The sequence below is a fragment of the Arvicola amphibius genome, chromosome 11, assembly GCF_903992535.2.
Source record: "Arvicola amphibius chromosome 11, mArvAmp1.2, whole genome shotgun sequence".
Taxonomy (NCBI): domain Eukaryota; kingdom Metazoa; phylum Chordata; class Mammalia; order Rodentia; family Cricetidae; genus Arvicola; species Arvicola amphibius.
In genome coordinates, this window is record NC_052057.2 from 69023212 (window position 1) to 69167390 (window position 144179).

At 43.0% G+C, this 144179-nt stretch overlaps 2 protein-coding genes across 3 annotated transcripts; one reads left to right on the forward strand and one right to left on the reverse strand.

The window, feature by feature from the left end:
• Window positions 1-40431: 40431 nt before the first annotated feature.
• Window positions 40432-70156, forward strand: Sbspon (somatomedin B and thrombospondin type 1 domain containing). Its single transcript, XM_038346909.1, has 5 exons — window positions 40432-40648; window positions 55335-55529; window positions 65229-65319; window positions 67053-67229; window positions 70039-70156. The coding sequence occupies exons 1-5, from the start codon at window positions 40435-40437 to the stop codon at window positions 70154-70156; spliced, it is 795 nt and encodes a 264-aa protein (XP_038202837.1). The 5' UTR covers window positions 40432-40434.
• Window positions 70157-75164: 5008 nt separating this feature from the next.
• Terf1 (telomeric repeat binding factor 1) lies at window positions 75165-111402 on the reverse strand. 2 transcript variants are annotated; one of them, XM_038348374.1, is made up of 10 exons: window positions 111131-111402; window positions 107012-107107; window positions 102630-102751; window positions 100661-100747; window positions 97196-97345; window positions 96533-96645; window positions 91578-91637; window positions 89216-89304; window positions 87041-87147; window positions 75165-76103 (listed from the first exon to the last, which is right to left on the reverse strand). In XM_038348374.1, exons 1-10 carry the CDS (start codon window positions 111399-111401, stop codon window positions 75942-75944), a joined length of 1257 nt encoding a protein of 418 aa, XP_038204302.1. In that variant the 5' UTR covers window position 111402; the 3' UTR covers window positions 75165-75941. The 2 variants fall into 2 exon arrangements, with proteins under 2 accessions (XP_038204302.1, XP_038204303.1); XM_038348375.1 differs by lacking the exon at window positions 100661-100747.
• Window positions 111403-144179: the final 32777 nt, after the last annotated feature.

Genomic DNA, 144179 nt, shown 5'->3' on the forward strand with positions numbered 1-144179 from the left:
AAACTCTTTCCTCCCCAAGCTGCTTTGGTCTGGTGTCTATCACAGAAACAGAAGCCCTCACTAGGGCAGAGCTGGGTAGCAGGATAGCGGGGTACTGCTGTGACAGACACGACCGTGTTGTCTGGGGAGGATTGTGGAAGGTGAGCCTTCTGTGTGAGCCTGAAATGTAAGAATGTTGAGAACAACGCAGATGAGGGAGGCCTGGCTTATGAGGTTTTAGAGGGGCGTCTGAGAGTCCCTTAATGACTAACACACACACACACACACACACACACAAACACACACGCATGCATACACACATGCACACACACCTTTCTCTCCCCAATTCTCTCTCAAAATAGGGCCATTTGCTATTTTAAGTTAAAGATGGTGGTGGCACATGCCTTTAATCCCAGAACTCAGGAGGCAGAGACACGGGGACCTCTGAGTTTAAAGCCAGCTTGGTCTACAGAGTGAGTGCCAGGACAACCAGGACTACACAGAGAAACCCTGCCTCGAAAAAGCCAAAGCCATAGTAAACAAAATAGAAATCATCTGTGGTTGGAGCTGAAGAATCAGCTGTGATGAACAGGATACCAGGAATCTGAAGTGAAACCACTGCTTTGCTGGGGCAACTGACACCAGCTGGCTGGAGCTGGGGCAACTGACACCAGCTGGCTGGAGCTGGGGCAACTGACACCAGCTGGCTGGAGCTGGGAATCGACTTATGACGAGATGAGCATCACTGGTGTGAAATCTTCTGGGAAGTGCTTCCTCAGAGTCATGGGAGCTGTGTTCAGAGGTGGCCAAAGCTGTACCATGTGCTGGCAGCCAAACGTGGTCATGTGCAAGAGTCTCCCAGGTAGTACTGGTTTTGAAGACCCTGGTTTGAAAAGAGAAGCTGGAAGTTTGCACCATAAAGGGAGCCCAGGAGAGGCTATTGGTGAAAGTGTAGCCTAGTTGCAGCAGAAAATCCCGGCATCTTGGAGATGACAGTACCATGGGACAACTACCAAGAACAGCAGCAACTATGGAGTGTAACAGCCCTCAGCCTAGAAGACGAGCTGTGTGCAGAAGGTAGACCCAGAGAAGTGATCAGGCCCTAAAATACATTACAATACAAAATATTTTACAAACTTAAAAAGTCCCACAGCCTTACAAATTCAATATTTTAATTTTGTATTGTGATGTTTATATTTATGTGTAATCCTGGGAATGGACGAGAAAGGAATGATTGTGGCTTTACAATGATGTGTGTGTCACATTGTCAAGAGGTCACTTTTGCTGGCCAGGTCTATGTCAGCTTGACAGAAGGTAAAGTCATCTTAGAGGAGGGAACTTCTACTGAGAAAATGCCTCCATAAGATCAGCCTGTAGGCCATTTTCTTATTTGATGATTGATGGGGGAAGGCTTAGTTCATTGTGGGTGGAGCCATCTCTGGACTAGTGGTCCTGGGTTCTATAAGAAAGCAGATGGATACAATTCACAATCCCAAAGGACCTAGACAACAATGAGGACCTTAAGAGAGACATATATGGATCTAATCTACATGGGAAGTAGAAAAAGGCAAGATCTCCTTAGTAAATTGGAAGCGTGGGGACCATGGGAGAGGATAGAAGGTGAGGGGAACAGAGAAAAATATATATCTCAATAAAAAAAAATTTGAAAAAAGAATATCCTATGTAACTAAAAGGAGACAGAATGCCTAAAGGACTAGCTGATTCAACCGTTGATCAACAACCAGCCATCTAAAGAAGATGGGTCAAGTTAGTCACGGAGTTTCCCTTTGGCAAAGTGGACTCTGCTCAGGACTTTTCTTTCAACAGCACCTCCATGATCGCGGAGTTCTCACTTCCTCTACAAACACTGAGAAAATATTCCTATAATACCTAGCTTGGTGTGGTGGCTACATCTCTAATCCCAGCACAGGGGATTGTGGGGGAAGCAGCTGGCTCTGTATGAGTTTGAGGCCAACCTGTTCTAGGGCAGCAAGCCTACACAGAGAGACACTGTCTCAAAGGAAATTAAATGAAGTTAGAAAGAAAGAAAGAAATAAAGAAAGAAAGGAAGAATGGAAGGAAGGAAGGAAGGAAGCAAGCAAGCAAGCAAGCAAGCTGAGCAAGCAAGCTGAGCAAGCAAGCTGGAGAGAGCAAGCTGGTGAGCACCATCCCTCCAGGGCCACTGCATCAGCTCCTGCTTTGAGTTTCCTGCCCTGCTTGAGTTCCTGTCCCGATTTCCTTTGATTAAAAAGTGACATAAACAAGCTTGCTCCTCCTCAGGTTGCTTTGGTTGTGATGTTTTGTCCCAGTAACTCTAACTAGGGCAACTGGAAAAAGCTACATGATGAAATGCCTGATGTGGCCAACTGCTTGCCTAACCTGTATGAGAACCTGGGTTTGATCTCTAGACAAAACTCTTTGAAGTAGATTCTTGTCCTCCCTCTGCCTCCTCCCCTCCCCTCGTCCTCCCAAGAACTTGACTCTGCAGATCTTGGGAGGGTCCCGAAACGTGCACTTCTAACAGGACATCAACCAGGAGGTGCTGATGCTGGTAGATGGGTGAGCACACTGGGGGACTCCGCCTTACTTGAGGCCTCGGTGGCCACAGCTGCTAATGTGGCCTATTTCGTTTGTTTAACTCCTCTGGGCTTAAAATGCCCACAAAGGATGAGGCCCGAATGCGTGGGTTCCTTGAGCAATGAACCGGCGGTTAGCAGAGGCCCCCTTTCTTCACTCCAACTTGTTCTATAGGGATGGGCCCTTATCGGAGGCATCAAGCACCGGACCACTCAGGAATGTAGCTGGAGATAAGGGCGTTTATCTGTGGTTCTGTTTCATGGCTTCAGGCTGGCCTCAGTGGCACATGTCACTCAACATGGCAGCAGTGCTTGGCATGGAGCTAAATGGAACAGTGGTTTTGGAATGACAACGTTGATCTCGATTTTTAACTGATCTCGGGAGCCTCTGTGTTCTCAGGTTTCACCGCATGCCTTGTATCACACACATGCTTCAGGGTTTCTGGCTATAAATGGGCCTTTTTAGGCTAAGAAAGAGGTCTTCAGGCTGAGAGGACCCAGTGCCAGGTACAGCAGCGGAAGGACTGTGAGGATTTCTTGTCGTCGTGAGGCAGCCTCAATTGCACTCTGAGAGTAGGCGCTTGGGAAGAGCAGACAATGGTACTCTGTTTCATTTTTCAAAGCACATTTGTGTCTTTCATCTCATGCTGCCTGTAACAGATATTAATGGCAAAGCCAGGAAGAGACTCCAGGTTTTCTGAACGTTAGTCGCATGTTCTGCCAGCCCCGAGTTTCTGCAATGCTTTGATCTCTTCTCCAGAGCAGCATCCAGAATGTTCTTCCATCTCTGAAGGAGAGCTAAGACAGACAATGGACAGAAACAGAGAGAGAACAGAAGAAAGAGAACGAGGGAAGAACACAAAACACAAAGGAAAAAAAGGAAAAAAGGAGAAAAAGGGAAGGAAGGAAGGAAGGAAGAAAAAAGGAAGGAAGAAAGGAAGGAAGGAAGGAAATGCATTCGGAAGCCTCTCTTAAAGGGCAAGTTAGAGTCATAACCTTCTAGAGCAGTGCGTACGAACAGTAATCTAATTTCTCCAAGATAAAAACACCATCTTAAGAGAGAAGCCGGGTATGGCTACACAGAAAGCGAGGCTGTCCCTTCCCTTCCCATGGGCTCTGTCCCATCTCAGAGTGTCTCTCTTCTAACCTTCTCTTTCTCATTGAGGAGAGAGAGGAAAGGCTCCCCGTCTGCAGGTCACCTTGTGCTGTCCTTATATGGTCTGGGAAATGGCAGAACCCAAAACTCACCCCTCGACTGCAGGAGTGCCACACCATGAGCGATGCTATGGGCCCAGAATCCTTTTTGGTGACAGCAGACAAAACAGAAACTGGGGAAGAATCATGGTGTTCAAAGTGTTCTCTTAACAAATGCCAGATTTAGACAGTCAAACTTTTTGATAAAGAACATGCGTCACTGGGTTCAGCTCAAAATGAAATATGGTATGATTAAGACCATCTAATGGAAACAAAATCATTCATGGAAGTACGGTGAACAACTGTCCAATTGCATGGCAGGTTAGGGGACAATGGGACCCTAGACAGGAAATGCCAGTCACATGCCTGGGCTCTCTGCGTCCAGAGCCATCTCACTTTGTTTGAGTTTTCTTTCTTTTCCTCATATATTCCTTTGCCCTTTGGACCCATGTTATATTCCTCAAGGTAACCAGGCCCTGGTTATATGGATGCTCAGTAAGGAGCAGAGATGCTGGAGACAGGGACTTCACATGGATTCTCAATAAGGAGTAGAGATGCTAGAGGCAGGGACTTTACTACACGGATGCTCAGTAAGGAATAGAGATGCTGGAGACAGGGCATTTACCACATGGGTGCTCAGTAAGGAATAGAGATGCTGGAGACAGGGGATTTACCACATGAGTGCTCAGTAAGAAGTAGAGATGCTGGAGACAGGGCTTTACCCTTCAGTAGAGCTCAAACAGAGGTCACACACACCCTCATGGCAAAGGAGTGGTATGTGAGGTCCTTCTGTCTATGTGTTGCTTTTATTGGTTAATGAATAAAGCTGTTTCAGCCAGTGGCTTAGCAGAATAGGTCAAAGCAGGAATTCCAAGCAGATAGAGGAGGAAAGAGTAGGCGGAGTCAGGGAGAAGCCATGTAGCCACCACAGGAAACATTTTCTGGAACCTTGCCAGTAGGCCACGACCTCTTGGTTATGCACAGATTAATGGAGTTGGGTTAGTTTAGGATATAAGAGCTAGCTAGAAATACATTTAAGCTATTGGCCAAACAGTATTGCAAATAATATAGTTTCTGTGTGATTATTTCGGGTCTGGGTGACCGGAAACAAATAGCCCCTGACTACAGAGGAGGAGTCAGGAAGAAGATGTGGCTGGACTCAATGGCTATAGGATTCCTCAAACCCGATTATGGCTTCAGAAATGCCAGTGTTTGTATCTGAAGGGATGCTCACCAGAGATTTGTAGTGTTATGTCAGAGGCATATAAACAACACATGCTTGGCTTTATCACGTGTCCAAAGTTTTCACCTTTTTACCAACTTAGATTCTATGTCCATAAGAAAACCAGAAAGCAAGGTTCTCGTGACTCTTGGTATTGTAGTTCGTATGAACTTAAAGGTAGAAGTTTGCTGAATTCCTAAAGAAGGCTAACTGCGTCCAGTAGAGCAACGTCTGCCGAAGCTTCAGGGGCCTCTGCACATGTCAAGCTGTAAAAAGGGTGAAACTTGAGCTTTTCAAATCTCCCCACAGTGCTTCCCACCATCCTCCATCCCCAGAGCTCTGCAGTCACCGGGAAGCCCTCCAAATGCTGCTCCGTAGTGGGCATGTTGGGTTATAAACAAATGAGGAGCTGTATGGTAAGGAAAAGAGAAACACACACACATGCACACACGCACACGCACATGCACACACACACACGTGCACACACACACTCACACACACACACACATGCACACATACTCACACACGTGTGCACACACTCACGCATGTACACACACTCACACACATGCATACACTCACACACATGCACACACTCACACACACTCACACACGCATGTACACACACACACTCACACACATGCATGCACGCACACACACACAGAGCTTTAACACAAAAATAGAGTTTGACCATTTCTTGTTTTCTATCTGCTTCACCGTTTTATGGAAAGAAGGTAAAACGATTAATGGCAGACGTCAGCAATCCATGCGAGCATCCTCGGGTTTTCTGCTCCTGAGGCAGAACCAGGGTCCTGGAACCTTGCTTTCTGGTTTTCTTATGAACATAGAATCTAAGTTGGTAAAAAGGTAAAAACTTTGGACACGTGATAAAGCCAAGCACATCACAGGAACTTTGCCACACGGAAGTCAAACTCCTCCAGGACTATCCAGAGATGTCTGTGTGGGCTGCCGCTGCTGTGGGCTCGGGGGACTGCAGGGCTGACCCTCATCAGGGAAGGAGGTTCCTAAGGAAAGGTGTGTCTGTGAGAAGCCCACGAGCTGCAGCCAGACCACCATTGCAGAGCTGGCCTTCCTTGGTGGTCAGCAGCGCTTCACAGCATCTTAAAGATGGACTGCTGACCGGAAACAGAGGAGTGTTTCTACAAGGAGGGACAGTCTGTCACTTCCTGAGCCCTGCGTGGGAGCGCTTTTGCCTCACTGACACTGGGGCGAAGATGGTATACCTCTGACCACACTGCCTCTTATTAAGGACTTTTATCGAAAACTTTAAGCTCAAATTTAATCAGGCTTTTATAGATATGTTCTAATTTACAGGAAATACAGCAGTGAAAACATCTAGTCAGACAATGGCTTGTAGAAGTCTTAGAAAGATCTAGAATGTGAAACTCCATCTGCAGAACACTTGTCCCATGCTTCCAGAAGTCGGGGAGCTAGGGAAGATGGCATGTGTGCGGATATGGGAAAACTGGGGGAGCTTGTGAGGCCGAGGATACCAAACAAACAATACCATGTATGGATTTAACTAGCTTCTGCTGGTTCAAAATCACTGTGAACAAACATAGGGGAATGATTGGGAATTAGGAAAGCAGGTGATATCGTAGAGGTCTTGTCATACTGTGTTAGATGTGATGCTAGTTTAGTGGCTGTAAGAAGTGTCCTTGCAATAAAATGGCCTTTAAGACACTTTAACACATTTTTTTTGTGTGGATACAAGAATCAATAAATTCAAGACATAAGGAGTCACTTTCCAGAGATGAGTCCTTGGGTGGGCATCCAGGGTTGGGATCTGATACAGGGCTGTCCACAGACACGTGATGCCCCACGGAGTGCTGGCTACTCTCCTTAATACACACAGGAAAGAAGCTAAGGGTTCCCCTGAGAAACTTTCCTAGCATCTGACAGGGTTATTATGTTTACTGACCACTTTAAAAATGGGAAAATGCATTTTTCACCAGATATAGTAACACATGCTTATAAATTCAGCACTTGAGAGACTAGGCAGGAGATCCAAGAAGCTGACAACCTGGGCTAAATAGTGAGAGCCTTTCCCCAGTAAAGAAGAGAGTAAGAACTCCCTTGTGTGTGTGTCTATGTGTGAAGTTCTGAGGATCAAACCCAAGGCTTTGCAAACAATAGGCAAGCATTCTACGAAAAAGTTACATCCCAAACCCTTTCTAGGGTTTCTTTTTTTTTAATTAATTAATTCATTTTGCATCCCAACTACAGTTTCCCCTCCCTCCTCTCCTTCCAGTCCCTCCCCGTCCAATCCCCTCTACCTCATCCCCATCCACTCCTGCATTTCTATCAAGAAAGGGCAGGTCTCCCATGGATATCAACAAAACATGGCTTATCAAGTTGTTAAAAGACTGAGTACCTTGCCTTGTGTTAAGGCTGGACAAGAAGGCCGAGTATGAGGAAAAGAGCCCCAAAAGTTAGCAAAAGAGTCAGAGACAGCCCCTGTTTCCACTGTTAGGAGTCCCATAAGAAGATCAAGCTACACAACTGTCACATATATGCAGGGGGCCTAGGTCAGTCCCCTGCAGGGTTTCTCTTCTTCAATGCACATTTGTATTTATTTAGTGTGTTAGTTAGGGTTTATATTGCTGGGACAAAACACCATGACCAAAAGGCAAATTGAAAAGGAAAGGGTTTATTTGGCTTACACTTCAGCATTGCTGTTCATCACTGAAGGAAGTCAGGACAAGAACTTGAACAGGGCAGGATCCTGGAGGCAGGAGCTGATACAGCAGCCATGGATGGCGCTGCTTACTGACTTGCTCGCATGGCTTTCTCAGCCTGCTTTCTTATAGAATCCAGGATCAACAGCACCACCCACCATGGACTGGGCCCTCCCACATTGATCACTAATTGAGAAAGTGCCTTTAACTGGATCTCATGGAGGCATTTCCTCAACTGAGGCTCCTTCCTCTGATGACTCTAGTTTGTGTCAAGTTGACACACAAAACCAGCCGGTACTTTTAGCCAGTTTGTGAATGAGCTTTTCCAATAGGGTCTCACATGGCTCAGGCTTGCTTCTTACTTGCTATGTAGCTAAGCTGGCCTTGAACTCGTGGTCTCCCTGTCTTTCCTTCCTGAGCGCTGGGACTGTAAACATGGACTACCACAACTGGCACTACCATTACTTAATCTGAGTTCTTAAATATGTTCTGGAGCCTGTGTTTGAGATTGTATACCAGATGGCATTGCAGACAAACACACACGAACACATAGCTCTACATTGGTGTGCTAATAGCTTTCCTCAGATTGTTGTAGAAACTTCAAGATCCAAGAACCCTGAAGCGTCTCGTCCCCAGTGCCGCTATAGAGCAGCCTCCCCACCCTGCTTAGGGACACCTCCATGGGTGCTCCTGACTCCGGATCTAAACTTCTCACACGTCAATCATGGCTCTCTGCACAGCTGCGTGCCCTCTTTCCTCATGAATACACGCTTGGCTAACTGTTCTCATTCCTCTGTCCAAAGGGAGCTCTTACACGTTAGTGTTTACTCTTCTGTGATTTCTCTTTCACCATGTCATCCAAGCTCCGTCACCCAAAGTGGATGAGGTGCAGGGTTGTGGTAGCTTCCCAAAGCCTAAGGCCTCCTAGTGCCTACCTCTCTTCCTCCAGATTGGCAGGCTCCTTTTGAACATTTCCTTTGGCTTAACAACCCACCGCATGATTAAATGTTTAAACAAATTCCAGAAAGCACATCAATTATTACTAATGAATTCCAAATCAAATCATCCAGAACTACAAAGGCCTGCCAGATGTTTCAGACAAGGAGAAAAGAGTGGGTGGGAGGCATGGGGAGAAGAGAGATTCCTTCCCACCGCTCCATTAACTTGGATCTGAAAGCTATAATTTATCACGCACCCAATACGAGGAGGCATCACATTTAATATATAACTTGGAGACTGTTCTACCATTAAATTTATTGTAGAATATTAGTTTGCATTGGTATCATACATAATGATAACTTTTCAGACCTCTTACATATTGCCAGAAGGAAAAATTCCAATGAATGTAAAGGTCTTAATTGCCTTTCATTTGTGACCCTGAACTGTGGCAACACCTTAGCCTAATGACTAGAGCGAGTGTTCCCATGAGCTCAGCAGAAATGGAGATGGGAAAGCATATGAACTGCTTTCTTGTTAAGGCATAGGCCCTTCCTTATCACAGCCCCCAAATTTGGCTTGTTTGAAGTTGTGGAATTCTTATTAGTTCAGATAAACAGCTTGGGAATTCTTCGAAGGGCAGATAAACAGCCCAGTTTTGGCTCTGTGATGTGGGACTCAGCAAAAATGATTCTACTTAGTTGGTCTTACTTAGTTCAAGAGCTCAGAACCACACCAGTCAATAGTGACTTATATAATTTGCTAACAGGGCTGGGGAGATTACTCAGTAAACAAAGCCCTTACCTTGTAAGCAAGAAGACTTGAGCTAAATGTTCCAGAAACGGTGTTTAAAAATCCAGGTGTGGTAGTGGGTGCTTGTGGTTCCAGTGCTGAGGGTGTTGGGATGAACAGATCCTTGGGGATTAACCATGCTAGCCTATGCTCTGAGTTCTAGGCCAATGAAAGACTCTGCGACAAGAAATGAACAAATTAAGATGCTCATAGTGCTTGATGAATGACACTGGAAGTTCCCTCTTGCTTCCATATGCATACACACACATGTCCCTACACACGTATGTGCCTAAATATATCTTACATTCTTGAATATATTTGAGTATACCCATGTACACACATGCAAAATTTGCTAACACACACACTCTTCTATACACACATATAATGTAACCTTAAGCAATAATTTTTGTGGGTTTTTTTGAGAAACTCTTCCATTTTCAGGTGCATAAAGGAAGGCATGGAGCAAAAGAAATGTTTGCATGTGTGTGCTCTAAGTAATAGGGCTATTTTTAGAAAACAGTTGTTACAAGATTCTTTTTTGGTTGCTGATATTTTTAAAGAGTCATTGAGCTACTGAGCATAAAACGAACATTTCCAAAGGCTAGAGTGCCAAGGACCCAGACGAAAGATGTGACATGCTTTAAGGGACATCTTTCTGAGATATAGCAGGAGCCTAAGTCCACAGTGGTGAGCCTGTGGGACCGGGTGCAAGTGTCAGGCTAGCCACAAGCACTTGCTAGTTCTCAGAGGCTGGGGAATAGGGAGCATAGGCTATCACCAACAAGGGCATGAGAACGGCTTTCTACCATTGGTCTGGTATCAACTGATCGATAATCATTCTGAGCAAATCACAGCACATCGGACTCTCCTCCCTGCAGGAAGGTTTCTCCATTATCAGACAGAAGTGAAGAAATTCTGAGGCCTTCATATCTAGAACAAACCCTAGCACAAGGCTGTGGATTTGGCATTACTGGAAGTATGGGTCACTCATGAAGTTGTCAGTAGGTCTGAGAAAGAGAAGGGCTTGATGGCACTCAGGTGGGACTGGATACATGGCTCTCTCTGTTCATCTCAGGTAGGGTCCTGTGTCAGAGAAGGAGCCTCTTTCTCAGACATGGAGGTAATCTCCTGCTAATGACTTAATTTTTTTCTACTTGTCTTCATTTTTAAAAAATATTTTAATTGTGTGGTGATGGTGGTGGTGGTGGTGGTGTGTGTGTGTGTATGAGAGAGAGAGAGAGAGAGAGAGAGAGAGAGAGAGAGAGAGAGAGAGAGAGAGAGAGAGAGAGAGAGAGACATGTGAGGAAATCAGAAGACATTAGGTCTCTCGGGGCTGTAGTTACAAGTGGTTGTGAGTCAACTGATAGGGGTTCTGGGAACTAAACTGAGGTCCTCAGCAAGAGCAGCAAGTGCTTTTAACTGCTGAGCCTCTCTGCAGTCCCCTTCTCGTCTTTATGCTCATGTTAAATGGCCATGTATCTCTATGGATCTTATCATTCAAGCTGTGCTCGTAGATGTTGGAATGAAGAAGAATTCAGTGATGGATTTTTCTCTCTCCTATAATATTTGTTCAAAAGACAAGGCTGTCTTTAAATGTAGACTTGCAGTTTTTTAGAAGAAGACACATTAGCTACCTCAAGAAAGCCCTGCCAGAGGGAAGGTCTCGTGGTCACAGTTCTGCTTGTGCTGTGGAAAGTCAGCAGGGTGAAGTTGCATGTTTACTGGTGGCTATGCTTTGTACTGCATGATTGCCTTACAATAGGTCTGACTTATAGACCCTAAAAATAAGACATATTTTAGAGAGAGATGTAGGTTTTGTCATAGAGAAAAAAATGGAATCAACAATGTCTCCCAATCATGAGTATTCCAGAGCTGTTTTTCCAGAGAGATTATTAAGCCAACAGCTACAAAATGGATGTCTTTAATTTGTGCTATGCAAATCAATGCAAAAATTCTACTCTCTAACACGAGAACACATTATGGGTCAGGTTTTTTTTTGTTGTTGTTTACACTTCTAAGATCAAGTCTCCAACAACATATATGTTTTAGAAACTGTAGTAAGACAGTCAGGCATATACCTCCCTTCTTTTTTACCCCTCACCCTCTTTACTGTATTTAAATTAATTTTACTGAAAAGTTACCATTATAAACATGCACAATATATTTCAGATGTTTATTAATTATTAACACTTTGATTTTCAAGTGTAAGAAATTAGGAGTCTGAATCTGTAGATCAATGGGAAAGCCTTTGGCTAACACAGGTCTGGGGTTCGATTCCAAGTGCTGCATAAGTCCAAAAACCTAGCCAACCACCACCCCAAGGATAAATTCAAGGAAAAGTACATTTCTCCATCCAGCTGCCTCCACCAAATACTATAGTTTTCTTCCTGTGTCCAAATGCCATGCTCAGAGTAACTGAAACCCAGTATTTCCATAACACTGTGGCTTTGAAGGGCTCGTTCTTGAGGAAGGAGTGCTGAGTGAGGGCACCGGTCAGAACTCCCGACCCATCAGAACCTTGCGCTGGAGGCCAGCTTTCTCATAACATAGTCACTCAACAAACCCTTGCCGAGAGTCAGGCACCATCCTGGAGGTGACTTTCATGAATGAGACAGCCCCTGCCTTGGGAGACGTCCCATTCTAGAGAGGAGATGGGAGAAGGCTCAGTGTACCCTCTTAGAACCGGACAGGAAGAAGAGGCAACGGTCATCACAGCCCACAATTATGAAATGGCTGCTGAGGGCATGCTGTAGAAGAGATGCCGTGCCCCAGGGTGGGCTGTCAGGGAAACAGAGCATTTTATTATGTATGAAAACTAAGCAACTCCCACCCAGTGACTCACACGTCATGGAAGAAACGCGGTAATGCGGTGCAGGAGAAAGGGCCAAAGCAGGCTGATTGAATGTTGCTTTGTTTTACCGCCTCATAAAACCCGAAATGACAGATATTTCTGTCTCTCTTCCTCATTTCATCCCAGAACCTCCCTTTTTTTTTCATTTTTACTTAGGCAGAGATATGAGCTTGAGAATAGACCAGAATGTCTTTAGTTAAACAAAACCCAAGCATTCAATCCCCTCCTGTCTTCCACAGCAAGATGCTTCTGTGCCCGAGTTCACAGCATCATGGCTTCAAGTCTACACAGCTGGGTTCTGATCTGGCCCCGTCTCTCCAAAAGGGCTGGGCCAGCAGAGCAGCAACACATAACTGTGTTTGAGTTTTCCTCTCAGAACACAGACTGGGAATGTCTGACTTGCTGGGCTGACTTAGAATTAAAATAAGAAATTAATGAAGCACAGGACCTAGCATGTGACACCACAAATAGATTACTGTTGTCATTATTCTGTTAGCCTCACTTGGGTCTATACGCAAGCACCCAAGACTTGGAAACATTAGTAAATTCAACAGGCAAGTGTGTGTGTATGTGTGTGTGTTTGTATGTGTATGTGCGCACACATGTGTGAACAGAGGGCATGGGAAGGGAGGGAGGGGGTAGAGAGGGAGTGACAGAGACACCGAGAGAATGGTGTGCTTCCCTCCTTGTTGGGAATCATGGTGGAGATGGCTATGATCATTTACTGAACCTGTGTGAAGGCAAACTGTATGGAAGGTTTCCAGCGTCCCACGTAGATGGCCCTCCGGGCTCATTCCCCATCTCCAGAAGCTACCTATGGGTTTTTATCCAGGCTCTTACCGACACATCCTTCCTTTTCTGTATATGTATTGTGTGTGTGCGTGTGTGTGTGTGTGGTATGCATTGAAACTCGCATGCCCAGGTGTGTGTGCGGAGGCCAGAGGATAGCCTGAATGGTTAGCTCTCTTCTGCCTTGTGAGCTCAGGTCATCCGGCTGTCAATCAGGCAGCAAGCAGTTCTAGCCGCTGAGTCATTTTGGTCCTCTTCCCTTGTGTGCTCTGTGACGCTACCCGATTCTTGTCTCACTCACCTCTGTGCTGATGTTTTGTTTGTGATCTAACAAGTAAAATTTGCCTGAAGATCAGAGTGCGGAGCTAAGTCACTAGTTACCCAGAGAGGCCAGGCAGTGGTGGTGCACACCTTTAATCCAGGCAGTTCAAGGCTACCCCGAGCTACATGAGATCAGTCCAGTCTAAAAGAGGAACAGAGACAGTTAGTTGGTGGTGGCTTACACCTTTAATCCCAGTACTTGGGAGTCACACACCTTTAATCCCAGCATCAGGAAGGTGGAGAGAGGAAGGGATGTGGTTGGGCAGAGAGGGGGATATAAGGCGGGAGGAGACAGGAGTCCAAGTATTCAGTCTGAGGACTTGGTAGAGGTAAGAACTAGTGGCTGGCTGCTCTGCTTCTCTCATCTTTCAGTATTTACTCCTATATCTGACTTGGGTTTTTATTATTATATTAAAACCAATTAGAGCTGGGCGGTGGTGGCGCACGCCTTTAATCCCAGCACTCGGGAGGCAGAGGCAGGCGGATCTCTGTGAGTTCGAGGCCAGCCTGATCTACAAGAGCTAGGTCCAGGACAGGCTTTAAAAAAGCTGCAGAGAAACCCTGTCTCGAAAAACCAAAAAAAGAAAAAAGAAAAAAAAAAACCCAATTAGAATTTGTGCTACAGACCTCAGAGGACCCCTTCTTTATTTTCTTTCCAGGAAGACATACTCTTGACTTCCTTCTTGCTCCTTAGGGTGCCCATTTTCTGTTCTCATGCTAACCGAGAGCCTCTACTTCCTTTCTGCCCATCAGACCTTATCTATGGCCCCATCTCTTTTTCACAGTATGTTCCAAGCCCAGCTCCTAGGACTCATAGCTTTGTTCCCTCTTGAATCTTCCCCATACTTGCCCAATGGAATAACAAGTGATTTTGTTAAACTCAAGAAAAACCTTACTGGTTTCTGCTTCCTTTTATTTCTTTCCTTTTTGTTCAATAGACTTTGTTATTTATTTCAGGAATAAAATAAAAAATAAAATGTTAACTAAAAACTAACCAAAATGTAGAAGACTCATTCCTAAGGGAGAAAAATAACATAACAGATTCTTGTAGCTCAGTGAGTAGAGTAGTTGAATTGCTTGCATGAAGGACTAGGTTGGTCCATTCCTAGTACTGAGTGAAACTGGGCATGCTGGCATAAGGCTATAATCCAGCACTTGGGAGTTGAAGACAGGAGGATCAGAAGTTCAAGATCATGCTCAATATATAGCTAGAGTTTTTGTTTGTTTTCAGTGTATGAGTAAGTATATGAGTATGTAATGAGTGGGGATAATGTTAGGAGTATGTGCTTGTGTGCACCAGGGAGGCCAGAAGAAAACATTGGGTGTCCTGCCCAATAGTCTCCACCTTATTCCCTTGAAACAGGAGCTGTGTTGACAGCTAGTAAGTCTCAACGATCCTCCTCACAGTGCCAGGACTACAAGGGCATATGGCTATGCATAGCCTTTTACATGGATATGGGGATTTGAGGCCGGGTCCCCTTGTATGCACAACAAGCACCTTTTCTTGTTGAGACACCATTCTAATCCTATTTGGTGAGTTAGAAAAGATCCTGTGTCAAACAAAACAAAACAAAACAAAACAAAACAAAACAGCTTGCTGGTCTCTCTCAAGGGAGATTGAACCAATGAAGAAATGTTTAGGTTCAACAAAGTCTCACATTCTTATCCAATTTGTGGCAAAATCCTGAAGTTCTTCTGTAAAAATGGACTATATTTAGTCATGGAAAATCTGATTGTAACTTCCACCTTACAGGACTGAATTTCAAAGTTGCTTCTCATATTTATGTTGGCCACAAACTGTACCCTCCAAGCCTACTGAAAAAAAAATTAAAAGTCCGTGCATAGATGGTTGTTTACAAGAACTATTTACTATCAGACATGGATGACAAAGCCAAACTTGTACCCCAGGGCAGTTTGCTCACATGTTGCTAATCTCGCTCTCTGCTCCAAATCAGTCTCATTTTCTAAATTTCTTCCCCCTTTTTTTATTCCTGTCATTTAGCTGCCCAGCTCGTGTACTAATTTCTAGCTATAAGGTTACAAGGAATTTAGGAGGCAAAGGCAGGTTAAAAGAAAGCCTCAAATAAATTAAAGAATAGACGTGGAAAGAGATGGTTCAGGCGCTGCAGAATGTGATGTCTTTCAGGTCTAAGAACCAGCTTTGTGCAGACATGTTCATGGTTGTGCTTTATCGTACGGACATTTATTCCTGAGACAATAGCATTATCAAAGGCTTCTCTGCATATTTTCAGGCGTATTTTAGACACACCCTATACTTAATGAGTCCAGTATTTTTTTTTTAGAACCTTACTCAGTGCATTTGGAATGGCTTTTTTTTTTTTCTTCTGTGTTAAAATAAAGACGAGACCACTGAGCTTTTATCTGTTAAAAAAAAATCCTCTGGTGAACATTTTGGTGCCCTGGTTTTCATTAAGTTTGCCTCTGGTGATGCATCTACGAGTCATCAGCATGAAGAGATGAAGAGTCCCGGGATGGCTTTATGGAGATCTTGACCTCGGCACTCTGAGAGCCGCCTGCCCCCTTTTCCATCATCGACCCATTCATTAGTGGAAACTCATACGGCATTTTGCTGAAACTTGTCTATTTCCCCCTGAGGGGGCCATACTGTTGTCAACCCCCTTTCCGTGTTTGTGGGCAATCTTTTAACGCTCTCAGTTGACTGGCTGCCTGGAACATGGTTCATTTCTGCACAGAGCAGCTCCTCTTCCTGTCCTGACAGCTTCACAGAGCCCTCACATAAACTGGCCCGAAAACCACCTGGTAGAGCTCAAGCCGAGGCTCACACAGAGCAGACACACACCTGAGCCCTGGACCACTTCAAGCCAATCCTATTTGACACTTCCCAGCGTCCATTCAGCTTTGGGTTTAGGGAAATGCCAGGTCTCCCATTTTCTGGCTGTGCGACTTGGGGATGGAGCCAGGTCGTAGTTTTCTTCTGTATGAAATGCATGTCATTGCTTTGTCACCAGGGTTCAATAAATTAATCAGTAGAAACTACTTAAAGCTGTAAGTAGTAAGCATATCATGACACTTCTGGTATTGTCAGAACTGTGTTCGAAAACAGACCCAAAGGGAAGATCTTAACATTTCTGTTGTAATAGAGTCGGTGGGAAGAATGACTGAGGAGGGATGCTGAATGGCTTTGTCACCACCCTTAGAAAACACCGCCAACAGAGCTTGGTGGGTGCTTCAGTTGGTTAGGAAAGTTCCCCGCGAGCATGAGGACCTGCGTTTGAGCCCCGGCATCCCCGTGAGAGGAAGCTGGTGTGATGATGTGTGGCTGCAATCCCAGTGATGGGGAAGTAGGTGCTCAGGAAAGCTCCAGATCCTGCTGGCCCGCCAGCCTAGCCAATAGGCGAGCTCCACTCAGCGGGAAGCCCTGGTCCAAAGTAAGGTGTCTGCTAGAGTTCTGATAGGAGGTCCAAGAAGAAAGAGAGGTGAAGACAGCTATTGCGGAGTGGTGGAGTGCTTGCCTGACGTGCATGGGGAAAACCCCAGCACTTCCCAAAGAAATAAGTCAGGTGGGGAGGGATTGGGAAAGACCCCCTGACCACAGCACGCATACACCTCCCTCCCCATGTGTGTAAGTATACACACACACCCACACACAACACAACCCTTTCCTTCCTTCCTTCCTTCCTTTCTTTCTTCCTTCCTTCCTTCCTTCCTTCCATTCTTTTGTGGTTTTTTTGTGTGTGACATGGTCTCTGTATGTAGCCTCAGCTGTCCTAGAACTCATTCTGTAGACCAGGCTGTCCTCAAACTCACAGTGATTCATCTTTGCCTGCCTCTGCCTCCTGAGTATTGGTATTAGTGTCGCCACTGCCCAGTCACACACACACACACACACACACACACACACACACACACACGCACGAGCATGTGCACGCGAACAGTTTGATGAACAAATACCACTTTTTAGAGTAATTTGCAACCAGTTTAATTAAAAAGTGGGCAAAAGACGTGGACAGATTTTTTTAAAAGGTAGATAAATATCCATACCACAAGGTATTCAGCATGGAAATCAAAACCACAATAAAATGCCTAGCCAGACTCACCAGGATAGCTACCATAATTCAATAATGGCAAATTGCTGCCAAGAACAGAACATGGGGCTGCCAAGATGGAAAAGAACCTAGCAGTTCCTTGAAAGTTAAAAATGTGGTATATCTATGCAATGAAATATTTCACAAGAAACAAAAAGTAAGAAAATAAAGAGAATGAACTACTGACACATATGATAATGTGCTAAAAAATTAGGCTAAAGAGAAACAAGTCAACAACTGAACACAATAGGTCACATGATTCTCTTCCTGTGAAATAGCCCGAAGTAGTGAATGCTCAGAGATAGAGGGTGGAGGAAAGTCAGGAGTCGTGGCAGTTTCTTTCTGGGGCGGGGTGTGTGAAAACACTTCAGAACTAGACAGGAGTGATGGTTGCACAATTTTACAAATGCGCTAAGCACCATCACTGCCCAGCTTTTATTACCCAGTGTAGCCTCGAGTACTCTGGTAGTGATTAAATCTCTTCATTTCCTTTATTATTGGCCTAGCTCAGTGAGAACAAGTTGCACTGAGTCTGTCTTTGATGTCACTTAGCTGAATCATTCATGCTAACATGGAAAATTCCATGTTGTGTGAATTCCACCTCAATTAAAGAAAAAAATATGAGTTGAATCACACCCGCTTGCCAGTGAGGATGATTTTTCAGGGCGTTTGATTCTTCAGTGAAGAAGAAAGTGTAGGGAGGGTCTTTTCCTAGGCATAGCTGTGCGCTGTTTAACAATAGGCACACAATCTAGAAACTGTGTTATCAAGAGATTTTGTGCATGGGCACTGTAGCGTATGCTGGCAAACACTAAGATGACCAGGGCCACTTATCTCAAGGGGTCATTGTCTAATATGTGGTCCATCATAGACCTGAGCATAATTTGACACATGATTGTTTCAACAACTTTAAGAAAACTAAGGGTATCTTTTGGATTAGGGTGTTCAAGTCTTCCTGTTGTAGAATATCACCATAGAATCTTCGTCCAGCGACCAATGGAGATAGAGACAGAGACCCTCATCAGAGCAATGGACTGAGCTCCCAAGGTCCAGTTGAAGGGCAGAAGGAGGGAGAAGATGAGCAAGGAAGTCAGGACTGCAAGGGGTTGGTCCACCAACTGAGGCAGTGTGCTTGTTCTAATGGGAGCTCACCAAATCCAGCTGGACTGGGTCTGAACAAGCATGTGATCTAACCAGACACTCTGTGGCTAACAATGGGGGCTGACTGAGAAGCCATTGATAAAGGCACTGGGACTTGTTTTTACAGCATGTTCTGGCCTTTTGGGACCCTAGTCTATATGGATGCACAGCTTCCTAGGCCTGGATGTAGGGGGGGAGGGCCTTGGACTTCTCACAGGGCAGGGTTCCCTCAAGCAGAGAGGGGGAGGGATGGAGGGAGGAAGGTGAGTGGGGGAGCAGGAGGGGATTAGGGGGAGGAAAGGAAGTGTAAATATTTGAATGGAAAAAGAAAAAAGAAAAAAAAGACAAAGAAAAACTGAGGAAATGGTCTATTTGGAAATCAAAAGTCCCACATGAAATTGGTAGCCAAGTCTGCTTTTCAGAATCAAAAGCATTCTCTTTTCACAGAACAGCCTGGTCGGGGCCCTCCTGCTGTGGGAGCCATCCTAGCTATGGTGGTTGGTGAAGTAGGAAGACAGGATGCCCAAGTAGAGCACAGGTCAGACAAAGCTCGCCAGGCAGAGTGGGAGATCCTGATACCATGGAGAAGAGGGAAAGAAGGCTGATACTCCGACTAGAGTCTTCCTGCATGTTCTCTGGGAAAACACTGCAACAGACACATCGTTTTAGCCTGGAAATATAATCCGTGTGGGAGAACAGGGACACCATGGTGGGTTAGAAGAGAACAGCATTCGGGAGGGTGGCTCTCTCGGTTCATTTTGTACGAAATGTACGGCACTTAGCATGTCCCTGGCACAGACATTCCTATGAAAGAGAACTGACCTCTGCACAATTGTGTAGCAATTCTAAATGTCCTGTTTTCACTGCCAGTGTAGAACTTGGGAGAAGCCCATGAAGCCGGTGGCCTCAACCATATAACACTTTCAGCTGTCCCTTGTTATGTTTCCCATGGTGACCCATCTCCACCCATGTGCTCTGTTTAACTGCCCGCGACCATATCGCTCTCAATCTCCCGTCTTTGTTCTCTTGTTGTCCAACTTTTATCACACTATGCAGCCCAAATACTCCTGTGGTGACTAACTGTTCTTTTCTTTGTCATTATCTGTCCAACTAATGAAACCCCATTGTCCTGCGCCTGGCTTTGATGCTAGCTGACTGGCTTCTTTCCAGCTTAATTGTTAAAGAACCTGTCTTAGTATTCAGTATTAATTATTCTTTGTGGATTTCAGTGGGAAAATGGTCCCCGGATGGAAAGTGATATAGGAGCAGGTCCAAATCCTGAACACCCTTCCTGAGAGACAGTGCCCAGAGCTCTTTGGTGCTGGGAGGCACAGTGCTGCAGTACTGTGGGTGCCTTTAGAAGCACGAAGACATTGATACACCAAGAGAATACCAGGAAGTCATAAAAGGAAGGAGAGTACAAGACACAGGGAGGCAGGAGTAATAAGAAGGCAGAGATACTCAGATCACTACCTCTAACCCGTTGTAGTATTAATATGGAGCCATAAGTGGTCACCTTCCATTTGTTTGCTTCTGAGGGGCAGCCAACCAAAAGCACAGTAATGTAGCAGGATACAAGATTAACTCAAAATATTCAGTAGCCCTCCTGTACACAGATGATAAATGGGCTGAGAAAAAAATCGGAGAAACATCACCCTTCACTATAGCCACAAATAGCATAAAATATCTCAGAGTAACTCTAACCAAACAAGTGGAAGACTTGTATGACAAGAACTTTAAATCTTTGAAGAAAGAAATTAAAGAAGATGCCAGAAAGTAGAAAGATCTCTCATACTCTTGTGTAGGTAGAATTTATATAGTAAAAATGGCAATCTTACCAAAAGCAATCTACAGATTCAATGTAATGCTCAGCAAAATTCTTCACAGATCTCGAAAGAACGATACTCAACTTCATATGGAAAAGCAAGAAATCCAGGATAGCCAAAACAATCCTGTACAATAAAAGAATTTCTGGAGGCATCACAATCCCTGACTTCAAACTATACTACAGAGCTACAGTACTGAAAACAACCTGGTATTGGCATAAGAACAGACAGGAGGACCAGTGGAACCGAATTGAAGATCCAGATATCAATCCACACACCTACGAACACCTGATTTTTGACAAAGAAGCTAAAAAAATATCAAATAGTAAAAAGAAAGCATATTTGACAAACAGTGCTGGCATAACTGAATATCAATATGTAGAAGAATGAAAATAGATCCATATATATTACCATACACAAAACTCAAGTCCATATGGATCAAAGACCTCAACATAAAGCCAGCCACACTGAACCTCATTGAAGAGAAAGTGGGAAGTACATTTGAACACATTCTTAATGTGACCACAGGAGACCACTTCCTTCCTGAATATAACCCCAGCAGCACATACACTGAGAGAAACAATTAATAAATGGGACCTCCTGAAACTGAAAATCTCTGTAAAGCAAAGAACATGATCAACAAGACAAAATGACAGCCTACAGAATGGGAAAAGATCTTCACTAACCCCACATCAGACAGAGGTATAATCTCCAAAATATGCCAAGAACTCAAGAAATTTGTCATCAAAAGAACAAATAATCCAATAAAAAAAAATGGACTACAGACCTAAACAGAGAACTCTCAACTGAGGAATCTAAAATGGCTGAAAGACACTGAAGGAAATGCTCAACATCATTAGTCATCAGAGAAATGCAAATCAAAGCAACTCTGAGATTCCATATTACACCTGTAAGAATGGTCAAGATCAAAAACACTGATGATAACTTATGCTGGAGAGGTTGTGGGGTAAAGGGAACACTTCTGCCTTGCTGATGGGAATGCAAGCTGGTACAACCCCTTTGGATGTCAGTGTAGCGATTTCTCAGAAAATTAGGAAACAACCTTCCTCAAGACCCAGCAATGCCACTTTTGGGTATATATCCAAAAGATGCTCAATCGTGCCACAAGGACATGTGCTCAACTATGTTCACAGTAGCATTGTTTGTCATAGCCAGAACCTGGAAATGCTAATGCTAAATGCTTCTCTCACTCTTTTTGAGCCTAGATTTCTCCTTGTATTTTTTTTTCTCTGTCTGCCAGCCCCACCTATTCCTCTTCTGCCTAGCTATTGACCTTTTGGCCTTTTCTTTTTCTTTTTTTTTTTTTTTTTTTTTTTTGGTTTTTCGAGACAGGGTTTCTCTGCAGATTTTTTAGAGCCTGTCCTGGACCTAGCTCTTGTAGACCAGGCTGGCCTCGAACTCACAGAGATCCGCCTGCCTCTGCCTCCTGAGTGCTGGGATTAAAGGCGTGTGCCACCACCGCCCGGCACCTTTTGGCCTTTTATTAGACCAATCAGGTGCCTTAGGTAGGCAAGGGAAAACAGTAGTTCATCTTTTCCTAATCAAATGCAGCAGAAACAAATGTAACACACCTTCACACAGGTCAAATAATGTTCCTCAGCATGAACAGCTGGAATTCATTTTTGTCCAGCTAAAGTAATATTCCACAACCATTGCTTCCACCCTCAGATGAGGCAATGAGCTCTCTAATTCAGGGACCATCAACATGCTTACTTCAGAAAATTTGGAATACTTCACACCCTTCACACTTAAAGGTTTTGGCATTTCCCTTTGTGTCATTGATGTAATGCAATGCGACTTCTGCCATAATATAGACACTGGCGCTTAACACCATGGCATTGCCCCTAAACCTATTCATTAGCTACAAATAAATAGCATGGTTATTTTATGCCCACTATCATCAACAAGTTGGTTGCCAAACTGTCAGCTAGCCAACTAGGAATGAGTCTGTAGTTGTTTCCTGACAGTGAGAATGTCTGTAGCCTTCTATTGTTTCCTCAGCCCTGAAATTCCATCTCACCTCTCCCAGAGAGTTTTATTCCATTATCGTGTTATGCTTGCAAGTTTTTACCAATCATTCAAACATAATTTCCTATAATAAAAATACCCACATAAAAGTAAATCATTTCATTTCCTACTTTTCTGAGACTACTAAGTATTTAGTCCTGGACTGAGTTCTCAAATTCTATTAGAAGCCACTCGATCAAAGTGATGAACATAGATTAAACTTTGGACATAGATAAAATATGAAAGTTTGCTGGAAATCTGTTTTGGGAGGGCAGCCTCTCTGGAGAGCCATCCTCACCAAGGTTGGGCTGACATCAGGAAGGCAGAGTCCAGGAGAGGAGCTGAGCCAGAAGCTGGCCAAACAGCTGTGCTTCCATCGTCTCCCAGTTGGCTACCTTCTTCCAAAGGTCGAGGGTCCTTAGCTTCTTTCATCTTTGCTTCCTGTCTTGTAAACTGCAGTTAGCGTAATGTGTCCTGCTTCCATCTGAGGGTTGTACAAAGTTTCACCCTCAGTAATGTAAAATGAAGGGCGTGAGATTAGCTCAGCGGTAAAGCGCTTGTCAAGTGTACAGGAGACCCTGGGTTGAGTATGATCGTGTAAAAACCATCTGTGCGCATTGACAAGAAAGTAAAATTGTGCTCATATGCAGTAGCGAGAATAGAAGGAAATGTCCTCTCTGAAATGTGTCTGGAATAGTCTGATCTTTACACTCAATTCATACCCTTTGTATCAGAAGAAAACTGAAACAAATTCATTAACAAAAGAAAAAGAAAGACATTAAGGTCCTTAGGGATCTTTGAAGTAATCTCCAAAATGAAATTGAAAGATTCTCAATAAACCTAAAAGATCTAATCATGAAGATATTTCTAGGTAGGCTTCCAGCTTGGGCGCACAGCCCAGGGAAAGCCATCACTTGGAAATGAGTTTGGGAATCATAGACTCACACCCTGTGTCTGCACAGTGGCGGCTCCCGGTTCAGGAGCCTTTCGTTCTGGGCTTTCGAGGGCTGTGCACTGAGGTATCTGTTGTTCTGGTCTTTTGAGGGTATGCACTGAGGTGTGTGTCTGTGTGTGTTCTTCTGGGCTTTTGAGGGTGTACACTAAGGTGTGTGTTTGTGTGTGTCATCCTGGGCTTTTGAGGGTGTGCACTGAGGTGTGTGTCTGTGTGCATCTCTAGAGTAAACAGATATGAAGGAAGTGGCAAGGGTGGGAGGAGAGAACAGGAAAACAGGACGATGCAGCCTGTTTGAAGTCTCCCCATCTTGACTCCATCAGTCCAATCCCCTGGAGAACCAACAAAGTGAGCTGGCTTGTTTGCAGTGAGACTGGGTGGGCCTCTGCCAAAAGTGGAGGTGTGGCGGCTCTCCCCCACAGCCGCACCTCAGCCGGGCTTTGAAGTTGACCTGAACAATTGTCTCATTGAGTGTTCAATATTGCTGTGGCTATAATTTAAACTTGAATCAGGAACAAAGTGTTTTACTATTGAGTAAGTCCTCTGTGAGGAGGCTCTCTGTATACATATGGCTTCCCTCTGTTCCCCCTTCTTGGTGGTGCAGACATCTACATGTACAGACACATACATACACACAGAAAGACACACACACACACACACACACACACTAACTTTGAAACCATTTCTAAGCAGAGCTGGTCAGGGGAACATTTGTGATGCCAGGGCTCATTGCAGGGGCCTCACAGTGACAGAGCAATTAAAAAATAGCAATTCAGTCTCCCTCCCTCCCTCCTTCCTCATAGTGTTCCCCTTTTCTTGCTTCCTTTTTCTTCTTTCTTTGAAAAATGACTGATTCCCCTTACTCCTCTTCCCCTGTCCTCAGAGGATAGACTTGAACTTACTATCTAGCCGAGTATGGCTCTGTAGTCTCACCTCTGTCTGAAGTGCTGGAGTTACAGGCACACTTGTGACAGCAGGCCCAGTTTATGGACCCAGGACGTCGTGTATCTAACACAAGCATTCTGCCAGTGGCCTAACCTCGTTTGCTCTCCTTTGTCTTCTTCAAACACCAGCGCTGTAGGGTTATAAGTGCAATGTCCATTATAAACTATTAAGAGAAACAAAGATAAGCGAAAACTCTACGAATCAAAGGAAAATATGTGCATTATTTCATTCAAATTAATTTCAGTTAACATTCTGCTTATCCAGAATTCCCACACATCTTTCTCTATTATCTCATGTGTGTGTGTGTGTGTGTGTGTGTGTGTGTGTGAGAGAGAGAGAGAGAGAGAGAGAGAGAGAGAGAGAGAGAGAGAGAGGACGCTCACTTCCCCTAACTTGATTTAACTCTAAATTCTGAATCGAATCTTTCCGTTTCCTTCACTGGTTGATGCTTTGGTTTTATTCACAAGCAGCTAACTCAGGCTATGGAATATGGCGCAGTTTTCAGGCCAGCATCATCGCAAATCAGCCCTAAAGTCTATGTCTGAGAAGGTGACATGGGGTTAACAGTTCTGAGTTGGTATCTGCTGCTGTCAGTGCCGTCTGAGCAGGCTTGTCTTCTCTCTCCTGACAAAGTGTGATTGAGAAATGGAATTAGCCTCCTCCCAGGGCCAGCACAAGCTTCCCTCCTTGGTGTCCTCTGCTCTCACATCTCCAAGGGGAAGACTCTCCAGGGGAGTGGGGTCTGCTCCTGCACCGCACACGGATGCTTAGTGGGCATTTAGGAATGTGCCAATTAGCTTTAGACAGTTCTGGGAGAGAGAAAAGTGTTGATAAAGGGTTGGGATATGGTGCAAGAAGATGAAACAGAAAGAATTACAGAAGAGAAAGCTAAGGAATGATTTTGAGCTGTGCATGCAATCTAACTTTATGGGTCCTAGTCACAAGGAAAATAAACCAACCCGTCTCGGTGCACATGTAAGTGTGCCCATATTGGGGGGGGGGGGGGGCGGGATGGCTATCATGGGACCTGAAGTAAGGCACAGTAACTTGGGGCAGTTGAGAGCTTGGTGTCTTCCTTCTCTGTTGCTCTGTCTCTTCAGTTCCCCTTTCTCCCATGTCACATCTTTGAACCACCCTCTGGCAATTGTCGCTAGAAGCTTTAATGTCATGATAGCCCTGTTCTGGCCACCAGAATTGAATTGTTTCTATCTTATTTTGAATTTGTAAAATGGCTCCTAGTGAGCCAGTTTGGGCATGAAAAAAACTGAAGATCCCATTAAAAAGAGTCATACCCTTGATAATTCAGTCTTAATATCTGAAGGGACAGATGGAAGGAGGGAGGGAAGAAAGGAGGAGAGAGAAAGAGGGAGAGAGAGAGAGAGAGAGAGAGAGAGAGAGAGAGAGAGAGAGAGAGAGAGAGAGAACAAGCAAGCAAGCATAGCCAGTGCATCGCTAGACCTCTGTCCGTGCAGTCTGTTACAGCCGACTGATTGCCCTTGGGTCTAGCCTCCACTGGAGGACTCGGAGCATGGGTGGATGGGCTTTAACAGTCGCATGGGGACACTTCAGGGCTGTGATCAGGCTTGTGTGCGCCCTTCATTCCAGCCTTTGTCACCAGCGAGTATTAAAAAAATGTATTAACTTAATTGCTCTATCCATCTTTAAACCCTTCAGTTGGTTCCTTATCTTATTAGTAAATTCTTCACATGGTTCATGTGCAAAGGATGGGAAGGGTGTGAGCAGAGGAAAATAGACGAGCAAACACCAAAAGCAAAGCAAATTCTGGGGCCCTTGGATTCCGCTTTGCTGGTCATGTCACGTCTGTGGCCTCAGCTTCTGCTCTAAAAACACTGTTTGATGAGCTCTCTTTTATTCTGCTTTAATATTCTCAGGTTTTTTGGTTCTTCGCTGTGCTACTGGGGACAAAAATCCATTCCAAGTGAGGGATTCAGTTGGGGCAACATGAGTCCTAAATTTTGTGCTGTCCAGCTTTCTTTAACAAAATAGCCGAAATAAGCCACAAGTAGAAAAGGTATTCTTAGCCTCTTGGCTTTAGTGGTTCCAGTCTGTGATCAGGAGGACCCATTGGATGCTGATGTCACTGACTGTGAGCTTGTAATGGAGAAAACTACTCCTCTCATGAACCGGAAACAAAGGAGGAAGAGGAAGAGGTCAGGGTCCCCCATCCCCTTCAAAGTGTGAAGAGGTCAGGGTTCCCCATCTCCTTCAGGTGCATGCCCCCAATGACCTAGGGACTATCCCAACCAGCGGGATGAGAACGGGGGTCCCTGATCAACCTTGGGGAGAGGAATGAAGGGGTAGGAGACAAGAGAAATGATGGCAAGACAGGATTTCTGATCAAGCCGGCCAGTTTATTATTTCCTCAGAAGCTGTTATATAGCAAATGGGCAAAGGGGGAAAGGGAAGGGTGTCAGGGGGAAGAAGGGAAGGGTGTCGGGTCCGGAGACCTCCCTAGCTGATAAGTAAATACTGATTGTTTTTACAATCTGTGATTGTTGACTAACAAAGGAAAATGCTAATTGATTCTGGAACCTGGTTCCTGCAGGTCTCTGCTAGGAGATGAGATGCCAGGTTGATTTCCTAGACCCTGCCAAGGGGATAGAGGTAAAGGCCCCAACTACTAGATCTTACCATCTCCAGTAGCATCACCCTGGGCACATGTGCCTTTAGGGGACATTAATCAAAACTAAAGAAAATATGGGTGGCGAGACAGTTCAGCTATTAAGAGCCCCTGCTGCCCTCACAGAGCACACAGGTTCTATTCCTGGCATCCACACCGTGGCTCCCAACTGTCTGTAATGGTTCCATGGGCCTGACACCCTTTTCACATAAAAAGGCTCTTGTACACATGTGGTGCATATACATACACACAGTCTCCCCCCACCGAATTATGATATGCAAACTTACCTCCTATTAACTGCTAAGAAGTAAAATTGAGAAAACAGCAGCAGTCGAGAGGGTTCTTTGTAGAAAGTCCGGACCAAATCTGACACTGTAAACAAACAAATGGAACAACACACCAACATGCCCTTCTGGTGTCTGATAATAATCAAATGGTTTCAGGAGGATTCTGAGGTGTTTTTTTTTTTTAAAGAATAATTCCAAGGCCTACTTCTGAGTCTATTCCATCTTAGCTTCATGAGTGAACAGCAAGTGTTAAAAGAATTTCAGCTCCAAACAAACTTCAGGAACTGGTGCAAGTAGACATGACCGTGAGACTTACCTCCGAGGAGATCAACCATTTCCCGTGGTGGATGGCCTCTGAGCAGCCCACAACAGTCATCGGGAGGGAAGATGAAGTAGGGTGTCAACAATTCGCTGGCCCGATGATTACCATTGCTCCAACTTGAGAGGCTCCGGTTGCAGGTTTAGATGCACTTCATCCATTTGCACCGAACAATGTGCGTGTCCCTGAGGATGTCAGAGATGGCATCTAGCATCTTAACACACCTCGGCCCTTAACAAATTCAATCTCCTCCGCAGGAGCAGACTGGGGTTTGCGGCTAGGTGAAAGACTGCTTGCGCTAACTAGTTTTTGTGTCAAGGACACAAGCAAGAGTCTTTTGAGAGAGGAACCTCAATTGAGAAAATGCCTCCATAAGATTTGCCTGTAGGCAAGCCTGTACCATATTTTCTTAATTGGTGATTGATGGGAGAGGGCCTAGCCCTCTGTGGGTGATGCCATCCCTGGGCTGGCGGTCTTGGGAGCTATTAGAAAGCAGGCTGGGCAAACCACGGGGAACAGTCCAGCCAGCAGCACGCCTCCATGGTCTCTGCATCAGCTAGCTCCTGCTTCCAAGTTCCTGTCCTGACTTCCCTCAGGGAGAGAGTGCGACCTGAGAGTGTGACTTGGTTTTTGTCATGGCATTCCATCGCAGCAATAGGGACCTTATCCACGATGCTGCTCAAAGGGTCTTTCACGTGATATACACTTGCTTGCCCCATCTACCTTCTGGTCCACTTCAATGATGACAAGCTTTCTTTTCTGTAGGATTGCTTTTTCTCTCTTTTCATGCAACACACTAGGAAGATGGGCCTCCCTAACAAAGACCGTTCTTTATTAGAGGGATTGCTGATAATGCATAATCCCTGTATCCTCTGTTTCCAGACTACTCTCACACATTGCACTCTGACCTCTACACATGATATGCGCGCACACACACACACACACACACACACACACAAAATAAACTGGAATAATTTTTTAAGAGTAGAATCCCATATCATAAGTGATTTTAGGGGCTGCACACACTTCTATCCAGCTGTGGTTAAATTTTAAAGCACATGGCTTCCTTGCCTCTTTTTATGTATTCTTACATAAAAATGAAGCCCTGACACAGGTAGGTAGAGAAAAAGCAGAAGCATAATAAAAATAAAAGATATGTCAGTATGTGTGTGGTTTGGAAGTTGAGATGAAGTTGCTATGGGTTGAATTGTCTTTCCTCCAAATCCGTATGTTGATGTTCTCACCCCCCAGCACCTCATCATGTGGCCTTATGAGGCCACTTGAGAAGATCATAATCCAAGAGGATGGTCATCCTAATTAAAAAAAGGAAAATCTGGACATAGCTATAAATATTGAAAGAAAAGCACTTGAATATGATGAGAGCCATCTATAACCAAGGAGGGAAACATGGAGCAAATCCTCCCCTCGGAGAGCCATCTGTGGCTCTCAGACTCCCGCCTCCAGACTGGAGACAAAACCTTCTGAGCCGTCTCATCTGTGGTGCTTTGTCATGGATGTCCTAGTAGATGAAAAGAAGAGTGGAAGAGATCTGGGAACACGTGAGAACACGTGAGATCACGTGAGATCACAACTTCCAGAGATGAAGTCAGGTGAGAGGGCATTGAGTTAGCTCCCGGTGTCAGCCAGCAGGTGGGGCTGTTGATTGGGACAGTCTTCTGAGGAAGAAGGCAAAAAAGTTCGTCTGGGTGGATCTTTCCAACCTGTCAAGCTTTCTCAGGTGAGAACAAGGAGCCGGGATGTGATAACTGTGGAGCATGCAGACTGTTGCGAAGCTGTGGTCCAGCAACACTCTGTGATTCCTGGAAAAGCAGGGAGAGAATTTAAATGTTTGCCATCTCCAGCTACAGTACAAGCCGCTAAAGGGTTTGTGGCGAGATGCACTGTTCAGTTTGCACAGCATCTTCGATAAGGTTAGGGAATGGTCTTTTTGGCGTGGCATGGTGGCACAGGTCTGTGATCTTAGTCCTCGGAAGGGCAGGGGGAAAGGATTGCATATCTGAGGCCTACTTAGGCTGCACGGCAAACTTCTGCATGCATTGTTTCTTTCTTTAAAGGGATAATAACTTTATCTTTTTAAGCTCACTAAAAAGAGATATGCTGCATTTTCTAAGCCAAAGTATGTAGAAAGTTTGCATTTAAATCTCCCAGGGATGGAGAAATGACTCTGTGGATAGAGAATTTGCAGTGTGAGTGTGAGGAGCTGAGCTCAAATCCTCTGAAGCCACAGGCCCAGGTCTCAGGGCCCTCACTGCTGCACATGGCTGTAGCCCTCAGAGCACACACGGCCCAGGACGCTGATGCACACAGCTGTAGTTCCCGTGCTCCTACAACAAGAAGGGAAATGGAGACAGAATAAGCCCGAGGGTCAGTGAATCTGGCTCATACACCGTGCAGAAGAACAGAAGGTCCATCTCAAACAAGGCAGAAGGTGAGGACTGAGGACAAAGGCTGTCCTCTGATTGCCACAAGCACAGAGTGCGCGCGCGCGCGCGCGCACACACACACACACACACACACACACACACACACAAAACATGCATACAACCCTTAAGAAGTTTTTTGAGGTTATCTAAGTGAGGCACCTGTATTTTAGCCAGGATGCTGAAACAGGAAGATTTGTGCATTCAAAGCTCATCCGAGCCACACGGCAGTCTTCTGCCTCAACCGTTCAATTAGCTGTCTCTTACACATGTATGTTCCTATTTGTCTGAAGTTATAAACACCCGAATGAGAACAGATTTTAATGTAAGGACACTAACAGTGACAAGACATAATAATGCTTATAAAGACCTGTCCTAGAGACGATTTCATCCACACAAGATCTGGTGTGTGTGTGTGTGTGTGTGTGTGTGTGTGTGTCAGTGTGTGAGCGTGTGTGTGTGCGTGTGTGCGTGTGTGTGTTCTCGTTTTGAGATCGGTTTTGTCATCCCTTTTTCTTCTTTTGGTTTTTCGAGACAGGGTTTCTCTGTAACTTTGGAGCCTATCCTGGAACTAGCTCTTGTAGACCAGGCTGGTCTCGAACTCACAGAGATCTTCCTGCCTCTGCCTCCTGAGTGCTGAGATTAAAGGTGTGTGCCACTACCTCCTGGCCTTGTCCCTTCTTTACAATGTAAAAAACTGTCTTGCAGTTTGCTAAATGTCCCAGCTAACACTCAAAGGCAGCAGCAGAGTCAACTTTAGAAGCCTCTTTTCCCACCCTTTAACTCCATCTTCTCTATATTTAGACAGTAAGAAAGAGTTGTCGGCTCCCCAACCTTGGCCTTTTGGTAGCCTCTGCCCCATTCCTCATTACTCATACAATGTCTATAGGATTTTATTTTTTAATTTTTAAATACTTTACATGTATTTATCTTATTTTATATGTGTGAATGCTTTGCCTGTGTGTATACATGTGCACTATGAGCATATCTGGTGCCCGAGGAAGTCAGAAGAGGGCTTTGGGTCCCCTGGATTGGAGTTGCAGATGGTTGTGAGCTGTAGTGTGGGTGATGGAAATCGAACCTGGGACCTGCACAAGAGCAACACATGATCGTAACCTCTTAGCCATCCTGCCAGATACTTTTTTTTTTTTTTTGAGACAAGGTATCACCATGTAGCCCTAGCTAGCCTGGACTCACTATGTGGATCAAGCTGTCCCAAAACTCGGAGATCCACCTGTCTCTGCCTCCCCAGTGCTGGAAATAAACATGGTGCCTCTGTGTCCTACTGGTCCATGAAATGTTAATACATAGCAAGTCACTAATTATACAGTTAGTTTTGTGTGTAGAAAACCTCTTAAGGTGACACAGAACTGATCTGAGTGTCTCTAATCTGGACATTAATGTAATGAGAACATCATCAAATTACAACCTCCTCTGCTATGAAGACTCTACTGGGTAGCTCCAGATGTAACCGTTAAGAGCTAATGTTTCTACGGGCCTTAAGAAAGAGTAGCTCGGTTATTCCCAGTAAATGAGAATATTTGGAGGCTTAACGTGCCACGAATATGTTTTCTCTCAAGCAAATGTCTAGGTTCAAGGTCACAGCTATGAACTGCCTTCGCACCCACGCAGGGTTGCCCGCTCGGTCAGGGAGTGCCCTCCCTTCCCACTTGCTTGTTTGAAATAAATGGAGTGGGAACATTCCTCTCCCGAAAGGGGCACATTTCTCGCTGGCTCATTCTGCCCCCTCCTAGGGCTTGGTGCCCTTTGCTGACACAGAGTTTGCATGTAGGAAGAAAGCACAGTCTGCTGTAAAGATGCCTGGTGTGGCTCAGCGGCTATTTTACCGTAAAAGGAGCAAAATTATGAGTCTTCTTTAATGTCAACCAGATGATTTTCTCCTTTGCATTTTTCAGCTTTTGCTTATAATTCCAAAGAATTTCCGAGCAGCACAGGAGAAATCTTGGCACTGTCCACAGCTTTGCCATAGTTGACAATGTTTGCTGGCTCGAGGATTCTGGCTGCACCTTTTTACATGTCAGAATTTCCTTTCCTGTAAACCCCGTACACGTGGATGAAGGCCCCATAGCTCACAAACTGTGGCGTGTGTGCTACTGCCGGAGTCGAGGCGTGGGTGCCTTGACCAGGGCCAACAGACTGTGTCTGTAAAGGCTGAGGTGGTTTCATTAGGCTTGTGGGTCTCATAGCTGTCATTGCTGCAGCGGCTCGGATCTGCCCCTGGAGCATGAGAGGAAGGGTAGCTGATCCTGGCCCATGCTCTGGTTTGCATGTGTTCCCCAACAGTTCCAGCACAGCATCTTAACAGGTCTGACCTTTGGGAGGACTCAGAAACCGAAGACCCTTCATGGAGCAATGAACCAATGGGGAATCACAGAATGACTTTGTTGTAAAATGAGCTTTCTATCTCGCTTGCTGTGCTCCATGGTCCAATGTTTTCCTCCAGGTTATGGGGCAGCTGAGCAGACGGGAGAGGGAGGCTCTCTGTTCATGGACTTCCCAGGCCTGTGAGCAAAGGAAGCATCTATTCTTTTTTTTCTTTCTTTTTGGTTTTATGAGACAGGGTTTCTTTGTAACTTTGAAGCCTGTCCTGGAACTAGTTCTTGCAGACCAGGTTGGACTTGAACTCACAGAGATCCACCTGTCTCTGCCTCCCAGGGATTAAAGGTGTGCACCACCACTGCCTAACTCAGCATCCATTCTTTATAAACCACCCAGTCTGAATTTCACTTCTAGTAACAGAAGATAGGGCAAGATGGCATACTGTGTTTCAATAAAATGCCATGGTGTCTAGGCTCACAGGGACCTGCACACAGGCCTGTGGCTGCTAGCAGCGTCTCACAGCGGAGGTCTTTCTGCACAGAGACTTACAGCCTCACCCAACTTTAACCTCATCAATTCCTGTTCAGCCTATTAACCACAGTGAAAGCCCCAAGTTGCCATTCTTACTGACTGAGCATCTTGTAGGTGGACAAGCCCATGGGAACCTGGGGGCTGTGTTTGTCGTGTATGTAGAGTGTTGGTTTAGCGTCGCATGAGCTCTTTTTCGGGACTGATACTTGCTGTTGCTTTTTGACACTGAAGCTATTTTGACGTGTGGGTCAGAATGAACTCTTAATGACACGTGCGGTCGTGTGATAAAAAGGTTACAAGAACAGCAGCTTACCCAATTCTAACTGGAAACATTTCCATTTTCTTGTCCTTCATTTTTCTCAGGAGACACTGACCTTGGCACTGTGTGAGCCTTTGTGTGACCTGGGCAGCAAAGCTGGAAGACAGTCCTAGGTTCTTGTCACTACCTAACCACAGAGGAAAATTCTCCATGGGCTTCAGTTAGGCTTAGGGCTGATTTGGGGGGCGGGGTGGGTATAAAGTATGTGGGTGGGTGGGGGTGCATGTGTGTGTGTGTATGTGTGTGTGTGCGCGCGGGTGTGTGCATGTGTGTGAACTTGCATATGGAGGCCAGGATGGTTGGCATCAGGTGTCTTCCCCTACCCATCACCACCTTATTTTGAGGAGTGTCTCACTGGATTACCAGGTAGGCTAGACTGAGCAACCAGCGAGACCTACCTATCTCCACCCCATCCCCAGGACTGGGATTATGTATGTATGTCACTGTGCTTGGCCTTCTTGTGGGTGCTTGGGAACCAAATTCAGGCCCCTGTGCCTGCATAGCCATCTCCTCCAGTCCTTGGGGTTGACTAATCTAGGGAACACCACTTGAAGGGTCTGCTGTTAGGTGATTTACGTGCCTTCCTCTTCCTTTTTCCGGAGTCACGTGGGCACTGGTATATGAATCTACTTATGCCCATTAGGATAAAACTTGAGATGTTCTGACTGATCTAAAGGTCCTGCTATTCAGAGAAAACACCAAGCAAGGGCTCTGTGGTTTCAGTGTTGTCATTCTGGGGCACAGGGCCTATGGGAGTCAACAGTGACCAGCCTCCCCTACCACAGCTCCAGCTACCGGAGTCCTCTGACTCATTGGCTTTGTGCTGTAGATGCCCACAGACCTCAGAAGCTCACTTCCAACTGAATCATAAGAATAATCCTTTCTAAAGAGACTGTCCTCTGATTTGTGGAAAGAAACAGAGACAGATGGGACACATACCAGACCAACAGAATAGAAAGAGAGACTAAACCTGGCATGGCAGGGCGTGCATATAGTTACAGTACTCAGGAGACAGAGGCAGAAAATGACAAGTTCCAGGCTAGCCTAAGCCACACAGTGACATGCTGTATGAATTAAAAACAAAAAGCAAGCAAACAATCCCCCCCCCCAAAAAAATAGTCTGCAAAGGCTAGGAGCAAGTTAGAAGGCCGAGTGGGTAAGGACACTTTCCACTAAGCCTGACAACTTGAGTTCAATCCTCTGAATCCTCATGGTGGCCAAAGAGAAGAGATATCGCACGTGGCTCGTCTTGCTACCTCCATGCATGTGCCATAGGCATGTTCCCCTGACTGACACACACACACATAAAATAAACACTTAATATAGGAAAAGCAAAGGCCAGGGATGTTTCTCAGTGGTAGAGAGCTAGGGCCTACGTTTGAGCTCCAGTACATTAAAAATATTAACCAGTTGAGCTGGACGGTGGTGCCTGCCTTTAATCTCAGCACTGGGGAGGAAGAGGCAGGGGAACTCTGTGTGTCTGAGGCCAGCCTGGTGTACAGAGTGAGTTCTGGGTCAGTCAGAGCTATACACAGAGAAACCCTGTCTCAAGCACCCAGATATATATGTTAACCGATTGAGCTCTCCCTAGAATGCCTGCTTCAGCAGCACATGTCCTAAAATCACAATGAGACAGCTTGCTCTGGCTCTACGACATGCAAACACATGAAGCATTTTCTTCTTTCCTGGTGTCGGGGAACGTGAATATCCATGTGAAGAAGAATGAAAATAGATCTAGATCTCTGACCCTGAATAAAAGTTAATTCAATTCAAAATGGACCAAAGGCCTTTATGTGAGGTTTGCATATGTTAAACTGATAGAGGGAGATGGCGAGCACATGGAGATGTGGATACAGGGTGCTCAAAAGGACTCCAATAGCTTGGGAGATAAAAGCAAGAATCATGTCTGGCATGGCGGTACCCTCCTGGGATGCCAGCATTTGGTAGGCAAAGGGCTGAGAGGCAACACAAATTTGGAGCTGGCATGACCTACATATTGAGATCCAGATCTGCCATGGCTCCGTTGTAAAACTATGTCTTAGAGAAAGTGTGGTGTGTGTGTGTGTGTGTGTGTGTGTGTGTGTGGTCTCCATGATATTAGAAAGCTTCCAAGCCAGGTGTGGTGCCTCATGTCTACTGACCCTGTAGTTGGGAGAGTTGGGCAGGAGCACTGGCAGGATTGTGAGCCCAGGCTGGACTCTACAGTAAGTTCCAGACTAGCCTGGGCTACAATGAAGCACTCTCTTAGAACACAAAGCAAGCAAAACAAAAACCTTAAATTACCAAACCAAACCAAACAAAATCAAATCATCATCATCATCATCATCATCATCAACAACAACAACAACAACAAAAATACTTCACAGTAAAGGAAGCTAGGCAGGAGATGGTTGCCTTCAGAAGGGAAGTTTCCGATAGTTATGTGACTAACATTGATACCTAGAATATACATCCTCTCTGAAGCTAAAGTCCCTCCTATGATCTGTGCTCATCATAATTTAATTGATAATTAATAGTGAGTTGGTTGTCTTTTTTTGTCTTAGGCAATAAAACAAAACAAAACCCCCAAATCCCACAACTTACAGTCAAAGACATCTGGTATTCAATAAAATATGTTACAGAAGTCCATGAAGTGTTGTGTCCTGACAAAGGGCCCGGAACTGTGTCAGCTAGCCTACTGACACCCACCTCGAGAGGTTTCCTTATGTCTCTCATAGTGCCCTGGCTGCTGTCGATAAAAGTATTTAGTCAGTTTTCACATGAAAATTCAAACCTTTTATTTTTTGCCTTGGTGTGTGTGTGTTTGTGTGTGTGTGCACGTGTGTGCATGTGTGTGTGCACACGTGTGTATGCAAGCCTGAAGTTGACAGTGTGTAGTGATGAGGCGAGCAGGCCTGCTTACCATCCCGCCTGGATCCCACACGACTTGCTTTACACCCGAAATAACAACACACAAATTGTATTCATTTAAACACTGCCTGGCCCATTAGTTTCAGCCTCTTATTGGCTAACTCTCATATCTTGCTTTAACCCATATTTAGTAATCTGTGTAGCACCACAAGGTGGTGGCTTACCAGGAAAGATTCAGCATGTCTGACCTGGTGGCTGGCTTCATGGGGACTGTCTTGGAGAGGAGAGTCATGGTGAGTGCTTGAGGCATCTGCCTCACTTCCCTTCTTCCCAGCATCCTGTTCTGTCTACTCCACACACCTATGTTCTGACCTATCAGGCCAAGCAGTTTCTTTATTAATTAACCAATGAAACAACAGATAGATAGAAACACTCCTACATCAACAGTGAGTGTATTCCCTACCTGCTGAGCCATCTCCTCAGTCCCCAAACTTGCATTTCAAATGCATTCCAGCCTCTTGGGCAATTACTGGTATTTCGACTTCCATATCCCAGTTACAGTATTCAGGAAATACTTCCTAATGTCACCCAGCTTTATTTTTCCATGACTGTCTTTTCTTCACTCTTCCATCCAACAAACTGTAAGTTATGAAAGAGCCTTGGGAAGGATAAGTTTGGTTCCTGGCCTATTTAGTCACTAATTAGCCGCATGCCCAATGTGTCTCTCGGTTCTTAGATGGGGGAGGTACTTGCTTCCCAGTTAGACAGGATCAAGTGGGACTATGCAGGCAGAGGTCCCTTACCGATTCCTGCGACCACGCAGGTGGAGGTCCCTTACAATTCCTGTGTTTGAAAACCTGATAGACTAGCAAGGGCTCAGTTTCCCTCTGTAATCTTCCCAATTTTGAATAATCCCCCCCCCCCCAACGACAACAGACAGGAAGTCTTGAGAGGTGCAGGTGATTACTTCCTGTTCATCCACAGGATGCTCCGGGTGAGGGCTATCCTTCATATATCTGCACTGCATGGAGAACAAAGCAGGTCGCTTTTATGTCTGACTGCATGCAGTTTCCAGCAAGAATGTGAACACCTTAGCTTTAAAGGTCGCTGTTCCCTCACTTTGCGCCGCGGAAGCTGCTGTGTTGTTGGTTGCGGCTTCCCAGAGAAGGCATATGCTGGCTGAGGCCTTCAAGGCAGCACCAGCTTGGACTTACTTGATATTGTGAGATTCTTTAAGTGTCACCAGAGACAAGTTCCCTTTCGTTTGCTTTGTGTAATGATCATTTAAATACTTGTGGTTTTCTTCCTTTTTTAAATTGTAAACTTTGTGTTTTCCTGGGTGCTACACAGTAACCAAGCTGTATTAGTGTTGTACTTGTCTTTAACCTCCAAGGAGGGCGGGGAGTGGACACTGTCACTAGTAGCGTCTTGGCACCTGTCATAGGGTTTCCTGTAGGCTTCTCCTGGAAATCTGATTAGGATGCTCTGTGTGATGAACATGCTAAGGGATGTCGGGGATGGCGGGACCAAAGTCCGACTGGATTCCTTTCTGCATTGAAAGCCCACATCTCCAGTGTGAACTCTACACTTGCGGAGGCGGGGCACTGCTGCGGAGAGAATCCCAGGCCTCGTTCATGACAATCAAGAGCTCTGACCTCACACGGCAGCTCCAGTCTGTGTCTAACCGTTTTCCTTTCAATTTTTTGTCTGTGCATAAGGAAAAAACTGAGTGAAGACGTGGTATTTGGGCAAGGACTTGGACGCTATGCTTTTTGCTTCTGTTTTATTTTTACATGTGTGTGCGCACACGCGTGTCCTCTGTGGCCAGAAGAGGGGGTCTCATCCTCGGGCACCTCAGGGCAGCTGCAGACAGTTGTTAATCACGCTAAGTTAGTGCTGAGAACCAAACCCGGGTCCTCTGGAAAAGCAGCAAGCGTCCCCCACCCTCCCTCAGCCAGCTCCCAGCCCACTTTTCAGCGCCTCCTTTCTGTTACCGTTTTGTCTCAGTTTTACTCTGGAAAATGAACCAGTGTGTTGTTTGCTTGTTCCACCTTCCTGGCACTATTCCAGATTTTTATGGCATTACAGAAGTATCTGCCCAGAGGCATCCCATGGAGAAGACAGGCAGAACAGAAAAGGCTCAAAGATAAATTACACGAATGTGTTGCTACAGAACTGCTAATAAAACCTGCAACCGGAGGAAAGCAGAGGGCGTAATTTGTTGGCAAGACAATTTAGCCCCAACTATCAAGAACTAAAACCACAAAGGAGTGCATATTATTTCTTTAAACTGCAAAAGGAAGGGAGACTTGCCAGAAAGGAAAACAAAAAAGTTTTCCAATGCTGAGAACTTACTTGAACAAACTCACAAAGAAAGATTTTTTTTCTTAAGAGTATATTTTCTTTGGACAATCAAAGAAGATTGCATTCTACACTGGTCAAAGTAATCTAAGATTAAGGCTTATCAGATACAGCCCTGACAATGTGGTTTTTTTTTCCATTTCACAGCACGCTTGATTTTTATACTTGGCTACTAAATTGCTTTACCACTTTTGTAGTGAAGTTTAAAGTGTTTACTTCCAATACTTTTCTCTCCAATAAAATAAATTCCTCTTTGAGTATAAAGAATTAGACTCCGACTTTAATTTGATTCCTTAAGTTCTCAGATGTGGAAAATGTTTCTTTTCAAAAACTGTGCTAATTAAATGATTTAAGATCACAAAGGAAAAGTGGGATTTTCAGAATAAATCTTGATGAATAAAGAATAAAGTGTGTAAAATTTAATATAGTTAGAGAAAAGAAAGAGACTGCATAGAAAAAGTTGGGGGTGAAGCCAGGTGTAGTGATTCCAGCACTTGGGAGGCAGAGGCAAGCAGATCTCCGTGAGTTCAAGGCCAGCAGAATTGACGTAGTAATTTCTACGACAGCCAGAGTTAAATTGGGACACAATGTCGCTCAGAGGTAGGGGTTTGTGTTGGGCATGGTCTGGATTCCTTCCTCAGCACCACAAGTACAAGCGAGCAGCGCAAACAATAAAAACGTCCAATGTTAGACAAACATTTTAGAGTGAAAGTTATTTTTTTTGATCATTTAGTTTGTTTTTTTTATTTTTTTTATTTTTTTTTCTCATGGTTTATTTTTTTTATATTTAAAAATTTCCATCTCCTTCCCTCCTCCTCCCCCCTCCCTCCCCTCCTTCTCCCCCTTCTCTCCCCTCCTTCTCCCCCTTCCCCCCCCTCCCCTCCCCCCCCACCCATACCTCCCCCCCTCCCTCTCAAGGCCAAGGAGCCATCAGGGTTCCCCACTCTATGCTAAGACCAAGGTCCTCCCAACTCCCCCCAGGTCCAGGAAGCAGATCCTGGAGACAGCCTAGATGCCCTTCAGTGGAAGAATGGATGAAGAAACTGTGGAATATATACATGCTAGAATACTACTCAGCGGTAAAAAACAATGACATCTTGAATTTTGCAGGCAAATGGATGGAAATAGAAAACACTATTCTGAGTGAGGTAACCCAGACCCATAAAGATGAACATGGGATGTACTCACTCATATTCGGTTTCTAGCCATGATTAAAGGACATCGAGCCTATAAGTTTGGGATCCTTGAGAAGATAATAAGAAGGTGAACTCCCAAAAAAGAGATAGTAATCCTCCTGGATATTGGAAGTAGACACGATCGCCAGGCAAAATTGGGAACTTGAGGGTTGGGCAAGACTGGGCCAAGGGAAGATGGGGAGAGAAAGTTATTTTTAAAAACATTATTGGCGAGGGTTCCCTTTAGGAAATCGGCTTTAACAGAAAGCAGAGCGGTTTCTACTGCATCATTTCCTCCATATTCATCTATTTGTCCCTTAAGTGGAGCAAAGTAGCATTTTCCTGGGGGAGAAAATCCACTGTAAAATGCTGGCTCCTGTGTGCCCGGCTGAGCCTGGGAGAGTTGGAGAAGCAGTGGTTTGGGAAAAGCCTCCCGACGGCTTTCAACAGCGAGCTGGGGCGCCCGGGTGCAGCGGAGCTCCGTTTATCCGACGGCTTTCGGGCGAAAACACTCACTGACTTCCGCGCCCCGAAAACGTTGGGAGACCGAGTTTGGAGGCAGGAAAAGGGGCCGACGGGGCGGGCTGCGCGAGCGAGCACCTGCTTGGCGGCTCTCCGGACGGTCCGGGACGGGCTGGGCGCGGCGGGCAGGCGGCCGGGAGGAGAGGCTCGTCCCACCTGGGCTCGAGCGCCACCCGCCCAGAGCCCGCTGGGCGTGCAGCCAGGGCGGCCGAGGGGCGGCGCGGAAGGGCGGAGGGCCGGGGGCGGGGGCGGGGGCTGCCGCTGTCGCGGTGAGTGGAGCGCGGCTCTGAGATTCTGGCTGGGTCGGGTCGCAGGTGTCACCGCAGCTCTGGCCATGAGGACCCTGTGGATGGTGCTGTGCGCGTTGGCCCGACTGTGGCCTGGGGCCCTGGCTGGCTGCGCAGAGGCCGGGCGCTGCTGCCCTGGCCGGGACCCAGCCTGCTTCGCCCGCGGCTGGAGGCTGGACAGGGTCTATGGAACGTGCTTCTGCGACCAAGCCTGCCGTCTCACCGGGGACTGCTGCTTCGACTACGACCGGGCGTGTCCAGGTGGGTGGCTGGGCCCGGGGTGGGGCCGCCAACCGTGCAACCCCAGACGTCGGGGAGAGGGCAGGGCGGTGGGCCACTTAGAAGCCGGGAGTCTTTTGGTTGCTTCTAGTCCAGTCCGGTTTTAGCCTCCCAATCCCAGCTCGATCCCTAGGTTTCCCAGTCCTCTTCATTAACATCTCCGAAGCACCTTTCTTGGACGTTTGTGGACCGCCTCTGGGCTGCATAGTCCCCTGGGGCCTAGAAGGAAGGCGCTGACAGCATCAGGGGTGTGTCTCTGGGCCAGTCTTCCCTACAGTTATTCTGTCAAGTTCATATATCACGTTGGGGATGGAAAACCGTGATGTGGGCAGGAAGGTGTGACTAGTCCACTTTGGGCTAAGCTTGCCCTTGGGGGTGAGGTGGAGCACAAAGTTGGTCTGCGGCTGTGTTTCGCGGTGGGCTCCAACACGGACCACAGTTGCTTCCTGTGAGGAGGTTTTCCGTGCTCTCCAGAACTATCCTTAGGCCCCTACCGTGTTTTCATCCGGACCGGAGGCCTTTCCTCATTTAAATTTCCCTTAGCATCTCGATTCTTTATTCGTTTGCAGGGTTCAGTCAATAACGCTGCTTTAATTGAATTTTAAGGTAAAGGAAGACATGGGGAGCATAATCCTGAAAACCAAACTGAAAGCAACTGTGCTTGCTGCTAATAATGTCAGTCCAAAGCCGCACATTGGATAGGGTTGGAACTCAGTCCCCTCTCAGGTCCTTCCTCAGCATCACCTGGGGAGAGGACCCACAGGGTCCAGCAGGGACAAGGCCGCTCTTGACTCTTCGCTCAGAGCCTGTAAGCCCCTAGGCAGGCCCGTCACCTAGGCCTGATACTGGAAGAGCAACCCGAAAAACTGGACGATTTACCGACTGGCTAAGAACTAATTACTTACCTGTGAATAGGGATGCTCTTTTTCATTTTCCCCCCTGTTCCAGGACCTCTTGCCTCAGACTAAAGGAAGCTGAAAAGGTCAATTACTCAGGAAATGTAGTGACTCTGAGTCATGTGTCCCCACCCCTGACAGCACCCTAAACTGTGCTTCTCAGCTACTTGAATACCTCAGGAACACCTCCTAACCAGGATTTGGTTCTGAAACCACTCTTCCATTATGGAATTCCTGCAGCCTAGGAATGTGTTACCTCACATTAATTATGCAGTTCCTGTAGCCTAGGTTTTGGGGAAGCACAAAGATGGACCAACAGTGAAGGTGCACTCTCTGCTCCCTAAGAAGTCACTAGGAAGTCACCCAGAAGCACACAAGCAGGCGCAGGCAGCAGTAGAGCGAGTGCCCCCTTCTCTTCAGGGACCCTTTCCACCACAACCAGGGTCGCCCGGCACCGTGATTTGCTTCTTTTTCCTCTGTGTCGTTTCGTACGGCGCCGGGTTCACCGTCCCTTTCACGCTCTGTGCGCTAGCCCTTTCGTGTATTCACTTTTGCCCTTCATGGCTCTCTTTAATTGGAATAAATCTCCATAACATTCCCGCAATGGATCTGATCGCTGTGAGGGCCACGGCGTGGCTGGTGGGCAGGCAGGGTGCACAGCACTAGCAGGATGAAGGAAGCCATGAGTCATGTTCTGAAGAAGCACAGCAGCAGAGTGGTGTGAGAGGCTCCTCACATTGTTTGGACCTGCATACGAGGGATGCTTATTGTCTCCGGGATTTTCCATTTAATACTTTCTGAGATCCTAGACAGTGAAACTAGGTGAGGGGAGGGGACTGTGTCTAAAACAGGTAATCTGGAAGAAACACTAGAAGACATGTAGGAAGCCTCATGTCTCTGTTCAGCTGCCTGCCGCCTGCCAGGCCCTGAAACTAACAGAGTAAACATGGCAGATTGTGGGACACAGCTGGATATAGAGGTCAGGCTCTCTAGAGGGATGGGGAGTAGAGGGGAGGATAGTGAGAGGAACTTCTTTCTTTGCTTGGAACTTGCTATGCAAACGAGGCTGGCCTCCAATTCCCAGAGATTTGCCTGCCTCTGCCTACAGAGTGCTGGGTTAAAGGTGTGTGCCACCATACCAGGCTGCGATTGGTTGCTAGGAGACGTGGCAGCACCAGGCTGAAGCCCACACCCCCCCATCCCATCTTAATCTGACCACAAAAAAATGAAATACCCTTGTTTTGGCCTGGGATGTAGAAATAGTAAAATCAATGATTTAGGACTGGTTATTTATTGGATAAACTCAGGAGAGTAAGTGAATTTATCATCTTGTGAAGAACTGTAAAGCGAGTCATAGAAATTGCATGCCTGGTAGAGGAACTAAAGCCAGAACAGGGAGTGTGGTAGAATTTAAAAGCCTATCTGCAAGTCTTGAATGCACTTTCCCAGGTCTGCAGAGTGCTTGTAGGCTAAAGAGGAGCTGACTTGACACCAGTAAGGCCACTCGCTGGTGCATGCTCTAGTCTGAAGTTTCCTGTGAAGAGAAGAAGGAAATAGAGGCCACTGGAACCTGGCCACTTGGTGAGACCGAGCCTGCTTCTGCATTTCAGCTAAGGATAAGAGCCAAGGGCAGGGTGGAGCTGAGAAACACAGCCTTCTCAGCCCTGGGCAAGCAGGCTGACTCTAGGTCAGGGCAGCTGTGGGCCTGCCTCCACTGGCCGGAGTGAAAACTGCATCTAGAACCGCGTGTCAGCGCGATTCTTTGGCAGAATGCCTCTATTCTTACGGAATTTTCCCACCAAATAGTTATTATTTGTTTATGATTGTCTCCAATCTGAAATAACCATAATGCCACGATTTTGTCCTTAGACTTGAGGAATGCCAGGTTTAACCTTTACCCTGTCTACTGCTCTTATGGTTTTGGAGAATGTCTGCCAGTCTCTTGGGGCTCCGAGTATCTCATGTGTAAAAGGAAAATGTCAAGACCAAAACAGGGGACTGTCAAGTGGTTGCTAGAAGGTGATACCTAGAAAGCCCAGAACTTGGTACCTGGCAGGCCCTTAGGGAGCAACTGTTCCGTCATCAGCCCTTGGCCACGGTGGGCACTGCTGCGTATTTCAATTAATTAAACATTTACACAATAACTTCAGGAGCCATAGTCTAGTTATTATTAAGTCACAAGTGTCCACACAGACATGGTGGCAAACACTTAAACCCCAGCACTCAGGAGGCTGAAACAGGAGGGCCAGAAGCCCAAGGCCTGCTGGATCTATGGAGTAAATTGGAGACCCACGGGAGTAAATTAGTTCAAAATCACATTCTTGGGGTGTGACTTGATGGCAGAGCCCTTGCCCAATGTGAGCAGGTCTTGAGTCTGACCACAGCCTGACCACCAGCAATTCATTTTTCTCTTTTGCAAAAATCTACCCAGACCCTGGGGAGACAAGGCACCCCAAATAAAGTAGATGTGTTAATGTTTATCTTACATACATCTGCTTACGATCAGAGAAATTTTGAAGGCTGAAATTCATACAGCTCAAGGATGCTGGGGCAAGTATGGCTGCCCTGTGTTACCGTTTTACAAATGCCAAAGCTGAGGAATGCAAGGGCTCCCATCACCCACATTCACACAAATGAGGGTAGAGCGGAGGCTGGAAACACAGGGCTTTCTGACCTTAGGTTACAACTTGCACCTTTGCAGTGACCACATACACATTTGAATCCTGCAAGTTCCCGTAGTCTCGAGTCCCAGGTTGCTCAGCACTCAGAAGCATCTAACCTTTCATAGACTCCTTGCCCAAGGTTTCCCGGATCCTTGCTTTGAAGCCCTTTGATCTGACAGTATGTCTGACGTCATAAAATGTGTAACCATGTCTGTATGAGTCAGCACGCTGAGTTCTCCATCCTAGCAACACATTTGGGGAAAGTGTCGCAAAGAGATGGGATACTGGTATTTCGTTATCTAAGTTGAAAGGTTTTGTTTTTCAAAGTTGAAAGGTTTCTTTTTCCTCTTAGGTTGCAATAAAATTTTAACCCCGGAGATCTTTAGATAAAAGAGATATCTTTATTGGACAGATAAAATAAAATAAAAATATTATTTCACCTATAGAGTAATTTAAGTTGCCAAAGAAATTTATGCTGAAATGAATTATTTCAAAAGATAGCATTTTGGTGATGGCATGGGTTTAACACCAATAATATATCATAAGTCTCCTACAAAGAAAAAGTAAGTAGAAAACAAAACAGTTTTATGCTGGGTGGTGGTAGTACATACCTTTGATCCCAACACTTGGGAGGCAGAGGCAGGCAGATCTCTAGGTAGAGGCCAGCCTGTTCTACAGAGTAAGTTCCAGGACAGACAGGGCTGTCCAAGAAACCTTGCCTCCCCCAAAACAAACCACCACTAACAAACACAAAAAAATAAAACCACCACCACCAAGAAAACAATCTCCATTGGGTGTATGTAAAATAGCAGGAGAAGGGACAGATCCAGCTCTAAGTCACTCTGCCCAGAATGACTTAGTAGAAGTCTTGCTTGCCCAGTGCCTCTCCCAAGTCACTAACTCAGGTTCCTATGGACTTCGTGCTAAAACCACAGAAACAGTGGGCTGTATTGGATCCTTAACAGCAACCAGGGAAAAGGTAGAACTATGCTTAGCAGTTATTGACTCACAGGACGGGGCAAAGCTGAGTAGTCCCTGTGTCTTTTTCTGGATCTCCAGGTAGTCCAGGGAACTGCCCCAAATCCAAGGGAAAAGAAGGGGACTTTGAGCTTATGACCAGGAGCTCACAGCCAACCAAAAAGAAGGATGGCTCAGATCCTGAAACGGAGAAAGCTGAAGCTTCTTGACAAGAGCCAGCAAGCACAGCCTGAGGGGCAGCCTGAGGGGCAGCCTGAGGGGCAACCTGGAGCTAGCAGTGGTGGCCTAGAGTCAAGGAGGGGGATGTAGGTAACACTCAGGTGATATTTAGCTTGGGTCAGCAACCCTCCCCCCACACACAAACACATTCCTAACCCTGGGTCAGCACATCACACACACTCCTAACCCTGGGTAAGCACCCCGCACACACTCCTACCCCTGGGTCAGCACCCCCCCCACAAACACACTCCTACCCCTGGGTCAGCACCTCACACACACTCCTACCCCTGGGTCAGCACCCCCGACACTCCGACCCCCCAGCTACTCTCTCACACGATATCACGACCACTGAAAGTTATGCTCCATTTTTGTCTCATTTAAGTGAGGAAGAAAATATAGAAAGGTTAGGTAACTGTCTGAAGGGTCTCCACTCACAAGTGATGGAGCAGGATTTGAACCCATGAAGTCTGGATCCAGAGCTCACAGTTTCTAAAGATTCTGTTGTGCTGTCTCTAAAAAGTAGGGATGTATAGGAAGCCGAGTACTTAACAGGGTAAGACCCAGACACTGGAGAGTGAGTGAGTCTTCTGGCAGCTGACTCTGCTCTTGGGGGGCTCCAGGTCCTGGCCTTTGTTATTCCTCTACACTCACCTGCCCCAATTAAGGTGCTTAGGCTGAACCCCCCCCCCCAACCCACCCATGCTAAGGACAGGCTTTACTACTCAGTCCCACTTTCTTCGTAGACACCTGATCCAACTTAATGTCTCAAGCACATGTGTGTGGTTACCATACCTGGGTGTTATCCATGGCTTCAGAAAGTACTGTTATTGGAACATACCCATATTTTCTTTTAAAAATGTTTCCTGACAGGCATGGTGTGCAAACCTTTAGTCCCAGCACTGGGAGGCGGAGGCAGGCTGATCTCAGTGAGTGTGAGGCCTGTCTGTTCTACATAGGAAGCGCCAGGCCAGCTATAGATACCTAGTGAGAGCTGCTGTCTGTCTCTGCCCTCCTGTGCGCGCGAGCACACACACACACACACACACACACACACACACACACAAACAGAGAGAGAGAGAGACAGAGACAGAGAGACAGAGACAGAACAGAAAAGAAAGGCTGCTTTTCTTTCTTCCTGGACTAAAGGCTCTAATCTGTGGAGAGGAATTTGGAAAGTACAGAAATAGAAACAAAGGGGGCTGCAGCTGTAGCTTGGTGGCAGAGCCCTTGCCTAGTATGTATGAGGCTCTGGGTTTGTTCCCCAGCATTGCAGAAAAAGCGAGGGAATCAGAAATGCATACAGGAGTCGGGCGGTAGAGGCGCACGCCTTTAATCCCAGCACTCAGGAGGCAGAGGCAGGCAGATCTCTGAGTTCAAGGCCAGCCTGGTCTACAAGAGCTAGTTCCAGGACAGGCTCTAGAAACTACAGGGAAACCCTGTCTCGAAAAACAACAACAACAAAAGAAATGCATACAGGAGCACAGTTCTCCTGGAAATGCTTCCCAGGAGAAGGCATCCTTGACTTTCTGTTTGTGTTGTACCCCTTCCCCCCAGGTTTACATGATCTCTAAAATCCTGCTTGATTTATGAAGTAGCTTATTCCATTGTTTCCCTACCATTTTATAAACTAGTCTACCTGATGTCGCAGAAGATTATTTTTAAAACCTATTGAGGAAGATGACAGTTATTACGAGAGGAAAACAAAACAATAAAAACTGAGGTTTTTTTGTGGTACAAATAGTCCCTTGAGCAATGTGGTTTTATTTGAGTCTCAGAAAGGGCTTTGACAAGACTGCCCAGAAAAGGATGTACATGCCTGGAAAGGAACAGGAAGATGACAGGCATGTAAAATAACATGAGATGTGCCTGCCTTTGGTGCGCTGGCTAAGGAGCCATTTTTGTAGACTGTCAGGAAGCAATAGCTACTGCCGTGACGTGCACAAAGAATATTCTGTAGGGATGTTAGGATATCTGAACTTGGTGTGCAGGAGAAAGCACTTAGACTTTGGCTTTAAATGACAAAGAGCAAGCTGGCAGGGATGGGGGACAGAAGAGTCTTTGCCTCTGCATGCTGAACCCGGAAGAGATTGCTGCCTGAGGTAAGATCAAGACACTACAGCAGAGAAGACAAACCTCAATAGTGCAGATAAAATGAGGGACTCTTCCCTTGCTAGCAGATTAATTTATGACGTGGTGGTGACGTGTGCTCACTTGAGAGAGTATCATCAAGAAAAACAGATTTTTTTTTGAGATAGGTTGTCAAGTAGCCCATGATGGCACTGAATCACCATGTAGCTGAGGGTGCCCATGAACTTCTGACTGTCCTGCCTCCAACTCCCAGGTGCTAGAATTGCAGACATATACCACAAGCCATGACTGGAAAAAAATTATTTTTGAAGACATCGCATTCAAAGGAGGAGGGTTGCCATTTTAAGCCAGTTTGAGCTAGATGTTGAGTTTGAGGTCATCCTGACTGTACGTTGAGGTCTTGTCTCAAAACATAACCAACCAAACAACAATTTTTAAAAAAAAAAAAAAACTACTTTTGGGAACCTAGAGACCAAGCATGCTCATTTGGCATAACGCACAAAGCTGTGGTTGACTTAGAGAAAGACCATGATAGCCCAAGATGGGAGGTGTTTTCTCTGTAGAAAGAGAAACCCAGAATTGTGATACTCTATGGGACAAGTTCACAATGAGGAGGCAAGAGACAGAAATAGGAAGACCATGAGGGGCACAGGCAGGGAACGTTTTTTCCGTATATGCCAAAATCCTTGAGTGAGAAAAATTGGGATCAAATAAGATGAAATACCATTTCAAGGCACAGATGATAAAATTGAAGATGCTCTTTACTTCCGAGATGAGCTGTGTTGTTTATCTTCAGCACGGCGGCTGCACCTTAATCTATTGCTACCTCAGTCAGCAATTACTGACTGGCTGCTCTGGCAGTGGCTGGCCTCTCAGGCTGCAGCCTAGTGGGGATTCTGTCCCCATAGGCACTGGCTCTGTCACTGCCTCTAAAGGTAGCTCTGACTAAATTTCTCTCAGTCTATTTATAAATAAGACTGGAGACTCAAAGCCTGGAGTAAGAATCTGCTAGCTCAGAGAGGTTGAGTAGCAACTAGCTAACCTTCTCTCCTTGCTGGTGTCTCCCAAAAGCCACGCCCTGGTGCGGGAGAATTGTCTGTATTCTGTCAATCATGTTTTAAATAAACGCTGATTGGCCAGGCAGGAGGTAAAGGTGGGAAAAACAGACAGGAAGGAGAAATGATGTAATGAGAACAACAGAACTCTGGGAAGGAGGAAGTTGATTCACTCTATTCCTGCCCAGATCACCGAAGCAGCAGGATGTGATCTGCAACCACTGAAAAAAGTACTGAGCCACATGGCTAACATAGATCAGAAAAATGGGTTAATTAAGATATGAAAGTTGCCAGTGAGAGGTTAGAGCTAATGGGCCAATCAGCTTTATAACTTAAAAAGATCTCTGTGTTATTTCTTTGGAGCTTGCCAGCTGTGGGGTACCGGGTGGGACAGAAACCCCAACAAGCAGGCCTGGCCCCCCTTCATGTTACAATGCCCCTTCACTCTGCCGAGACAAAAAAGCTGCACCACTCAGCATGCCCCCCTACTGCTTCCGGTGCATCTCTCTGTGTCTTCCAGGTGCCCTCCGATGCTCTACAATTACCTTCTGACAGCTGGTTGCTAACTCAGCCTCCTGACCCAAGGTTAATTTTATTTAATTAACACAAATGCAAACTTGGGATTCACAGTATGATCAAATATTTCCCAATGGAGGCACTGGTAAGAGATGCAAATGGTTTAGAAAGGATTAAGGCTCCTGGCTGCCAGCAGGGACCAGATCTCCTGAACTTTAAGGCACGGAGAGAAAGGACTCTAAAGATGAACCCGTTTGACTGAGACTATAGGATGAGCAGTGCTCGGCTCTACTCAGTAAAGGAAGAAATTGAAAACAAAGTGAAAATGTGGGTAGGGGCCCTAGAGTCTGCACATGCTCACTGTGTTCAGGAACAAAAGAGGCAGTGCAGCAGAAGTTTGATGCCAAGGTGGTGTGTGTGTGTGTGTGTGTGTGTGTGTGTGTGCATGTGCGTGCATATGTGTATGTATGTATGTGTCTGCATGTGTGCGTGTGTGTGTATGTTCGTGTGTGTCTGCATGTGTGCATGCGTCTGTGTGCATGTGCATGTGTGCGTGTGTTGGGGAGTTTGGATTTTGTCTCATACAAATGAGGGTAGCATGGATAGAAACGTTCTTCATAGGCTTGAATATCTGAACCCTTGGTCACCCTGATGACGCTGGAAGAGGCTAGGAAGCTTTGGATGTGGAGCCTTGCTGGAGAGACTGTGTCACTGGGGACAGGCGTTGAGGGTTTATAGCTCCACCTAACTTCTGGCTTCTTCTCTTTGTTTACTGTGTGCAGTTAAGATTCCCTCTTTCAGCTTTTCAGCTGCTGCGCCAGAACCTTCCTGCCATGATAGACTCGCCGTCTCTGAAACCATAAGTCAAATAAACGTTTTCTTCCTTAACTTGTTTTTGATTGTATCAGTCTATCATAACCAAAACCAAACAACAATAACAACAAAACAAATCAACCAAAACCCCACAAACAAACAAACAAAACGAAAGAGAAGCCAGATGTGACAACCCACACCTTCAATCTCAGCACTTGGACAAATCTCTGAGCGTTTAAGAACAGCATGTTCTACAAAGCAAATTCAAGACCATTGGGACTGAATGGTGAGGCTGTCTCAAAACAACAATAACAACAACAAAAAAAAAACAAACAGTGCCACAATTTTTAAGGTTCTTGTACTTGGCTATGACTGCTTTCCCTATCAGAACATGTAAACATGTATCTTATGCTTGTTTACAGTGTAACTACTTTTCTCTTCTTGGTCATTCTGGGCTTGGAGGTAGGGATATCTGGGGCCAATTAACCAATAAGAAGAACTCCATCATTCCTAACTTTCTGGATGATTAATTACCCTCTTTCTCCAGTGGGGTGAGAGTCGGAAGTGTGCTAGGCTAACAGTAGAAACACAGATGTGTATTCTGTGTCTGTTCTCCTCGGCTCCCTTATGATGTTTAGTCGAATCACTTACCAAATCAAGGCCTTGCATGCAAGTCCACGCCCCATAGGTTGCTACTGAAGAAACCCAACCTGAATATTGGGTTGAGTTTAAACAAAGAAGAGAAAGACGTCACCGAATTTCCTGTACCCGTTAAATCTAGGCTTCCTTCCTCAAAAGGGAGTGGGATGATGTCATCAAAACCTAACGGTTAAGCAGCTGACCAGCATGGAGTCCAGGGCTATCATACACCAGCTTATGAGGTAACAAGCGACAGACCCCATTAGCAGCTGGAAAAAGCAGGTATGAAGAATGAAAAGATGGAATCTGAAGAAAAATATTTTAGCATGTTGTCTGTAAAGATAAAGTTTAGTGGGAAAGGGGCAGGGCTGCTAATAAAAGTTCAAAAGGAAGCACATGTCACACGGCTCTAATATATGGATGTAATAAATCTGTCAAAAGTTCCTGTACTCCTAACTCCTGGGACCAGTGATCTCTTGTGGTTCCAACTCAATCAAAAGTTCACAAGAGAATTACAGTGGAAGAGAAATAAACATCCTAGACTAATCCTCTAGCCCCAAATCTATGGAACACGTTTTTATTCCTATAATTATATTTCAACCCCTCTTCTACTTTGTCTTAGAATAAAACCATGGAGACATTGTCTTGGAACCTAGAACTTCTGTTTGTCTTTATGAGTCTTTTATTTTATTTATCTATTTATTTATTTTGAGATGATTACAATAAAATCTCCTCAGGTTATGGGTGAATTCCTGGGCTCCGGTTATTCTCCTAGCTCAGTACTTTAGTATCTGGGACTACAGGTATACCCTGACATGCAGGTGCTCAGCTCTTCATAGGGATGTGAAAGTCAGATTGGAAAAACATCAAATAACATTTTTTTTTGTCAAGGACAAATCTCAAGCAATAAGAACAACAGTTGACACAGGGATTCTGTGACTCTTGAAGACGACAGTCATGGGACCAAATCAACCAAAAAAAATGCTGGGCATGAGACAGAGTTTTCAAGAATTACTGAAAGGCTAAATTCTATCAGAAAATACTCTCCACTGTCAAACTCAAGGCCACATTACTAAATTCTAAGCTAAAGACATGGCCAACGTTTATGCTATAGTATTGTGTAAAATTTAAAATTGGAAATAAATTCATTTTAAAATCCAAATATTAAGTGCTATTCAAGGTCAACACATGGAAGGACCAAGAAGACACAGGGAAGGAAGTCCAGGGAGGAAATGGGGTAAAGAAAGAATGAAGGGTAGAGATGTCCTTCCCAACCAGTTCCCAGCCCGTGACTCTCTTCAGAATGACTGCTGAGGAGTTGCTTTCCCTGATTCCTTGATGACATGATATGGGCTGCTCTGTTCGACCACACTCGTCCCACTATATAGGTGGAAACCTCTGAAACAAGATTCACTCTCTAACCAGGATTTCACATTTGCCTGCTTCATCCTTCTAGTACGGAGAAGGTAGGTGTGTGCCACCACACCTGGCTAACCGCCAGTTCCAACAAGGGTGCTAAGGTAACGAGAGGGAGAAAGGATGGTCTCTAAAGTGGTGCCAGGAAAACTGGATACCCGAATGCAAATGAACAAAGACGAATGCTCATTTCCACAGACAAATCTTTAAAGCTAATAAAAGACCCAACGAATTATAAACTTATAGGAGAAACCATTGGGAAAATTCTTCATGATGTTAGAGTTGCATGTCAAAATACACCCCTGTGCTGAGCCCAAAGCACAGGCAACACCAGCAACAAAAATAGGTGAGCTAATCTTCACTGGATTACAAAAACTATTCTTTCTCTTTGCGTGAAAAGACACCATCAAGAAAGAAAAAGGCAGACTGCAGGGATGAAGAAAATACGTGATATTTATCAATTTGACAAGGAGTTAACTATTCATTCTACAACTTTAGGACAACAGAAAGCTAAAACCTCAATTCAAAAATGGGCAAAGGGCTTGAATACACAATTTTAAATGGTCCACAGATTGCTCAAGGTCTTAGTCACAATGATGAGGCCATCGATATATGATCTAGGGAGCTTCCTCCTTTAGATACATTTTCAAGTGGAGAGGGGTCATCAGAGATGAGCGGAGCAAGAAGTGACATGTTTCTGATTTCCCAAAGGGCCATGGTGGCTATGGGAGAGAAGACCAACATGGCTCATCTTGTGCCAGAAGGCGGTTGACATGTGGTACCAATGGGTTTTTACATAGTAAATGAAGTATGCTTTAAAATAGTATAAAGTTTTTTGACCTTTGGATTGTATGTACATTTTTCATACTAGGGATAAGATGTATGTCATTAAATATTTCCTCCCCAAACCATGACTTCTCAACTAGAACACCCTGGGAAACAAAGAAGTTTTCAGGTATGAACTATCAGAAGTTTTCAAAAGTCGGGGGATTATATGTAAAAAGCACTATGGACCTGAGTGTGGGGGCAATAAGGAAAGGGGGTTTACTTTGTGGAAAAGAAAGTTTTGGCCTCCATCTCAGGGACACATCTTTAATACCAGGATTTCAGAGGCTCAGGTGGGGGTCAGTGGTGGTACACTCCTTTAATCACAGCACTTGGGAGGCAGGGGCAGGCGGATCTCTGTGGGCTTGGAGGGCAGCTTTGTTTGCAGAATAAGTTCCAGGACAGCCAGGGCTGTGTAGAGAGACAGAAAAGAGGTCCAGGGAAAAGGTGTGCCCTAGCTGAGGAGTTGGAGACGGTCCACGAGTGCTGAAGCCGGATAAAACGACCATTCTATTTTTTGAGTTTTTGAAGGAACCGCCACACTGATTTCCATAGTGGCTCTGCCAGTTTACACGCTAGTGACGAGAGTGAATAGGGGTTGCCCCTCCCCCACATCCCTGCCCACGTTTGCCATCATTTGTTTCCTCGATAATAGCTATTCTTACTGGAGTATTTTCAATTTGCATTTCCCTGATGGGAAAGTCGAACACTCTAAAGAGTATTTATTAGTCATTTGTGCTTCTTGTTTTATAAAGCATTTTATTTATTTATTTAGCTCAAAATCCATAGCATTTATTTAAGGGGGCAGGAGGAGTTGTGTGTGCAAAGGTAAACAGAGGGACAGGAGATAGAAAAGCAGAAGAAAACTGGGTAATGCATAAAACAACAGGTTCCTGTTTCCTCTCTGCTGGCTCCTAGCAATGCGGACAGTGCGTAGACCATCTCTTAGGGCTTTTATTTGCTATCTTGGTGTTTTGTTTTCTAGGCACTGATCCTGTCAGATGTGTAGTGGCAAAGATCGTCTCCTGTTTTGTAGGCTTTCTCTTCACTGTGTTAACAGGTTTCTTTTGCAGTACAAAAGCCCTTAAAACCCGTGAGTTCTCACTTTGTCAGTTTTGGCCTTGTTTCCTGAAGTCCCCCTCGGAAAGTCCTTGTGTGCTCATGATTTTGGGCATATCCACTTCTTTATCGTGTAGCAGTTTCAGAGTTTCAGGGACAACACTGGGATATTTGATCCTCTTGGATTTGATTTTTATTTGGGATGAGAGATAAGGATCCGGTTTCATTCTTCTCTATGTAGACATCCAATTTCCCCAGAATCAGTTAAAGAGCAGAACGATAGCAATGCGGGCAGATTTTATATGACAGCCAGTGGGTGGGGATGTGAGCTGACACAGGCTGTCTCAGCTGATCTCTTCTCGGTGCCCTTGCCAGATGGAGTTGGGGGAAGGTTACGGGTGGTTCCTGGTTATGGGTGGCCTGTTTACCCAATAGCAACCCTTCTGTTTATGCAGCCAGAGCCACTGTTTAGGACAGTGTCACCAGCACTGCCATTTCAGGGGAAAGGACTTAGCACTTGTCTTTCCTCCAGTGAGTACTTCTGCCTTCTTTGTAAAATATCAGGTGGCTGTCATTGCGCGGACTTGCAGCGGGGCTGTCTGCTTTGTCCCACGGATTTCTGTGTCTGTTTTGTTTATATTACCTTTGAGTCACACCATCGTTGTTATTACGTTTCCTAAAAGAATTGATCAGTAAGTACTGGGATTATGACTGGGTAAGGTACATTTTGCTTCTATAATTATTTTTCCCATTTTTTTTTTTTTACAGTGAATGTATATTACTGTTCCTAATGTTCTGGGAAAGGAGGGAGGAGGGGAATGGAGAAAGGATGGCTAAGGGATCATGGTGCAGTTAAGAGAAATAACTCCTAATGCTCTTTAGCACAGCTGGGTGACTGTGGCTGTCAACCAGAATGGCTATCAGTGCCCCATAGAGGAAATGCTCAGTGTTTAAGAAAAATGATTTACCAACGACTCATCTGATCATTACACATTGTATACATGTATCGAAATAGCACACCATCTTCCATAAATAGGTAAGGGTGATAATATAATCTGGAAAGAAAATCATGCTAAGATCAGGGGCAGGGATAAAGGTTACTATTAAGAAAAAGAGAGGAAGGAAGGAAGAAAAAGAAAGAAAAAGAAAGAAAGAAAGAAAGGAGAAGAGAAGAGAAAAGAAGGAAAAGAAAAGAAGAGAAAAGAAAAAAGAAGAGAAAAGAAAAGAAAGGAAAAGAAAAGAGCAAGTTTTGTAAGCTCAGGAGCATGAGGAAGTATTCTGTAGCAATTTACGTGGAATGTGTCCCTGGCCAACTGTCGGCTTCCTGGACCTCCTCAGAAGTACCTAATCATCAGTGACCCATCAGGGTGGGTGGAGCCCATGTCTCTGGACTGAGTTTATGAAGTTTACACGAGCTAGATAGACTCTGTGTTTGCATGGGCAGGAACAGCCTGGCAGGCTGGGTTTACTCAGGTGAGCACGCTCTCCTTCTGTCTTCCAGCTCGCCCGTGCTTCGTGGGAGAATGGAGTCCCTGGAGTGGCTGTGCCGGTCAATGCCAGCCCACCACGCGTGTGCGCAGGCGTACAGTGCAACAGCAGCCGCTGAACGGAGGAGCACCCTGCCCACCCCTGGAAGAGCGAGCCGGCTGCCTGGAGTACACCTCATCGCAGGGCCGGGACTGCGGGCATTCCTTTGGTACTGAGTTTCATAGTTGCTGCCTTTGTTGCTTTTGATGACTTTAGGCCACTTCCTGAAAGGTCATGCTCTGTGCAGGGAAAGTTCCATGAGGTGGAGGGAGCAGTCTGCTTAAAGCAGATAGGAAGCTCAGGAAGCGCTTATTAAAGGGATCAATAGCCAGCTGCACACAGGCCTCTTTCCCTTGCTTCCTTCAGTGGCTCTTTCTTCCATTCTTTCTTTCTCTCTTTCTCTCTTTCTTTCTCTCTTTCTCTCTCTCTCTCTCTCTCTTTCTTTCTTCCTTCCTTCCTTCCTTTCTTCCTTTCTTTCCTGCCCCCCCCCCTCTTCCTTCCTTTGTTTTCTTTTTGTGTTTTTAAGGGGATGGTCCTTGCAGCTTTGCATGGGCTCACTAATAAACCACATGAGTATGCGCCCAGCTGACCGACCCTTACCCCTTTTACTGAATTTACACTAAGTAAATATTCTACCGCCGAGCACCACTCCATCGCTCACACGCATGCGTGTGGTGTTTACTCCAGCGCTCGCGTGCACACATTGGGTTTTCAGCAAATCAATCAAGCTGGTGACAAAGGACATCAGACGGTGATACTTCACACAGGCTAGCAATCATCTAGCCAGGGTGACCCACTTCATGTAGAGTGTGAGTTCTGGTTAAACAGAACTTTTAATTTACACACTAACAAATATGAGCTATGACAGCAAAGTGATACATTTTGAAACAGTGATAAAAATAATTTTTTTTGATTTTTTGAAACAGCGTTTCTCTGTGTAGCCCTAGCTGTCCTGGATGTAGCTCTCTAGACTAGGCTGACCTTGAATTTACAGAGATCTGCCCATCACTGCCTCCCAAGTGCTGGGATTAAAGGTGTGCTCCACCACCACCTGGCTGATAAAAATGATCTTTTGAAACACTCACCTCTCTTATGCTGACCGGACTGAGTGATTTGAAAAGGCAATTTTGTCCAGGTGCAGTGGCAGGCGCATGTACTCCAAGATACCACAGGGCAGAAAGCAGAAAGATCATTACATCAAAGAGTTCGGGGCCTCCTTGGACAGCATAATCAGAGCCCATCTCAAAAAAAAAAAAAAAAAAAAAGGAAAGAAAGAAAAAGAAAGGCGGATGTGATGTGAGTAGCTCATGAGGCCATGAGGGGAGCTAGGAAGCTGGGTCACTAAGGTACCAGGACCTGTGTGAGGCTCACAGAGGAATAAACAGAGGCCGGCACCAATATGCTGAGCTGGGCTGAACCCAGTGCGGCAAAATGTTGGCTTTCCTGGGTAGAAGAGTCCATATGTTTTTCATAAGAACCTGGAAAATTTTACATCAGCATAATTTTTATCACGTAATTTCATTAGTTTCTTTTCCATATATAAGTACTATTTGCTTAGAGTCAACTTGGTGCCAGACGTGGGCTGTATGTTGGGTTGTGGTGCAGAAGAAAGTTGACGTGAGGCCCAGAGTCTCAATGACTGCAGATCAGTGAAAGGGACAGAATCATCGATGTCCCCAGGAAATTAATCCTAGAAATCTCTATCTGGTAATTTGTCCAATTGAAGCAATGGAATTAGTCATGCAAGGACCTGTAAGCAGGAGTGATGTTGTAATTCCCTTTAATCTTGGGGGCTGGGGTTTCCTTGGGGATAAGGCCAAGAAATCCTGAGCTGCCCAGAAGAGAGACCAGTGTGCTTAAACCTGATGGTCAGTTGTAGACAAGGGCTGATCCGGGCCAACATGGGACCGTGAGAGACGATCCTAAAAGGCCAATGCCGGAGCAGAGTAAGAGAAGGAAATCCTCACAGTGCCGCACACCTTGTTCTGGGAGGGTGGGCTGCTATCTAGAGGGGAGGAGGGCACAGTAGCGCCCCAGGTAGAAGGACTGGAGAGTGCTCTTAGTGAGGGGACTCCACACGGCTCTGAGGGGCCTCTGGATGAGGGAAGTATGAAGGGCAGAGGCAGCCAGAGTCTACAAATCGATGACCAGTGGATTCTAGGTGCAATGCCACAGGTATGCAAGTAAGCAATCAGGCAAACCCTAAATGGCTAATAAGCTGCTTGTTTGACTGGTTAAGGTGTGTGCCCTCGTATGTTTGGGTGCCTATGAATGTGCATGTATGTGAATGTGCATGCATGCCTGTGAAGGTCACAGGACTACCTCGGAGGTCATCCCTCAGGTATCGGTTTTTCTTGTTCTTTCAGTAAGATCTCTCACTGGCCTGGGACTGACCATATAAACTGGGCTGACCAGCCATTGAGCACCAGGAGTCGACTTCTCTATACTTTCCCAGTGCTGCAACCTTCCCCCCATGTCTGGCTGTTTTTATGTGGTTTCTGGGGAATCAACTCAAATCCTCAAGCACTTTGTTCACTGAGTTATCCCCCAAGCCCTTGTTGAGCTATTTTAAAAAAAAATGGATGTGGAAAATTTGGGGGATTGGGACCAGCAAGCTTTGAACTAGAGAGAATTCTATTTTTAGATTTTTGTCTTTTTCTGAAGAGCCTAGGAAAGCCACTGAGGTGTTTTCTATAGGGACCACTGTGACCAGATCTGTGATCACAAAGGATCACAGTGGAGGGACACAGTGGAGGGGCACAGTGGAGAGATGCAGTGGAGGGGCGCAGTGGAGGGGCGCAGTGGAGGGGCGCAGTGGAGGGGCGCAGTGGAGGGGTGCAGTGGAGGGGTGCAGTGGAGGGGTGCAGTGGAGGGGCGCAGTGGAGGGGTGCAGTGGAGGGGCGCAGTGGAGGGGTGCAGTGGAGGGGTGCAGTGGAGGGGCGCTGTGGAGGGGTACAGTGGAGGGGCGCTGTGGAGGGGTACAGTGGAGGGGCACTGTGGAGGGTTGCAGTGGAGGGGCGCTGTGGAGGGGTACAGTGGAGGGGCACTGTGGAGGGGTGCAGTGGAGGGGCACTGTGGAGGGGTGCAGTGGAGGGGCACTGTGGAGGGGTGCAGTGGAGGGGTGCTGTGGAGGGGTACAGTGGAGGGGCACTGTGGAGGGGTGCAGTGGAGGCCTCTCCTTAATGAAGTAGTCACATTCAGCTTAAGGAGAAATAACTACGCAGCTCCAAAGGGCCGGCTCACAGAAGCAATCGTGGTTCATACTCAGTCCAGGCCATATGTCATAAGCCACCACGTTGGGGTGGCATCCGCCGGGGTCCATCTCAGTGAGTTCATATGTTCTGGGGTAGGGGCGTGTGGATTAGAAATGTCAAGGTGGAAAAGGCTCACATCTGTGTTCCTCCACAACCCTCTGCAGAAACACAACATGACAGGCACCACAAGATGGCAGCTGTGTGACTGTTGGGTTTTGGTGGCTCTTAAGACCCAGAATCTACTTCACAGGAAGGGCTTCTGCTTTATTCATGGTATTTGTCTGCTAGAAGGGTTTCTTCAACACCCAGGCTGTTGTGTATCATTTCCCAGTCTGCAGCCCTGGTAAGAAAGTTAAGAAAACGTTATGGGCAATGAGATGCGAGCACCAGGACGTGTGATCATCATACACCCAGGGACAGTGTGTCCCCGGGAGAACCTGGCGGCTACTCAGACCCCTGCACAGTCTCTTTTCCGCCTGGAGGTGCCTATTCCTCTGTCCAGCAGCTCCAGATGTTCCTTCTCTGACGCCCTCATCCACTTGGTCCCAAATGTCCCTTCTCACGGCTCCTGACACCACACCCCACTAAGGATTTGACGCAACTGTCTTTTCTCTTACATCTTAAAGCTACCCTTGGCCTTGTTTAAAGACTTGTGTTGACTTTGTGTTACACTCCCTTCCTAAACTCATAAATAACAACCTCATAGTTTGCAAAGAAGAAGGCAATCGTCACATTTTTAGTCTCAACTTTGGTCCTCAAGGTCCCGCCCCCCGTGGATGGTAGTGAAGACTGCACTCAGGCTGTCTGGGGAGCATGGAGCCATCCAATATTCCACTGTGGTGGTTCCTAACACCAGATCCTGGGCCAGGAATCTCTGGATCACTTAGAAACTCTTTAGAAATACAAGTTCCTGGGGCCTGACTCAGATCCATGGGATCAGAATTCCTGGGGTGGGTCCAGAATTCTGTCTGAGTTGTAACAAACCCTTCTGGAGTGTCTAACACTCACCAGAGTTTCAGAATATCTCAAACATGGCCTCACACCTCTGCCTGCATCATGGCTGGCCAAAGTTTTCCAAGTTTATCTTCTTCTGTGATAACAATGTGAACGGAGGGAACTGTTTTCTCTACCAAACAACTTTTTAGAACTGACGATGGTTGAGACATCTTCACTCCGCAAAGAGAGAGATAGAAAATGCAGGGTTTCCTCACTTTAATTAAACAACTTACCCCCCACTAACCCAGAAAAAACTCAGTAAAATCACTAGTGTTCATGAAGTATACATAACTCGGAGGAAAGAGGGACATGAAACAGTAACTTGAGCATTCCGTCTGCAGGGTTCTTCAGGGTTTGTTTGACTCTCCGAGCTGGTGTGGAGGACCCAGCAGGGGAGCACAGCTGCTCTCACCAATCCTCCTCTCTCAGGAGAGGTCCTCCTCTTCAGCTAAGCACACGGCTAAAGAAAGGATGCTCACGGGAGCTTTGAGGGAGGAACAGGACGCCTGCTTATCCGAGCCAGACAAGCTGAACCAATCCTAGTGATCAATGGGCTGGCACATGTCATAGCCAGATCTCTCTTGCATTCTCATCCAGTTGGTTATCTCTCACTCATTAAACACCGAGTACCTGTGCATGCCATGTCTGTGGTAGGTTTTAGAGATTCGAACCCAAACAGCAAGCGCACCACAGCTCATTACAGTTCACTGATGGGCACTGTGCTAAGAAGGTTCTCCAGCTGGAGGACAGTTTCTGGAGCCCACACAGGAGAAGGAGAGAGCCAGCTCCTGCCAGTTTTCCTCTAACCCTCACACACACTCTGGCAGGCACCCACCACTATTATAGTAAGGTTCTCAGGTTGATGTGGGAGCAGTAGTCAGTGCATTTGTCCTGCTACATGGTCACATGGGTACCCATTGTTACTTCCCACATCTCCCAGAGTTCCTGTACACAGAGCATGAGCCTTAGCTCAAGGTGTCGTTATACCTTACTTTTAACCGGCACAAATTTTTGTTTGTTTTTTATGAGGTTGGATCATGATTATGTAGCCCAGGCTGGCTTCAAACTCAATTTGCAGCAGAGGATAATCTTGAACTTCTGATCCTTCTGTCATTACCTTCCAAGGGTGGGGATTACAGACTCGCGCGCGCGCGCGCACACACACACACACACACACACACACACACACACACGTGCACCAAGTTCAGAGAGATTTCATAAGCGGTCTTGAATCAGTCTTCACAGGAATCCTACGAGGATCATATTCATGCCCATGGCTACTGTAACATATCCCCAGAAACTTCGTGCCTTAATATGACACATATGCCTTCTTCTTGTTCTGAGGGACAGAATTCAGCACAGGGCTGTCTGGATTGAAGCTAGTGAAGGCTCTTTGGGAAAGTCATTCCAGGCTTGTCGTGGATGAAAAGACATTTCTGAGATACGGGAGCAGAAAGCATGGCAGTGTATCGTCCAGTTACATGGGAAGTAGTTGAAAGTGATAATGAACGAGCCAAGGAGAACTCTGAGCACAGTGCTGAAGGTACAGCCTTGAGTCTCCTTGCTGCTCACAGTAAAATGGGAAAACAGAGATATAGAAGGAGAAGAAAGTCATTTTATCTGAACGGAATCAGGATTAGGAATGGGGTAATTCTCAGCTTATCCAGACAGCAGACTGTGGTGGAATGCAGAGACTCTCTCTCAGGGGGGCAGGCTCTAGAAAAGCACTAACGGTGTGCACACTCACCTCCTATCTCAGAAGTTAAGCTGCCACCAACTTGGTGGCTTAAGCAATACAAATGTATTATCTTAGAGTTCTGTAGGAATCTGGTGGGTTTTACTAGGTTACAGCTGAGGTATCAGTGGGGCTGTGTAACATCCTGGGGCCTGAGGGGCCAGCTTGCTTTCAACATTTTTCATCTTTTGGTGTTTGTGGGCCTCGCCTTTAATGTTTAAACCATCTCTCCAGCATGTTTTCTCACCTTTGGAGATGAAGTACAGCCCTACCTCACGCTTCCTTCCATCTCCGCAGCTACCCACATTGCATCTACCCACGCCTTCCTTCTGAAGTCGGGTCTCCCTCCCACCAGATTTATGAACCATCCCTTGTGACTGCTTGAGACACATCTAGAAGATGGAGCCCTTGCTGTTTCAGATTCCACTGCCTAGCGATTTGAATTCCATCTGTGTACTTAATCCCTCTTTGCCACGTAACACCAAACATTCAGGCATTCACACATCCTGGAGATCGGGACTTAGACATCTTGAGGGTGCCAGATGCCTCATTCTGTTTTCCACAGGACTAGGACAAGTCGTTATCTTGGGCTTGCACACTACGAAGACAATAGAGTTCTGGGAGGCAACTGCAGGGCTCTCAGAGCGAAAACTAGGAGCCCATGGCCACGACCCCTGTGCTGCTCCCCTCCATATTGCATCATTAAAATTAGGATTATGGATCTGGTGACTAAGACAAAATATAAAAGCCCCATGAAGATTACTCTCTTCTTAATGAGTTTTCTTGTTTGACTTAAGGTATAAGATACTTTATATAAATATTAAAAAACGGAACCACTGCACATTAATGAGGTTTATGTGCATTTTCCTCCCCACAAAAGAGTAGGGGCTGTTTGCCAAATCTCCCTTTTATTCTCTTCGGTATGTACAGAGCGGCCCGCTCTTTTTTTTTTCCTTTTTTGTGGCATGCCCTTGTGTCAGAGGGCTTATGAAACTCTCAAAGCAAATTTCATTTCCTTTCATGTTCAAAGGAAATATTTGCAGGGCCATGTTTCTTAAAAGTGAAACTTGCTGTAAAAGTGAGCAATGTTGGGTCCATAGGTTGCCAAAGAGCTGGAGAATGACCTCTGAACAAAGACCATATTACACCTGAGTATTGCTGCCAGCAAGGGAAAAAGAAGGGGGCCGTCACTTATAGAGAGACTGTCCTGAGGTTTCCACACAGAAGCAGGGGTGGGGCTGAGGGCAAAAATAACTTTTAAATTATTTACAACCCTCAAGATATGAAAATTAAACATGTGGGTTATTATTAAAGAGTGGCTTTGCTTCAAAGTGCCGCAGGCCATCTGGCTCCTGGACTGTGTGCAGAACTCATGCGTGGGGGAAGGATAACCTGGCTCCAAACCTTGCGGCCGCTGGGGCAAGGGAAAACGGGATCCTGAGGGACTGCTTTGTTTTTAAGATGTGCCATAAGACAGGGCTGTTGAGGCTCAGGCAAGCGGATTGGGAGTTCAAGATCAGCCTGGGCTACATGGAAAGACTCTGTCCCCAAACAAAAAATAACATAGACTATCAACATAGAAAATAATCATGAATATATGGTTTCCTGCAGTCTTGGATGATTTTGAACCTCTGATCCTCATTCCCTTATCTCCTGAGTCATAGGATTATATATACGAACCACACATTTGTTTGTTTGTTTGTTTGTTTGTTTTCCAGTACAAGGGATAGAACTCGGGGCCTCATTCATGTTAAGAGAATGTTCTAATACTGAGCTACATTGGCAGTCCCTAGACAGGAAGCCCTAAAGATCAGAAGGTGAAATCCAGGCATGGTGGGCATGTGCTTATAATGCCTGTATTAAGAAGACGGGGACACATGATCTCTAAAGATCAGTGGCCACCCTGACCAGCCAGCCTCAGCAGAGAGGCTGAGCAGTCTCATAAAACAAGGTAGACAAGACTGACCTCTGAAGTTGTCCCCTCCCCTCCTCTTGCATGAGCACACACTTGTATACACTGGTCCTGGCTTCACCTATGAAAACTTAGGAAGGTTGAGGTGTTCTTGGCTGGTGCATCTGCATTTGTGGCTGCTGCTGATTGCTGCTGCTGCTGCTGCTGCTGCTGCTGCTGCTGCTGCTGCAACACAAGGAGCCAAGGACGAATCTGAGGAGTCAGGTAAAGATGTGGGATTTGGTTTCTGACTAATGCTTCCAAAACAACCAACTCCACTGGTTTTATATAAGGAACATGTCAAGAAAGGGTTACTTCTCTTAAAATGAAAAGAGAGGGAGAGAGAAATAGAAAAAAAAAGAAAGAAAGAAAATCTGAAAAGGAATTAAGGCCTGCCATCTTGTGGCAGGCAGGAGCCAGGAAGGTGCACATGTATTATGAAGCTGCTTTTCCTCTTTGAACCAGTGTCCTCACACCAGCTTGCTCACGCTAAGGACTTGAGCATCTCAGAACCCAATGCCAACTTGTATCTGCTCTTATCTGGATTGTTCAGTTTCTGGAGCAAAAGGCAGGAGAGGCTGTTGAGTCCTCACAGGCTCTGTTCATCTGTAGATTCACCCAAGCAGGACTGGACATATTTAGGGAAAAATTGTCTGTACTGAACATATACAGTTGACTGTGTTGTGTTGTGTGTGTGTGTGTATGTATGTGTGTGTGTCGGGTGTGTGTGTATGTGTGTGTGTCTGTGTGTGTGTCGGGTGTGTGTGTGTGTGTGTGTGTCGTGTGTGTATGCATGTGTGTGTGGGTCTGTGTATATATGTGGTGTGTGTGTGTGTGTGTGTTTGTGTGTGCAGAGAGGCCAGAGGTTGATGCTGGGTGTCTCCCTCAGCCTCTTTCCATCTTACTTTTTGAGACAGGGTCTCTAATTGATCTTGGAGCTCACCGATTTAGCTTGATTGGCTGGCTGGCCAGCAAACACAAGGATCTCTTGTCTTTTTCTTCCCAGTGTTAGGATTCTATAGGAGTTGCTGCCATGTCTAGATTTTCTTTTTTAATGTGATTGCTAAGCGTGGAAGTCTCAAGCTTGTGCAGCAGCGAGCACATTGCCATCTGAGCCATCTCCCCCGCCCCAACCTCTTTCCCTTGGTATTGTTCTCTAAATCAGGGCTTCTTTTTTGTGTGTTAATGCTTCTATGAAAACATCAAGGCCTTGTTTACTGTAACTGAGCCATTATATTTTAATAAGAAGACTTTGCATCCATCTTAAAAACACTGCAAACCTTAATATACAATGTCCTCGAAGCTGAGCTGGTGTTTCCGCCAGCATTTCCTGGTGTGAAGGCATACACAGTGCAAAGTGCCCACTCAGAATCAAGGCTGTGGTAGAGCCGAGCAATGCAATGCGGGAGCACATGTTCAGAAACAGTTTGCATCCACTGTGCAGTGGACTTTGAGCTGCTTTCCAATGCACATCCGGACACATCTCACCCCTGCTCACTTTTCACAAGCTCTACATTCAGTTGTAGGGATTTGTGGGGGCAAAGCTGCCAGGCTGTGGTTTTCAAGAGGCTTGGGGGCACCCATGCTTGCTTCTTTCATTCTTTCTCATTTCACTGCTTGTTTTCTCTCCTTTCCCTCCTCTTTCTTTGATCCTTCTCCCATCTAGTCTCGAACTACTTTTTCACTGCCTTTCTCTCTTTCATGCCTGGAGGCCACTATGCTCAGCAGAGGTCTCTGGTCCCCTCTGTGGTTATCAGATGCATATAAATACTGATTCAGTTTGCTTCGGAAGATGCTGTAGCAATCTCTCTTGATACTGTGCCACTAAGATCTTTGGACTTGGAAATAGAGATCTCAGACAGGCATCGAATCTAGTTTGGGAAACTTGAGTACTTTGACTGCACGAATACAGTGTAATTCTTCCTTTTCTAGTTCCTGCCTTTATAACCAGCTCTGCATTCAACAAGAAGAGAACAATACAAGCTGCATCTCCACAGTGGTCTACACAAACTGAGGATGCTGGGTAATTTACTTGAAAATTACTGCCAGGTTTTCTCTCCCTCCCTCCCTCCCTCCCTCCCTCCCTCCCTCCCTCCCTCCCTCCCTCCCTCCCTCCTTTTCAAGACAGGGTTTCTCTGTGTAGCCCTGGCTATCCTGGAACTCACTCTGCAGACCAGGCCAGCCTGGAACTGACAGAGATCCGCCTGTCTGGGATTAAAGGAGCACACTACCATGCCCAGCAGCTTCTGAAGTTTCCATGAGCTGGTTTGTGAATCTGAGAGTTGACACACTTTCATTCGGAGGGCATCTCAGGGACACCTCACGCACAGGCTGGAAGGCACCTCCATGCTTACCCGCATCCTCTCTTCTTCCATCAGAGAGGGCTATTAGGAGACCCAACAGCCACATCTTCAGGTCTCCAGGCTGTTTACTAGCGATGAGTTATTGAAACTCGAATTTTTGTTCTTAAAAGATTCAGCTGAGCAGAACTTGGGACAGCAAAACTAATATTGTAAAAATGGCCATGTTACCAAAGGTGATATATGATTCAGTATAATAATTACCATCAACACTTAAGCGACATTCTTCACTAGAAAAGTCTAAAATTCTCATGGAAGCACCAAGGAGGTGAATAGCCGCAGCAGTTGGGGGAGTTGTTGGTGGTTGGCCTTGTCACCATGTGACACACTTGGTAGGACATCTGACTGAGGAAATGCTAAGATAAAGCTGAGCTGTAGGCGTGCTTGTATTTAGAATAGATCTTAAAAACACACACAGTCACAAATTCAAAAGAAAATGTAGAGGATATAAAATGGGTGCAAAAAGGGGGACTGATCTTGCTAGCAGTCCAAAGCCACAGGGAGTTAGTGCGTTACCTTACTGTAGTGTTCTAAAAATGCTGAGCGGATGATTCCAAGTGCTGGAGGTGACGAGAAGAGCTGAGACTGTAATGGCAAACATGAGCTATTTTAGCAGTGCTTGCTGCAAATATCTTTCTTTCCGGTTTTTCTTTAATTCTCTCGGTAATAGCTTTTGATAAACATAAATTTCTAAATTTAAAATAGCTTAATTATAAGCCATTTTTTCTAGCTAGTGATTTTATAATCTTATTTTAGAAGATTTTCATAATTTCAATCCATAGCATTCACTCTCCCATATTGCCTTCTAAAAGCTTTACTATTCTTCCTCTTACATCTATACAGAAAATCCAGGGCCCCTGCTTCCTGTGAGTCCAACACTCCTCTTCCTCTCTTACTAATGTGCAGTCAGAGTGACATCCACACTTATTCGTAATTGATTGCTTCTCTGTGTGTTTAGTGATGCCTAGTTTTGAAAAATAAAACTCTTAGTAGTTGTTAAAAAAAAAAACAACAATATTTAGCTGAGCACGGTGGTGCCCACTTGCAGCCCGCACATTTGGGGTGGGGTGGGGTTCAGAGGTTGAGGAGTGCAAGGCCAGCCTCGGCTATGCTGCCGAGTTTGAGGCCAGTATGAGGTGTGTGAGCTCTTATCTCAATCTCATGTCTGTGTATATGTAAGCATGCGTGCGTGCACACATGTACGTGTGCTGGGCACAGTGGCACATTTATAATGCCGTCACTTCAGAGACTGAGGCAAGAGGATTGCTCCTAGGTCAGCTTGGGTTACCCAGTGAAACTTTGCCTCAAAAGCAAAGAAGAACTGTCTCTACCATGTGTGACTGACACGGGCCGCGTCTAACTATGCTAAGCGACCTCTTAACTTCTTTTGTTCCAGATACTGTATGGAGTTCAAGACAGAATCCCTGACTCTGCACTGTGCCCTGGACAACCGTCCACTGTCTCGATGGATGCAGTATCTCCGAGAGGGATACACAGTGTGTGTGGACTGTCAGCCTCCAGCTATGAATGCTGTGAGCCTGCGCTGTTCCGGAGATGGCCTGGATTCCGACGGGTAAGGAAAGACAGCTGACCGAAGGGCTTTCTGCTGCTCGCCCTGAGGCCCTGTCCTCTGTGTCCTAACAAGCTAAGCAGGGTGCGGCATATCAACAAAAAGTAGCAGGATGTGGCAGCGAGGTGCTGTCCGGCGACCCACGTCCAGGGCTTTGGTTCTCACTATGGGACTCAGATGCTCTCTAGACCAGAAAGACACAGGCTTGTTTAGTTTGGGGGCCTCATTTCAAATGAAGCTGCCCCAAAACAACCAAAAACCTGACCGTACCAGAGGTACTAAAGATTACTTGAATCTGAATCTCTTGGCTTGGAGACAGAATACCACATTCTTGACCCCACTTCTTAGGACCAAGTGAACCAGAGTTTAGTAATCGCTTAGGTCTGGACCTAAAACTTTTTAAATAAAATGTCAGAAAGCAGTTATTCCTGGCTTTTCAGCCAACACATCTTTTGGAATAACTCTTCTTCACTGACACTGGCAAGGAAGGCAGCCGCTGATGTGAGTTAAACCTTGGCTTTGTTCTAACAAAATTTTATTTGTGAACACCAAAATTTAAGTTTTGTATGATTTCATGCATCATGAAATATTAGCCGTTTTATTTTTCATCCTCTCTTTGTTGCTGTTTGAAATAGGGTCACACTCTAGCCAAGGGCAGCCTGGAACTCACAACATAGGTCAGGGTGGCCAGGAACTCGTGGCGATCCTCCAGAATCAGGCTCCAAAACATTGGGATTACAAGCATAGACCGCCATCCCCAGCTTCTCTTAACTCCTAGAAGCATTAACGCTGTGGCTGCAGAGACAGTTCAGCAGTTAAGAGTCGGTGTTGCGTTTGCAGAGGACCCAAGTTCAGTTCTCTGCACCCAGGCTGGGTGGCTCACTACTGCTGGTAACTACAGTTCAGCTTTCTGCGTTCCTGAAAGACCTATGCACATACGCATCTAATTAAAAACAAAATCTTAAAAAAATAACATTCATCCTTAATTCCCAAGTCCCATTCAAACAGAGGGGGCAGGCAAACAAAGGGGTGAATACTGTGCTGGCCCTGCCCAGGTGACTGAGGCGCTAGTAACCGTTCAGATCTGCTGTGCCTGAGGTAGGGTTTCGAGAGCAGTGACTGCAGACATTGCGTCTCCCCACAAGCCTCTCCCGGGACTGCACCCACGTTGAGTGAGACCCACTAAATGCCATTTACGGCTAGAAGAAGGAAACACCGGAGCCGCTATGGACAAGGACCAATTTATTCACACACGTAATGGTTTTCAGCATGTCAGGTGTAGCTGGTAAAAATAGATGAAAAGTAAAACACTGACCTTTCCAGTGAATCATACTCCCATCATGTTTTAATATTTAATAATTTGGCTCATGTTTATTAGTCGCTTGTGCCTGGCGGTCTCGATTGAGCTCACCATATGAGCAATAAAGGGGGTGAGGAATTCATAGCAAATGAAACCTAATACTTGGATTTAATGTTTTTCTGAATACCTCATCTCTATTTTGACTTTAAATGAATTTATAATTCAATTTGTACCCAATAAAGAAAGTACGTAAACCCTGCTTACTATACAAGTGACTTAATTAAGAATATTTTTAATTCTCTGGCTTTGCTTTCTATACTTCTTCCATTTTTCATTATGGAGTCAAAGAATTGGAATAGAATGAAAGTGGTCATTTGGTGAGACCCTCCCAACTTAAACACACACAGCACACTGTTGTCCTGTGTGCAGTGCCCTGAAGAGATGGACGAGGACACCCCGAACAACTCTCTGAACACGGGTGTCCTTGAGTAGGGACTAACTGGTGACTCCCATCGACAGGATCCCAGAAAGAGAAATCCTGGTGACTGGAGAAGGGGGTGGCTCTGTGGTGAAGAGCACTGTATGCTCTCCCAGAGGACCCAGGTTTGATTGCTAGTGCACACTTGACAGCTCACATCCATCTATAAAGCCAGTTCCAGGGGATCCAATGCCCTCTTCTGGCTCCTACAGCCATACATTTGGGCAAGACACCCATACTCATAAAATAAAAATGAACAAATAATTTAAAAAACTGATTTGTTATATACTTGAAACTGTGTGATTACTATCTATCTTAGAAATGGCTTCTATTGCTTTGGTAAAACAATGTAATCAAAAACAATTTGGGAAGTAAAGGGTTTATTTAACCTGACATCTAAGTCTATCACTGAGGGACGTAAGGGCCAGAACTGGAGGCAGGAACTGGAGCAGAGGCCAGGGAGAAGTGCTGCTTTCTTGTTGGCTCCCCATGGGTTTCCTAGCCTTTCTTATAGCTTCCTGGACCACCAGCCCAGGGCTGGCACTACCCACAGTGAGCTGGTCCCTCTCACACCATCATCAACTTAATAAATGTACCACAGGCTTGCCCAGGGGCCAATCTGGTGGAATCATTTTCTTAATTGAGGTTCCCTCTTCCTGAATGGCTCTAGCTTGTATCAGATTGACATACACTAGCCAGCACATTATCTGTAAAATCAACAACAAACCACAACACATTAGGGCTGGAGAGATGACTCAGCCTTTAAGAGTACTTGTTGCTCTTGTAGAGGACCTGGGTTCAGTTCCCAGCACCCACATAGAGGCTAACAACCTAGCTCCAGGGGAACAAGTACTCTCTTCTGGCCCCTGTGGTCACTAGGCATGCATACAACACACTCACATATGTGTAGGCAAAACAATCATGCACACAAATTAAAACTCTATAGATCTTTTAAAAAAATTTACAACTGTGTAGGTTGGAATTTGCTTTGGTTTGCTTTTAGTGTAACCTACACTTCTACAATATTGTTTCAGAAACCAGACTCTTCGCTGGCAAGCCATTGGCAATCCTCGATGCCAAGGGACCTGGAAGAAAGTGCGGCGGGTGGACCAGTGCTCCTGTCCGGAAGTGCACCGCTTCATTTTCATATAGAGCGCCTCGGAGCCACCGCACAGTGCGCTTACCGGTGGGCTGAGCGCTGCCAACCTGAGCTCAGCCCTCAGAAGCCCTCAAAAACTGTGCCAAGTCCCCGGACATCCTCCATTGCCACACTTCGCTTCTGAGAAAGAAAACTTAGGGGTAGTTCTCAAGGATCACAGTCTCTTTGTTTCTATTTTTACTGAGTTAAAGAACCATACTAAAAGCTCCTATGGCCTTGACCTTACATTTGGCCACAGAATGCACATCTATTTGTACTAGAATCACTACCATGGGCTCTGGTTTGGGTAAGTTGCTGTTTAAGGGTATCTATGTATTTTGTCATTATTGGTTTTTTTTTTTTGTTTTATTCTATTTTATTTTTTAAATTAAAGACAGAATCTCACTATGTATCCTGGAACTCACGATGTAGATCAGGCTGGCCTCTAATTCCTAGATATTCAACTGCCTCTGCCTCCCTCACAAGTGCAGGGACTAAAGGCGTGTGCCAGCCCGCCCAGCTATTCTTTGCCTTCATTCTTTTTTGGCGGTGGGGGAGCAGTGTTTCTGTGCAGCCCCGGCTGTCCTTGAACACATTCTGTAGAGCAGTGTGGCATCAAACTCAGTGATCCACCTGCCTCTGCCTCCTGGGTACTGGGGTAGAAGACATGCGCCACCTATTTCTTAAAAGCTTCTCGCAAAAAAAAAAAAAAAAAAACCCACATCTACTTGTGACTCTTACACATAGTGTTCCCGTGTATTACCTTAAAAGTTGTCAACTAATTTCAAGTCAATTGTCACAAATAATCTTCCACAGAGAAAGGTGTTAAAATTTCAATTGGTGTTTTGTAGTGAAAAGCTAGCACCCATGATAAGGACATTTTTAAAGAAGAAATTTTCCTTGTTAGTTAAAAAGAGCAAACATCCATGGTAGATAGAAACTGCTTAAAACGTTACACTTTTCCTGAAATTTTGGCACCAATGAAGGAGTCAGTTGCTTTATTTCTAAGCACTCTTTCATCATGCATAGCTAAGATTGTTTCCAAAATTTAGTTCCCAAAGCAGACAATCTTTTAATGTCTGACTTCATGTTTAGTTGAGGTGTACTTACTAATTTTCTTTCTACAGCACGTTTGGGCTGAGATCCAGAGGTACATATGGTAGGAGGCATGGATCTTCCTCTAAGTGTTATGACCTCATACACAGGCAATAAAATATTACTAGCTTTACCTTACGGTTGTAGCCAAATGGCACGGAGTGCTTTCAGATCTAGGATAGCAAGCTATTCTGCAGTCATCTGCGGAGGCTGGTCCAGGTTCTCATCCCAGGCTCTACTTCAGAAGAGGTCCTGAGCATGCCCCAGACTCCAGCCTAGGACCTCAGTCGGGTTTTGTTTTGAAGAAGGTTTTAAATTGAGAATATTTTCTTTGAAAAATTGAATCAATATTTAAAAGGTTTAATTCGTTTGGTCTGAACTGAATTGCATTCACTAACACGGTCAACTGGAATGCGTATTTTTGGCACTGATCATGTAACAACCAAAGGCCAGCAGCAAGCTTAAAGGGGTGGCAAACATCTCCAATAGGATTTGCAACTGTATTTTCATTTAACTGCCAAGGCTGTTTTCATGGAAAACAAAACAAAATAAGTATAAAATAAAATAAAATAAAACAAGTTGAATTTTGGGGCTGGAGAGATGGCTCAGCTAAGAGGATACTCATTACTCCTGTAGAGAACTGGGGTTTGTTCCCAGCACCCGTGGAGGATGGCTCATAATGGCTTGTGGCTCCAGGATGTTTGGTTGGGCACTCAGAGCATAAGCAATCAGTTAAATGTAATGACAGAAACACACAACTTTTCGTTCTGGGTGAGAAATACAGCTCACTTCTCTTCCTTCCCAAATAAATTATGAAGCTAACATAGGTGAACGGGGGGCGGGGGGGGGGGGCAGTCTCAACTCAGAACCTCTGAATGCATTCCGACGCCATCATTCCCGCCCAAGGTCTCAGGTAACTCAGATTGGCCTGGAACCCACTATTTAGTTGATTCTCTGCCCTCCACCTGTCAGGTGCTAGCATTATAGATGTACACCGTCACTCCAGGTTATGGTGCCGAGGACTGAACCTAGGACATGGTGCACACTAAGAAAGTGCCCTAGGGAACTGGGACACGCTTGGAAGACTGAAAGAAAATTTTACCGACCGTTGGTAAACAAGAGTCAGATGAAGTGGCGGGAACTTATTTTGATATCATTTAGAGAATGGAATCAGCAGTGGGAACCTTTCTTCTGAACGACAGGAGATCTCTCTCAGTTCAGGGTGACTTCTTGAAGGTTCTGTTTGCTGAGATAAAATTAGGTCACCTAGAGAGGAACAAAGATCCTTGAGGAGGCAGACTCTCTACAGCATCAGGGGGTGTTGTAAATCTGACAGAACAAAACCTCTAAGCTCTGAGAGAAAATACACTTGAAGCCAGCTGTCTGTCGCAGGTGTCACCGAGTAAGCATGACAGCAAGACAGCCTTGGGCCAGACTTCGGGAGCACTTCCCTAATAGATGGCCCCACTTCCGCACAGAGTCAGGCTCTGAAGAGACAGAAATGAGAAGATTCAAGCGTAAGGCAGTCACAGGATCAGAGAAATCCACCATCAGAGACTGAGAATTCTCTAAGGTCCACCGAGGGCTGGCTCATTGGATTTCTTGAAGGAGTCTCACACCAGACACAGAACGGACGTCTAGGATATCAAAACACTAAAGAATCCAAATGTTCTTGGTGGAAATATCTGGTTCATATGTACAGGACCAGTAATTAAAAAGTGTGTGGCAATTTATAACGCAACATTTGAAGCTACAAGACAGCAGCGACACCTTTGAAATTCGAAAAGGAAATGGAAATGAATATATGGAAATAAATAGCCGCTCAAGGCTAAACTTACAACCAAAAGTAAATAACTGGGAAAAATTTCATCTCCAATAAAATTATTCACCACACACAAGGATAAAGCAATGGTGTTTTTAGACAGGCAAAGCACGGAAGTTTCTGCTCCATTCCCCTTTCTGGGAGGGCATCAGAGGGGTGCTCAACCTAACGGGGAGTGAGTGTAAGCCAGGCAAGACTACCCAGAGGACAGGGAACATGCTCAGGAAAGACAAAGGACATCTGTGGGCACAGGGCCAGCCCAGACCAGGTGGGCCACAGCCAGTAGAGCCAGACTACCCGGACACAGAAAGAAGGCAGTGACAGAATGCCCATCACATGCTGACAGGATTGGAGTCTTCAGTTTGGTTAGAGGAATCGGAGATGTGGAAATTATAGACACGTAGAAACTATAAAGCTCATGTGTAAACAACAGCCACAGAACTAAAATGACATATTATATAATTATACAAAACAATCAAAAAAGATGACAAATTATGTAGAGACACACAGATAGGTGAGGAGTGGAGGAAGCTAAGTGTAAGGGCTGGGAGTAGGGAGTGGGGTATAGATGGTGTAAGTGTGGGAGTGGGGTATAGATGGTGTAAGTGTAAGGGCTGGGAGTAGGGAGTGGGGTATAGATGGTGTAAGTGTGGGAGTGGGGTATAGATGGTGTAAGTGTAAGGGCTGGGAGTAGGGAGTGGGGTATAGATGGTGTAAGTGTGGGAGTGGGGTATAGATGGTGTAAGTGTGGGAGTGGGGTATAGATGGTGTAAGTGTGGGAGTGGGGTATAGACGGTGTAAGTGTGGGGGCTGGGGTAGGGAGTGGGGTATAGATGGTGTAAGTGTGGGGGCTGGGGTAGGGAGTGGGTATAGATGGTGTAAGTGTGGGGGGAAACTGGGCACATGTTTTTATGATTCTTATAATTGCATATGAATCTATACCTCAATAATAAAGTTTTTTTAAAAAGTACTCAAGAATTGAGACTAGAAGACAAAGTTTTAGGGATATACTGATCAATTTATTTTCTCCATTATTCTTTAAAAAGCTATTTCACGTATATGGATGTTTTGTGTGTGTGTGTATATATATATATATATATATATATATCTTACTCAACATGCATGCAGTGCCCAGAAGTGGGCACTGGACCCCCTGGAACTGGAGTTACAGACAACTACGAGCTGCCATCAAAGCCACGTCCTCTGGAAGAACAGCCAGTGCTCTCGCTCACGGAGCCATCTCTCCAGCCCGTGTAGAACTCTGTTCAGAGCTACAAGTCATATGAAAAAAAAAAGCCACTTAAATAAATTTAAAATGGTTTTTGGAGCTGATGAGATGGCTAAACAGGTGGAAGAACTTGCCACCAAGCCTCACACCCTGGAGCTCACGTGGTAGGGGAGAACGCACTCCCTGTTGTACTTAGGCTCCATTGCTGTGAGATACAGCATGATCAAAGGCAACTTGGAGAGCAAAGAGCTTATTTCATCTCACACGTCGAGGTTCAGTCTACCACTGAGGGAAAGCCAGGGCAGGAACACAAGGCAGGATAAGGACGAAGGAGCTCATGAAGCCATGGAGGAGAGATGCTCAGTATTGCTTTTCCTCCTACAACCCAGGACCACTTGCCCTGGAGTGGAGCTGCTACCTGTGAGCTGTACCTTCCTATACCAATTATTAGTGAAGAAAACGCCTTACAGGCATTCTAGTGAAGGTATTTTCTCATCGAGGTTCCTCTCCCCAAGTCAAGGTGACAGGACACTAACTAGCATACTCCTGAGTTCTTATCAGACTTCCTCATGCATGCCATGGCATGCAGACTTATGTACTCACTAAATAAATCCTAAAAATTAAAAAATAAAATAGCCTTTGATAAGTTTTAACAATGTATCATATTGTGACTTTTTAAAGCAATGGGTAAAATAGTAAATATTTTATAGTAGCAATTTAGAGTTGAAGATTTATTAAGTATGTTTAAGGTGACGTTGACTTATATGTTTATTGCGCCCCAAGATGCCAGCTTTGGAACTAACTGGCAGCATACTGGGTAAACACGGTTACTGGGTAAACATGTGCAGTAGCTACTGGGTCAGGAAGCACACGGCAATTATTAATGTTTCTGTTTATTGGGCAAATAGGATAACATATATTCAAGAAAAAAGGAAAAAAATGCATGACACTTTGATAGAAAGTTAGAGACATTACAGAATACCCCATTTTTAACATAAATATTTCAATAGGTTGAGATTTTTATTCACTTAAATACAGCACATAAAACTCAACGTGCTAATTATTAGTCTTCTTTGATTAAATATTCTAAAGAATAAATTGTTGTGAAAACTTCCTTTAGATGAAACTATTGAGAAAATTCAGGTTTGTCAGAACTTATGGATTGTTCTGCACTTTTACCGCCTAATAACATAATCAGTAAGTAGCACATTAGCCATAAATCAAGCAACAACAACGACAACAAAAAAATCACAAAGGAATATTCCAGATCCATTCTTTAGAAAATCCATTTCTGTGTGGCATTTTGTAAGGTTAGTAGAACAAACAGAAACAGCCACAGATAAATACTTTTTATTTTATCGGGCTTTATTTTTGTATTACAACAGGATGTGGGATGGGGAATTGAATTTGGTAGGGTTCAACAAACCTATATATATTTTACTAAAATAAAGAGTCTTGAAAAAACAAATAATGGCATATAATTTTACTTTTAAATCTGTACAAAACTATCACAAAAATAATGCTTTTAGCAATAACAAAAAAACCCTTAAGATATATCCATCACTGACCAGACAGTTTTAAACAAAATGTAGTGATCCAAGTATTTAATTGTCCTTGTATTAAGCCAAAACAAACCCACACAGCCTTCAGTGTCTCAGTTAATCAGCCTCAGTTTCTTCATTGTTCTCCACCTGTCTTTTAACATGACACTTGTCCGGTTGTTGAACTTATAATGTGATAGGATTTTTGCCCAGTTTCCCTCTCCGTATTTCTTTACACCACACTTCAGAAACCTGTCCTCTTCCCAAAGCCATGCCTGTTGAAGAAAAATAAAAAGTTTCTCAAAGAAACATTCTTTAAAGAGGACACATATTTTAAAAATCAAAGCGATGCTTTGCTTCTTAAGAATGAAGAAAAATTCTTAAAATTTTTCCTATATACTTTTGTATATATGAACACACATGTGTATATGGTTTTATATTATCATGTAACATTTAAGGGTAGGGTTACACCTGAGATGGGACAGTCTGCCTCACTTCAGGCTCATTGAGATTTCTTAAGCAGCTTTTATCTAATCCTTAATAGATCACCCCGCATTTCTAAACAGAACTCATGACTGTTTAGTACTTCACTAATGGACCAGCAAAAATTCACTACCTGTGCTGGGGGAGGTAAACACACACACACACACACACACACACACACACACACACACACACGCAACATGCAAGCCTTCTGTAAGACAGACTTTTAAAAACACAACTGTATTTAAACACACAATTTAAGCTGGCAGAAAATGCTGAAAAAATTTAAATAAAATCTAATACTCTGCATAGACAAAGTACTAGCATTTTGTATTTGGCATAGGTGACCAACTAATTATTCCTTCTTTTGGCGTGATAAAAAGGGGTTTGTACTACTTGTACACTAATGCTCACAGCTGTATTATCCACAACACTGAAATGAGGACACATGCAGGGTATCCACCAATGAATGAATGAATTTTCAGCATATAGTATATGGGTAATATTATTTATCATTGAAATGAAAATTCTGGCAACATAAACCTTAAGAATACTATACTAAGCTGGGCAGTGGTGGCACATGCCTTTAATCCCAGCACTCAGGAGGCAAAGGCAGATGGATCTCTGTGAATTCTGGTCTACAAGAGCGAGTTCCAGGACAGGCTTGCTCCAAAGCTACAGCAAAAACCTGTCTCGAAAAAACAAAACAAAGCAAAACGAATACTATGCTAAGTGAAATAATTTAGATAGGAAAAGACAAGTACTGGGGTTAGAGAGATGGATTTAGCTCCCAGCATCCACATGGTAGCTTATTAACTATCTGTAACTCAATCCTAAAGGATTCAATGCCCCTTCTGACATCTACAGTACCAGGTACACTTGTGGCACACATGTATATATGCAGATAAACACTCATATAAAATGAATAAATCTTAAATAAAATAAAACAAGTACTGTATGATTTCTCTGATTTGAGGCACCTAGAAAGGTCAAACTCAGAGACAGGCAGCAAAAGTGACAGCTACCAAGCATGAAAGAGAAAGGGGAAAGAATATTTTTATGGGTCCAGAATTTGTTTCAAAAGATATGGGTAGACTGTGGAAATGATAAGAAAATATGTTTAATGCTACTAAACTGTACACTAAAAAAATGATTAAAGATACACCGAAGAGATGGTTCAGTGGTTAAGAACATATTCTGTTCTTGCAAAGGATCTGAGTTTGCTTCATAGAATTGTGATGGATGGCTCACAGCTCCTTGTAACTCCAACTGGGGACCCGACACTTTAAGTACCTTACTCACATGCATATAACCTTATCCTAGAAATATATGTAATTAAAAGTAATAAGCCTTAAAAATCTTAAGATGATACATTTACCATTATGTATATTTTACTACAAAAAATAAATTCATATTGGAAAATTCTGTTGTTAAAAAGAAGAAAAATCAACATGGCCTGAAGACAATTGAGATGAAAACTATCTTACATATGACTGAATACCAGAGAAACTGGCACTGACCACAGCCAAAATCACTCCAGATTTGTATGCTACCATAAGACTGTGTCTTCTACTTTGTACCTTCACAATGGCATAATTTATAGAAAAAGCAAAGCTTGTTACAGTAATTTACACTATGTAATATTCGTGAGAATATACTTCTGAAAGGCATTTACTTTTTTCCTTAATGGAATACTTTAATAAAAGAATCTACAAATTTAATAAAAAGACTCAAATATGTTTGTTTAACAGACAAGAAAAAAAGCTATCCAAATAGGAATTGAGAAATTTAAATAAAAAATTAGACAACTGAAAGCTCTAATACAACATAAAATTAAGTGTGGCAGTCACCTTCTGAAAACAGTTCTGATATGGGATTCCCCTCTGTATGCTGTGAATGTGTTTTATTGCCAATGGTTAATAAAGAAGTTGCTTTGGGCCTATAGTAGTGCAGAAGAGGGCAAAGCGAGAATTCCTAGCAGAGATAGAGGAGAAAAGAGGGTGTAGTCAGAGAGAAGCCATATAGCCGTTAAAAGAGACAGATGTCCTAGAACCTTGCTGGTAAACCAAGAGCCTCATGGTAAAATACAAAATAATAAAAATGGGTTAATTTAAGATGTGAGAGCTAGCTAGACATATGCTTAAGCTATTGCCCAAGCAGTATTATAATTAATATAGTTTCTGTGTGATTATTTTGGGTCTGGGAGGCTGGGAACCTATGAGCAGCTTCCATCTAAAGAGTTCTCTATCACAAGGTCAATAGTAAACAACTGGTGAATAAAAACAACGTTGATAGCGTCCATATAACTTCTTTGGCAAAGGAAACAATGGCATGATTAATACCCATATGTTTTTTATATCGTATGGTTGATATTCTCCCTACAAGAGAAAAACTGTTCTCTCATAATTATGTATAAATGACACCTGTGCTCTATCCTCAAATCCAACTACGAAAGATTGTGTGAGACAGAGATTTCTGGTTTCCAGTCTGATAAGCAAAGCACTTGGAAATTATCGCTCCCATCCACAATGGGAAAATCAGAACACTGGAAAACTATTATATTATAAACTATTATATTCATCAGAGAATTAGTCATGGGGCAGACAGAAGAGAATTAAAGGAATTAATAAAAGCTAGTTGTGGTGGATGACTGTAAATCCCAGTAGTAGTGAGGTAAAGAAAGGAGATGCAGGAATTCAAGGGTAGCCTTGGCTACATAAAGAGTTTGAGGTCAGCCTGTGCTATGTGATATGATATTTCAAAATTTTGAAATTAATAAATATCCATCTGAGGAGCAGGAGTGACCCTCTGCCAGCTGACTGCCTTCACCCCCTGGATTCTGTTCCCCCAAAATCCACTCTTCTGCCCAACCTCCCCCACCTCAATCCCCTTCCCCACAACTCCAATAGACTCCACGAGCTCAGGTACAGTCCACACCAGTCTAGAGAACAGGTGAGTGACCTGGCAGCCAAGCTGCTCCACTCCCTAGAGCTTGACCCCCAGGGCACATCTCCTGACCCTCTTCCTTGCCCAAGACCCAGACAGCTTTATAGGAGGCCAGGCTGGTCCTAGGGACGTCCAGGTAAGACACTGCCATTAACATTCCCTACAGCCCACCCAACAAACCCAGCTATATCACCTCCCTGGGCTCCATATTTCTGCTTACAACTTTGGAAGAAGACTTAGGCTTCACTGGAGGCCAGGCTGGATGTAGATACCTAAGATATCACCCACCACCTGTTAACACTCCCTTTAAGTCCACTCAGCATCCCTCAACAGCACCCCTACCCCAGTGGGCTCCACACCCCAGCCCACAGCCCCATAAGCTTTACCTGAGGCCAGGTTAGTCCTAGGGACCCCTGGTAAGACACGGCCCACCTCCTGCTAACACTCCTTAAAGCCCTCCCAACAACCCCAGACTGCATTCCCTCTCTGGGCTTCATACTGTGGCCTACAACTATGAAGGAAGACTTGGCTTTACTAGAGGCTAGGCCAAGGTTACCAAAGCCCTAACAGAGATACCCTACAGGATCTGAAGACTCACTAGTCACTAAACCCTTGGCCAATTAGGCTAGAAAACCAGAGAGAACAGAGAAAACAAAAACCCAAAACACTCATTCAACAAAGACAAATGCAGGAATCAACACCAAGACCTATAACCATCCCAAATCCAGATGCCTAAACACCAGTGTAAGAACACAATCTATACCAGAAAGGGAATATGACACCACCAGAACCCAGCTATCCTGTGACAGCAAGACCTGAACATTCTAATGCAGATGAAGCACAAGAAAAAGACCTTAAAAATGACTTTATGAAGATAATAGAGGTCCTTAAAGAGGAAATGAAACAACTCAAAGTAGTTGAGGAAAAGACAAACAGAAAATCGGAGAAAATCAATAGATCCCTTAAAGAATGCCAAGGAAATCAAGAAAGCAACAAACAAAACAGGTGAAAGAAATGTTTTAAGACCTGGAAACAAAAATAGAAGCAATAATGAAAACACAAACTAAGGGAAATCTGGAAATGAAAAATCAGAGTAAGTGAACAGAAATTAAAAATAAGTATCACCACCAAAATACAAGAGATGCATGGAACAGAGAATCTAAGGTGTTGAAGATATGATAGAGGGAATAGATTCATCATTAAAGAAAATGTTAAATCTAGAAAAATTCTCAACACAAAACTTTCAGGAAATCTGGGACACTATGAAAAGACCAAACCCAAGAATAATAGGAATAGAAGGGGAATCCCAATTCAAAAATCCAAAAAATATATTCAACAACATCATAGAAGAAAAAATTTCCAACCTAAAGAAAGACATGTCTATAAAGGTACAATAAGCTTACAGAACACCAAATAAACTGGATCAGAAAAAAGTCCCCTTGCTACACAATAACCAAAACACTAAATATACAGAATAAAGAAAAAGGAAAAAGACTAAGTAACATATAAAAGCAGACATACCAGAATGACACCCCATTTCTCAATAGAGACTCTAAAAGCTAGAAGATCCTAGACAGATGTCTTGCAGACCCTAAGAGACCACGGATGCCAGCTTAGACTAATATATCCAGCAAAACTTTCAATCACCATAGATGGAGAAAAGATATTTCATAACAAAGTAAATTTAAAGAACAGCTATCCAGACCTACAAAAGGTACTAGAAGAAAAACTCCAACCCAAGTTAGTTAGATACACCTATGGAAATACAGACAATAGATAATTCAACACCAACAAAACCCAAAGAAGAGAAACACACTCTCACACACACCACTGTCACCAAGAGCAACAACAATAACAGAAATTAACAATCACTGATTATTAACATCTATGGGGACTCAATTTGCCAATAAAAAGACACAGGCTAAAAGAACAGGTACAAAAACAGGATTTATTCTTCTGCTGCATACAAGAAACACACCTTAACATTAAAGATAGACCCTCGGAGTAAAGGGCTGGAAAAAGATTTTCCAAACAAATGGACCTAAGAAGCAAGCTGGTGATGTTATCCTAGTATCTAACAAAATAAGACTTCAAACCAAAATTAACAGATGTAGAAGGAATTTTATACTCAAAGGAAAAAATCCATCAAGATGGTGTCTCAATTCTGAACATCTATGCCCCAAATGTATTTTTGGGGGAACCCACATTTATAAAGGAAACATTACCAAAGCTTAAATCACACATAGAACCCCACACATTAATAGTCGGAGACTTCAACATCCCACTGTCACCAATGGACAGGCTGTCTAGACAGAAATTAAATAGAGAAATAACAGACATTAAGACTCAAATGGACTTACTTAATAGACATATACAGAACGTTTCATCCAAACACCAAAGAATATTCCTTTTAGCAACTCATGAAAATGTCTCCCAAACTGACCATATACTTAGTCACAAAGTAAGTCTCAACATGGACCAAAAATTGGAATATCTCCCTGTATCTTATTGGGTCACCATGGGTTCGTGTTCAACAACAATACAAACTTCAGAAGGCCTAAAAACTCATGGAAACTGAACAGCTCTCAACTGAACCACCACTGGGTCAAGGAAGAAAAAAAAAATTAAAGACTTGCTCGAATTCAATAAAAATGAATGTACAATGATGGAGGATTCTCATTGGCTAATAAACAAACTGCCTTGGCCAGCCCTTAGGTGGGTGGAGTAGACAGAACAGGAAGAAGGAAGTGAGGTAGATGGCTCAGTCAGATGCTACACCTCTCCTAAGTTAGGCAGACCACCATGCCTCTCCTCAGAGAGAGAGACGCGATGAAGCTCCAGCCCAAGATGGACGTAAGCTAGAAACTTCCCGGTAAGGCACCACTTCGTGGTGCTACACAGATTATTAGATATGGGTTAATCAAGATGTGAGTAAGAGGCAGAAAATAATGGGCCAGGCAGTGTTTAAAAGAAAACAATTTGTGTGTTGTTATTTCGGGTTTTAAGCTAGCCGATGGCCGAGAGCAGGGCAGCGGGAAGCTGCCCGCAGCTCATTACTACAGTACAACATACGCAAACTTGTGAGACAGAGTGAAAACTGCATCTAAAAGGAAACTTTCCTTTTTCTAAAAAGAAAGTTCATGGTTAAAAGTGTCTGCATAAAGAATTAGTAGAAATCTGATACTAGCTATTTAATACCACACTTGAAAGTTCTAGAACAAAAAGAAGCAAAAACACACAAGAGGAGTAGACACAAGGAAAAAATGAAACCGAGGGCTGAAATTAATAAAATAGAAACACAATACAAAGACTCAATGAAACAAAGAGTTGGTTCTTTGAGAAAATAAAAAAAAAAAATGGAACTGAGGGCTAAAATCAATAAAATAGAAACAGAATACAAAGAATTGATTGAACAAAGAGTTGGTTCTTTGAGAAAAATCAACAAAATAGACAAACCCTTATCCAAACTAAAAAGCAGACAGAGAGTATCTTAAATTAGCAAAAATCAGAAATGAAAAGGGGGACATAACAACAGACACTGAGGAAATTCAGAGAATTATTAGGTCATACTTCAAAAACCTGGACTTCACAAATTTGGAAAATCTAATAGAAAAGAACAAATTTCTTGATAGATACCACACACTCCTATAACCCCTAAGGAAATAGAAGCAATCATTAAGTCTCCCAACCAAGAAAAGCCCAGGGTCAGATGGTCCTAGCACATAATTCTAACAGACCTTCAAAGAAGTATTCTACAAATAGAAACAGAAGGAATATTGCCAAATTCTTTTTATGAGGCCACAGTCACCCTGATACCCAACCACACAAAGCCTAAATAAAAAGAATGACAGACCAATTTCCCTCATGAACACCAATGTAAAAATACTCAATAAAATACCCGTAAACCGAATCTAAGAACACATATAACACTTGAAGTTCTAGCTAGAGGAATAAAACTAAAGGAGATACAAATTGGAAAGGAAGAAGTCAAAGTATCATTATTCACAAATGATATGATCGTATATATAAGCAACTCCAAAAATTCTATCAGGGAGCTAGTGAAGTAGTTAGATACAAGATTAACAACAACAACAACAACAAAAATGAGTAGCCCTTCTCTATATACAAGTGATAAATGGGCAGAGAAAGAAATCTTGGAAATAACACCCTTCACAATAGCCACAAATATATCTTGGGGGTAACTCTAACCAAGCAAATGAAAGACAAGAACTTCAAGTCTTTGAGGAAAGAAATTAGAGACAATATCAGAAGACAGAATAATCTCCAATTCTAAGGGATCGATAGGATTAGCATAGTAAAAATGGCCACCTTACCTAAAGCAATGCACGGATTCAATGCAATCCTATCAAAATCCCATTACAATTCTTTACAGACCTTAAAAGAACAATACTCATCTTCATAAGGAAAAACAAAAAGTACAGGACAGCTAAAAAAATTCTGCACAAAACAGGATCTTCCAGATACAATACAAATCACCATCCCTGATTTCAAGCTCTATTACAGAGCTACAGTAATAAAAACTGTATAGGCAGAAAAACAGACACGTTGATCAACGGAATTGAATTGAAGGCTCAGATGTAAACCTACCTACCTACAGACACCTGATCTTCAACAAAGAAGCCAAAATTATACAATAGAAAAAAAGAAAGCACCTTCAACAAATGATGCTGGAATAACTAGATGCTGACATATAGAAGAATGCAAATAGATCCATTTCTACCATCCTGTACAAAACACAGTCCAAGTGGACCAAACACTTCAACATAAATCTAGTTACACTGAAGTGGAAAATAGCCTTGAATACATTGGCACAGGAGACAGCTTCCTGAATAGAACACCAAATAGAATAGATACTAAGATTGATAATTAATAAATGGAACTTCATAAAACTGAAAAGCTTCTGTAAGGACAAAACGGTGGCCTACAGAATGGGAAAAGATCTTCACCAACCCGACATCCAACAGAGGGCTGATTTCCAAAATATATAAGGAACTCAAAAAACCAGATATCAACAAATTAAATAATCCAATTTAAAAAATGGGGTACAGATTTAAACAGAGTTCTCAACAGAGGAATCTCAAGTAATTGAGAAATACAAAGAAATGTTCAATATTTTTAGACATCATGAGATTCCATCTTACACCTGTCAGAATGGCTAAGATTAAAAAAACAAATGATAGCTTATGCTGAAGAGAATGTGGAGCAGAGGAACATTCCTTCATTGCTGGTTGTACAGCCACTTTAGAAATCAAGAAAATTGGGAATTAATTTACCTGAGGATCCAGCTATTACTCCCCCACCCCCGCACATATACTCAAAGGATGTTCCATCTACCACAGAACATTTGCTTACCTATGTTCATAGCAGCTTTATTCACAATAGCCAGAACCTGGACAACCTAGATGTCCCTCAACTGAAGAATGGATGAAAAAATGTGGTACATTGATACAATGGACTATTACTCAGTTGTTAGAAACAAGGAAACTTGAAGGCAAATGGATGGAACTAGAAAAAAAATTGTCCCGAGTGAAGTAACCCAGATCCAGAAAGACAAACATGTATACTCACTTATAACAGGATTATCAGCTGTAAAGAATAATCATGTTACAATCCATAGAACCAAGGAACTAAATAACAAGTAGAGTCCAAGGGGAATCACATGGATCTCCGTGGGAAGGGGAAACGAGATCTTGTGGGTGGACTGAGGATCTGTGGGGTGGGAACATGAAAGCTCAGGTTGGGGGTGGGTGGAAGGGGAGAGTGCTGTGAGAGATGACTGGGAAGGGTGTACATTTTGAGGTTAGGTAGAAATCTGGTGCAATGAAAATGCCCAGGAATCTACAAAGGTGATCCCAGCTAAGAGTCATGGCAACAGTGGACACATAGCATGAAGTGGCCATCTCCTGTGACCAGACAGGTGACCATCCCAATCTGGATGATTGTCAGAGAGCCTTCATCTAGTAACTGATGGAAACAGATATAGAGACCCACAGTCAAACAGATGGAGCTTGGGGAATCCTGAGGAAGAGAGGGAGGAAGGATTGTAGGAGCCAGAGGGCTCAGGACATTGTAACAAAACCCACAAAAACAACTAACTTGAGCTCATAGGCACTTATAGGGTCTGAACGGACAACCAGAAGTCTGCATGGGACTGACCTAGGCACTCTGCATATATATTATAGGTATATAGACTGGTCTTCTTATGGAACTCCTAGTAGTGGGAATAGGGGCTGTCTCTGACTCTTTTGCGGCTTTTGAGACCCCATTCCTCTTACTATGTTGCCTTGTCTAGCCTTAATACATGGGGAGGTGTTTATTCTTACTGCAACTTGATATGCCATGTGTGGTTGATATCCATGGGAGGCCTGCCCTCTCTGAAAAGAAGCAGAGGAAGAGTGGAATAGGGGGTGGGAGGTGGAGGAGAAATGAAGGAGGGATTGGGAGAAGAAAAGGAAAAGAAAACTGTGGTTGTGATATAAAAGAATACATTTAATTTAAAAATAAAATATTATGAAAAAGCAATAAACACATTTACTGGGAGCAGAGTAAGGAAGATAGTAAGTTCACAGTTGGAGTCATTCCTGGCACGGTTAGCAAACTACAACTGAACTTATAGCAGTTAACATTTATGAACCTAAAGAGTAGAAAAACCTGGGGGTACAACACTTTTAACCTCTAGGATCCTCACCATATTTCAGGGTGAAGCTAATACAAAAGCCAGTGCTACTTCTGTCAAGGGGAGGGGAGAAGAGTTATTTGAAGTACTCTCAAGTTCAAAAAACTCCCATTCTCCTTTATGGATTCCTATTCTCAAAGAAACTAATTTTACAAAACCCTAATTTACCACCTGTAGTCCCCCCTCTTGACTTCCCTTCACCCAAAGAATACTGGTGGTAAGTTGACTAAGAAGCACCTATGAAGGTAACGTCAAGGGTCACTTAAAAAAAAAAAAAGACACCCAGAGACAAGATCACATATAACCCAGCATAATAACAACCAACCAAAACCAATACAAAGTCATCATGGGCTAATAAAGTAGCTCATTGGTACAGTAGCACTTGTTTAGTATCTACTGGTCCCATCCCCAACATGGTGATGTGCAGGAAACAAATGAAATTAGCTGCTGTTGGATTATTTTGACTATTATGCTACTAGGATAGTCATCTATGCAAAATAATTTTGAGCCACAGGAAATATTTCTAGTGGGCTGAGTCTTAAAGCTCTTACACTTGAAATGACCCAAGTGAAAATAGATTGGAAAAACCAGACACATCTTAAATTGAATAGGAAAAATATTCCAGACACAGTAAAATAAAAGGACTAGATTTACTGATCTGTTGTCAAGAGTTGGAAAGTCAGTATAAACTACTGTACCAATAGTTTCACATACTGGAGAAATGGCATTCTGACTACACTAAGTGGGAGAAACAACATAAACCCTGAGGTTGACCAGACTTAATAAGATCTGATCAAAGCTGGGTGGTGATAGTGCACGCCTTTAATACCAGCACTTGAGAAATAGAGGCAGGAGGATCTCTTGAGTTCAAGGCCAGTCTCGTCTACAGAACGAGTTCTAGGGCAGCCAGGGCTACACAGAGAAACCCCAACTTAAAAAACAAAACAAAACACTCCTGATCAAATGGTTTTCTTTGTGGTGGTTTTCAAATGCATTAAGAATCTTATTTAAGTTAGGTCTATTAGGAAAACAAGTATAAATGCTTACTTTATGTTTATAAATATTATTTAATGGAGTGAAAAATACCTGCTTTTTCTTACGCCTGTGTTTTTCATCAGTGTCTGGCAAATTCCCTGAAATACATAACCCACTTTGTCCAGTAGTTCTTTCATTTCCTTCTGTCGTTATTTCACCTACGAATAAAAACATTAACATTAGCTTGGTGGTGGTGGCGCACGCCTTTAATCCGAGCACTTGGGAGGCAGAAGCAGGCGGATCTCTGTGAATTTGAGGCCAGCCTGGTCTACAAGAGCTAGTTCCAGGACAGGCATCAAAGCTACAGAGAAACTCTGTTTCGAAAAACAAACAAACAAAAAACTATGACCATTAAATACTGCTTTACATTAGAGAAAGGGTGGACTTTCCAAAGATTACCATGATATTCCTGTTTACTTTAGCTACTCTAAGAAACTGAGCTCTATACGTTTAATTCTTTTTCCTTCAAATCCGGAAGGAACATTAAGTCTAGGACTACATTTGACTACCAGAAGTGTTCTCAGTTCCAGAAACATATTCCATTGCTTGCATAAAAAAGGAAAAATACTTTTGGTATGGCATCACTGAAATCTTTTTATGATATTTAATAACAGAATATTCTTCTCAAATATACATCAACAATAATCACCAAGACAGACCAACAGTAGGACGTGCCATTAAAAAAAAATCCTTTAAGGGACTGGTAAGACAATTCAGGCAGTAAGTTGTTAGTGCAGTCTGGTTACCCAAGTTCTATCCTGATGGAAGGAGAGAACCAACTTCTGAAAGTTGTCCTCTGACAACTGGCACATGGGAGGCAATAGTAAGAGGACAACTGCTGCAAGCTCATGGCCAGCTTAGGATACAGGTACTTTTTGTCTACTACAAACTATTCTCAGACCACAACAGAATAAACAGGAAGTCAACAATAGAAAAAAAGATACTTAGAACAACCTTCAATTATTTGAAGATTAAATAAGCAAGTTCAAAGTGAAATATCACTTTAATTAAATGGAAATCCAAAACTAAAGCAGTAACTAAGGTGGGATTTCTAGCACTGAGTGCACGTCCTAGGAAATCTGGTCAGGTAAGAGAGAAAACCAACTCATACACAAAGATAGAATAAGTCATGTTAATGTTAGACTTCAACACTGTAGCAAGTCAAAATCAATCTGTTTGCAAAGCTGTGACCAAAAATACTTCTAAAGTACACTTAGACAAAAAGTTTTAAAGAAATACAAGGGACAGCAGATAGTCTTCACAGTAGAAGAATTTAGAAATCATAGACTTAAAAAATCCAGACAAATAGGAAATAAGATGAAGAGACAAAGAAAAGAGAATTCCGATTTCAGGATTCATGATCAAGAAGGCAGAATTTCATAGGGATTATATTAAGAAAAGAATGCTCCGAGCCCTGATTACACAAAACATAAGAACTAGGCATGATGTCACACACAGGTAAACTCTGGAGGCCAAAATAAGAGGGTCACAAATTAGAGATAGGACCAGACTACACTGCCAGATTCGGAACTGAACAAAATTATCCAATCTGGTTAGTTTGATTCCAAACCAACTAAAATCAAGCTAACTAAGAAAAACAGAAGATTGATTTATGAGGAGAAACTTCTGTTTAAATCATTCTACACTCCAAAGCTTAAATTTATATTTACAGTCACAAATAGAGCCAGTTTTCAAAGAACTTCATATGCTTTATTCAAACTTAAAAAATTATGGTTTATTTATGAGTGGGCACATGCGTGTGTACCTGTGGAGGTCAGAGGGCAACATGGAATATACTTTACTCAGGCTTGCATTATAGTGAAGCTGACAATGATTCAACATTAATGAGCCAACAACACAGTGTCTTTAAATAGAACAAAATAAAAAAATTGTGTATTGATTAAATGATAAAAAATGTTATTGAAGATCAAAGAACCTAACCTTTTCTATTTTCCCCAGAAGTACTGACTCGGAATTCACTTAATCAGTGTTAATAATGAGTTTTTAATTCCATTCATTCCTCAAAAAAGTCTAAAGTTGCTAAACACAGGTAAGCAGAAAACCAATGCTACTAACTACCACAGCCAAATAACTCAGACTAGAACATCAAAAACAGCGAACTCTCTAAAGCTGGCGTTTGGTCTTCTGAGCGCACCTTGAGCTGCGGTGGTAAAGTGAACAGCTAGAGCATACTTCTACGTCTAAGACTATAGCCATGGTACTCACTTTGAAGAATTCCAATTTTTGCTTCTTTCTTATTAAAATCTGGTTGACTGCATTGTTGTTTCAACTTAGATAAGACCGTCTTGTGACACCTAAATAAAACATGAGAGTTTGTGACTAATTCCAGAAACTAGTGAAGGTACAGAAGGAAAATGATGTTACCTTTGCGATAGGATCTTCTACACTGGCCTGATTCTCTTGCTGCTCTCCTTAGTGACCCATGTTAGTTTTTAATATTTCTATTGTCAAACTTTCTTTTATTTCATCTTTTTACTGCTCATCTACTCAGAAAGCAAGATTCTATCAGTTTTCCAAATACATTGAGAAGGAAAAACAAAACAAAAAAGAACCCCCAAACACTGCTCAAATTACAAAGAATTTATTTTCCTTCTCTCCTCTGACTTCTAAATCATTTTCTGCAGAATTTTCAAAATTTCTTTATTTGATGGTAGATCATGCACTTTTCAGCATCCAAGAGTTTTTCTTTTTTTAAAAAAGGTAAATTTATACTGGAAATAATGGATCTGGCATATTTTTTTTTCAACAGCCCTGCAAAGCTAGCATTATCCTAGTTTTATAAAGAAGCAAATTAGAACCTAAAAAGCAGTGTGTCTGAACTTCCATAGGTATTTTAGCTATACTCTTATCTATGAAAACATTCTGCAACTCGCAAATTCTTTCTTACCTTTCCTCTCTCCTAAAATGTTCTATTGTATTGCATTATATTCTTTAGAAGGCTATTCTTAAATTCTTCACCTCTAAGTCTAGCCTCCATCCCCATTGCTGCTTCATCTTGGAATAACAGTTCTCTCCTCTGGACCTTTGCAAGAGGAACTAGCTTAATCTTCAACCTCCCACAAGTCACAGTGCTCCAAACAAGTGCTTCACCTTTTTTTTTTTCTCTTTGGTGTTAGGGATTGCATCTGAGCCCTTACACATGCTAAGCAAGGGCTCCATCACTGAGATTTATCACCAGCTCCAGTAGTTTTTATTTCTAATAAAAGCTACTCCAGCTTCCACAGAAATCTCTGCCACCCAGGAATGCTACTGATATCATCTTTTATCATATCTCGTTTCCAGTCTTTATCCTTCCAAGAACTTTATCATTCACCCATCGTTCTTACACCTGGGGGCGTGGTTACAAATTGTTTTAAGTAAGGCATTATGGTGCAGGCCTGCAATCTTAGCACTAAGAGGCTGAGGTAGGATAATGAGTGCAAGCCTGCACAAACTTTAGAAAGTTCCAAACTAGCCAAAGCTGCATATTGAGACCTGTTCCCTTTCCTCCCCAGATATAGATGATTTAATACAGTGTTTTTACGGACAAATCCTATAATCTTGGTTCTTAAGTCCTCATCACCAATCCTTTCCACACTAAGTTAGCCAACCCCTCCCATATATACACTCAGCAAATCAATTGATTTCTATAATAATTTACAGACTTTCTGCTCTTTGGACATGTTAGATTGTCCCTCACAGCATTTATAGTAGATCAGAAAGAGTTTTTGCAAATTATTTCATATAATTGGAATATGGGTGCTGTGGGAGCTCCTTCAGCCTTTAAGATACCAGCTCAATTGGGTGTGTTCTCTTATACTATAAATGCAGCTGTAAAGTGTGCACTCACTCTCTTCTCTTGCTAAACAAAGAAGATTCGATTGAGAGTTCAGTGTTTTGAAAAAGCGGGGGGGGTGCTGTGAAACAATGGTCTTGTACCCTGTCACTTGTATTGTTTTTAATAAAATGCTGATTGGCCAGTAGCTAGGCAGGAAGTATAGGTGGAGTGACAAACAAGAAAATTCTGGGAAGAGGGAAGTCTCAGCCTGAAGCTATCACCTAGATGCAGAGGAAGCAAGATGAGAATGCCTCATTGATGAAAGGCACCAAGTCATTTGGCTAACACATACAAGAACTATGGGCTAATTTAAGATGTAAGAGTTAATAAGAAGCCTGAGCTAATAGGCCAACCAATTAAATAGTTAATGTAGATCTCTGTGTGTTTTTTTGGGACGAAACAGCTGCAGGACCAGGCAGGACAGAAACCTCTGTCAACATATGGAAACAAAGAAAATGTAGCTTCTAGCCCTTCCTGTTCTAGCAGGGAGTCTTTGTTATAATGACAGAATACCAGAATGAGCTCATATGCTCCTTGTTAGTCAATAGTCTATTAGAAACTATGCAAAACAACCCTAGATTCCATATCAAAGTCTTTATAGCTAGAAATTCCAAGGGTCTTGACTATCCAGTTAAAGAGGACTCTGAGCTGTATCTAATCATACCATTTACATACCAATTTTAACATATTTAAATCTACATGAATTGCGTTCATCAGTGATTTTAGGGACAAAGAAAAATGTCACTTTACCTTATTACGGATACTGTATCCATTAAGGATTCAGTTTCTGTATACTGTTGGCCATCAACACTTTAAAAGAAAAAAAAATTCTAAGAATATATATAAATGGGCATAGTCAAGACATATTTCAGTCCACAAGAACATTCTGGTTGAATTAAGGACTTACAGAGTCCATTAAAAGGTAGCCACTTTTTGCTCAGATGTGCTTGAAGAGGTTACAAATCAAACTTCCCCAAATACAAGTTAAGCATAGTTAATATTGCAACCAAGAATCTTTCATGTTTTCCTTTAGAAAACTCCTATTCCATGAAGTTTTCTTTTAACAGCACTACTTGATACATAAAAAAACACAAGTGTTAATATATATATATATATATACACATACATACACACACACACACACACACATATATATATATATATATATATATTGAAGGGTTCAAGTTTATTTCCTTATCAAACATCTGTCTCAAACTGAACTTTTGGGGGATGTGGTAATACGCAGGAAGTGAGATAATATATAACTCAGACAAGACTCACTCATGCCCCTCCTGCTTTAGTCTTTCAAGTGCTCTAGCATAAAAGCCACGCACTGCCACATCCACTGAAGTTTAGAAACAAAACAAAACAACACCCCCCACCTTTTGATCTCACTAAAACTGCATCCAAAACCACAATATGGCCATTTTCAATTCTATTCCTCCAATAGGTCCATTTCTCTTCCCTGAAATCACATTTGCTCTTGCATCTACTGATATAATATACATATCTATATAGATATATAGGTATAGATATGTATGCTATATGTGTATATATGTACATATATGTATGTACACATATGTACACTGATACAGCTGTATCATATATATCACACACATACACACAAACACACACACACACACAACTTCTTTTGAAGATAGGGTCTCATGTAGCCGGGTTGGCTTCAAATTTGCTATATAACCAAAAATGACCTTAAGCTTCTGTTACTGTTTCCAGCTCACAAGTGCTAAGTATATGTTACCATTCCAGGTTTTATACTGTGCTGGGAATCAAATCCAGGGCTTTGTGCAAGATAGGCAAGTACCCTACCAACTGAGCCATACCCCTAGTTTCACATATAAAAAATCTTAACCAGCTATGCATATACACCCTTTAATCCTAACATCTGGAATCTCTGTGCATTTGAGACCAGCCTAGTCTACAGAGCGAGCTCCAAACCAACCAGGGCTACATAGTGAGATAAAACAAAACAAAACTTCCCTTCAAGGTTATGCTCAAAACTAAAACCTCTACCTATCTTAATGACAATATCTAAATCTTTAGTTTAGTAATGAACTATGGGTTTTGTGCTATAGCTTATTGACTATAATTCCTATTACCTCAAATGGCTTATAAGCTATATTAGAGAAAATAGTCATCTCCTTCAGTTTTATAGTTGTAAATTTTCAATTTTCCTGGCATTTGTCTACCCTCACAATCACACTGCCAATGTCACACCTGCTTCAGTTGCATCCCGTCAATTGCTGTCCTGCTACTGGCCATCTGATGTTGACTCTTCCTGGTTTAGCTTCCAGAATGATTTTCATATTTGCTTACCAATTTTAATCCTGTCTCTAGTTTTGACTTTCCTCTCTGTAATTAGTACTCAGTCAAATTTTTATTGTGTGTCTGGCAATGAGTCAGGCATGAAAACTACTGAGCCACTTAAGATGTTCAAAGTTAATCAGAACCCTTCAGGTAGGTCTGCACTACAGCATGCGTGTGCTTGCATGCTCATGTGTGCACACATATATACACACAAAAAACCCAAAGCAAATAAAAAAACTAAAAATAACAAAAAACTTCAAAGAATTATTAATCTTATGATAGACAGATAGTGTATTTCCACAGTGAAGGGTCTATCATGAGTGCATGACTTGACGGCCTGCACTCTGAGAGCACAGACCTAGTGATTCTAATCAGCCAGGCAAAGTTCACACAGGTGATGGCTGAGGGAGACTGAACGGAAAGCATGAGCTTATATTGAGAGAATAAAAATGAGGGAAGGAGGAACTAAGGAACGTTTCCAAGAACTAATGATAGTATCTGAAGACCAGAGAACTCTGTTCTGTGTTGCTAGACAGTATAAAGCAGGAGGGCAAAGCAGATAATGTTTAAGTACTCAGCGAAAACAACAAAGGCACCAAAACCTGCAAAAAGGGGTCCTTTTCTTTCTTTTTTTTGATATAAAGAGTTATTTTTTATGTGCATGTGTGTTTTGCCTACATATGTGTGTGCTCCATGTAAGACAGTAAGAAGAGGAATCAGATTCTTTGGATCTGAAGTTACAGAGTAGTGAGCTACCAAGTGGTTATTGGGCACCAAACCTGGATGCTTTGCAGAAGCAGCAAATGCTCTTAATTGCTGAGCCACTTCAGCCCTGACAAAGTTCTTTTTTTCCTTTTTGTGTGTTTGACAGTCTTGCTGTGCAAATAGCCCAGGCTGGCTCTGAACTCAAGATCCTCTTGCTCTAGCCTCCCAAGTGCTGGGATTACAGGGATGGGCCATCATGTTTACTTTAGAAATTTTTTCTTGCTGGGCGGTGGTGGTGCATGCCTTTGATCTCCACACTCGGGAGGAAGAGGAAGGCAGATCTCTGAGTTCAAGACCAGCCTGGACGACTACAGAGTGAGTTCCAGGACAGACTTCAAAGCTAGAAAGAGAAACCCTGTTTCAAAAAAACCAAAAAATTTCTTTCCATACAATTTAATGGGTAGAATAATGTTCTGAGAAGCTGGATGAAGTAGTGTACATCTGTAATTCTAGCACTTAAGAGTTGAAGGTCAGCCGGGCGGTGGTGGCGCACGCCTTTAATCCCAGCACTCGGGAGGCAGAGGCAGGCGGATCTCTGTGAGTTCAAGGCCAGCCTGGTCTACAAGAGCTAGCTCCAGGACAGGCTCCAAAGCCGCAGAGAAACCCTGTCTCGAAAAACCAAGAGTTGAAGGTCGGTGGATCAAAGTTCAAGGTCACCCTCTGGTACATCACTACTTTTGTACTTTGTGATCATTAAGTAAAATAAGGGTTTCTTAAATCCAAGTACCACAATAATGCAAATGTCAACTAATAACTCAGATAACTGAAATGAGGGTTGGGAAGGCTGCAAATACAGTAGATATCCTGGTCAAAAGTATGACTTATATTACTCAGTTGTTAACATAGAATCATGAAACTCTTAGGTAAATGATAAAGCTTAAAAAAAAATTAGCCTGAGTGAAGTAATTCAGACCTAAAAGATAAAATACCATATGTACTCACTTACATGTGGATGTTAGTTGTTAAGTCATTGATAAGCAAAGCTACAATCCATATCACCACAGTGGTTATGTAGACAATAAGGGTCTGAGGAAAGAGGGATGGATGGATATGGAAATAGAACAGTTATAGATGGATAAGGAGAAGGGGCTGAAATTGGATGATCAAACAGAAAGGGAGAAAAAAGAGGGGGAGAGAGAATATTGGAAGGAACAGCTAAAGCTAAGGGCCATTGAGGCGTTACATGGAAACTTCATACAGTAGTAGCTTTCTATTACTATACACATATGACAGCAGTCTAAATAAAATCATCAAATAACAGGAGAGAGAGAGTCCCAAATGAATACCAAACAAGTATCTCGTCACCAAATGATGCTTCTAGTACTGGTGGTGGTCAAAGGGGTCCCATGGGAACCCCCAAACAAACTAGGCTGTTGGCGACTTTCCACAAACAGACAATAAGGCCCTATTGCTAAAGACAACACCTACACAACTCAATGAACATGGAGAGGTCAAGCTGGTGCCTAATAGAGGCTTTACCCATATTGACTAATGTTCCTGAAAGGAAAGAACCTACTACCCGAAGCCCTCTAACCTTTACACATGTACTATGGTACACATATGAATGCATACACACACACACACACACACACACACAATAATAAATAAAATAAAAAAAAAATAAAGAATCTTTATAAAGGTCAAATTTTATCTTCTTCAGTAGAGTTAGCTCAAAAAACAAAAGTGCAATGTTTACCCTTAGAGTCTTGAGAGATGGCTCAGTGAGTAAAGGTTATTGTTTCTTTTCTGCTAAGCTCGACTACCCAGAAACTCATTACCTGGGGCCGACATGATAGAGAGCCAGCTCCCACAGCTTGTTCTCTGATACTCGCATGCGCGTGCACACACACACACACACACACACAACCAAAATGTTAACCTTCCTCCCGTTCCCCACCTGGCCGTGGTGGCATATTCTGAGTGTAGCATTTGGGTGGTGCAGGCAGGAGGATCAGGATCTGTTTAAAGTGAGCCTCAGTGACTTAGTGAATGTTTGATCAAGGACAGCCTCAGTTACACAAAACACGTCCAAAAGAATTAAACAAAAAACAAATACCAAAAAGCACCGCCCCTTGGCTGAGGAGGTAGCTCAAACAAACAAAATTTCTAAAGCAAACTGACCTTGAAAATACCTGAAAATAATCTGAGACTGATTACTATCTTCCAACAGATAGGACTAACTAGAACACTTCTTCCAGCATTGGAGCCAATTGCTGCTTTTTTTTTTTTTTTTTTTTTGAGTAGAGCACAATATCCTTGAAAAATATAGAGAAAAGTATTTTAAAATATACTAGAACTTAGTATATACCAAAGGTAAGTAGAATCTGAGCCCAAATAAGAGGCAAAAATGAATCAGATTTCTAATTGCAACCTCATTTCTTAAGCACATCTTCACTAAAAATAGTAAATAACTTTATACACATTAAGCTGGTATTCTCACTCCTTTCTTTGCTTAACACATACTCCATGTAAATCTTGAAATAATTCTATAGTATTCCAAATACTCAAGCCCATCAATTACTCAGTTATTACTTACTAATGGCTTGCTAGCATCACTTATGTTAAAGACAAAATAGTCCTAAGAACTTAAAAGAAATCAAGAGTATACAAACCTTTCTCCTTTATTCAAATTAACTTCAGTTTCTGTTTCAGTATTAGTAGCGTTTGGCTTATTCTCAGAAGCTAGTGTCCTTCCTTTCTCACTTTCCACTACTTTTGTTGCTGCCTTTAAAAAGGTTGAATATGGAGGGGAAGGAGAAAAAAGAATACATTAGGCATTTTTAAACAAGTAACACATAATCTTTGACAGCTCTAGCAGAAGTATTATTCACAGGCTAACAGAAGATATCACATTATTTTCACAATTCTGATGATGCTGGCAACTATGGGCTATTGCTTGGTTTATAGGCATTATGGAAGGTTTTTTTCTCTTGTAAATAAATTTGATAGAAAGAATGTTCTGTAGGCAATTTTAAACAAAATTTTAGCAGCTGAAGACAAGTCTTAGCAAAAGACCTTCTTTTGCTGAGGACAAGTTCAGCTCCTGCATCAGGTGGCTCACAACTGCTGCAGGGAATGTGATGCCCTCGTCTGCACACATACACATGTGTACATATCCGTGTACACACCCCAAAATTCTGAAGTACAGTTACCACAAATTAATGATGCTATTCCACTTTACTCACTCATTAACTTAAAATTTGGGTCAGATTTTAAGACTCTCTCTTTCAAGTCCTCTCCATCATTACATTCTCTCTCCTTGAGATAACGTGTACCTTCATTAGAAAAGTTGATGATTTTTCATTCAGCACACAATCCACATAACTCTTAATTTTCTCCATCATGAAGTTATAGCTGAAATGTTGAAAAAAGGAGTGGAATGCATCTTTCTGAGAGATTATCCTGAGTAATTTCCTTTCTAAAGACTAAAGAAAAAACAGAAATGTATTAACACAAACCAAATTTTAAATAAATACATATTTGATTAAAAAACAATTATTTTGTAAATATAAACTCAAAGAGATACAATTAAGAATTGTAATTTTGCTTTAAAAGACCCATGTATTGTCTTCCTTTTAAACGCCCCCACATTTCTACATGTTTTGTTTCAGACACATAGGAGGGAACAGAGATTATAAACTTAATTGGCTACTACCCAGTTTAAAAACAAAATATTACCAATATGGTTAAAAATATGTTTACTTCCATAATCTGATTGCATCCCATTTGTTTGTCCTCGTCTCTAATTACCCAGAACTCAGAATTCCCTATCTTTATAAATTCCTCAGGGCTGAAGGTGTGCATGGCTTATCATAAGCAGTGCTTAGTCTACACAACACCTTGAGTTCCATTCCCAGTACTGCCACTTCCCCCAGAGCAAATCTCTTTACATTTGTACAACATATTTATATGTCTACAAATGGCAGTATAGTTTACTGGGTTTAATTTTATTTATATATGTTGGCATGCATATGTGATGCATGTGCATGTGAGCTCACCTGTGCCTACATCAACGTCAGTCTTCCTCTATTGCTTTCCATCTGATACTTTTAGACAGGTTATCTCACTGAACCTGCTCCTCATTGATTGATGACGGGCTAGCCACTAAGCCCCCCAGTGATCCTCCAGTCTCTGCCTCCCAGAACTGGGATTACATGTACCTGCTACCATATCTGGCTTTTTATGTGGGTATTGGGAATCTGAGTGCAGCTCTTCATACTTTTGCATAGAAAGCAATTTACTTCATTGCAGGATCTGTGAAGTCCTGTGGTTTTAATCTTATACAAATAGCATCATTTGTAAAAAAGTGATTTTTCTGAAACTTGTTATATTTTTCTTAATTCTATGTTCCTGGCAGTTACTTATGCTAATGTATAGGAAAAGTTACTTGTACCAACTGTCTGGTATATTTATCAGTCATCATTTGTTCATTTAGTTGCTTGAAGAACTTAGGTTATTTGCTATTACTGCAATGCTCAAACATTTTTCTCTTAATCCTCTTGTGTTCAATATAAATTTTTCGTATAAAGTAGCTGTCTCAGTGCTGGACAAACAATAAATGCTATAGAACTTGAAGAAACTGTAGGTTTGATCCTAGACAAATTGTCTCAATAAGATCTGGGTTTTTTCCTGTTTGTTTTTAAAGCTTCATGGCTTTTAGAATATAAAGAAAACTTAAGTTATTCTAAAGTATTTAACTAGAAATGGAATTCACTGGAATGTGTGCTTGTGTATATTGCCTTGACTCTCTAATACACCAATTTATACTTCAGAGAGGAAGGTATGCAGGCATCTAAGCACTCTGCCATCTTTTAGGCCAATTGTTGCTGTTTTAATCAGTGAAAAGTGCTGTCTTAAAGTATGGGAAACAGTTCAATGAGTTAGTTGGCAATGTCCTACTGACTATACCAACACTAGAGAAGTTGAATACTTTCTCCTAAGTGTATTTGTGTATTGGCCATAAGGTTTCCTCTGGTGAGACAGAAACAGAGTAGAGTTTTCATTAACCTAGCAATACTAAGATGAAATACATGGGGTATTATATCCTGGGAGAAGGGTCAAACTAGTAATTAATTATGCCAACTAGACCCTCAACTCTATCTACTAGCACAACAAATAGCATTCTGCCTTCAGTAATTTTCAGGCAAATTAAACCTAATATGACAGTACTATTTATTTGTGAGAAAAACTAAAATGAAAACCACAGGTAAGGTCTATAGGGCAACTGTTTTTAAATACTTTAGAAAACTATAGGCAGCACCTACTAAAATTGAAGGAATGTCATTTGATAAGTACAACAAGTGAGTATGTCTAGCTAGTACTTAGGAATTTTACTCCTAAGTATACAATGAACAAACAAAAGTGCATCAGTCTGCTCCACAAGACCTAGTAAAGTACTTTACAGCAAAGAATAAAACACCTTAAATGTCCAGCACAAGAAAGATAAACTACTACCTACTCATACAACAACAACAAAAAGAAAGGAACAAACTATTATAATCACAACCTTGTATATAATTCCATTATAAAACAGACTTTTAGTGTGAGAAGGCTGGTTAGTAGTTATGCTGGAGAAGACTTCCTCAAATGACAAGATTTGGATGAGGTTCTAGGTTTTTATTTGAGATAGTCTCTCTCACCTCCCCCAAATACCTGTCTCAAAGGATTTCTCTCTCACCCCCCACCTGCCTCAGAAGGATCTGTCTCTCACCCCCACACACACATCTGTCTCAGGATTTCTTTCTCTCCTCCCCATCTCAAAAGGATCTCTCTCTCTCACCACACACACACCCCTGGGCTTGGATGTAGTATTACAAGTCTGTCTGTACTATCCATGCCTAGCTAACCTTTCTTGCTGAGGTGCCAAGGAGCAAAGGACATGCACATGTGAGGCAACTGCTAGCGTTCACAGAGAGCTTCATTTCTAGCTAGTTAGTTCCCTGATGGAGGGGCTCCTCACACAAGTCTCTTCCTTGGTGCAAACACACCTACTCAAATACCTAGAACACATTATTTTCTTCTATTGGTACAGATGTTCAATAAAAAAATTCCTAAAAATGTAAGATTATGCTTTCTTTGAAGATATTTAATTTACCCTAGCAACACTGTTTTTAATAAAAACGAGAGGCCTACTGACTATATTAATATACACAGACAAACTGCAAATGATCCTATAACAAACTCCAGCTGGGTGTGATGTCACACTCCTGAGATCCCATCTCAAAAATAAAAAATAAAAGAAAAAAGAAAAGAAAAGAAAAAGGGAAAAGAAAGTACAGAAGAAGGGAAAAGGGGGGGAAGGCCAGTAGTATGTGTCTCTAATCCTAGTATTTAGTGGTGAAGTTTTGAGTTTTAAGTTTTGGATACAGAACTGAATTTTATCTCAACCACACAGCAATAAAAATCAATCATTCAATCAATAAATGAGGTGGGGGATTCTAGAAAAATAAGCAAGTTATATTTCCTCTCCGTACTTATGCTGCCTAATGTGGCAGCCACCAAACCCCCAATATAGTTTCTGAACCCTCGAAATGTGAATATTAAGTTGGACATAGTGCAAATATAAGTACTTGAAAGACAAAAGGGTAAATGAATACTAAATTTTTGTTTTAATTATTGTTAGAATTTTTTTAATATATTGAGTTTGGTGAATCACTTTTTTTCTCCTTCAATTTTCTGTTTTCCTCACCCCATACAAACAGTTGTAAAATTAATTCTATTGCTTTACTATAAATAATTACCGTGTAAGATTCTGGATCACCAAATATTCTTTCAAACACTTCTTCTGCCTCCTTAAAGTTGCCACTTTCCATACAAACAGCCACAGCCTTAAAGATGACATATAGAAACCTTAAGTTGCTTTTTAAAATGTTCAACCGTTATTTGACTAAATGCATAGATAATGCTGAAAGACATCATTTTAAACATTTTTATGCATTTTATTTGATAAAGATATAAAATAGTTTTTCAATGATGAAATAATTATGGCTTAAAAAGTTAAAAAATTCTCACTAGTTCTGTACACATTTACAGTCTGTTCAGCATCTCTAAGCAATAACTAATAAATAGATTGGAAGCTTTTATTATTATATCTAGAAATATACTGCTCCCACTGCTCATTTCCATATGCTCTACATGGTGGAGACAGTACACCATTGTGTGAGCTGCATACCACAGTGTGGCAAAGCAACAACACACAAATACCATGGCACCATCTCAACTGTCTAGTAGTGTAGTGAAAGCTTTCTTTAGGGCTGAAGAGATGGCTCAGAGGTTAAGAGCATTGGCTGTTCTTCTAGAGGTCCTGAGTTCAATTCCCAGCAACCACACTGTGGCTATAATGAAATCTGGCATGCAGGCATACATGGAGGGAATGTTGTATGCATAATAAATAAATTAATTAATTTTAAAAAGCATAATTAATTAAAAAGAGCTTTCTTTAGCATTGCAAAGATAGGGAAAATATGAAAAGTCTCTTTTTTCTAAGTTGAATTCTTACAAGAAGCAGGTGTTTTACTACCCAATGTCACATCTCCAGGTCCTAATTTCATTTGACAATCACACTAAGTAGGATACTACTTTGGGTCTCTCTCTCTCGGACAACTTAAAAAAAAAATTCTTACAAAACTTCTAAAGCTGAGGAAAAATTTATTGAACTAAGGAAATATTTGCTTTAGCTGGAAGGTAGATGTTTGACTTTTCTGCTTTCTTATTCTTAAGCAGTCTACTGTAATTCAGATCTTAGCATGGTTAAAATTCTACATACTCTTGTTCACAAAAATCCACACATGGCATGCATGGCATGTGTGAGGTCTTGGGCTCAATCCTCAGAACCAGAACCAACACCCCATAATAAACAAGCAAATCATAGCATCTGCTACTTTCCCCCAATATTTATAGTCCTTAGGTAAAAAAGAGGAGAGCATGAATCCTTAGTTTTAAAGTTTGTTTGGTAATCTCTAAATAGCTACAGTGCTTCCTACAATATGGAGGCAACACACACCTGAATATAAAACATTAAGTTCTGGGCTCGGTGCTCATGTGAAGACTATAGTCAATGTTCAAATGAAAAGATGTCATTAAAATTCTCACTAGGTTTATACTCAACTTCTGACAGGTTATTTTTATTCTGGATGTTAAATGTTTTCATATTTGTGACAGTTAATATTCAGTCTCCATTTCCAGAACGGACTAACTGAGAAGTGAAGACCTACCCTCAACATCAGCAGCACTATTCCATGGGCGAAGGTTATGTTATGGGCTGAACAAAAAGAAGTACGTGAACACTAAGCATTCATCTCTCTCTGCTTCCTAACTCAACACAAGATGACCAATCACTTTACACTCGTATGCTATGCCTCCCACAACATGGACTGCTACCATCTCAAATTATAAGCTAAAATAAACCCTTCTTCTCTGATTATGTTTTCATTTTTTCCTCAGAATTTATTTTTCTTTATGTATATAAATATGTGTGCATGTACATGTGTGCAGGTGCCTGCAGAGACCAGAACAGGGAACTGGAGTTACAGGTGGCTGTGCACTCCTATTGTGGATGCTGGGAACTGAACTCAGGTCCTCTGAAAAAGCAGAACTGCTCTTAATTACTAAACCATCTCTACAGACTCTCCTTAAGGTGTTTTATTTCATCAATGAGCCAAGTAATTGATAGACTATTCTAGTAAAACAAGCACAAAATAATACTCATACCTGAATTTTAATTAAATTCTGTATTTCTTCATGAAGTTTGTCACATTCCTTTTCAATTGAATCCCAAATCATCAGGGCTGATTCCAAGGGTGTAATACGTTCATCACTTTCAAACTGTGCATCTTTTAAAACAGAATAACTGGAAGTTAAGTAGAAACTTCAAAACTTGATTCTTTTTCAAACTTATCAACTATATTCTACATGCTAGGTAGTTTTCATACAGAACAGTTTTGGAAAATGATTTTCTAAGTTAATTTGTTCATTATACACACACACACAAAGGAAAAATAAAACCATTGAAATTATAAAAGTCAGAAACTTTTTATTTATTGTTTTTAAGACAAGGTCTTGCTATGTAGCACAGGTTGGCCTCAAACTCCAGTTCTTTCTGTCTTGGCCTCCAGAGTGCTGGGAATACAATATATGCAATACCATGCCTGGCTACCATTTCAAGTGTCTTGAAGGTAAAATGCTCTTATTCGATCATACAACTATATTTGAAATTTTGGGGGCAGGAACCATTTACTAGTTATATTCCTCTAAAACTCTAGTTTCCAAGCTGTTTTGGTTCATTACAACTCAACTAAAAAATATATGAATATATTGAAGAGAATTTTAAAAGCTGGGTATAATTTCATACACTAAATAGTATGTCCATATAAGCAGTTTCAAGGATTGTAATTTTCTGTTGGCCTCTTTTGGCATTTCCAATAGTTCAGATTTTAAAAAAATTATTAATTTATAATCCAAGTTGTGTTGTGTACTTAAGATACAAACACAAAGAGAAAACCACTACACATGGCAACTCAAGTCTATAATTTCAGCACTTCTCTCACAATTCAAGCCTAGCCTGGGTGAGACCTTGTTTCAAAACAAAAAGATGAAAACAATCCCTGTCCATGTGCACTTCGCATATCCATAAATGGGCAATGAGGACAAGCCAGCATAACTGGCACTTTCCTAGATGTACACTCATTATGCCACTGGCTGTTTGCTCTACTTCAGAACCATTCAGAAATTTTCAAACATATGGATGACTAAGTACATCTGGAAATTGTTTAAACTCTAGATTATGACCTAGGGATGCAGTTCAGTGGAGCACTTACTCCGCACACATGAAGCTAAAATGCTGTAAGAAGAAAAACAAAAAGGAGAATAAGAAAATAACCAAGAAATACAGACAGGATGAAGAGAATGTCTGAGAAAGCTGAGATGGACTATAAGGCAGAGGGACACAAAAGGCATCTTACAGTAAAGAGAGCTTATAGGCACCTCTTTCTCTGAAGTAGGACTACACCTAGGAGAGCAGATACCAGGACCCTTAGAGCCCACTTACTGTGTGCCTCAAAGAACAGTTCACCTCAGCAGACGGCATGATCCTGTATCCAAAAGACCCTAATACTCTACAAAACACTTGGATTTGATAAACACTTTTAGTGAATTAGCAGAATATAAAATTAAAATGGAAAATTTAGAAGCTTTCCTTTATACCAATAATGAGTTCGTTGAGAAAGATACCAGGAAAAAAAATCCTGATCACAATAAAATAAAGTTCCTAGGATTAAAGCTAACCCAGGAGGTGAAAGATCTATGCAAGGAAGAATTTAAGATACTGAAGAAATTGAAGACACTAAAAGATTAAAAGACATCCCATACCCCCAGATTGACAGAATAGTGCAAAAATGGCTATCACTGTGAAAGTGAACAACAGATTCAATTTAGTCCATAGGAATTCCACTTACGTTTTTCATAGAACCCTAAAATTCAAGTGTAAGAACAAAAGACCCCAATACAAAGCAGAATAGGCAAAGCAACAAGGATCACATGAACCCCTTCTAACTAGGAGCACAGGTGGGAAGTGTGAGTCATGTGCAAAGGACAAAAAGCAGGCATGGGAGCAAGGAGAATGAGGCAAACCACAGTCCTCAAGAGTCTCCTCGGAGGTGAGCTGCTAATTTGTATCTCTTTCCTGTTTTCTTTCCTGGCTTACTTTGGATGAGGTTTGAAGATCTGGTAGAGTAGGCAGTATTTTTACAAGAGAGAGGGGAAATAAGAAAAGCTTCTTATGGATTCCTTGACATTGGGTTGGTAGGCTGGAAACTAAAGAAACTGAAAACACATGACTGGCTTTTCCTCACAGTGTGTCTGCTGAATTCTGTTGCAGTGTAGGAGGCCTGGAAATTCATAATCTTAGATCTTAGGAAATAGTCAGGCATGGTGACACCTGTAAGTCTCTGTGCTCAGGAGCTGTGGCAGGAGGACTAGGAATTTCTGGGCAGCCTGGGTACATTTTAAAAGCAAGTCTTTTGAGATGAGAAAACCTGTCATAAACATTTTTTTCTGCTTGAGATGGCTTATTTTACAGCTCTGTGGGGCTAGGGACAGGACCCACTATGGCAGCTACTACCTACTTGTAAGCACTTAGCAGTTAAAATGCAAGTAGTCCAGATAGATATCCTTTAAGCATAAAGTACTACATCATAAGCTTACTACAAAAAATAAGATAGCTTATTAACATTTTGTACATTACTTGTTGGCATATTTTAAAAATATTGGATTACTGGGTTAAACAAGATACTGTTAAAATTAACTCAACTTCCTTTTAGTTGTCTTAATTTAATTACTAAAACATCTTAAATTTCAAACATAGACCATATTTCTATCAGGAAATATTTCTACTATTTACTATAGAGCAATCACTGAAAGGTCACTGAAAATGCGATACATAAATTAAAATGAAGTTGTTTGGGGTTGTAGCTTGATGGTGGCTATTCACCTGTTAGTCAAAAGCCCTAGGTACAGGGCACTGCAAAACACAAATAAACAAAACCCTAAACTTTAACTACTATCTCCTTTGAATCAATTATGAGACAGTGATTCTTGTTCGCTGATCTTTGTGGTTTTTATCTAAGATATATATTCAAAACAGAATCCTGGTACACTTAAAAGATTTAGCCATGGGGTCAGGATGAATATGCATGGCTCAGCTGTATAGCATTTGACTAAAATGCACAAGACCCTGAGTTCAATTTCTGTCTCTGTAAAAATGAACAAGCAAAACAAGTCAACCACAAGTTACTCAAAAAATCTGTTTTTATCCCTTGAAGGGAAGATTACCTGAAAAAAAAAAAAAACTAAGATATAAAGAGTAACTATTATGTGTAAAGCATGGCTAGGCAGTTTAGAATAATCTGGCACATGATCTATAAAACCACCCAATTAACTACAATACGTTAAGTCATGGTGTGCAATTTCTCAATTGTGTCTACATCAGCCATAGGCTCTAAGCTACACAAAGCCCTCTCTTCTGCATCTGCTCTAACCAGTCAGGTAATAGTTTCCTTCTAGTTCAAACACTCCAGCCTAGAGGGAAGTGTATGAAGATTCAGTAAGTAATTAACTCAAAAGACTCAGGAAGTCCCTGAAGCTTACCAGATGTGCAAGTCCCCCCCACCCCCATAGCTATGTAGGAACCACTCAGGAGAGGAGACTCCCTAACTGCTGGACTGACTACAAGTTACTCAGAGAGCTTTCCTGAGTTGCCACTCATGCTGGCTGAGTTGTTGTTGGTGTGACTGCCTTTGAGTTGTTCATGGTCTTGTAAGTAACTACAGTAAACCCTGGTCCACAAGGAAGAATCTGCTATCAGTGTTACTTTGGTTTGTCATGGGTCCCATATTTCAGGAGATTAATCATCTCCCCAGGAATAATATCAGACAACAAGCTCCTAATTTCATTCTCCAAATAAAGCAGGCTACATGGCTCAGGGATGGTTCAGTATGATACTAATATTCTGAGAGTTTATATATTTTTATAAGTAAATAGTTTCATGCAAGTACTGCTCACCAGCAAGTATTAATAGGAAAGTATTTTGTAAATTATAAAATGATAAAATGAACTAACATTGCTCATTATAATCTAAGATGAACCATGGAAACAAGGGAGACAGATTACAGCCACAAACTATGTTTTCTTGTATAAGGACAGGCATCAAGTTTAAATAGCTGACAGTAAACACTGTATGTATGGTAGCTGTTATCACTAAGTTATATAAGGAAACTTCAAATGACATCTCCTGGAATCTAGGTAGTCCGCCCACTGTAACATCTGAATCATCTGGGAGCTAAACTCATGGTGAGGCAGAATGGCTCCACTGTTTTAAGAAGCCCTTTAAATAATATGTAGCAGGTTAAAGTTTGAGAGTCACAGTTCTACAAAGATAAAACTATATTTATTTGCTTTAGATAAGCTTATGTGTATGCCAACTATGGGTAGGCAAACCTTCTTTCCCCCAGCCAAAAGGAAATATAGTGTTCATCAGTTTCTCATGTCTTATATTTAGACATAAAAGATTCTAATATAAAATAAAAATTTGTATTTACCAAGAGATTTTCCTGCTGCAATTCTTGTCAAAAACTGACATATATATACAGTTCTCAACTGGTAAGTTGTAAGACTGGGTAGTCCATGAATAATAGCTAAAAAAGAGAAGAAAGACTTTATTAAAATATTATCACAATCTAATAGCCACAAGACAATGTTAAGTATTAGATTATAAACATGTGGGATGGCTATTCTTGGTTCTCAACTTGACTACATTTGGAATTAACTAAAACCAAAAATGGTTTGACATGCCTATGAATGATTTCTTTCTTTCTTTCTTTTTTGCTTAATTGAACCATCTGAAGTGAGATGATCCACTTCTAATCTGGAAATTAGGTGAGAAGACAAATCTTTGATCCAGATCTTTTGAGGTGGGAAGATCCACCTCTAATCTCGGCCATATGTTTTTGTAGAATATATATAAAAAGGACATGGAAGAAGGAAGCTCTTTTTGCCAGTTTCCTCCCACCCTCCATAAACATTCTTTTCCTGACATTAGAGCCTATTTCTTTGGGATTCTGGCATATACTGAAGGCCATCTGCGACATCAAGCACATGGATTGAACACTTACTGGATTCTTGGACTCTTGTGTGCATAGGCAGCCATTGCTGGATTAGCTGGACCACAGCCTGTCAATCATTCTTTTAAACCCCCTTTCTATGTATAGACTTATTCTAAATATAAATATATATATATATATATATATATATAGCTTGTTACTCTAGAGAAGCTTGACTAATAAAACACCCAACAAAAACTGATCATAAATTTAGAACTACAGTCTTTTTTGAAAAAAAGTTTTTCAAGACAGGGTTTCTCTGTGTAGTTTTGGAGCCTGTTCTGGAACTAGTTCTGTAGACCAGGCTGGCCTCAAACTCACAGAGATCTGCCTGCCTCAACCTCCCAAGTGCTAGGATTAAAGGTATGTGCTACCACCGCCTGACAGAACTATAGATTCTAATCATTCAATTTCTTAAAAATCAGAAAAAAAGTTTTGCAATACAGTGTTCTTACACAATGTAACTCAGTTGTGAAATACTCAAAATTACTTTTAGAATACCAAAGAAAGATTCACATCTAAATTATAGTGTATCAAACTACCACTTTGAAATTCATACTATAAAATTCTTTATATTATAGGAAATATTATACATATGTCAAGGTTTCCACTGAGTTTGTTCAATTCATAAAGATCGAGTTTAAAAAATTTACTTCTCAAACATTTGAATTCTCACAAAGATGCACTTGGCAATGAATGTGCATGCTGGTGAGCGAACCATATTCCTGGATCTCTCACACACAGGCAAGAGGATAAACTTGGCTCTCATTCTGCAAGTGCTATAAAACTTTTTTTTTAACATTTAAACAAAAGATTTCATTCTTATTTCTCGTGCATGTCTGTCTGTGTAATAGGTGTATAGAGTGCATGCTGAGGTCAGAAGAGAGCATTAAATACCCTGGAACTAGAGTTCCAGACTCTGCCATGTGAGTGCTGAGAATCAAGCCCAGGTTTTCTGGAGGAGCAGTTAGTGTTCCTAACTACCGAGCCAGCTCTCCTCACCCACCCTCTCCTGTAACACCCGATTCTGTGTTACCCCCTCGGTACAGTTCGCACGCCACTGTACCTTACGCGAGTCGGACAAGGGCCTGGAAATAGAAAGAGCACACAAAGAGACCTGGGTCATTCGGAAGGAGATCAGCCAATGCCGTTTATTTAGCCTTGGGGAAAATCTTAAATACCCCACTCCAGCCCAAGGAATTCCACCCAGGCAGGTGGGAAATTACCATATCTAACTGCTGCACAAGGACTTCCCCCTAGTCAGGTGGGAAATTACCTTATCTAACTGCTGCACAAGGACTTCCACCTAGGCAGGTGGGAAATTACCATACCAACAATAGGGTCAACAATGCCCTACAACAAATCACCAGGCGGGGCAGAGGGAGCACAGGAACAAACAGAATGCTTAGTCATCTGACCAGAAACTGTCCTCAAGATGAGCCCCAGGAACAAGGGCAGACCTGGGCCCAACACTCTCCCTTTTAAGAAAGGCCTTCCATTGGTCTGAAGCTTGCCAAAGTAGGTTAGGCTGGCTGGCCAGTGAACCTTGTCTTCCCAGCGCTGTGAATACAAGTATGTTAAGCTTTTTCTTTCTTTTTTTAATTATTTTTTATTACTTTATAAATAATACCAATAATACCAATCAAAATTTCCACTTCCTCCCCTCCTCCCACTTCCCTCCTGCTCCCCTACTCATCCTCACTCCCCCTCCAGTCCTAAGAGAGGGCAGGGTACCCTGCCCTGTGGGAAGTCCAAGGCCCTCCCTCCACCATCCAGGTCTAGGAAGGTGTGCATCCAAAAAGAATAGGGTCCCCAAAAGCCAGTACATGCAGTAGAGACAAATCCCAGTGCCATTATCATTGGCTTCTCAGTCCGCCCCAATTGCCAGCCACATTCAGAGAGTCCGGTTTGATTACATGCTCATTCAGTCCCAGTCCAGGTGGATTTGGTGAGCTCCCATTAGCTCAAGCACACTGTCTCAGTGGGTGGACCAGCCCCTAGTGGTTCATATTCTCCCTCCTACTGCTCTTCAACTGGACCTTGGGAGCTCAGTCCAGTGCTCTGATGTGGGACTCTGTCTCTATCTCCATCTGTCGCCTGAAGAAGGTTCTATGGTGATATTCAAGATAGTCATCAGTCTGACTACTTGACAAGGCCAGTTCAGGCACCCTCTCCTCCACTGCCCAGGGTCCTAGCTGGGGACATCCCCGTGGACATCTGGGAATCCCTCTAGAGCCAAGCTTCTTGCCAAACCCAAAATGGCTCCCTTAATTAAGATATCTCCTTCCCTCTTCTCAATCATCCCACTCCCCCAAGCTCTCCCCAACCCTCCCCTGGGTTCTGGGGATCAAACTAAGGTCCCTGGCTTGCAAGAAAAGCATTTTCAAACTGTACTATCTCCCTAGGCATCCCCTCAACTTCTTAAATTTTCTATATGCATCTGCTATAGTTTAGATCTAGAATGCTTTCATCTCAAGGCTTGGTCCACACACTTGTTAGGGACTGTAGACCTTTAACCTTGATGCAGATTTTAGATCACCGAAGGTGTCCTTTTAAGGGGGCTGTAGGACCTTTATTCCTGTCTCTCTTACATCCTGGCATCAAACAGTTTTGCTCCTTTGTAGCGGCCACCTTTGAAATCAGTTTGATCTCTCCCAGATACACTGCTCTTAACTTGAAATAGCAGGGGTAGTTGAAATTATGCCTCCTGTTTGAAAAATTGCCCGCTCTGCTCTTCGGCTCCACGAGGAGCTGGGCATCATGATGAGCTGACTCTTCAGAGTTCCAGGCACAGAAACATCCAGAACCGCGCAAGATGTACCCCTTCTTTCTATGGGCCGACTAGGTCAGTTATATGTTACAGCGACACAAAGCTAACATGCGCTGCACACGTATGAACGAAACAGGCGTTCACGGTGGCGTTTCCAACTCTAACCTGTCGGCGCAGAGTAACCGTAGCCTATTCTCAACCACAGCATAGGGAAGTGACTTCGTTCCAGGACCTCAGTTTCTACGTAAAGTTACCTACCCACGCCACGGCTCCAGCTTTATCTGCGAGGAAACTTTACTAAACACGGATCTGGAGCACCCCTCTTAACCTACTAGCACCTCGGATTAACCAACACTTCTCTATAAATAACGAGTGCTGTTATAGCTGGGATGCAGTCTGTCAATATGGCTTGATGAGAATTCGCAATTAAATATTACATTAACACTATAAATACACACGGTCATAGTAACTTTTTCATCTCCATCATCGTCTGGCCAGGTCTGGCTTATCATCGCCAGGGGGCTTGCAAATTTACATAATTGTTCCCGGAAGGGAACGAGACTGCTGCTCGCCGCTAAAAGAGCACCTGGGTGGCAGGGGGCGAAGGAGGCAGTGGGAACCGGACTGACTCCCATAGTCTCCATCTTCGCCCATTCGGTCCTGCGGTCGAGCCCGACAGGGACGCGGAATGGGGGCGGGGTGGGGACCCCAGCTCACAGGAGCCGGTTTCGCGCGGCCTCTCCAGCAGCCCCTCCCCGTCCCCCCGGCCGTGCGCCGCCCGCACTCACCTTCCGCGCTGTCCCGAGTCCGGCGGAAGTCCTCGGAGCGGCCGTCGCGGAAGGCTCGGCACAGAGAAAGGCAGAGGAAGTCGAGCATCCAGCCGGCGGCCACGGCCTCGACCTCGGCCACCAGCTCCGCGTTCTCCTCTTCCGGGACCTGCAGCTGGCGCTCGAGCAGCTCCGCGTCGCCTCCGGTCACCTCACTCTCTGGACAGTCCTCATCTTCCCGGCCCGCACAGCACAGCGCACTCGGGGCCGCTGAGGTGACAGCCGCCGCCATGTTAAACCGAAAGTGCGCGCGGTGCCTCGGCGGGCGCCGGGCGCTAATTGGTTCGCGCTGCGGGAGTCAGCCAATCGCATCGCTAGGGTGGGCTGCTGGGTCGATCTTAGCTTCTGATTGGCTGAGACCTGCCAAATAGCCTGTCAGTCTGAGGCGGTTTCTCTGTAGAGAAGCTGCGGGCAGTTAGGCTAGGATAATTTTGTTTTTAAATGCAGGCGTGGTGGCGCCTGCCTTCAATCCCAGCACTCGGGAGGCAGCGGCAGGCGGTGAGTTCGAGGCCAGCCTGGTCTACAAGAGCTAGTTCCAGGACAGGCCCCAAAGCTACAGAGAAACCCTGTCTCGAAAAGAAAAAAAATACAATCTGCGCATGAAGTCACCCATTTACTGTGTGATTACACAGATTCTGCCCTGAACGTTCATCTTACCGAAACCTGGGGCTTATTGAAACACAAACTGCTGGGTTCTGCTTTGGAGTTTTCTAGAGTTCTGGCTGGGGTCAGAGGTCAGTTCTAGTGAATTCCCACTGATGCCCAGGCTGTTAGTCTGAGGACAGCTGCTGTACAGTGTCTGCATTAACTGTGGGGGTGCATTTCCACGGGGCTCCGGAATTACAATAGATCTTATGTGATAGTTACTAAATGTCCCTTATAATCATTGCTATTACTCTACTACTGATCACAACACAAGTCCCTGAATGTTTATCTTGGTTTGGATGAAGATGGGGAATCAGGTTATTTTTCTCTTTAAGTATAGCAGAGGATTCAGTTAGTGAAGATTTACTGAACATGATTTATGCACTGTCAGGTACCAAGGACGCCAAGGATGAGTCTCATGCAGTATGTGGCTCCTCCCAGGGTTTCTCATCAGGCCGCTGTACCCTAGACTGAACAACTTTCACAAGAGCCTTCACTGGGGAAACCCTCCCCCGAGGGAGCAGAGTTGTTACATTGGGGAAACCTTTCACTGAAGCTGGGCTGTAAGCAACTATTCTTTGTGGTTACTTTGTGGTATTCCTTGGCTCCCGACTGCAAGGAACCCTTTCTGGCTTAGCTGCAATGATTACAACCTTTGTTAATGAAGAATATAGATTTCTCCAACCCAGGGAATAGGGATAGCTTATATTTAACCAAATATGAGTGCCAATGGCCTGAACACAGATTCAGGTTCCTGATGTCATGTTCTACTATGTGGAAGTGATGACATGAATTTTAATGGTCACAAAACAAAAGCACATCCATGAGTCAATCCATTTACCAATCATTGGAGAAGACAGCCAGAAGATGGGTGTCAGAACATACACGGTTCAGAAACAGTCCTGCAAGGAGGATTCTGAGCACTGGGAGAACACTCTAAGAACACAAGAGTCTTGTGACCTTAACTGCTTCAAAGCATGGAACTGTTCTTGGAATGCGTCTTTGTGCTGCTTCCAGGTGTGATAGGACTGAGTTTACTTCAGATTACCCATTATTGCTTGCTGTTGTTATTCAATTAATGTTTAAACTCTCCTTTATATGCCTCTATGGAGAAATGTATTTTTGACAGATGTGACTCGTCCTTGTGATTGTATATAGCCTGAACTTATGAGAACTTTACTTAAGTGACCTTTCTCAACCCTTAAAGTATGAATTGTCTGATTCCCTAAATAAAGTTGGCTAATTGTGTGAGCCAATATCAATGGCGTATGGTAAAAGTAAAACGCTGCAGGTCCCCGAGTGGTGCCAGTGGGCAGTGGGCACAAGACCATGGCGAGACATAAAGGCAGCTGGTCCCAGGCAGGGAGCCCTGCTGCGGGTGAGAGACAGAGACCTATTAGGCATGCCACGCAGAGAAAGTGGATATTTATTTAGTGGGTTATGGAGGAGAAAAGGAAAGGGGGAAAGGGGAGAAGGGAGAAAAGCAAAGAGAGAGAGAGAAAGAGAGAAAGAGAGAGAGAAATGGGAAGAAAGAAGGAAAAAGGGGGACAAGTAGGGAGAAAGGAGAGAAGCAGAAGCTACCTCTTCAGGAGAGAGACAGAAAAGAAGGAACTCAGGTTGGAAGAGGAAGAAAGATCTGCTTGCCTTGGTGTGTGTGTGGGGGGGGGGGGAGTGGGCAGGGCTTGTCTCTTAAAGGGACAGACAGACCATTACAGAAACAAGTAAACAGGAAGTGTGAGGCAGCTGTGATTGCAACATGACATAAAATCCTGTTTTGTAGTACTTTTTTGTAAGTAGAAGTAGCACACTAAAATAGTGATAAAAATTGTGCCAAGTAGGATTACTTACACACCTATAATCCAGCACTGGAGGTGGGGGAGGTAGGTTTGTTGAGTGCCAGCCTGAGCTACTGATATGAGGTGGGAGGGATGGCTAGAGCCACTTTTATATTCTGTGTTATAAGGACTCACATGTACAGAGGAATTTGCAAACCTATTATTATTAGCTTAACATGTACCTACAGTTTTAGTTTTCTTGTTTTTAGTGAAACTTCCCTAGCCCAGATGCCCTTGGAGGAGTGTACAAGGTTGATTGTGGTAGACATTGTCTTAGACTCAGTGTTTCAGTGAGTGTCTGAGCCCAGACATCTATGGAATGATGGAAGTGTGCAAGGGATGATGACAGGAGACATCAAATGTCTCAGAATGCAGCTGGCCACCTGACGGTAGGGACAAAATTGAGCCCCGAAATGATTGCCTGCTTCTGATGACTTGCCAGCTGAGTATTCAAGAAGGAGATGAGATGGTAGGCAGTTTTAGAGTGTTAGCATACTGCCTTCCCAGATTGCTGTCTGCTTGAATAATTCACATCTCATTGGCTTTCGTGGTGATGGGGATCAGGAACTCTGGTATTCAGGTTAAACTGTGTAGTGTGATCCTGTCCCCCTGAAACAAAAGGGTAACACAATGAATGCATAAAATGGTCACACTCTCAGTTGTAACCAAGTATTGTGGGCTATATATTGTCTTTGATAAGCTTTTATGTGACCAGCAGGAGTGTCATCACAAACTCAGGAGTAATGCCTTCCTTGCATCATGTCATTGCCACGGCGACATCACTAGGTCACAGGAAGTTTTCAGCTCCCTTATACTCCCAGAGTGACAATCTTCCTCAACAGGCCCACCATTGTCTGAAATATTTGCCGTGCATGGCAGCAAATGGAAGAGTTGGGGACTTGTTCCCCATGAACATTTATTTTAATGCTGTATTTAGGAAAAAATACCTTCTGGTGTATGCTTTTATCCGCTCACTGATTAGTCAATATTTTTAATAAAATACATCTGCCCAAAGCAAAAGTGATAGCATGTGTAAGTAAAAGGGAGTGACAGCGAAGTCTTGGGAGTGAGGGACTCCTTTCTACTCCTCCCTCCCTGGCAGCTCTGGGTATGGGAGCCAGAGGTGCCCTTTCTACTCTTCCTTCCTGGCACTAAACCAGCTCTGGTAAAACCTTGTGTCCTGCCCTTGTGATGAACTTTCCCCCTTGAATAGAAAACTGAGAGTGTAAGGTGTTGTGGCCAGATTGTGACCGAGAGAGAGAGAGAGAGAGAGAGAGAGAGAGAGAGAGAGAGAGAGAGAGAGAGAGAGAGAGAGAGAACAAAGCAACAATTAGCACATTAAAACATAAAACACAAAAGACAGATAAATTCCCGGGACAAGACACATAGTGATACTTTCTCCACCACAGAGACAGGTGGGAGTCTTCCTTCTGCTTCCAGCCTGAGTTCTTTCCTTTCAGTCTCTCTCCCAAAGAGGCAGCTTCTGCCTTGTTCCCTTATCCCCACTTCTCCCCTTTCCCCCCTCTCTATCTCTTTTTCTCCACCCCTCTTTCTGCCTCTGTCTGCTCTTCTTCCTTCTCCCCTTTCCCCCTTTCCCTTTCCCCTCCATAACCCACTAAATAAATACCTACTTCCTCTGCATGGCGTGCCGCCTGTCTCAGTCCCTCACCCACCACACAGCTCCCTGCCTGGGACTCACTGCCCCTCATGGTCTGCAGGCCATTCAGGGGCTTCCTGCCCGGGACCGGCTGCCTTCGTGGCCTGCTGTGGTCTTGTGCCCACTGCCCACTGCCACCACTCAGGGACCTGCAGTATTTTACTTAAACCGTAACAGAGAGACCTATCTATGCCTACCACAATAGCATGGTTTCTACTTAACAACACAGCACCTCAGCTGCATATGTAATCTCTAAGTTTTTAGAAATCACATCTAAAAAGCTAAAAGAAATTAATTTTAGAGTCATAGTTTATTTGACTCAACCAATCCAAAGCAAATTATAGGATTGGGGGTGGTGAAAAGGAAGATACTGATTGTTGGGTACAAAGTTTCAGGTAGCTAGCAGGATAAATGCTACCATTCTATTGCACAGCATGGCTGGTTTTTTTTTTTTAAGCTTCAGTTTTTTTTTCTTTCTTTCTTTTCCCCTTATTAAAAATAGATTCTCTCTTCACATAATATATCCAGATTATGGTTTCCCCTCCCTCTACCCCTCCCAAACTCTCCTTAAGAACTCTCCCATCGCCGGGCGGTGGTGGCGCACGCCTTTAATCCCAGCACTCGGGAGGCAGAGGCAGGCGGATCTCTGTGAGTTCGAGGCCAGCCTGGTCTACAAGAGCTAGCTCCAGGACAGGCTCTAAAGCTGCAGAGAAACCCTGTCTCGAAAAACCAAAAAAAAAAAAAAAAAAAAAAAAAAAAAAAAAAGAACTCTCCCATCCAGTTATACTCACTTTCTGTCTCATTACAAAACAAACAGGCTTTTAAGGGATAATAATAAAATATAATTAACATAAAACGAAAACTTTCCCATTGGAGTTGGACAAGACACACAAATAAAAGCATAAACAGCCCAAGAGAAGGCATTAGAATCAGCGTGCACACTCGGGAATCCCATAAAAACACTAAACTGGAAGCCATAATAGATGTGTCCAGAGGGCCTGGTGCGGGCGAGTGCAGGCCCTGTGCATGCTACTTCAGTCTCTGAGTTCATATGACCTTTGATTACATTTGTAATGATTTCAGCCACATAAGGCTGATACTTCTGGGTTCTAGGGGTCATGCAGGTGCAGGCAAGCTCTCAGGCCTAATGGTCCCCGGGGACGTTAAAGGGCCCTGCGTGACCCATGTGTGACGTGGATTACATCATCCACTTATGGCTCAGCTAAGCCCTTGCGCGCATGCGTGAGCCCCTTTATCTACGTATGACGTAGCTATATCAGCCCCTTTGCGCATGCACTAGGCTGCTTTTAAAAGCTGGATGTGCCATCTTCCTCTCTCTCTGCACACTCACTGACTCCCCAGGCCTGTACATGACCCCTCTAATGAACTCGTAAGTGGGTTTGTTGTGTGTTCTGTGTTTCCTTCTTACTTGCGCCAGGTCCCTGCTTTCCTGGTGTCCTCCATCCCCTCTGGCTTTTCCACTCTTTTTGTTGTTGTTTTGGTTCGGTTTGGTTTTGGTTTTTGGACACAGGGTTTCTCCGTGTAGTGCTAGCTATCCTGGAACTCACTCTATAGATGAGGCTGGCCTCAAACTCAGAGATTTGCTTGCCTCTGCTTCCTGTATGTGGGATTAAAGGCACCCAGTTGGCTTTTACACTTTTTCTGCCTGGTCTTCTATGGGGTTCCCAGAACCCCGAGGGGATGGATTTGATTGTTGGAGTCCACAAGACTATACTGTAAATGTACAGCTGACAGATTCATAAAGGTAGACCCACAAGTGTAAGACTTATGGGGCACCCGTTGTGCAGAGCTTTGGGAACACTTGTCTGGAAAAGTCACTGTCATATCTGTGAAAATCTTGTGAAGCCATGATTTTCCCCTTCAAAATGGAATTCATTCCCAGAACACCTCAGCAGTGTAACTTCTGCACAGGCAACAAAATGACCTTGCTCCATTCCCACATACCATGAGACCTTGGAGTGATGGCACTCACTCTTCGTTCTAACAGTCAAATTTACATAGAGTCAATCACACAAAATTACCTGCTAACAGACCACATAGAAATTTCTATAGAAGACAATCACTGAGCAGGAAGACCTCATGCCCCACCTTTGCTAACAAACAAATCTGGGAGTCCCCAAAGCTGGTTGTCACAAAAGAGATTAGATGAGGAGAATGGGTGAGTCCAGGATTCAGGGATGTTTAGTAACTTTATCTAATGGTTTGGAATGTCAGGTCAAACCTGTTCCAGAGTACTGCTTGGTCAGGTTATACCTGCCCTTTTTATGCTTTTGATATGCATATTATCATTGTCCTTGTTTATGGAATTTTCCAACCATCTGTAAAAACTAGAAACCTCATGGAGATCACCCCTTATTCTTCTCCTTCTTCTCCTTGCTACTTCTTCTACTTCTTTCCTTTACTCTCCTTCTTCTTTCTCCTTCTCCTTCTTCTTCCCGTTATTTTCCATCTTATCCATGCCTTTTCACTTCCTTGCACGAAAAATTAAGAACATGCAGAGGGAATGTACTTGAGTTAATTTTCTTTTATCCTCAGATTCTTGCCTTCCATAGACATCCTATTCTGAGCCCTGAGGGGGTACTGAGGCTGGTACTCAAGGCCACCGATATTTGATGGAGACATTGTTGTGGGATAATCACCAGAGAAGACTGTTCAGGCATGGATTAAGCCAATAGAAAGTCCGTATTAGCTGGCTTGCGACTACACTGGGTGTTCAGGATCCCATTGCAGAACAAGCCTATCTCAGGGTGGGCTTTTAAGCACAAAAACCATGTTCTAGGTTGGCATACTTCAGTTAACATGAACAGTTAGCCAGAAGCAGAACTACAGAAGCTGAAAATCAACTTGATATGTTTAGAGCCTTTCCTAGAACTGTGGATTTTGGTGGATTAGGTCATGCTGTCTTCGTGCTGAGTTTCACAGCTGGAACGAAATTACATCATGGAGTCTGTTGTCTTGGGGTCTGTTACTGTCTGGGGCCCTGTTACAACATCTCATTTAGGGCTGGGTGTTCCAAGGTTTCTCACTCTGCATAATGTCTGGCTTTGGGTCTCTGCACTAGTCCCTTCTGCTGGCAGGGGAATACTGTAGTTAATAATGCAGACTAAATCCCCCTCCTTCTTTCCTTATTTTCTTTCTTCTATTCTATTTCATTTTTCCAGTACTGGGACCAAATCCAGGGCCTTGCATATGTTAGTTAGGTAAATACTCTACCTTGACGCTGTATCCATAGCCCATGGCCATGAAATTTTGAATAGAACATACCATAGAACACATTGAGTAACCTGATCATTGCACCTTTCCTATGGCTGAATCATTTACTTTTCTTATTGTTGTGTGTCTTGGTTGGTCTTTCTGTTAACTTGACATGAGCTAGAGTAATATGAGAAGAGGGAGCTACAGTTGAGAAAAAGCCTCCATATCATTGGCCTGCAAGCAAGTATATAGGGCATCTTCTTAATTAATGATTGATATGGGAGGGTACAGTCCACTGCAGGTGATGTTAACTCTGGGCATATGGTCCTGGATGATATAAGAAAGCAAAGCAAGCAAGTTATGAAGAGCACACCAGTAAATGGTTCTCCAGGGCCTCTGCTTTGGTTCTTGCCTTCAGCTCCTTAATTCCTGAGCCGACTTCCATCAGTGACAGAGTGATCTGAGCATTGCAGCCTGAAATAGATCCTTTTCTCTCTACGTTGCTTCTGGTCATGATGGTCTAACATAACAGAAACCCTAGTTAAGACACTCTGACACAATAGCCGACAAAAGCGGCTTAAGGACAGAAAGGTTTATGTTGACTCACAGTCTGAGGTGATACAGTCCACTGTGGCTGGAAAAGTGTGATGGTGAGAAGAGTTTTAGCTTTGGTACAGGGCCATTAAACAGTCAGTCACATTGTGTCTGCAGTCAGGGAGCAAAGATACTCAAATAATGGTCTTTTACTTGCCTGAGACCCTAGCCATAGGATGGTGTAGCCCATATTCAGGATGTGCTTCCTCCTCAGCTAGCACTTTTAGGATTGCACTCACAGACATATCAAGAAATGTGGCCATTAGGTGATTCTAAATCCAGTCAAAGTGATAATGAAGGTTAAATATCACAGATATATACAATAGCTGTGTTAACAGTTTGAGAAATGCTATTGCAAACTCTATAGAAATGTAGGCAATTGAATCTCACTATTCCTCCCATGCTGGTCTTAAACTTGTGATCCTGCCTCAGCCTGTCTAGTGCTGAAATTATAGGTATGGGCCAACACAGTCAGCTGTCTTTACTGTAAACTAAAGGTTCCAGGATCCTCAGGCCACTTGGTCTCTTTGAGCATATCTTTCTAGAAGACATGTTTTGTTTATTTGATGCAATTGTTATCTCTTCTTGGCATTTCTTATACCTTGCCAACCATGTCTCAGATCTTGTTGGCTATTCCTTCTCTCAGTCTACATTGAATGTTGAAGTGTCCTCAACCTTAGGGTTTGAAATTCCTTTCTAAATCTCACTGTATATTGGTTAGTTGACCTTATCTCCTCCCTTTGTTGAATATTATCTAGGTCATTTTAAGATCCCAAAGATTATCACCACAGATTCAATGCAATGTCCATCAAAATCACAGCAAAATACTTCGCATACCTCAAAAGAATGGTGCTCAACTTCATATGGAAAAGTAAAAAAAACAGGATAGCCTAAACAATCCTGTACTATAAAATAACTTCTGGAGGTATCACAATCCCTGACTTCAAACCTTACTACAGAACTACAGTACTGAAATTAGCTTGGTATTGGCATAAGAACAGACAGGAGGACCAATGGAACTGAATAGAAAGCCCGGACACCAGTCCACACATCTTCAAACACCTGATCTTTGACAAAGAAGCAAAAAATATCAAATGGAAAAAAGAAAGCACATTTAACAAGTGGTGCTGGCATAATTGGATATCAACATGTAGAAGAATGAAAATAGCCCCATATCTATCACCATGCACAAAACTCAAGTCCATATGGATCAAAGACCTCAACATAAAGCCAGCCACACTGAACCTTACAGAAGAGAAAGTGGGAAGTACACCTGAATGCATTGGCACAGGAGACCACTTCCTAAATATAACCCCAGTAGCACAAACACTGAGAGAAACAATTAATAAATGGGACCTCCTGAAACTAAAAAGCTTCTGTAAAGCAAAGTACATGGTCAACAAGACAAAATGACAGCCTACAGAATGGGAAAAGATCTTCACTAACCCCACATCAGAGGTCTGATCTCCAAATACTCAAGAAAATCAAATACTCCAAAAACTCAAGAAATTGGTCACCAAAAGAACACATAATCCAATAAAAAAAAGAGTACAGACCTAAACAGAGAACTCTCAACAGAGGAATCCACAATGACTAAAAGACACTTAAGGAAATGTTCAACACCTTTAGTCATCAGAGAAATGCAAATCAAAACAACTCTGAGATTCCACCTTACACCTGGAAGAATGGCCAAGATCATAAACACTGATGACAACTTATGCTGAGAGGTTGTGGGGAAAGGGAACACTTCTCCATTGCTAGTGGGAATACCAGCTGGTACAACTCCTTTGGATATCAGTGTGACAATTTCTCAGAAAATTAGGAAACAACCTTCCTCAAGACCCAGTAATACCACTTTTGGGTTATATAGCCAAAGGATGCTCAATCGTGCCACAAGGACATGTGCTCAACCATGTTCATAGTAGCTTTGTTTGTCATAGCCAGAACCTGGAAACAACCTAAATGTCCCTCAACCGAAGAGTGGGTAAGGAAAATGTGGTACATTTACACAATGGAGTACTATACAGCAGAAAAAAAATCTTGAATTTTGCAGGAAAATGGATGGAGCTAGAAAACATCATTTTGAGTGAGGTAACCCAGACACAGAAAGACAATTATCACATGTACTCACTCATAGGTGATTTTTAAACATAAAGCAAAGAAAAACAGCCTACAAACTACAACCCCAGAGAACTTAGACAACAATGAGGACACTAAGAGAGACTTACATAGATCTAATCTACATAGAAAGTAGAAAGTAGAAAAAGACAAGATCTCCTGAGTAAACTGGGAGCATGGGGACCTTGGGGGAGGGTTGAAGGGGGGAGAGGAAAGGCAGGGAGGGGAGCAGAGAAAAATGTAGAGCTCAATAAAAATCAATAAAAAAGATTATTACCCCATCTAAACATTTCCACTAAGTATTACTCTTTGTGTTATTGTGCATCTAAATATGATGAGTCAAAATATAACCCCTTTTCCATTAAATGAGGCTCTTGTCTGATCTTCCCCATTAAAGTAAGTGGTACCACAATTAGCTATTTCATGGGTCCCCAAACACAAGCTTCATTCTGATGTAGGTCAAAAATCACATCTAACCCTTCAATGGTTGTGGTCAGTCTACTTTCAAAATTACCATTATTTCCTGGTTGCATTTGCAGTCTCAGTCAAGTGACGCCCATTTTTCATTTGGCTATGCATTTACCTCACAGTGAGGGTCAGCACTTCTACCTTTGGCCTATAGGCTCTTTCTTCTACATAATATCAGAAATCCATTCTTAAAATGTAAATCAGAACTCATCCTTTATCTTTACAGATCCTATCTTGGGCTGTTTTGGTTGTTTTCAGGACTAGGGATGAAACACAAGGCCTTCTTTATGGGTGGAGGGCAAGGTCTGTATCCTTGACATACATCTCTTGTTCTTGATTTTTGTTCTTTTTCTTTTCTGGTTTTTCAAGTTGGTGTTTCTCTGTGTGTAGCCCTGTCTGTCCTGGAACTCACGTTGTAGACCAGGCTGGCCTTGAACTCACAGAGATCCACCTGCCTCTGTCTCCTGAGGGCTGGGATTAATGGAAGGTGCCACCACACCCTGCTTTCTTGATTTTTTAAAGACACTCTCTGATAGCCTGGGCTAGCCTAGAACCCCTGCTTCAACCTTCTAAGTGATAGATTATAGGTATGTACCACCATACCTTGCTATCCTCACTCCTAGAATAAAATTGAATCTTTTTATTGAGACCCAAAAGAACTTACTGTTTGGTTGGAAGCATCATCTCAGCTCTCTGGCACCCCTTTATACAAGGAGTCTGTGTAGAAGGAGCTGCAGGCTGCTTCCCGCCACCCCACTCCCAGCCACTGGCTAGCTTTACCCAAAATAATTACACAGAAACTGTATTCATTTAAACACTGCCTGGCCCATTAGCTGTAGCCTCTTACTAGCTAACTCTCACATATTACTTATCCCATTTCTAATAATCTGTGTAGCCCCACAAGGTGGTGGCTTACTGGGAAAGATTCAGCATGTCTGACCTGGTGGCTGGTTTCATGGTGACTGCCTGAGGCATCTGCCTGACTCTGCTTTCTTTCTCCCACAATTCTGTTCTGTTTACTCCGTCTATCTAATTTTCTGTCCTATTAAAGGGCTGAGGCAGTTTTTTAAAATTCTTTTTTTTTAAGATTTGTTTTATTATTTTGTTTACAGTGTTCTGTACAGCATATGTGCCTGCAGGCCAGAAGAGGGCACCAGATTTCTTTACAGATGGTTGTGAGCCACCATGTGGTTGCTGGGAATTGAACTCAGGATCTCTGGAAGAACAATCAGTGCTCTTAACCTCTGAGCCATCTCTCCAGCCCTGGCAGTTTCTTTATTAACCAATGAAATTAACACATAGAGAGAAGATCCACCTACAACAAGTCTAGAGTGTTTAGTTGGGGGCTTCACCCCAGATCCCTGGCATTTATTTTGGAATGTGGGGTGGAAAGTTCCATGTCAAAGTCCCCTCCCCTGGGAGTTGCCTTGGTCTAAACTCCACCTCCGAGAAAGCCTGCTAAATGGTGACCTCTCCCCAAAGAGGGTCAAGACCACTCTCACAGGTTATTTAAACTGCCCCCCAGAGAACAAACATGTGGTATCCCCTTTACCTTTTCCAGTGGTGGTTCTGGTTCTCCTTTCCCCCCTCCATGTTTTCCTGCGGGCCACCTGGGAGTGTGGGCATCCATTAAACCTGGGTTTCTTCTAATTTGGTTTGATTTGGTCTAATTTGGATTATTGCATTGGCGGAGAGGTTTGTTGGTCAGAAAAATACTTAACACTTACATGATCTTGTCCCTTCGTAGCTTTAATTGTGACTTTATTTCTTTTTCCATTTTGTTGAAAATAGATTCTTTTCTTATATAAAATATTCTGATTATAGTTCTCCTTCTACTCCTCCCATTTCCTCCCCACCTTCACTTCCATCTGGATCTACTCTTTTCCTATCTCTCAATAGAAAAAAAAAACGGATTTCTGAGAGATAACAACAAAACACAACAAAATAAAACATAGTAAGATGAAGCAAAAACTATCACATTGAAGTTGGACATGATCATTCAACAGAAGGAAAAGAGACCCATGAGCTGGCACAGGAGTCAGAGAGCCACTTGTTCTACACTCAGGAGTCCCATAAAAATACTAAGCTACCAGCCTGGTCTACAAGAGCTAGTTCCAGGACAGGCTCCAAAGCCACAGAGAAACCCTGTCTCGAAAAACCAAAAAAAAAAAAAAATACTAAGCTAAAGACTGTAATATATTCACAGAGGGCCTGGTATAGACCCATGTAGGCCTTGTGTTTGCTGCTTTAGTATCTATGAGTTCTTGTTCTTCTGGTACCCTCCCTCTTCTCTGGATTTTACATTCTTTCCACCTCTTCTTTTTCAGGATTCTCTGAGCTCTGAGTGAGGGATTTGACTTTGATCTCTAATTAATCCCCTCTCTCTCTCTCTCTCTCTCTCTCTCTCTCTCTCTCTCTCTCTCCCATGTGATGTCTGTCTGTGGGTTTGTGCATTTGTTCCCATCTTCTGCCAGAGCTTCTCTTCTGATAATGACTGGAGAGAGCACTGGTTTATAAGTATAGCAAACTATATTTAGGAGTTATTTTACTGGTACTTTTTTTTTTGACCAGTAGTTTTTGGTTTTACACTAGGATTTTTGGCTATGTAGTTTCTGGTTCTTGGTTACCCAAGAAGTGTTGGGTATGGGCTCCTTCTCATGGAGTGGGCCTTAAGACACATCAGACACTGGTTGGCTACTCCCACAAGTTCTGTGCTACAATTGCCCTAGCATATTTTGTAGGCTGGACAGATGGTAGATCAAAGTGTGCGTGTGTGTGTCTGTGTGTGTGTGTGTGTGTTTTACCAGTTTTAAGGTTTGGTCCAGTTTATATTCATTTAAGGAGTTAGCTATCTCTTCATCATGAGTAATATCTTCCCTATTTTCCATAAGTACTTAGATACTTAAGGAAGTATTTTGCCATCTGAATTAATGCCCAAGGGACTCAGAATTGAATGGGTATCTGTTCCCATTGTTTATATTCCTTTTCAGTATTTTTTTCAGACTCTGTCCCATACTTCTTCAACTAAAGTTCCTTCTTCTGGAAACCAGGGATTATAATCATAAACACCTTGCAATCGATCTAATAGTTGTGATTTTAGTACATGTGTTCCTCCTTTCTTTAGAAAATAATGCATAAGCTTGACATTACACAAAGCCTTCCTTGTTCCTACCCCAATTATTCTCTCACCTTGTTTTATCTCTCTTGTCAGGATTTCAGGTCTCTGACTCTTGTTTCCTGCTCTAGAATGCTCGTAGGACCTGGGAAAATAGAACCTATAAATGAAGCAGACTAAAGACTCATTCAATAGCCAAGTTTAATCAGAGCATCAGACAATTTATACTCTGAGGGTTAAAAAGAGTCACATGAGCAAAGTGAACAATCACAGCGACAAACACCTATGGCAAACAAGCTGCATATAGCAGACAAATCACATGTGATGGACAAATGGCACATGGCAAAAACATTTTTCCATAGAGACATATAAACAACATTAACCAATTGTAACCAAAGTAAGCAACTCTTATTCACTACACCTGGGAGGAACATGAAAACATATTCCAAGAACAATGCTATGTTTTATGAAGAAACTGAGGTCACAAGACTCTTGTCTTGTTTTCTTGAAGTTTTCCCACAAGCACTCAGAATTCTCCTTATGTGACTCCATTCTTGGACCATGTTCCTGACAGCATTCCTCTTATTTCTGTTTTCCAAGCTCTGGGTTTGCTTCCTTGGGCCAAAGGTCAACTTCTTTTGTCTTCTTTAGTTTCCTATCACCTTAGTTTAATTTTACCTGGAACTCATTGATCCAGCTAACCTGGCTGGCCAGTGAGCCTCAGGAGCCTGTGGGTGCCTTCTTGGTGTTGGGAATGAGAGTGTGCTATCCTACCATGTCTGGGTTTTCTATGTGTGTTTTGGGGATTTCACTCAAGTCCTCCTGCTTGTACCTCTAGCACTTTACCAAATTACTCCAACCCCAAATCACCCTTACTAGAGAAACATTTCACAGAATGTGAGAAATTTACCTTTAAGAATTAAATGGGCATGTCTGTGCATGCCTATAATCACAGCACTATGGAGATTGTGGTTGGAGAATGATGGAGGATTCTCATTGGCTAATAAACAAACTGCCTTGGCCAGCCCTTAGGTGGGTGGAGTAGACAGAACAGGAAGAAGGAAGTGAGGTAGATGGCTCAGTCAGATGCCGCGCCTCTCCTAAGTTAGCCAGACTGCCGTGCCTCTCCTCTGGGAGACAGATACGATGAAGCCAGCCACCAGGTCAGACATGCTGAATATTTCCCGGTAAGACACCGCTCGTGGTGTTACATAGATTATTAGATATGGGTTAGTCAAGATGTGAGTAAGAGGCTGAAAATAATAGGCCAGGCAGTGTTTAAAAGAATACAGTTTCTGTGTAATTATTTCGGGGTATAAGCTAGCCGGTAGCTGGAAGCCAGGCAGTGGGAAGCTGGCCCGCAGCTCAGCACTACAGAATGGTGCCCACATGTGGATAACTGAATCCACAGAAAGCTTGAGAAAGCTTGGGAAAGAATAGAGTAAAGCATGTTTTCTCGGTAGCAGCAATTTCTCGGGTCTGGCTCTGCTTGCTAGAGGCTAGCAAGCACTCTCATCTAAGAGAGGCTTCCTGACTCAGCTTTAGCTGCAAAAACCTGCAGCTCTTCTGAGAGGTCCTGCCACGAAACACTTAAATGCTGTTGATGAAAAGCCGACCGCATGCTTTTCGGTTTTCAGCTATAGCAGGAAAAAAGTTGTGCCGTTTTGAAGTGCCGGCTTTCTGGGTCGTCCTGTCAGGGCAGGCTCTAGCTCTTTCAAGCGGGCGGTCCTGACTATGGAGCTTTTGATTGTTGTTTGACACTGTTGCAGCTTGCTTGCTGGCAGGGACCTTGAACCGCCACAGAGTTGTGGTGATAAACATGGCTACAGCCAGTACCTCTACCAGAGGCTGGAAAGCTAAGGAATGGGCTGGATCCAGCCGCCAAAGTCATGGCTTTAATCCTACCTATATTGCTTGGTAAATTAAAGACTCATGTGGTCAGAAAAAGAGAGATATACAGTAAAGAGAGATTCAAAGACAAAGAAAACCTCTAAATGGTTTACAGTGAGTTAAAAATACATGCAGGATAAAAGTTAAAGTTCTTACAGTTAAAAAAAAGAGGAAGAAAGAAAGAAAAAGGAAGTAGTTTGTTGTGGTGGTACACACTTTTAATCCCACACTTGGGAGGCAGAGGTAGATTGACCTCTGTGACTTCAAGGAGTGGCAGGACACACCTTTAATCCAAATGCCTGGGAGGCAGAGACAGAAAGATCTCTGTGAGCTCAAGGTGTGGTAGCATACACCTTTAATCCCAGCACTTGGGAAGCAAAGGCAAGTGGATCTCTGAGAGTTCAAGGACAGCCTCATCTACAGAGTTATTCCAGGACAAAGATAGACAGAGAACTTGACTCAAAACAAACAAACAAACAAACAAACAAATAAATAAATATTAAGAGGTTAAAACAAAGCTGCACAAAGATGGAAAATGCACAGAGAATCTTGATACTGTATGCTATTATGCTCTCTTTTAATTATTTGAATACTGAGGAAGGAGAAATAGCTGCTAAAAGATATTTGCTTATAAATGCTGCTGAACTAATTCAAGATAGATATCTTGAAAATACCTTGACTTCAGAATTTGGATCTAAGGATATGATACTTTGGAAAAGAGATTCTTTTATTTTTACAGAAAATGAGACCCGTTAGATTGCCTCTATCCCAGTATGGTATGATAGACCACGCCCTCCTGAAGGTTGCTGTGAACACCTTCAGAAAATTACTTCACCCAACTGATGACTGAGATGAACCTGGCACACAGGTTACACCATGAAAGATCCAATTAACAGCATCCCCATTCAGCAGGAAGCAGTTTGGAGAGATAACTGTGCCCATGTTCCCAAATATTGTTTATAAATGTTCTTTTATATTTAAAGGGGGAGATGATATAAATAAGTTGGATTTTTGTGAATCTTGGTTACTGATATTAATTTAAGGTCAATCTTGTTATATGTATTTCTGATCTTGATTAAGGTATTGTGATTGTGTAGTTCTTTTAAGAACGTAATGTATAATTAGGAAATATAGGTTGTTAATGGATAATCATCAATAATAGTCAAGCTTGTAGTCATGTTAGTTAGATTTTCTAGATATATAGAGATATATTTCAGTTAGATAGGCATTCCTAATATCCTTCAAAGACTACAGAATATGGCATTTAAATGTTTTAATAACTTAGGGTTTTTCATGACAATGATACACATTTGCTCCTGGCAGCACCAATCTACTTCAAGAGAAAGATGGGCATCGAAGAGGTTCCTTATGGAATTTGATAGCCATTTGGGCAAGAAATTGCTCTTGCCTGGACTGTTGCAGAAACTGGACACAAAGAACCCACAGAGAGAGGACTGCTGAACTTGCCTAATGGTGAGATGATTCTTTGGGGTTCCTGACTCATGAAAGAGTCTGTGAGACATTCTGCAGGACACAGCAGATACTGACTGAACTGCCTTTGAAATTTCCTGCATCATGGAAATGTCTGCTGGAAACTATGGGCCTGAAGGCCGAAGATGGATGCTCCAACGGTACAGAGAAACTTTGGGTGACTGTCCAGTCAGCGAGATGTCTCTGTGATTTCTAGAGTTTTGGAAGTAGCTTACTTCTTGTTCACCTAGGTAATATTATATCCTTCTGGAGTCTTTGATGGAGTTGAAGAATGGATAGATAGTTATAGTTTTCCTTAGTTATGATAAAAGATAAAGTAGATATAAATATTATAACTAATTCTTATTTGATAACTGTTTTGTTATATGTAATTTTACTATGTTAAAGTTAAAGCCTTTCTTTTTTGTTTAAACAGAAAAGAGGGAAATGATAGAGGATTCTCATTGGCTAATAAACAAATTGCCTTGGCCAGCCCTTAGGTGGGTGGAGTAGACAGAACAGGAAGAAGGAAGAAGGAAGAAGGAAGTGAGGTAGATGGCTCAGTCAGATGCCGCGCCTCTCCTAAGTTAGCCAGACTGCCATGCCTCTCCTCTGGGAGACAGATACGATGAAGCTAGCTACCAGGTCAGACATGCTGAATATTTCCTGGTAAGACACCGCTCGTGGTGTTACATAGATTATTAGATATGGGTTAGTCAAGATGTGAGTAAGAAGCTGAAAATAATGGGTCAGGCAGTGTTTAAAAGAATACAGTTTCTGTGTAATTATTTCGGGGTATAAGCTAGCCGGTAGCTGGAAGCCAGGTAGTGGGAAGCTGGCCCGCAGCTCAGCACTACAGGAGAATACAGAGTTCAGGACTAACCTGGGCTACAGCATGATTCCACCTTAAGAACAAATAAGCAAACAAAATGACTCATGAGAGACTTTGGATGTAGTTCAGTGGTAGACTGCTAACTAGTACTGTACAAGTTCAAACCCTGGGGCCACAACCAATGTAATGGGTAAGATACTAGAAGACTTTGCTGTGCTCACCTACAGAAAATAGATCCTTCGATTCAACTTCTGTTTTTGCCACTTTCTCATAGGAGGTTAGGCCACGTCCCTTAAACAGATATTAATGATGATGATAATAATGATCATATTCAGCACTCTCTTAGTCAATTTTGGCTACTATCACAGACTGGACTGTAAATGGAGACTGCTCACTCATTTCTCAGCCGCCCAGACCCAAATAATCATACAAAAACAATGTTAATTGCAACATTGCTTGTCTGTTTGTCCTATGACTTAGGTGTATTCCTAGCTAGCTCTTACATCTTGAATTAACCCATTTCTATTAATTTCTGTATTGCCAAGAGGCTGTGGCTTACTGGCAAGGTTCTGGAGTCTTTCTCCTTTGGCAGCTACATGGTGTCTCTCTGACTTTGTTTAATCTTTATATCACTGTTCAGATCTTCTTCCTGGCTTTATTCTTCTCTGCCATAGGTCAAATAAGCTTCTTTATTAACCAATGGTAATAAAACATATTTATAGCATATATATATATATATATATATATATATATATATATACATACATATACAGAGGGGAATCCCAACCATATTCCCTTTTCTGTCTAAATATAAAGGAAGGTTTTAACTTTAACATAGAAAAATTACAAATATAAATCAGGTATCAAGTAAGAATTACAATTACAATATTTAGTCTTTTGTATCTGGCAAAATTAAAGAATATATTCTATCATCTATCTTATATTTATGAGTCTAAAGTTTTATATCTAATTTATCATTTATCATAATTAGGTAAAACTATAACTATCTGTCTTTAACTCCATCAAAGACCCCAGATGGATATAATATTACCTAAGTAAACAGGAAGCACATTGTAAGCAACTTCCAAAACTCTAGAATTGACAGAGACATATCACTGTCTGGAGAATCACCCAAAGTTCTTCTGTAATGTTGGGGCATCCATCTTCAGCCTACAGGCCCATAGTATCTGGAAGGTTTTTCCAGATTTCCTGCTCCATTGAAAAATCTACCATGGAGCTGGAAATTTGAAAGATTTTTTTCACCTATATTGGCAGTTTGTTAGTCACCTTCTTCTGTGTCCTGCAGAATATCTGGCAGACTCTTTCATGAAGCAGGAACCATGAAGGACTGTCTCACCTTCTTTTGGCAACTTTAGTAGTCATTTTTCTGTGAGTCATCCATGTCTATTATTGACAGCATACCTAGTCAAGCAGCACAGGCAAGAAGAGTTTCTTGCTCAAATGGCTAGCCTTATCACATTGAAGGCAAATTCCATAATGAGTTTCTTCAGTGCTCATCAATCCCTCTGAAGCAGACATGTCTCGTTGTTGAGAAAAGTCTAGGTTCTTAAACATTTTTAAATGTCATATTATGTGGGCTTTGAGAGGTTTGAAGAGTACATATATATATGAAGTATATCTCTGTATATCTAGAAAACCTAACTGTTGTAATTAAAATTCCAATTATTATAAATGACTATCTATTAATATGTATTTATTAATTATACATTACATTTTAAATGAGCTGTATAAACATAATACCTTAAACAAGAGCAGAAATACATATACACAGTATAACAAAATCGACCTTAAATTTGTATCAATAGACCAAGATCCATATCAATGCAAAATATTCATTTCTATATCATATCCCCCTTTAAATGAAAACAAACATTTATAAACAATCATTTTTGGGAATTTGGGCATTGTTTTCTCCAAACTGATTCCTGCTGTTTGTTAGGCAATGTATTTTTAGGGTTCACAGAGACCTATCAGGGGATCTTGTTCTATTAAACCACATTAGCCTGGGAAGAATCCACAGTTTCTCATCTTCTGTAGAAACAAAAGCAAAACCTCTTTTCCAAAGTGACATATCCTTAGACTCAAATTTTGAACTCAAGAAACCTTTAAAATATACATGTTGGTTTAGCTTTGCAGCTCCCAGAAACAAATGTCTCTCTTCAGTCAAAAAATTCAAAGAAAACACAATAATATACATAATTCAGACTCTGTGTATTTTCCATCTTTAAGCAACTTTTTTCTCTACTACTTTTTAATATTTATTATCTTACTCCTTTAATCTATGTCTGTCTGTACTCTTTTACTATCTTTTAAAAGACTTTGTTTTATTTTTAAACCTATTTATTTCTTCTTTTTTTAATTCTTTATTTTTTTTATAAAAATTTCCTCCCCCTTCCCTCCCCTCCCTTCCACCCATACCTTCAGTCCCTCCCTCTCCAAGCCAAAGAGCCATCAGGGTTCCCTTCACTATGTTAAGTCCAAGGTCCTCCCAATTCCCGCTAAATCCAGGAAGGTGAGCAACCAAACTGACAAGGCTCACAGTGAGCCCGTCCATGCTGTAGAGTCAAGCTCATCGCCGTTGTCCTTGGTTTCTCAGTCCTCCTCCACCGTCAGCCACATTCAGAGAGTCCGGTTTGGTCCCCTGTTCCATCAGTTCCATTCCAACTGGACTTGGTGGTCTCCCGTTAGTTCTGTCCCACCATCTCAATGGGTAAACACACTCCTCATGGTCCTGACTTCCTTGCTCATGATCTCCCTCCTTTTGCTCCTCATCAGGACCTTGGGAGCTCAGTCCGGTGCTCCTATGTGGGGCTCTGTCATTTTCTCCATCCAACGCCAGGTGAAGGTTCTATGGTGATATGCAAGATATTCATGAGTATGGCAATAGGATCTGTACATTTCTGGCACCCTCTCCTCAGCTGCCCAAGGAACTAGCTGGGGGTGTCTTCCTGGACACCTGGGAACCCTTCTTGAGTCAAGTCTCTGCCAACCCTAGAATGGCTCCCTTAATTAAGATACATAATTCCTTGTTTCCATATCCACCCTTCCTATATCCCAACCATCCTATTCCCCCAAGCTCTTCCCATCCTCCACTTCACACTTTTCTCTCCCCATCCCCCCATCCCTCCATCCCACCCCACCCCCAAGTTCCCATTTTTTGTCTGGCAATCTTGTCTACTTCCAATATCCAGGAGGATAACTATATGTTTTTCTTTGGATTCACCTTCTTATTTAGCTTCTCTAGGATTTTTTACGAATTATAGGCACTGTCTATATTCTCTCTCCTCTCTCTCCCAAGCCTACATACATTTTTTAACACACTGTAGTTCATTCAGAGGTCTTCTATGTCTGAATCTGTCCTATTGTGTATCTGAAATCCTTTTCTGACAAGGAACATTTTAAAATGGTAAACAGTGTGGTTTTTGTGGACCTGGATGCTGGCTCTGCCTCATTTGGCCTTTCAATATGGTAGAGGTACATTTACTGCCAGCTCTGGGAGCCATGTTTACCACCCCAACTATTGGAAGCAGTTGGCCCATGTTGCCACCAACTAACTTGAAGCACACTGCCCACAAATGCCATTCAAATGCTCCATAACAGGATCTCCCAAAAGAACCAGAGCCATTCGTGTAATCAGCATGAATTGGGAAGTCATTTCTAAAACGAGCCACACAGGTTTTGCTGCTAACATTGAGTCAGGAAACTGTCTCTTAAAAGAGCCATGACTCTGCTCACCACCAGCAAACAGCCTATCTGAAAAAAACATGTGGCTACCAAGAAGGTGTGCTTAGCTCCCATTTTTGTGGGTCTAGAAGTGTTCTTTTCATTCTTACGCTTTTTTAGGTTTAATGTGGATCCATGCCCCAGAAAGTGGCTACCATTTGTAAGCAGAGACTGCTCGTTCATTTCCTGGCTGCTCAGGCCTGAATAATGTCACAGAAACTGTATTAATTACAATACTGGCCAATGGCTTAAGCATATCCCTAGCTAGCTCTTATATCTTATATTAATCCATTTCTATTAATCTATGTATTGCCACATGGCTGTAGCATTACCTTATTTTCTACATGTCTTGTCAGTGGCTGGCTTGTGTCTGTTTGACTTCACCTTCTTTTAATCTCTGTTCAGTTTAGTTTTCCAATTATAAATGATAGAAATTTGTTTTTCACAGTTATCAAGGCTAGAAAAGCCCCAATTATATATCTGAGAAGGGCTCACTTTCTGAATAAAAAATGGTACTTCCTTCCTGTGTCCTCACAATGTGGATAGGACAACCATTCCATTTATGGAGGCAAACCTCTAGTGATTTAATCACTTCCCAGATGGCCCTATCAATTTTTAAATTTTTATTTCATAAAACTGAGTTTCTATGTGTAGCCCAGGGTCAGACTGAAATCCAGATTTTCTGCTTCTGCTTTCTGAGTATTTGGATTATATATGTGGACCACCATGTAGCACACAGACCTCATGTCTTAATATTCCATTGAATATTAGGTTTCCACATGTGAACTAGAGGTGGGGAGGAGCCAGCAGTCAGACTAAGTAGCATATTTCCAACATTGGTTGTATAAATAATAAGTGCCAGAAACTTTTCTAAGTGTGTTACATGTATTTGCTTATTTAATTTTCAAAGCTAATGTTACAGGGTAGATACATTTATTAACCTAGGGTTTTATAAATCTGATGCATAATGAGGATTACTAATTCACCTGAGGCTAGTGAGGTAGCTAGTTAGTAAACTAAGGGCCTTGGACTCTGACTCTATACTTCTTTCTTTATTCCTATGAAGTACTGGGAAATATAGGGAGTGGTTACAAACCAGAGTCGACTTTCTCCATTCTTTAAAAGTTGATCTCCAAATTCTATTTTTCTCTAAAGAATTAAATCCCAAATTGCCCATGTGCAGCAACCTCGCAAATAAGTCATAAGAACACGAAGCAGGGCTCCCAGAGCATCCCATTTAATGACTAAAGGTGTCACAACTTATTAAATTATTCCTTCTTACACAGAATTGTTTCAGCTGGAAAGGAATAATATTTTGTCTCAGAAGCATGCTAACTAAAATTATTTGTAACTTAGGTCACAGTCACCAGAATCATTAACACATCTTAGTTTTCTTTTGCTAGGGACTCTGGAGGTTTACTGTGAAGGGCATGCTCAAATTCTGTTCAATTAATTTTTTAAAAGAGAGGTATTGCCAGCACCCTTTTGAGTTAGTGGGAGGAGCTTGGTGAAGCTTGGCAGCACAGGTGATGGGCTTATAAAATTCTATGTGTGCTTCCTAGGACTCTTGGTAGGACATCATAGCAGTAACAGAGAAGGGACTTTGTCTGAATTTGTAGTCTCTGTTCCTCATGAATTGACTCATGGAAAACTAGGTAATCACATTGTGCCTTGATTTCCTGCTTTGAAAAATTGTTTTATAGGAGTGCTGTAAAGATTGAAATTTAGGACAAACAAAACACTTTGACTGGTCTCTGGCTTAAGGACTCACCAGTATGGCTTCTGCTGAATTTTTCCTTTCTTTTGGCTTTCTGATAATTTTGGACAGAATCTTCTTGTAAAGATTGTCTGACCTGTGTTGTGATGGGCTGTCAAGGACCAGCCTCAGCAAAATCACCTCTTGCCAGGGTAAGGGCATGGGAATTGAAGAAATTTAAGTAAAGAATATGAAGACACATAAAAATAAACAGAAACCATAGAAAGTATTGGGAGGGCATTCCAGTGACTGGAATCCTGAGAATCACCCATATTTATTTTTCCATAGCTTTTATACCCAACATAAATGGGGAGAGAAGGTAACAATATACCTTATTAACATGAAACAAAGGATAACTCATACCGCCAATTGCTCTATCACTCTGAGACACCACATCATTAGCATTCTGTTGTTTAGTGAAGGTGCTCTAGGTCACGTATGCTGACAACCGCCCTTCCCCAGGTGACCTCATAGTTACAAAAGAAGGAGCAGAGGTACATGTGTGAAATAGGCCTTTCATTTGCTTTTTGCTTTTTTTGCTTACGGTAAAATAACTTTCATTGGTTATTTAAAAATCCTAACATGGAATTCTGAAGATGGCCCAGATGTGGAGAGGCAGAGGGTCATTGTGGGATATAGCAAGGTCTTATGGAAGCATTTTGGAAGAGACCAAAACCGTGGCAGTGTCTTGTCCTTTTGTCAAGGTTTTTAGGAAGATTTTCTAAGAAGAAGTTGCAGGAGGAATGTGGTTATGACTGTGTATAATTAAGGGCATTGCTGAGCCTGCGAGGCTGTTCTCTACCATACCCCAACAAACAATAAGAGCTTTTTCAGGCCAACTTGCAGAAACAGATTTTCCCTAATGATCAACCAGACCACATTTTTTTACAGCAGTAACCACTTAACTGAGCATATCCCTTGTCCACGCCACATTTTCTTGTGTTTAAGCCTAAATTTCCTGCCAGCAACTAGAAGATGGGTGAAAATATTTGCTTTCACCATCCCTGCATCACTATGCTGATTAAAATCCTCTCCCTGCCTTTATGCCATTACTTTCGTTTCTTTCCTATGAGGTGGATGGCCATATCTAACAGGTTGGAAGTATAATGATTCAGCCACACAGCATGGCTGACACTTCTGGGTTCTAGGACCATGAGCATGTGGACAAGCACTCAGGCAAATGTGCCTAATGACCCCGGGAGATCTTAAAGGAACCTGTGTGACCCACGTGCAGCATGGTTGTATCACCTACGTTTGATGCAACTGCGTGAGCCCTTGCACACATGCATGAGCTCTGTCATCTGTGTATGATGTAACCATGCCATCCCCCTGTGCGTATGTGCTAGGCCGCCTTTAAAAGCTGTACGTGCCATCTTCAAGCTCTCTCTCTACACACCAACCTTACCAGGCCTGTACATCCCCTCCCCCCAATAAACTCCTAAATGGATTTGTTGCATGTTCTGTGTTTCCTTCTCACTTGTGCCAGGTAATTTCATTGGTGCCGTGAGACTTGGGAGGCTCTCCTGCTCCTCTCCCGGGGTCAGGATCTGGAACTGGGCATTTTTCCACAACTGCAAGTTCCATCTGCCTGAGCGCAACCTCAGTGCATACCACCAGCTTCAGTTGGTGAGTTTCCCCATTCTGGTCAGCTTAATCATTTCTCTGAACCCGAGGAATTCACTGTTGAGCTCCCAGAAATCTGGTGTTCCTAGAAATGAGGGACAACCTCCAACCACGGTCTTCATCACTACAGTTGAGTCCTTTGCTGACTTTTATCCCTGGATTGCTTTTCTTAGCTAAAATCATTGTTGGGCAAGCCAGGGTTGGCCCACTCACCTTGGAGTTTTCTTTTTCCTTTTCTTTGTTTTCTTTTCTTATCTTTTCTTGTCTTTTGGACCACTCGTCAGTGGTCCCACCATGAGAGACTGCTTGGAGCAGCCTCCAGCCTCTCTGGCTTCTGAGTCGCCCAGACCAGAGCCAGTCAGGCTTTAACAACCAGCTGTAGATAGAAGATGCCCTTCTACAAGCCCTATGGTGTTCACTGCCATTTCACACCCTGCCTAGAGAGAGGAGATGTCTCCCTATGAGCCTTGTGGTGTTGCTGTTCTTGTGGGTTTTCACGGTTTCAGTTATGGGTAGCAAGCCATCAAATCCAGCCCCCCCCCCCACTCCGGATGCCTTTTAGAGGCCCTGAAACCCCAGGCCTTAATGCCCTACTTACAGATTCCCACACTTGTCCATCTTTGTTCAAAAAATGGCCTCATTACAATTAAGATAACAATTTAAAGTGGCCGCCTAATGGCACCTTTGATCTCAATATTCTATGGGAGCTTTCTAACTACTGTCAGCACACAGGCAAATGGAAGGAGTTTTCTTATATCTGAGCCTTTTACTACCTACGTACTAAGACTAAGCCCCCTGTCCTTGCAAGTTGTTCACCTGCTCACATGTTCCTGGCTATGTCATCTGAGCCAGAAGAACACTCCACTTCTGCTCTGGACCCAGCTAACAAACCCCCACCTTTTCAATCTCAGTGGGTAGCTACTCCCGCTCCTTTAGCTCCTGCTCTGGATCCTGCTAAGGAACCCACACCTTCCCAATCTCAGCAGACAGATACTTCTGTTGACTCATCACCTGCATCACTACCTCCCTCTGCTCTCACCTGCGCTGTGCAGGCTTCACTGCCCACTTCAGCTCTCCCCCCTCCCCACTGACTACTTCATCAGCCCTGTTGGGTCATTCCTCCTTTCCAGTGCCTGGCCACAGCAGCTGCCTGGCTCTGGCACCCACCTTTACCCCTCCACTCACATGCTCATGTGCTGCTATGGAACCCATCCCTGACCAAGCCAAGCTGGCTGCAGTTCTCCCATTGCTAGAGGTGGCCTGTGTAGATGGATTGGTTAGGGTTTACATCCCTTTCTCCCTCTCAGAACTCTCCCATATAGAACAAAAAAACTGGGGTCCTATCTGTCTAATTCTACCTCATTCATAAAGCATTCCAATTATTACCCAGTCTTATAATCTCACCTTTTATGATATCTATATGATCCTAATCTAATAACCTACTTCCCGAAGAGCACAAGTGAGTTTGGGAGCAGGCCAGACTATATGCAGACAATATTCACCAAACACATGTAACACACCCTCCAGGGGCAGAGGCAGTCCCAGAGCAAGAGCCTCTGGCATTATAATACTCCCGGTGGGATTTTAGCTAGGAACTGGTTTTTGACTTGCCTTTTGGCAGGTCTCTGTAAGGCTGCCCTCAAGCCAGTAAACTATAGTAAGCTCTCAGAGGTCATTCAAGATATGAAGGAAAATCCTTCTGCATTTTTGGAATCCCTCACTAAAGCTCTGTTACAATATACTAACTTAGATCCAGAAACCACAGAAGTCAGACAGTTACTCATGACTCATTTTTTTCCCCCGCAGTGCTACCCTGACATTAAGGTTAAACTTAGACATTTGGAGAAAGGCCCCTTGACCCCACAGGTGGAATCTTAGGGTTGGCTTTTAAGGTGTACCATGCGAGGGATGACAAAGCCTGCAATCACTGTCATATGCTAGCCATGGCCCTCTGACCAGCCGATCCCGTACTGTCTGTGCTGCTCCCTTGCCCCCTGGGACTTGAGAACTGCCAGGCCTGTGTTTCAAATGTGGTAGAGCTGGTCACTGGGTCGTAGCATGCCCTAATCCTTATCTTGGTCCCACAAGACCATAGGAAAGGACATTGGGCAGTTGATTGTCCTTGTACACATCATGGCATGGAGACATCAAACCCAGAAAATTCCCAAGTTGACCTTCTAGGTCTGGTCATGGATGGGTGAGGCTGTCCGGGCTCCTTTGACCTGACCACAGCTGTCATCTGTAACAGGAGGTAAACATTACAGTGTCAGGATGGCTCATCTTCTTTCTCCTGGACACTGGAGACACATACTCAGTACTCATGGAATTCTGGAGACCTACCTCCTCTTCTAGTTTCCCTATTGTCGGGGTAGGGGGACAGCCTTATCTACCTCCGCAGACCCTACCACTTAACTGTATCTTTAGGGGTAATTATCTCACTCATTCATTTTTAGTCATGCCAACCTGCCCAGTACCTTTTATGGAAAGGGATTTTTTTTTTTTTTTTTTAGCAAAAGTAAGGAGCTTACATTTTGTTGACTCCCTTCATTCACCTTACCCCAGACTCAACAACAGCTTCCTTCTTCCTCCTTTAAGCCTCCCAACCTCCCAGTTCCAATATGTCTTTTCTTCTACCAGCCTCTCAGGTGGACCCCCAAGTCTGGAACACCCAAAACCCCTCTGTTGCTAAACACCATTCCCACATTGTTATCCAATTACAAGATACTACTAAGTACATTACCCAAGCTCAGTACTTCCTCTCTTTCCAGTCTTAGGGGACTTAAACCTATTATCACTGACCTTCTAAGAAAAAAGCTACTTCGTCCCACCTCTTCTCCCTCTAACATCCCTATACTTGCTCTTAAAAAACATAAGGGAACCTATTGCCTGGTTCAAGACCTCTGGCTCATTAACTCTGCAGTGGTCCCTCTTCATCCTGTAGTGCCTAACCCTTACGCACTTCTTTCCACTGTCCCTCCAGGAATCTCCCACTTCTCAGTTCTAGATCTTAAGGATGATTTTTCTCTATTCCCTCTCAGCTCTCAATCTCAAAATATTTTTGCCTTTACCTGGATGACCCTGACACTTATCTCTCCACATAGCTCACCTGGACCATCCTTCCCCAGGGATTCTGGGACAGCCCATACCTGTTTGGTCAGACATTAGCTTCTGATCTGCTCTCACTGTCTCTCCCTAAGTCTAAACTCATACAGTATGTAGATGATATTTTACTTTGCAGTCCATCCTTAAAGATCAGCAAAACTGATAGCTTCACTCCTTTAAATTTCCTGTTCAAAAAGGGCTATAGATTCTCACCTTCTAAGGTCCAACTGTCTACCTCTCAGGTCATTTACTTGGGATTAACTACCCCAACCCCAAAAGCTATTACCTTAGACAGGAAAAAAGTTAATTCAGTCCCTTGCAGTTCCCTCTACAAAAAAGAGGTTTTATTGTTTCTAGGAATAGCTAGCTTCCTGCATTCCTGGATCCCCTCTTTTTCTCTCCTCACCTGATTCTTATACAAGGCAGCTCTCGGCTCTCTGAATGAGCCCCTTCTCCATTCCTTACTAAACCCTTCCAGAGACTCCAGCAAGCCCTTATCCAGCTTCAGCTCCTCATCTCCCAGATTTAACTTGTCCCTTCTCTCTGTGTGTAACAGAGAAGGAGGGATATGCCCCTGAGGTCCTAGGACATCAACTGGGACCTTCCTTTGCATCTGTAGCGTATCTGTCAAAGAAGTTGGACCTAACCACTCATGGATGGGAACCCTGCATAGGCACTTTAGTGACCACTGAGCTTCTTATTCATGATTCAAAGAAACTAACCTTTGTGTCGCCCACCACTGTCTTCTCCCACTACAATCTGTCCCATCTCTTAACTTACAAAGGCTTACAAACCTTACCCTTCCCAAATTCTTTCTCTCCAGGTGGCACTAGTAGAAGATATCACACTCACCTTCCAATCCTGCCCACCCCTTGACATCTCAAATCTCCTACCTCAACCCAACATTAATTATTCCCCATTATTCCTGTATAGAAACCTTAGGGGATCTACTACCTCACTCCTCACATATACAGGAGGGCAAACTGTCCCAGACCACTTATACCTGGTACACAGATGGCGGCTTCTTTTTATGTGAAGGGACCCATAGAACAGCTTATGCCATAGTGTCAGATACTGGGGTGGTGGAGGCACAGGCACTCCATGCCCATACCACTAATCAGCAGGCTGAATTAATAGCCCCTGCCTGTGTCTTCCAGTTAGCAAAGGGACAATCTTGAAATGTTTACACAGACTCCAAATATGCCTTTCATATCCTCCTGTCCTATGTAGCTAACTGGAAGGAGTGAGAGCTTCTTACAATGAAAGGAGGATCCTTAACTAACTCAGTTAACATCATGGACCTGTTAAAAGCCTCCCATCTCTTCAAAGCTATAGGAATTATCCGCTGTTGGTCTCATCAGACTGACAGTTCCATTATTTCCAAGGGAAATAACTGGGCTGACCAAGCAGCCAGAATAGCAGCATTCCAGAGCCCAAACCTACCTCAATCACCTCAGGGGGTTCATACAGTACAGCCCACATTCTCATAGACACCCCCTGATACCTGGCAAATTCTGTCCTACCTCATCAACTCTTTCATTCTAATAGCAAAGCTCTGTTTCATTTTGTCAAGGCTTACCTCCAACCCACCCCCGAGGACTTAGAGTTCTTAAAAGCTATCACTGCCTCTAGTAAAATCTGTCAAAAGTCAGATCCCAAGACCAAATATTGTAGCTTCCCTTTTCCCACTCACGAGGCCAAGGGCTCCCTTCCAGGAACTGACTGGCAGCTTGATTTTACTCATATGCCCACAGTCAGATGAGTTAAATATTTCCTGGTTTTGGTGGACACCATGTCTGGGTGGATTGAAGCATTTCCCACCACTAACAAGAGGGCCCAGACAGTTTTTCTCTGAGAAATCATCCCCCAGTTTGGAATCCCAACCTCTCTTCAGTCAAAGAATGGCCCAGAGTTTACCTCCCAGATCTCTCTAACTTTATCTAAGGCTTTTAACATTCCCTGGTATTTTCTTATCATACCATCCTCAGTCTTCAGGGAAGGTAGAACAAACTAACCATTCCTTAAAAAAATGTTCTTGTTAAGAAGTCACAGGAACTTCACCTTGACTGGGTAAAACTTTTGCCTCTGGCCCTTCTTAGGCTTAGGGCTCTCCCCCAAAGCCCCCTTTCCATCTCGCTCTTTTAACTCATGTATGGGTGGCCAGTTTTTAACCCCCAGCCTCTCCCCTAAAACCTCTCCCCTTCCCGATTACCTGCTTACTCTGCTGTTATCCCATCTTCGCTCCCTATTATGGGATTTTACCGACTACTCATCACCTCAACTATGTGCCGATTCATGCCCACTGCCAATTAAAATAGGATATCAGGTACTATTCTCTCCCCCAGACCAATGCCCCTCACCCCCTTTCCCTAAATGGAAGGGCCCCTTTAAAGTAATTCTTGCAACTCCCACAGTTGCCAAGCTCGAGGGACTTCCTCATTGTCTCACCTTAAGCCTTTTACTCTTCCAGCTCAAGATACCCCTTGTATATGGTAACTCAAACAGGGCCCTGCTCCCTTAATTTCCAGAGGACACCAAGATCAGCCACTTCTTCTCCTGTTCCAGAAAGATAGAAGTTTCATCACCACACTCAACCCTCCTGTGCCAAAAACTCCATATATTTTCCCTCTTCCTCTTTCTCCTGTCTGCTTTACCAGCTTCTCTATATCTCCAATGTCATACTTAAATTTCCAGTTAACTACTCAGCTGTTATTACATGGGCCATCATTAAACATAGAGCCAGAGGTACAAGGATTGCCAAAAGTCCAGACAATAAGAAACAATAACAATTTGGGGGACATTCACAGTCCCAGACTCCAAAAACTCACAAAACAGACTTTAACATGACAGGTTTATCACTGACTGCAGCAGTGTCTCTTGGATGTTAAGGTAATACTATGATGCTAAAGAGAACAAGTGCCTTAAGATTTGCTTCAGGTAAAATATTGAGGGGTCTAATAATTCCCCTTTCTAATAATTCCCCCTTCTTTTCCTCCCTCCTCCCCACAGTCTTCTAACAGTATAGATCATTGTAATCATAAGCTTTTAATATGTCTAAAATTTATTTCTTTTTGAACGTTTTTTCATAAGCTCCAGGGAGCCAATTGGACCTATATAAACAGACCAGACTTGACCAGAATAAGTATCATTTAATTCTTCCCTTATCATTCCTGGTCTCGGGAACCCCTGGGAAATTCCCTCCTCCACCCCCGCAAAAGCCCCCCTCTATCTTCCATCTTGGGACTCTCCTCCCTTTATCACCAGGATCCAAAGTTTTGTCCAGACATAATTTTCTGCCTTTCCAGCATCTTGCAAGGTCCAAGCTGCCAGCCAGCCAGTTCCACAGAGCCTGGAAAAAACACAAAAGTAATCAGCCTCCCCAGGACGTGGTCAAACATCTCAACTCTAATGCCCACAAAATCAGCAAAAAGCAGTCTCAAGGGTCCTGACGATGCCCACAAAATCAGCAGGAAGCAGTCACAAGAGATGTTATGACACCCCATCTTACCCATTAAAAACCCCAACCTCCCTAAATTTTTATAATAAACCAAGGGTGGAATGTAACGATTCAGTTACACAGCTTGGCTGAGATTTCTGGGTTCTAGGGCATCACACGTGCAGACAAGCCCTCAGGCAGAAGTGCCTAATGGCCCCAGGGATCTTAAAGGACCCTGCGTGAACGTGGCTTGAGCTTATTATATGAGGCCTCAAAACCTGCCTCTGCAGTGGCACACTTTCTCCAGCAAGGCCACACTTCCTAATAGTGTCACTCCCTCTGGGGGGCATTTTCTTTCAAACCACCACACCCATCCTCCACCCTACAATACATACATACATATACATACATACATACATACATACATACATACATACACACATACATACGTACATACATACATACGTACACACATACATACATATGTACAAACTGGTCATTCTGCCAAAATATTAAGGTATAATAAGGTAGCCCTTGTGTGTTTATTATATTGTTTTCTCTACTCAATAAATTTGAAATATACAGAATCTTTTTAAAACTGAAAATATTCAAAGTGCAATGGATCTTAACAATTCCAAAAACATTTTTCTCGAATTGTCTTTTCAAGTTCTTGGGTGCCGTTTCAGTTTTAGTGGTTCATTTATTTGGCCAGTAGAGGTCGCCATGCAGTGAAATATTTGGTTAAACTACAAACTGGCGAAGTTTCCTCCATGTAAAGATTTTTTTTCCAGTCTTTTTTTCCAATCTGTGAAATTCCCTCTTATATGCTCTTCCGTAAGTCTAAGAGGGGAAGAGCTAAACCCAGGGTAAATCTGGGGCCAGCCATTATTGCACGATTGGGCAGCAGTGCTAGAAGCTTCACTGAAGGCCTGCTTGGCAGTAAGACTGCCTTTGTCCTCCCCTAAAACTCCCCTCCCCGTCATAAACAGTTACCCTCTCTCCTTGGACATTTCACACTCCAGTAACAGAAAGAATTCATGTAAAATAGCACAGATCACAGGACAATGACTTTTATCCTCTAACAAGAATGTAGTTGATAGTCAGTACAGAGGGGTGTCAGTCAGAGGCTGGGCAGCATCATCAAAGATCCCGGTTCCTTTAAAAATGGTTTTATTTATTATCTGACAATTTCATACTTGTATACAATGTATCTTGGTCACATCTACCCCTAATCTCCTTTCCCACTTCCAGCATCCCTGTGACCCCCTTCTCCCTTCGTGCTTCTTACTGCTGCCTATATAAGTGTGGGTAACGTATCAGAGGCAACATCCTTATCCCACCAGTTAATAAAGAAGCCACCTTGGCCTATGGCAGGGCAAAATATAGCTAGGTGGGAAGTCCAAACAAAGATACAGAGAGAAAGAAGGCAGAGTCAGGGAGATGCTGTGGAACTGCCAAAGGAGAAGGACACTAGAACCTTACTTGTAAGCCACGGCCTCGTAGTGATAC

Bases quoted from the DNA above. Each gene is read 5' to 3' on its own strand.
- Sbspon (XM_038346909.1), top strand. From the start codon at position 40,435: ATGAGGACCCTGTGGATGGTGCTGTGCGCGTTGGCCCGACTGTGGCCT. The intron at 55,530-65,228 runs GTACTGAGTTTC...TTCCTTTTCTAG, and splicing joins GGACTGCGGGCATTCCTTTG to TTCCTGCCTTTATAACCAGC. The intron at 67,230-70,038 runs GTAAGGAAAGAC...ATATTGTTTCAG, and splicing joins GATGGCCTGGATTCCGACGG to AAACCAGACTCTTCGCTGGC.
- Terf1 (XM_038348374.1), bottom strand. From the start codon at position 111,401: ATGGCGGCGGCTGTCACCTCAGCGGCCCCGAGTGCGCTGTGCTGTGCG. The intron at 89,305-91,577 runs GTAAAGTGACAT...TGTTTTATTTAG, and splicing joins GATACAGTATCCGTAATAAG to GTGTCACAAGACGGTCTTAT. The intron at 76,104-87,040 runs GTATTTTTCACT...TTTCTTCAACAG, and splicing joins ACAGGCGTAAGAAAAAGCAG to GCATGGCTTTGGGAAGAGGA.